A 144,179-nucleotide genomic window follows, 5' to 3' on the forward strand; every position below is an offset into this window, starting at 1 on the left:
TAACCTAAAACTGTCTTCCAGATAATGGGAGATATTAGCCAAGAGCCCTTCCCCTCACCCTTCCTCTTACTCCTCCAGCATTGCAGCGACTAAGTACCAGACTACATCTAGTTCTAAGAGGTGGATTAACATAGATACTCCCAGAAGACACAGCCCTTCCTAAAAACCAACAAAAGGCATTCATTAAGGGGTTATTTTACTACCTCTACTTTTAATATACTTTGGGCATTAGGACTTGCTTGTTCTTTAATACACAGCAATATTAACTAAAATGCATAAACAGAACAATGGGTAGACAATCTGAACTTGTCTATAAAGACGGATGGGCACAGAGCCCTTCTCTCTGCACTTCCTTCCCTGTCCCCTACCCCCACCCCACCACCCAGTAAACATCAGCTTACTCTGCAAAACAACCCCACTCCCCAAATAAAACCATTCCTATTAACAGAAAAAAAAAAAACTTAAAAGGTATTTAACTCTCTACTTTCAAAATAGGTTGTGTACTTTTACACATCTAAAAGGCTAGATGTTTCAAATAAGGATTTAAGTTTGTCCACTATACATACACATAGTAGCACTGAATACACTGCATACAATGGCTATAGTCTCAAAGTATCTACTAAACAGAACACTCTAGCCAAGGACCCTTCCCCTTCTCTGTCAACCCAGTGGACAAGTCTAGTAAGCATCTATAATGCTTAGAAGGGATTTTAACAATTTCACTTCTGCCAGTTGTTTTCAGAAGTCTTGCCTATGAATTTTAACATCAAGTGTACACAACGTATTTATTGGTTATTTTTGTCATACACTGGCAACCTCTTTAACATCTAGGAAGACTAGATGTTGTAAATTTGGACGTTTGTCCCTTATGTACACTATATACACAACTAAGTAACCAAAAGACAGACACATACAGGACAATGGTTAACCTTGCCTAACATAAACACACTGGTATAACCCCCCCTTGTACTTTCTCCCTGAACCAGCACAAACAAAATAATACATACTGCTCTGAGAGGTGGTTTGATCATTCTGATAATTCCACTTCTAAATGAGTATTTCGTATGAATCTTAACAAAAGGATATATCTACAAAATGTTATTTCACTACCTCTACTTTTAACATACTTTGTGCACTTCTAAACATCTAGAAAGACTAGATGTTTCAAATAAGGACTTAAGTTTGTCCACTATATACATAGTAGTGTTGAATAAACTACACACATGTAACAACGGTTATACCTGAAGGTATCTTCTACGAAGGAACATTCTGGTCTATTACGAAGGAACATTCTGGTCTATAATCTTTCATTTCTTCCAATTCTTCCTTTTCGCCATCCATCCAACAGTGGGTGGCGAGTACAGGCACGTGTATCACTTAGATGTGATTTATTACAATTTCACTTTCAAAGGTCCTTTTCAGAAGACAGCCTTTCCAATGAATTTTAACACAAAGTGTACAAAATGTGTTAGTTTACTAACCCTACTTTTGTCATACATTGGCAACCTCTTTAATATCTAGAGACTAGATATTATAAAATTGGGACCCATTTGTCCAGTATATACATAATATATACAGTAAAGTTAAATGAAATGCACTTAACATATAAAGCAATGGTAAGCTGAAATGTTCTAGTACACACTAGTAAAACATTTTTTGCAAACTTCCCTCCCACCTCCCTCAACCCAATGAAAAAGCAGAGTATACTGTTCGGAGAGGAGGTTTAACAATTCCATTTCCAATTACAGTATTTCCCATCAGTTTTAAAAAGCTATTTACAGGAAGCATTACTACACTACTACTTTAAAATGCATCAAGCACTTCTAAATATCTAGAAAGACTAGATATTTCATATAAGAACTTACTTGTCCACTATGTACACAGTACTGTTAAGTAAAATCGCACACAGGTAACAATGGTTATAATTTGAGGTATCTCCTAAAAATGACCTTTTTGGCCTGAACCATTCCCTCCCTCACTTCCTTTTCTCCACCACCAATCCAGTGGACAAGTACAGGCATGTGTAACACTTAGAGGTGTCTGAATACATTCATATAAAAAAATCATTTACAGAAAACAAGCATTCCTATGAATTTCAACACAAAGTGTACAAAATGTGCTAATTTTACTACTTTGTCATACACTGGCAACCTCTTTAACATCTAGAAACTAGATGTCACAAAATTAGGACTCATTTGTCCATTATATACACTATATACACAGCAAAACAAAATGCACATAACACAAAAAATAGTTTCATCTGAAAATGTCCAGGTGCAAACAACTAGCATATTAACCTTTTGTAATTCTTTCCCTCCTCCAAACCACTGAACAAGTGTAGACAACAGTATACTGCTCACAGAGGTGGTTAACATTCTCAAAGACAGTACTTCCTATGAATTTGAGCAAAAAGTTATTTACAAAGTGGTATTTCACTACCTCTACATTTAACATACGTCGGGCACTTCTAAACATCTAGGTGGACTAGATGTTTCAAGTAAGGACTTAATTTGTCCACTATATACAAAGCAGTCTTGAATAAACTGCCACATGTAACAGTTATAATATTGAAATTGTCTTCAAAATATGAGTATTCTAGCCTAAGACCCTTCCCTTCTCTTCTCTCCTCTCTCCACCATACCCAAGGGGCTATAATGCTCAAATTTTCAGAAGACAATCTTTCCTAGAAACTTTTAACACAAAATGTACAAAATGTATTATTTACTAACTCTATTTTTGTCATACACTGGCAACCTCTTTAACATCTAGAAAGACTAGATGTTGTAAATTAGGACTCATTTGTCCATTATATACACTATATATACTGCAAAGTGAAACAAAATGCACTAACTGACAAGACAATGGTTAATCTTGCCTCACTATCAACACACTGGCAGAGATCTGCACTTCCCTCCCCTCTCCCGACACCCCGACCTTGAACCAGTGCACAAAACACAGTGTACTGCTCCAGGAAGTGGTCTGGCCAATCCCCCCACTTCGCAACATTTCGTGTGAATTTTAACAAAAAGGTATTTACAAATATGTCTTCTTACTACCTCGGCTTTTAACATGTATCAGGCACTTCAGAACATCTAGAAAGACTAGGTATTTCAAAAAAGTACTTATTGTCAACTATATATACAGTAGTGAGGAATAAAATGCACACACAAAACAATGGTTATATAGAAATGTCTTCTAAGTATGACGACTCTAGCAAAGAACTTTCTATTCTTCCTCCTCAAGGTCTTCCATTCCACGTCCTCCAACCCACTGAACAAACGGGGACTTCGGTGGCTCCGGAAGTTGCTTCTACAGGTAATCAAACAACTCCATTTCGAAAAGTCATTTCCAGAAGACATTTCTTTTCTATAGCTTTTTTTTTTTTAAACAAATGGGCATTTACAAGACGTGATTTTTCTATCAATTTTATCATACGTCGGCAACCTCTTCACATCTAGGAGGCCTAGATGTAGCGCAAGTTTTCTTTTGAAAGGTTGGGGGTAAAGTTGAGAGCAGCTTTTTCATATTATATACACAGGCCTTGTATCAGCGGCCAGTAAATCTTCACAGAGGGCGGCGGGCACTTTCTCTTGGCCACAAGGGGTACGTTATTCTACCATTTCTATCTTCCGACATCAAGGTCTCGGTAGAACGACGATCACCGCCCGATGGCCCGCTAACGTTCCACCCGTCGTCAACCGCGGCTCCGCTCACCTTGCGGGCCCGTTAAGGCCTTTGTCCGTCGTTGTCCGGACGAGGTGAGGTCTCGTCCAACTGGGACAGAGCGGTCACCTCAGGTGGCAGATTCGCGTGGCCCCAAAGCCTAAGGGTGGACGAGCTGGCGTCCACAATCCTTCCCGGGCCCCCGAGGCTCTAACGGCCCTCCGCTGAGTTCGAGCGGCCGCCATTCTTCTAGTCCTGCCACGCCCGACGCCCAAAGGCGCCACGTTCTCGGTGGCCAGGCGGAGGCTTCGCCTAAGCCCAAGCCCTGCAGCGCTGGGTGAAGAGACCCAGCGATCGGCAGGATCCTGGCTCGGAGGGGCCGCCGCCATTATGTCGCGGCGGTGGGGGTGGGGGTGGGGAGAGAGGTTCATGGCTGCTTTCAGTCTTGGGCCCTGCCAACTGGCGGCCTCGGCGACCGCTCTGCAAAACACAACCGAAACTGTCCCGGGGCCCCCCAGTTCACCTACCGACCAGAGGCCGGAGGGCCTGGAGGGCCCCAGGGTACAACGCCACGATCCGCTTCTAGCCGCGCTCTCTGCCGGAACTATTGCAGTATATTTATGATGTCACTGTGGTTTCCATGTTTGCCTTCCTTTTGAGTAATGATGTATATGTTTAAACTTGACATTTTAACAGTATTTTCAAACAATTTCATTCATTATCAAATAACCATTTATTACACTATGGCAATTTCATACCATTTACTGAACCCTTTAGACATTCCTAAACAATGATTTATCAACCAATATACAAATTTTAATGCTTATCACAGCAAATATAGAAAGTAACATTAAATAGTGACTTGACAAGAGATAACTAAATTATCTTTTAAAAGAAATCTTGATGAGTCATGTTTAGCAATTGCCACTCTGCATTTATAGCTGTATAAGTAATTAAAAGAAGAGTATTAGATTGTTATGTTCTTCATCTATTAAGATGGTTAATTATAAAACCTATATTGACAACAACCATATAATCCCAAATGCTAATTTTAAAGGAAAGAAAGAAGTTCAGTTCAGTCACTCAGTCGTGTCCAACTCTTTGCGACCCCATGAACTGCAGCACGCCAGGCCTCTCTGTCCATCACCAACTCCCGGAGTCCACGCAAACCCATGTCCATCGAGTCAATGATGTCATCCAGCCATCTTGTCCTCTATCATCCCCTTCTCCTCCTGCCCTCAGTCCTTCCCAGCATCAGGGTCTTTTCCAATGAGTTAGCTCTTCGCATGAGATGGCCAAAGTATTGGAGTTTCAGCTTCAACATCAGTCCTTCCAATGAACACCCAGGACTGATCTCCTTTAGGATGGACTGGTTGGATCTCCTTGCAGTCCAAGGGACTCTCAAGAGTCTTCTCCAACACCGCAGTTCAAAAGCATCAATTCTTCGGTGCTCAGCTTTCTTTATAGTCCAACTCTCACATCCATACATGACCACTGAAAAAACCACAGCCAAGAAAGAAGAAAGAGTTTTAAATATTTTGGATGCTGACCTACTTGGTAGTTTTTTGTGTCTGGGCTTCTCGATAAATAGGAGAGACAACATTCCTGTTCAGGAAATCATCCTTGGATGACAAGGCTGGGGTGAGCTGGATGGATCATGTTGTGTGAAGCAATGGCTCCTTACCATAATCCTATCTGCTTGTTGCACACAAAACACAGCCAGATTGTCCTCATGATGTCTGACCATACCATCCTTGCTGAAGCATCCCACAGAAGTTATGTAGCTGTGAATTTTATTAGGGGGGAAAATTTCATTTCTCTACCCAAAGGAGCCAAATCAGTGGCAGAATGTTATTCTTGTAGGATCACACAGTTGATCCAGGGAAGACTACAGTCCTCCAAGAAACTTTAGTTTAAAACAAACAATTGATGAGGACAGAAAGGGAGGAGGGAGAGACAAGACAAGCTTCCTTTCTAGTAGGATCATTTACATAAAACATTAAACCTGATAAAGGTTTCTGTCAGTGTGTGGGAGGGTCTGTATTTCTTTAGTTATCCACATCCAGAATGAATTAATTTGACACTAATTGCAGAAGGATTAAATTTATTCAATCTCTGTAGACTACTCCTTGACTATTAAAATTAAATGAAGATAAAAATGAATTATTCTTTCCTAGATCAAAAATTAAACACCAAACCAATTTATGAGGATGTGGGGGAAGACAGGCAATAAAGACTTCAACCTGTGGGTTGTTTTTTTTTTTCTTCCTAAAATAGATTGAAGTGAAAAGCTTATTTTTTGATAGATTTATTAATTTAACAAAAAGATCCCTTATTTAGGAGGCCCTGGGACACCTTTAGAAAATGCATTCTAGCTATGAGAACCTGAAAATACATACATTTTCATTAATACTTTTAAAATAGATAGCTATGCCAAAAAATTGGTTATATAGAGAATGACTTTTTGTAATAGTCAAAACACAAAGAATTATTAAGATCCAAAAGAGGAACAAGTTTCAAGTGATTTCATTCCAGCATGTGTTTTCTGTACCTCTAGGTCAAATAAAGAACTGAAGCCAAAACTATTATCAGAAGAGGCATGCTTATAAACTAAACTTTGAAGCAACTCCTCATTTTCAGAATGGTCCTTAAACAAAAATGATCAAGACAATTCCTAAGACTCCCTGAGACTGCCATCTGTTTCTTCATTTACTGGTACCTATTTACTAGTCTTAGAGAATGCATGTTGCATCGAGGAGAAGGGAGACTTACAAATTCAGTAGTCAAGTTGGAATTTTTTTGTTTTTGGTTGGGGGCGGTGCGGGCAGGGCTATGCTTATTCTTCATTGCTGTGTGTGGGCTTTCTTTAATTGTAGCAAGTAGAGCAGAGAAGGACATGGCAACCCACTCCAGTATTCTTGCCTAGAGAATCCCGTGGACAGAGGAGCCTGGTGGGCTGCTGTCCATGGGGTCGTACAGAGTTGGGCACAACTGAAGCGACTTAGCAGCAGCAGCAGCAAGTAGAGGCTACTCTTCATTGTGGTGCTCAGGCTTCTCATTGTGATGGCTTCCCTTGGTGCAGAGCACAGGCTGTACGTGCACAGGCTTCAGTAGTTGCAGCACACAGACTCAGTACTTGGCAGCTCCCAGGCTCCAGAGCACAAGCCTCAGTAGTTGTGTTGCAGGGGCTTAGTTGCTCCTCAGCCTGTGGAATCTTCCCAGACCAGGGATTGAACCCATATTCCCTGCATTGGCAGGCGGATTCTTATTCACTGCATACCAGGAAGTCCCGAGTTGGAATTTTAAAGGAAATTTGCTGATTCTGAGTTCAAGACTTTGTCTACTGTATTGTACAAGCTTGCAAACTGTGAACACCAATATCCCTGGTAAATATTCAGATTCTTTAAAGTATCTTTCCTATGACCTAACATGGATTTTATTTATGTATTTGGATTGTCTTCTTTTTTTATGCCATTTTTTTAAAAAAAAGGTAACATGTAAGGCATGTAATTTTCAGATGTTTATACTTAAACATTCACTTAACATTTTCATGAATTCCTAAAATTTAATGAAATAATAAGCCCAACTTCAGGCAAAATGCTAACTTAGATAAAAATGAGTCTCTGGTACCTCATAAATTACTGACAAGCAAACTGAAGTTCTAGGGGATATAGGTTACTTGCCCAGGGTCACAGAGACTGTAGCGGAATAAGAACTAAAATGCCTCTCCTAATCCCAGTCCAGTCCTAGCCTTCTATTTTCACATAAGGTTTATGTGTTAAGCCATTCTATGAAAAATTAATTGCATTCTAAAAGGAACCAGTGCCATAAGCTAATTAAGGAACGACTAATAATGCAGTTTCAGGCATTAGTCATCTTATTGATTTAAATTCACCCCCACACTCTCTCATATCCCAAACTACACACAAGAACATTAGATACAATATTTGTAAATAGTGCTGGGTAAGGTTATTGTCAGATGGAATACCATCTCATATATAGGTGTGTGTGTGTGTGTGTGTGTATAATATTATATATATACATAAAGTTCCTCATATTAATGGAGACCTTGCTGAACAGTTAATACTCTAAAATTTCAGAGATTAAAGAAAGATGATAATTCATGCTAAACTTCTATCATTTCATCTCTCCTAATTTTATAAACACCTAAAACTACAAAGTATTCATTGTTTTTAGTAACTATAATCCTGTTCTTTAGTAATTACATTAGAAGAATGATGTTCGTCATTAAGTATTATAAGGGAACTGTGTAAGTGAAAAAGAATATTACAATATTAATATTTTCTCATTAGTTTTACTGAGATTCATTAACAAGAATTTGAGTTAGTACATTTTATTTATTTACAGAGTTCCAGTGTTTCAAAATATAAATAATATCACCTAGATTCTCTCAGCTGAGGTAGTTACTTTTAGGAGGTTAAAGTATGTTAGGAAATAAATTTGTAGAACATTTAGCCCATCACAGTAGTGGATTAGATAATACAAACTTTTGATTTTTATATTCATATAAAATAAAAAATAAAAATGCATTTGCCTTACATAGAGCCGTGTTAACATTTTTCGTTAAGCAGAATGAAATTCCCATTGACCCCAAATTGTTTGTGTCTTTTTAAAATGCACTTACTTGTTTTCTTGAAACAAGTAAAATTGTACTTCAACTCTAAAGATGCAGCATAAGTTGTTAATGTTTTGGTGAACAACGGTGCTGTATCTAATTTTGTGTTAATCTTAATGCAGGAAATGTAACTGGCTGTGGGACAGTTCACTTTAGTTATCAATTCCCACTTTTGGTTACCCAGCCCAGAAAGAATTAAAAAATCATTAACACTGGTTAAAAATCATCATCATTAATCAATCAAACTCTGCTTTTTTAATTGAAGGTGATTAGTTATTTGTATGTTTCTAATTTTAGATGGTCATACTGCTAAAAAGATCTGGTATCTTAAAAGAGGGAAGGAAGAGTAAAATCTACTTCCCTCTTCAAAATGAGTCTGTATTTTAGTTACAATCCAAGCATAGTAATACTATGTTTCATATGTTTGCAAAGGCATTAATTAATAAGTGGAGTGATACTTTGGTAATGACTCCTATTCAGAGTATTTGGATCTCTGCCCATCATCTTCCCAGATGACAATCACGATCGCCAATCTATTTATTGCCATGATTTTGCCAAAGTTTGTGCTTTTATGTTATAAAATGTATACTATCTGATAGTTTCAAACTCATTTGCCATTTCCGTTATGAGACTGCATCAACATCTTTTTAAAAGCATTTATTGATGTAACTGGGCCCAGTGTTAGTTGCAGCATGCAGGATCTTTTAGTTACAGCATAGGAACTGCTAATTGTGGCCTGTGGGATCTAGTTCCCTTACCAGGGATCAAACCAGGGCCCCTTGCATTAGGAGTGTGGAGTCTTAGCCACTGGATCACCAGGCATTAATATCTTCATATAGGACTTGAGTATGGACTTTAAGCTTTGTTCACAGTATTAATTTTGATAATGGTCTAAGGTGTGCTGTGCTTAAGTCGCTCAGTCACGTCTGACTCTTTGAGACCCCATGGATGGTAGCCTGCCAGGCTCCTCTGTCCATAGAATTCTCCAGGCAAGAATACTAGAGTGGGTTGTCATGCCCTCCTGCAGGGGATCTTCCCAACCCAGGGATCGAACCCAGGTCTCCCACATTGCAGGCAGATTCTTTACTATCTGAGCCACCAGGGAAGCCTAAGAATATTGGAGTGGATTGTCTATACCCTCTCCAGGGGATCTTCCTGACCCAGGAATTGATCCAGGGTCTCCTGCATTGCATGAGGATTCTTTACCAGCTGAGCTACCAGGGAAGGCTAGTACTAGTCTTTCCTAACTTCTATTGAATGAAATGCACATCCCTACTGTCCCCAGTAGTCATGTATGTATGTGAGAGTTGGACTATAAAGAAAGCTGAGCACCGAAAAATTGGTGCTTTTGAACTGTGGTGTTGGAGAAGACTCTTGAGAGTCCCTTGGACTGCAAGGAGATCCAACCAGTCCCTCCTAAAGTATATCAGTCCTGAATGTTCATTGGAAGGACTGATGTTGAAGCTGAAACTCCAATACTTTGGCCACCTGATGTGAAGAGCTGACTCATTTGAAAAGACCCTGATGCTAGGAAAGATTGAAGACAGGAGGAGAAGGGGATGATAGAGGATGAGATGTTGGATGGCATCACCGACTGAATGGACATGAGTTTGGGTAAACTCCGGGAGTTAGTGATGGACAGGGAGGCCTGGCATGCTGCAGTCTATGGTGTTGCAAAGTGTCAGACATGACTGAGCAACTGGACTGAACTGTCCCCAACAAACATGACCACATCCAGATCTGAACTCATATTCTCATATGACTTTAACCCATAACCTAGCTATTTCCCTGAATGAGTTGAATCCTTAAAATCCTGCAGACTGAAATACTCCAGTAAATCAGCCTAGTTTTCCTCTTAAATGGCCATATTCCAGCTCTATGCATAGAAATATTTCATTGGAATGTATGCTGATGCTTCCCTGTATCTATCCTGTAGAATGTGGCAGCATCACCCTACAGTGAGGTGTAATGTATGTAGGCAGTCCAATTTGAATTTTCTGAAATTGGGAAGCAGAAATTCTCTCTGGAACAACATCTTTTACTGGTTCACTGTAGAAAAGAAACTTGCCACCATACCAAAGACAAAGCTGCTGCTGGGTTTAGTTTTGAATTTTATAAAGTGAATAAGTGAAAAATATATACACATTCATTTCAGACTCAAGTTATGAATAATTAAATGAATATATAATTGTATCCAGTTTTACCCTCAAGCTCAACTAGCAAAGACATCTTCAGCCCATATAAAAAGGATACTTTATTTTTTTCAAAAATTATTAGTGAGCTGCCAAACATCACTGAATTTATATGCTCATAAGCAATAATAACAATCTGTACATAAAATTATACAGTGGAGAGTGCAGCAGCCTTGAAGAGTTTTGTTTAATGTACATATGTCTTCTGAAATTTACACACACATTTTCTTTTTTTTTTTTTTTTCTCTGTCTGACTTACTTTCTTCTTTTTTTTTTTTTTTTATAAATTTATTTATTTTAGTTGGGGGCCAATCACTTCACAACATTGCAATAGTTTTTGCCATACATTGACATGAATCAGCCATGGGTTTACATGTGTTCCCCCTCCTGGACCCCCCACCCACCTCCCTCCCCATCCCATCCTTCTGGATCATCCCATTGCCCCGGCCCTGAGCCCTTGTCTCATGCATCGAACATGGAATGGTGTTCTGTTTCACATATGATAATATACATGTTTCAATGCTATTCTCCCAGAACGTCCCACCCTCACCTTCTCCCTCAGAGTCCATAAAATTGTTCCATGCATCTGTGTCTCTTATTCTGTCTCGCATATAGGGTTATCGTTACCATCTTTCAAATTCCATATATATGCATTAGTATACTGTATTGTTGTTTTTCTTTCTGGCTTACTTCACTCTGTATAATGGGCTCCAGTTTCATCCATCTCAGTAGAACCGATTCAAATGTATTTTTTTTAATGGCTGAGTAATATTCCATTGATACACACACATTTTCTTAGCATTGTCTCAAATGTCTTCTTCATCACCCCTCATCTCACCTCTGATGCAAGATTTAGGTGGGGGTGGGGAGTAGGTTCATCACTTAAGTCCATTTTGACTGAGTGCTTTTGTTTTGATGTATGAAGTATGACAAAGAACATGAATAATCTTAACATACACACTAAAGCATATATTCCAATGAGTACTATCCCTCCCAAAGTTGTTCTCTTAGGGCTTATCCTAATGAAGCTGCCATTGTGCAGGTCATTTTCAAGCTCTTCTTTTGGAGGGTAGTTATAAAGTGGTGATTGATTGCATTTCCAGTTTGCTCATCATATTTATTGGCTTGAATAAATCCTTAGTATTAAAGAAACATTCCTTTTTACTCTAAAAAAATTTCTTTGAAATATAGTTGATTTATAATGTTGTGTGTGAATATAGCTGATTTATAATGTGTTTCAGGTGTATAGCAAAGTGACTAAGTTATATATATATAACTGCTGCTGATGCTGCTAAGTCGCTTCATTCGTGTCTGACTCTGTGCGACCCCATAGACGGCAGCCCACCAGGCTCTGCCGTCCCTGGGATTCTCCAGGCAAGAATACTGGAGTGGGTTGCCGTTTCCTTCTCCAGTGCATGAAAGGGAAAAGTGAAAGTGAAGTCGCTCAGTCGTCCGACTCTTAGCGACCCCATGGACTATAGCCTACCAGGCTCCTCCGTCCATGGGATTTTCCAGGCAAGAGCACTGGAGTGGGGTGCCATTGCCTTCTCCGATATATATAACTGAATATATATAATATATATATACTTTTTATGTTCTCTTCCATTATAGGTTATTACAAGATATTGAGTATAATTTCCAGTGCCATACAGTAGGTCCTTGTTGGTTATCTGTTTCATGTATAGTAGTGTATATATTTTAATACCAAACTCCTAATTTATCCTTCCCCCCGCCCTTTGGGAGCCATAAATTTGTTTCCTATATCTGTGAATCTGTTTCTGTTTTGTAAATAAGCTCATTTGTATCATTTTTTTAGATTCCATATATAAGTGGTAATCATGATGTTTATTTGTTTTTGTCTCACTGACTTTACTTAGTATGACAATCTCTAGGTCCATCCATGTTGCTGCAAATGGCATTATTTCATTCTTTTTAATGACTGAGTAATATTCCATTGTGTATAGGTACTGCATATTCTTTACCCAGTTCTCTGTCAGTGGACATTTTGGTTGCTTCTGTGTCTTTACCGTTGTAAATAGTGCTGCTATGAACACTGGGGTGCATGTATCTTTTCTAATTATGTTTTTCTCCAGAGATATGCCCAGGAGTGAGATTGCAAGATCATATGGCAGCTCAATTTTCAGGGGAAAAAAAAAAATCCCTTTTTTATCTGGCCTTTAACTACTTATTGTTGTTACTACAGCCATTCATACCTGCTCATACTCCCGTTGCTTGTGCTTTAGTCACAGTGAACAGCAGGCACTTTATATGTCATTCCCTCTGCTTAGAAGATCCTCCTCTTAATCTTTTTTTTCTTTAATGTTTATTTATTTCACTGTACTGGATCTTAGTTGCAACACATGGATTTTCAATCTTCACTATGACATGCAGGGTCTTTAGGTGTGGCACATGGGATCTTTAGTTGTGGCATGAGAACTCTTGAGTTGCAGCACATGAAATCTAGTTCCCTGACCAGGGATGGAACCAGTGCCCCCTGCCTTTGGAGCACGGAGTCCTAGCCACTGGGCCACCAGAGAAGGAAGTCCCCACTCCTCTTATTCTTAAGCTTGATATACTTCTTGCAGAAAGTCTTCCTTTCTTGACCCCATCTGCCACCCCCCAATCTGGTTAGCTTCCTTCTGTTTAGCTGCACCTTAGAAGTACTAAGATCACTCAATCTACCAAACTGTTTACTGTCTTCACTTGCCCCTTTCTCTGACTAGTCTACGAGCTCCTTGAGGGCAGACATTATCTCTTTTTCATCTTATCCTCAGAGTCCAACCCTCAGGACTCACAATATTGTCCAATAAAGATTTGTCTAATGATCTGTGAATGAAGACAAAGGTTTGTCAAATGTTTGTGAATGGGCACTTGAACAAAGAGGGGGACCTTAGATGATAACTTTGAAGGTAAACATTCACTTGATTGAGTCCTAGTCAAGTTCAAAAATTTACTGGATTATTCAATAAATGATGTTGGGTGGAATATTGTGTCAGTTTAGTAAAAATCAGATTCCTTACCTCATATCATAAGCACATATACAAAATTCCAATTGGATTTAGTGTTTGTATTTTTTTAAAAAGATGAACTCTAAACAACTGTGACTACTTGTTTAATTTTAGAGTGAGGAGACTCTATTTAAACATAACACCAAGACCAAAATCCACAGAGGAAAAGACCAATGGTGGCTCTGAGCTAATGTATTGCTTTGTGCTTAAGGTCTGGAAGCCACATGTTTTTCCTTTGTGGACTTAAGAAAAACTCACAAGGTAATAATTGCAAGCAGACTTTATTCAGTGTCTTTCTAAGAACTATAGTGGGAAGACAGCATTTCAGATAGCTCTGATATACTGTTCCAAAGAGGTAAAGAGGGAGGGGAGGTCAGTATATCTGTGACTTGAGCAAAGGGGGGATGTGCAACCAAGCATACGTCTCAGAAGTTTGCTGCTAGTCACAAGGAACACATCATAGTTAATGGTTTTAGTGCTTTTCTAAATATGGAAAGATGCAAGAATCCAGGTTCATAAAAAATTTCTCCTGAAAGTATCTAACTATCTAAAGGCTAATTCTGCCAGTTTTCCCAGATCATAAAGGGTCTCAATCCTGATCTCCACCCTGAACTCCTTTCAGAGTCCATTAAAAGTCAGCAGCTGCAATTCTAATGATTCAATCCCTGTAGCACCACATGGCTAGCAGCATTCTTTAGTTGGCACCTCTGAATTATTTTCCAATTTTTAGGACTCTAAATATCTACCTATTCATGGAACCACATAGAAAAAGCAAGTGATTGTCACAGTACACTAAAGATTATCTGAAAAGTTTGCAAACACAGGGAAAATAGTATATTCTTTTTTCAGATTAATAATTGAACCCATTGCTTCAAGTTATTTCACCGAAAAGTTGAGGGAAAACATATTGAATATATAATTTGAAAATGTAGCCAATATATTGTTTGGAAAATAAGTCAGTCCTATGTTTCTGACCTTATGGATATTCTGGGCAGTGTTGTCTTTAACACTAGCTGGAGTATCCAAAATTGAGCAGCCTAAATGTTCAATAAGGAATTATCAGTACATAAATTATCCATAATAAAAATGATGGTGTTAAATATACTTGTTGACCAGAAAAGGAATTCAGGATATATTTTTAAATGAGAAGAAAAAATTAGATTATAAACTATTAGATAAATTATTTTATTTTTCTAAAATATGAGCTATTTTTGTAGTTCTCTCTCTCTCTCTCTCTCTCTAGATATATATACAAAAATCTGAAAGGCTATACATAATTATGTTAATAGTGCAACTATCCTTCTTGTCTTATCCATAGTTTGTAACATTTCAACAATAAGAATGGATGATTCATGAGATGGGGATAAAAAGTCAAACAGTAGAATGGCTTATTCAAAATACAAAGCAAATACTGACCAAGCATATTTAAACAATAAAGTTAGTGAAATGAAAAAGAAACTAAAGATTGTAAAACCACATAACTGTTTATGATTTCAAATGATTTTCTGCCACCCTGTGGAGAATATTACACATTGCAGGACATGGAACTGAAAAATCTGTTAATTGAAGATGAAATTGTTTTCTAAGGAGCATGGTCCAAGAAGTTGTTTAAAGCTCTATTAGTTGATCAGTTTTATTTTTGTTGTTCACTCTGCCAGCTACTTAACAAAATTGATAGGAAAATAATACCTAACACATATACAATTACAACATACCATACACTGTTCTAATATACATATGGCTTTATCTCACAAAAGTCCTATGAAGTATTACTTATTCCCCATTTTATAGGTGAGACACACAGAGTTTAACCCCCTGCCAGCTGTGAGTAAATGTTTCCAAAGCAATGTAAACCCAGGAACTGCATTTTGGGTCAATGACTTAAAATTTTGAGCTTTTCAGTTCCCCTCAAGCCCCACTATTCCATAGTGTACTACCCAAATTGTTGACTACTGAGCCTTTGCAGGGAGTTAGGGTTTGGGATTTGAGAAGACTCATTACATTCTCCAAACTAATCTTAGTTCATTGAAGCTGTAGAGCAGCATTGCTACTCAAAACATGGCTCATAGACCTGGGCCCTTCAGAGAACTGTTTGTTACTGGGCCACAGTGAGACAAACAGCACAGAGACTGAGAATAAATGTTTAGAAAACTTTATAGCAAATTGGCAGGTAATTTTATGGCTGTTGACTCTAATGATGAAATTTTCCTGATACTTTTATCTTACTAAAGTATGGTCCACAACTAAATAAGCTGATCGTTCTCTGCATATAGTTTTGTAAGCAGATAGGGTAGTGGGTCCTCGGAGGAAAGGAACTAGATACAGCGTTTTAACATAAGAGAAGCCATTTTAAGCCAATGCCATTTTGTGATCCAACCCTGACCACAGTGCTTGCCTTTGAATGGCTGTCAGTAATAAGGATCTTTTTTCTTTTTATTGTTTTTAAATTATTTTTTGTTTGTTTTTTAAGTCATTTTTTAAAATTTATTTTTTAATTGGAGTATAATTGCTTTACAATGTTTTCATTTCTGCTATATAGGAACATGCATCATCTATAAGTGTACATACATCCCTTCCCTCTTGAGCCTCCCTACCACCCATCTCACCCCTAACCCACCCATCTAGGTCTTCACAAAGCACAGAGCTGAGCTCCCTGTCTACACAGCAGCTTCCCACTAGCTACCTGTTTCACACATGGTGGTGTATATATGTCAATGAGAAAGTAGCACTGACATATATACACTACTATGAGTAATAAGGATCTTAAAGAAACGGAAGAACAAATGGCTGTTATCCGGCAAAAGAAGAAACAATAACAAAGACAGCTGTAAAGACTCCCAGTTCTGTTTCAATGGTAAAAATTAACCTGAACATTCAACCACCAGATCAATGGGAACCTAAGAAATGATGATATTGACCTTTTCTCACCATCAAATGACTTCAGTCAACTAAAGCCTGGACTCGGTCAAACTTTGCCCCAATTCGATGTTGCAATATACTCTGCTCAAGCCCCTTCATGCATATGCATGAATCCTTGGCTTAAAACTTCCTAAATTTCTGTTTGGAAGACACTACTTTGGGGAAGATTCCCTAGCATACTCCTTGCTTGGTGCAAGAAATCCTTCCCATGATCTTTAGCTTGCTTATCTTTTGGCTCAATCCCCACTAAGAGGTGAACCCAGTTTTCTGGTAACAATTTGAGAAGCACTGTTATAAAGCTGTTCGCCCAGGACTATTTTACCAAACTCTAAGGATTTTGCTGAGGTTTACTGTTGTTTAGTTGCTAAGTCATGTCTGACTTTTTGCGACCCCATCGACTACAGCACGCCAGGCTTCCCTGTCCAACACCAACCCCCGGAGCTTGCTCAAATTCATGTCCATTGAGTCAATGATGCCATCCAACCATCTCATTCTCTGTTGCTCCCTTCTCCTCTTGCCCTCAGTCTTTCCCTGTATCAGGATCTTTTCCAATGTGTCAGCTCTTCGCATCAGGTAGCCACAGTATTGGAGCTTCAGTTTCACCATCAGTCCCTGTAATGAATATTCAGAGTTGATTTCCTTTAGGATTGACTGGTCTGATCTTCTTGCTGTTCAAGGGACTCTCAAAAGTCTTATTCAGCACCACAATTCTTTAGCACTCAGTCTTCTTTATGGTCCAACTCTCATCCATACATGACTACTGGAAAAACCATAGCTTTGAATATGGACCTTTGTCAGAAACGTGATGTCTCTGCTTTTTAATATGCTGTCTAGGTTTGTCATAGCTTTTCTTCCAAGGAGTAAGTGTCTTTTAATTTCATGGCTGCACTCACCATCCGCAGTGATTTTGGAGCCCAGGAAAATACTCTGTCACTGTTTTCATTTTTCCTCCATCTATTGACTGGATGCCATGATCTTAGCTTTTTGAATGCTGAGTTTTAAGCCAGCTTTTTCACCTCTTCTTTCACCCTCATCAAGAGGCTCTTTAGTTCCTCTTCGCTTTCTGCCGTTAGGGTGGTATCATCTGAGTATCTGAGGTTGTTGACATTTCTCCCCACAATCTTGATTCCAGCTTATGAGTCATCCAGCCCAATATTTTGCATGATGTACTCTGCGTATAAGTTAAATAAGCAGGGTGACACTATACAGCCTTGACATAATCCTTTCCCAATTTTGAACCAGTCTGTTGTTCCATGTCCAGTTCTAACTGTTGCTTCCTGACGTGCATACAGATTTCTCAAGAGGCAGGTCAGATGGTTTGGTATTCCCATGTCTTTAAGAATTTTCCAGTTGATTATGGTCTACACAGTCAAAGGCTTTAGCATAGCCGGTGAAGCAGAAGTAGATGTTTTTCTGGAATTCTCTTGCTTTTTCTATGATCCAATGGATGTTGGCAATTTGATCTCTGGTTCCTCTGCCTTTTCTAAATCCAGTTTGTACATCTGGAAGTTCTTTGTTCACATGCTTTTGAGGCCTAGTTTGAAGAATTTTGAGCGTGACTTTGCCGGCATGTGAAATGAGCGCAACTGTATGGTGGTTTGAACATTCTTTGGCATTGCCCTTCTTTAGAATTGGAATAAAAACTGACCGTTTCCAGTCTTGTGGCCACTGCTGAGTTTTCCAAATTTGCTGGCATATTGATTGCAGCAAGCACTTTAACAGCATCGTCATTTAGGATTTGAAATAGCTCAGCTGGAATTCCATCACCTCCACTCGTTTTGTTCGTAATAATGCTTCCTAAGGCCCACTTGACTTCACACTCCAGGAGGTCTGGCTCTAGGTGAGTAATCACACCATTGTGGTTATCTGGGTCATTAGGACTTTTTGATACAGTTCTTCGGTGTATTCTTGCCACCACTTCTTCATCTCTTCTGTTTCTCTTAGGTCCTTGCCATTTTTGTCCTGTCTTGTGCCCATCTTGGTATCTCTAATTTTCTGGAAGCGATCTCTAGTCTTCTATTTTATTGTTTTCCTGTATTTCTTTGCATTGTTCACTTAAGAATTTTACCAAACTCTATGGGTTTTTCTGAGTTTTACCTCCCCAATGAGACATCAACTATTTTTCCTCCCCTTTTTGCATCCATTTTATTATATAGTGTAAACCATAATGATCAGTAAAGCCAACATGAAGAATACAAAAATGGCTCTTTGAGGCTCAAGGGCAGTGGCCCAGCGCAGGAAGAGGAAGCCCTGCAGATGTGTAAACGATTGCCAACCTAACAGAAACGCTTGACAGCTCCGCTGGCCCAGTCGCGGGAGAAAACAGAAAGCCGGCGGGAGGACTAGTTCCTCCTTCCCGGCCCCGCCCGCCACCGCTGAGGGTGTGGGCGGGGGGAGGGACTCGGGGGGACGCCACGCCTCTGGCTGGGCTTCCTCCAGCTTCGGGGTCCGGAGAAGGTCGGGGTGTTGTCACTTCCTTCGAAGCGGCTCTCTGTATCCGGGTCGGCCGCTGTAGTTGCCGCTGTGGCTCAGGGGCTGGGCCCGGGTCTCGCTGCCGTCAGAGAGGAGCGGGCTGCGCTCGGCGCTACCTTCTGCGACCTGGCCGTCAGCCCCACGTCGCCGGCCTGGAGGGGCGAAGAAGACGAGGAGGCCAAGGCTTCCTCCGGGGTGAGTACCCCTTGTGAAGGCTGAGGCCGGCGGGTCTGAGCCGAGAACAGGCCTCGGGGGGCAGACATCCGAAGGGCGCACCCCCGGGGCGGTCCGAGAAAGGAAGCCCGGAGCTTTATCCGTTATAGGAGGCGCCCTAGAAACTGCCCGGAGGCGCTTTCCGGACCCCCGCCCCGCTTCGGCCCCCGCCCTTGGCCAGGCTTCTGTTTGCTTTTTGCCACCCTTGCTTCCCCCCTTCTCCCAACCCTTTTCCATTTGTGGTGGTTGTGCTTGGCTGAGAACCCTCTTCTCTGCCCCCTGCATACTTCCCGGTCTGGGTGCAGTCACTGGGCGCTGTTAGTCCCTATTTCTCACCAGCGTCGGTCCTGGTACAGAACAAAGAAACTTGGATGTCTAACGTGCTCCACACCCTTGGGGAATAGACAAGGAAGCAGCATTTGTAATGGACCTTGATACGTGAAAAGCTGAGTTCCTGCATGGACATTATCTTTTACTTAAATAGCTGGCACAAGTGGCTTGGGTTTCCTTGGTGCACCTGATGCCACGGATGATCGGCTAGACCAACTCATATTAAATCAGAAATTTATTTGCGTCTATTACGTCGATTTGAAACTTCCCCTTGGTCTGCTGTGCTCTGGCAAGCTCTTTGAGAGCACGGCTTTAGTCGTCCAGGTAGTCTTAGCGCCTTCCATATAGTTTAATGAAATGTGTGATTGATTTTTGATGTTGCTTTTTTTCCCATCTTCACCTTTTTAAAAAAAAGAATTAGGCTACTTCTCCTAATGCTTAACTACTTAACTTTTTAAATTAAACGTATTCTTTATCTAAAATTGTATAGGAATTTCTGCAATTTGTAAATGGATGTTTCCTCAGAATTTTAACTGAAGTTACTGTGTCTAGTTATCCTATAGACCATTTTCTTGATGATCTTGCATATCTTCTCCTTAGTTCCTATAATTTTACATTTTCTCCACACTATTTTTAATTTTCATAATCTCTGTTGCAGGAAGTATGACAGGTCACCTTCTGCAAACATAGGACTTGAACTTCATTATCATAAGTTAGTGTTACTGTAGTCTTAAGGCATTACAGAACCTTTGAAGCTAAGTTTAGCCAAATCTAGCTTGACAGGCTTATTCTGTAGAAAGTTGCCAGTGAACTGGAGACAGTGTGCTGTATTAGAAACAGTCTAGGTCTAATCTGGAAACCAGGGTGTGGTTATTTGACTCAAATATAAGCTAAAATGGGGATAATAACCGCAGTGTTTTATATATGATACAGAATTTTTGGTTGGAATGTATGAGATGGATATACAAACAGTAAGTGAGTGGGAAAAGCACTCTTTGGAAAGTGGTTCTGTTCATTCTTCTGGTGTAATGCTCACAGAAGGAGCAGCAATGGAAAAAGACACCTAAGAAAGAAAGTATATGTATAGCCAGATCAGGTAATTTAACCTTTGCTGACTGTGGATCAAAAGATGTCGTCTTAAGCTTACACTCTATAAAGCAGAGTGCTAGTATACTTAGATGATAATAATATTCCAAAGTTATACTTTTATATTACATCTAATATTTGTAACTCTAGAAAGTATTAGAAATCAGTTATTAGACTTTAATATTCTTAAAGGTCTCAGAGCTCTCCAGTATATTCTGCATACTGATACTATAATAAATATACCTTTTATGGTCGGCGTAATTGTCCTGTGCTTTGTCTTCACATCAGGGCTGTTGTAATTTTTCTTGAATTTTGTGTTAACATTTCTGATAGGGTATCACATTTAATTGAGGTATGTAATTGACAGATAACTTTTTTTTAGTTTTAGGTAGACAACATCATGATTTCGATATTTGTATGCATTGCCAAATACATGTAAGTCTAGTTAACACTCATCATCATATTTAGTTATAAAAACTTTTTTCTTATCATGAGAACTTTAAAGATTTACTGTCTTAGCAACTTTCATATATCTAATACACTGATACTAACTATAGTCACCATGCTGTACCTTTCCAGAACTAACTTATTTTCTAGCTAAAAGTTTATCCCTTTCGACACCTTTCATCCATTTCACACACTTTCCACCTTCCACCTCTGGCAACTGCCGATATGTTCTCTGTGTCTATAAGCTTTGATTTTTCTCTTTTGTATTTTTAAGATTCCACACACATAAGTGAGATCATAATGTGTTTTGTCTTTCTCTTTCTGACTTTACGTATGTTACATAATGCCCTCAAGGTCCACCCATGTTGTGGCAGATGGCAAATTTGTTTTAAATGATTGAATAATATTCCTGTGTGTGTGTTTGTTTATCCATTCATTCATCAGTGAATACTTAAGTTACTTGCATATCTTGGCTAATGTAAATAATGCTGCTGTGAACATGGGGGTACACACATCTTTTCTAATTAGTGTTTTAATTGTCTTCCGATAAATATTCAAAAGTGGAATTGCTGGATTGTACCGGAATTCTGGTTTTAATTTTTTGAGGAACTTCCTTCCTGTTTTCCATAGTGGCTGCACCAGTTTACATTTCCACCAAGGATTTCCTTTTCTCCGCACCCTCACTACTGCTTGTTATTTCTCGTCTTTTTGATAATAGCCATTCTAAGGTGTTAGTATCTTTGTGTCATTTCATTTTTAAAAACCTGCATGACTCTGCTCTCAAGGAAACAATGAGAAGCAGGCATATAGGGTCTTTACAGAAGTATATTGGTGACCTTCCTGAACATACAGGCTGGCCAAAAATATTTTCCTATATGCTACCAGTATTGCCAGCTTCATAGGAAAATGTGAACATGAACATTTGGAACAAAGTCCTTTCATTTAAATGGGGATGTGAAAGGCTTGCCTAAGCATTTCCTTCTGCCGAACAAAATTGGTTTGAGTGTACATGTTGAGTACTAGCACTTATTCCACCATCTGTATTAAACTACATAATGGTGAAGTTGTAATGTAAAATTTTAACTTATAATTTGGGCGTTTCTAAATGTGATCTTAATATTTAATTTTTACTTATATTGTTAGGCTGCATGAGGAAATCCCCATTTTCATCTTGGTTGAATTTACCACCACACCTCACTGAAGTCAGCTACCGTTTTGTATTTATCTCTATCACCACCACTGATAACTGGCATAAGTAATGACGTGCCACTGCTACCACAAGTTTGTTGAGAAATCAAGTTATTCCTGTTCCATTTGGTTGTTTTGACAATTAGCATCTTAAACTATTACTTCCCCATTCTGATTTATTTATATTGTGAGTCAGCGATATCCTGATTTCCTTCAGAGTTGTGCTTAAATTGCTCCTTTCTCGCTTCCTGTTCTTACAACTGCTGATAATGTGCTTCTAAGAACAGTCCTCTTTCAAAGACTTTTTGACTTTACCTAGTTTAAACTTTACCTAGTGTGTCAATATTTTTCCCTCTAAAATTTGTTATGAAATGGTTAAGAGTGAACCTATTTTTCTCTCCCTCTAGGTCCTGTTTAACAAGCTTAAGTAATTATTCCCAAACTAAATATCCATGTCCACATGCTGGGGTGTATTAACATCATGTGACTCAATGATATTAAAGTAAAAATTGAATGAATCAGCTTAGTGAGCTGACAGACTCTGGCTCTTTGTGTTTAAAGTAGTATTTTCATGTGATAGACTTATTGAAGTGGTAAAATGCTAAAAGACACGGTTTATCTTGTAGAATTGCACAAGGTGTGTATTTTCTCTTACAAACATGGAATATTTTTACCAACAGAAATGGACAGTATGTTAGTTGCCCTAAATATTTTCACTACTCTTTATTGAGGTGTAAAACTTAACAGGAAGCCTATTTATGTAGTTTAATAAGAAAAATAAGCTTGAGGTTGAACAGAACAAATGCTGTTATTCAGTGTTACACCTTACAATTAAATATTTATTTTTAAATTTAACTAATATCTACAGGCTTGTTATGTGCCAGACACTGTGCTAGATGTTGCAAACATAGTGGTAGCAACTTCTAGTCACTGCTTATATTTTTGAAATATTAAATATTTTTGAGTATGTGAAGTATTTGAAAAAATACTGAGAGTGTCCTATTATTTTTCTATCACCTAGTACAAATGTGAGACTAAATAATGAAACTTCTCTGGTTATTAAATCTAGGATAAAACATTAGTTCACTTTATAGTGAATATCAAAGTCTTAAATAAGTCAAGATTACTGTATTTTAAGTGTGTTTTCCATTCATTTCTCAAAATTGCCTAAGTTTTTCCCGGAGAATTAAAAATGCCTTACTCCTACATATAAATTAACTGACTTTTCCCAGCAAATATGTTGATGGAGAAAAGACAGCATTTGCTTTTTTTCTGTTGTCAAGTGGTTCCTCAAAATGTAAACCTTTTGAAGATGTTTGAAACTCTTAAGCCTAAGTAAGAATTCAACTGGGAAAAAAGCCTCACAGTCTTGGCAGAGATAAGAATTTAGTTTATTGTGTGAAATCTAACACTTTAGAAAACTTCTATGTAATTTTGTTATTGTTGTTCTGGAACATAATGGTTTTTTGGTACAGCTTTGTGTATCTTTTGACTGTTATAATGACACAGCAGATAGGCAACCATTAAACATGACCACTGGTTACACATATGTGGTTTTAAAAGTTAAATAATTTAGAAGGATTTACTGTGAAAAGCCTCATTCTCCCCATCCCACCTTCTTTCTTTTTCCACTGGTGTCAATCCTTTTACCTCTGGTTTAAAGTTTCTAGTGATAACTAGTAATGCTTTCTATCTCTTGAGATGTATGTGTTCAGTTCAGTCACTCAGTTATGTCCAACTCTTTGCAACCCCATGGACTGCAGCACACCAGGCTTCCCTGTCCCTCACCAACTCCCGGAGCTTGCTCAAACTCATGTCCATCAAGTCGGTGATGCCATCCAACCATCTTATCCTCTATCATCCCCTTCTCCTCCTGCCTTCAGTCTTTCCTATCATTAGGGTCTTTTCCGATGAGTCAGTTATTCACATCAGGTGGCCAAAATATTGGAGTTTCAGCTTCAGCATCAGTCCGTCAATGAATAATCAGGACTGATTTCTTTTACAATTGACTGGTTTGATCTCCTTGCAGTCCAAGGGACTTTGCAAGTCTTCTCCAACACCACAGTTCAAAAGCATCAATGTTTTGACACTCAACTTTATGGTCCATCTCTCAACATCCATACATGACTACTGGAAAAACCATAGCTTTGACTAGACGGACCTTTGTTGGCCAAGTAATGTCTCTGCTTTTTAATATGCTATCTATGTTGGTCATAGCTTTTCTTCTTGGGAGCAAGAGTCTTATAATTTCATGGCTGCAGTCACCATCTGCAGTGATTTTGAAGCCCAAGAAAGTAAAGCCTGTTACTGTTTCCATTGTTTCTCCATCTATTTGCCATGAAGTGATGGGACCGGATGCCATGATCTTAGTTTCTTGAATGTTGAGTTTTAAGCCATCTTTTTCACTCTCCTCTTTCACTTTCATCAAAAGGCTCTTAGTTCCTCTTTGCTTTCTGCCATAAGGGTGGTGTCATCTGCATATCTGAGGTTATTGATATTTCTCCCTGCAATCTTGATTCTGGCTTGCGCTTCATCCAGCTAGGCATTTCACATGATGTACCCTGCATATACATTCAATAAGCAAGGTGACAATATACAATCTTGACTTACTCCTTTCCCAATTTGGAACCAGTCTGTTGTTCCATGTCCGATTCTAACTGTTGCTTCTTGACCTGCATACAGATTTCTCAGGAGTTACTTCCTTTTTTAAAGTTAAGTTTAGTCATCTGTTGACTTACTCTAATGTGAGTGAACCAAATATTCTGTTTATACCTCCTGCCCCCTCAAGTTACCACAGTTTTTGTTGTACTGCTAACCAGTTGATCTTACTGATTTCTTAAATATATTCAAACCTCTCTTTCATATTCCATCAACCTTGCCAAACTCTAGATCCGTCATTTTGTAAACTGAAGATAGTAACACCCATATCCTTCCTTAGAAAAACTGAACTTAAGTTAAAACATGTAGTTGCATGAATAGAAATATTCACTAAGATCAGTGTCTGAAAACTCATCATAAACTACATGAGAAAAGCTTGGTATAGATATGAAACAAATAAAAATATGGCATAATTCATTTACTGAACAGGTACTGAATAGCCCTCTTTAAGTGGCTCAGAAATTGTGGCGTTGGAACTACGGAGAAGTAAATATAAGAGACAGCATACCACTTGGGCTCTGCTGAGTTAAGAGTATAAATGCTAGTTACTAGTGTTCAATTTCCAGAATTAACCTCTCTCCGAAGGACAGAAAATTTGATTATGGCTCTAGAGTAGAGAATATATTTATTTACTTGATTATTTGTGCCCCTCAGCCCCAAAATGGCTTTTCCATAATTCACAGTACCTAATAAATTGTAAATCATGTCCTGGACACACACATGCATGTATACATGTGGAATAAGTACTTCACTGCACAGCACCCTTATTACAAATGGTAATTACTAGAATATATATACTCTGGCTCCTTTCTGATTCTTGGGGCCGGGGGAGGGGAATGGAAAGTAGTAGTTGCAACCCACTAAATTTATTTCATGACCAGGGTGGAAGTGTGAACTTAAATATAAGATTATTGCATCTCTTCAACAGATAATGTGGAAAATAAGCCTGTGAAATTTTTTCTTTCTCTCTCTTTTCTTTTTTTTTAAAACAGGATTTTGGCACTCTTGATTATCAGGAGTTTGTAGTTGACATTGAGTCCAGACTGAGGATGGAAGGTGTAGAACTTAAGGAAGAATGGCAAGACGAAGATTTTCCAATGTGAGCAATGTTTTTAAAGGAAAACAAATTCAAAACAGAACTTCACTACTTCTTTACTGAGGTGTCACTTACTAAATGAATATTGATTGGACTTCTTAAAGAAACCCAGTGTTGCAAAATGTTCCTTTAGTACTAGTAATAGAGTCTTCAGGGTTTCTAGAGGAAGATGGTCTTTAGAAGCCTGCAGGAATTATTAAATTGTATGCTTTTATTTTAAGACAAAACTTGTTAAGTTAGATAAGGGAAGCTTTCTATATTATCTGGTGAGCTACCTTCACACATTTGTGTTTGTGTTTACAATTCTGTCAGCACCAGCTAGGGTAAGAGAAAAAGAGCAAAGGCAGATCATATATTTAAGGGATACTTCCATGCCATTTTGGTCAGAAGACCGTCTCAGTGCATAAGAAGATTACTTAACAGTTGGAATAGGAACAGCTGGTAAGAGTACTGAGTCATTGCATAGCACAGCATGATAATCGTAATACAGAAATGCTGAGCTCAAAAACATATAATCGTCATTTTCATATTCCCATTGTAAGTGACAGTTTAGCTTCATCATACATTGTATTGTACATCCCATTAAATTCATGCATTTGAAGTATATTCACTTTGTAAAGTAGTGATTTTTTAAATTTGTTTTGTAGTTGTATTTAAGAGCTGTTACATAGGGAATATATACCTACTTTTATATGTTACTTATATAGATATGTAAATCAATTGAGACAGTTTGAAAATTTTCTTTAACAGTAGTTTGTAAATTACTCAAGCTTAAGGAACACTGCTTTATTCAGTTTTCCACATAATTGTTTCTATAAGCTATTTTAATAGATCTTTGAATGTCAAAAGATTTTTTTTATTAATTTCTGGGTTAAAAATTATGTCTGTGTGTTTTAGACCTTTACCAGAAGATGATAGTATTGAAGCAGATATATTAGCTGTAACTGGACCAGAGAGTCAACCTGGTAAGAACTTGACACTTAGAAATAGACTTTTATCTGTGGTATTTCTTTTTAACACACTTTGTCACGATATAAAATATACTCAGTTTTTGTTCCATCATAGGGTGCCAAAGGGTAAGTTGACTGTTTAGGAAAGCATTTTTGGAATGCTTTGGAATACTTTGCAATACTTTATAAAAACATACCCTTGGGTTTTAGAAATTTTGATCATGAAGGAGAGAGGGAGGATGATTTTTAGTAGTAAATAGTGATTGTAAGTTCTGCTTCTGTTATTTAAAAAGGCATATCCTTGCTGGGATGTGTCAGCTTGCTGTGATACAGAAGCAGTAGTGATCAAAGTCCAAAGTTTGTAAGTAAGGGCTTTGGAATTGTTTAATGAATGTTATTTTCTCAAGAATAAAGTGATTGAAGTTCTCTTATTTGATTTATGCATTTAAGCATTTTTTCTAAATATATGTTTGATTTTTCTTTTTAACCCATTCCAGGCTTGCTAGAAGTTAATGGCAATAAAGTGAGAAAGAAACTAATGGCTCCTGACATTAGCCTAACTCTGGATCCTAGTGATGGCTCTGTGTTGTCAGATGATTTGGATGAAAGTGGGGAGATTGACTTAGATGACTTAGATACGCCGTCGGAGGACAGTAATGAATTTGAGTGGGAAGGTAGGTGTTTCATTGATTTTACCTGACCTTTGTTAATGAATGTTTGTGTTCATGTATATGCATAGTGGCATTTTCACTTGATTATGAAACCAACTAAAATCAATGATTATGGGATTTTATTGAAATAAGATCATGTATAGGTTGTAAAGATATAAAATTTGGCTAGCATCGAATATTATGGCTTTCCAAACTGTTTATAGTAGATTACATGTGGCTTTTTTTTCAATTGCCCAGTGCTGTAAAGTTACATTTTTCCATTTTGCTTCCAAATATTGCTTGATAATTACAGCGTGTTCTTTTATTCAGTCAGTCAACTAAGAGGGAAAGCACTGAAAAGAGGGAATTCTTAAAAGTAGTTAAGAATTTGCAGAGAAGGAGTTCTATAGGGAGGGTTTTGAGGGTTTTTTTTTTGAGGTTTGTTTTTTTTAGTGGGTTCATCTGATAGTGCTGCACTTTGTAAACGACCAACTTGAACTAATGTAGTCTCCTTGACTCCACTCTTACATTTGTTATCATTAGCTATTTGGAATTGAAAGGAATTGGCATATGTTTTGTTTTGCATGCTTCCTTTAGTTAGATAATTACTGTCTAGTATCTTTGTAGTTGGGAATAATTTATATATGCATATTTCATCTTTTAAGACTTTTGCTTCCAAGCAGTGTTTAGCACTAGGTATGTTATCTGCAGTAAAGAGTAAGATTCTTAATGTACTTTACCTTTTGTTCTTTTTTCTTCCCCATTTTACTGGTTCAATAAGCAATCCGGTAGTAAACAATATTTTATAAAGATACTGAAATAGTTTTCTGCCTATGTGTTTTGTCTCTTCTTTCTTTAATGCTGCTGTAGTCATTTCCTGGAAGGATATTTTGCGTTAACAGCTTTGTCTTGGAAACAAACAACTAACATACAGTAGGTTTCCCCTTCCCCCAACTTTTGGTAAGGACTGTGATACTAAAATTTTGCAAATCATTACATCATGAAAAATCAGCTAAAATGCAACCTTAAAATGTAAATTATACCTAATCACTGGTGCTTGTGCTTTGGCTAATGTCAATTTAAAATAGACTTTTGCATGTACACTTTGTAATATTATCAAATAATTTTCTGCTTTATGAAACTGATCAAATGAGAAGTAACAATTGACTTGTTAACCACTTTTTATCTGGTATTATAATGTTTGGGGAATAATTTATGTGTTCAACAGCAAAAAGCATTGGCCCCCAGAGAGTTGCTTTAGTTAATATAGTGGTAACTATCTGTCAAGGACAGTGTTGTCAACAGAATCTGAAAATTGTAGATGTGCATTGTACTGCGATTAGGTCCTCTGTGAATTAAGCAATGAACTATGATTTCCAAAAATAAAATGGCCTTATATCAAGAGTAAGCCTTTTCCTCTATTATGGAAGAGATATTTAAAATCCCACAAACAGGGAACTCTACTCAATATTATGTATCAACCTAAATGGGAAGAGAATTTGAAAAAAAATAGATACATGTGTATGTATAACTGAATCACTTTGCTGTACATAGGAAACTTTCACAACATTGTTACTCAATTATATCCCAATATAAAATAAAAAGTTAAAAAAAATTCCACAGAAGGTATAATAAAAAATATTCTCTGAACAGTCTAATTAGATAGTAAAGTGGTTAACATGTAATTTGATTTTTATTGTGTAAGTAACAATCTGTGATTTAAAAATCTTTTATTTTGACAGATGATCTTCCAAAACCCAAGACTACTGAAGTTATTAGGAAAGGCTCAATTACTGAATATACAGCAACAGAGGAAAAAGAAGATGGACGACGCTGGCGTATGTTCAGAATTGGAGAACAGGACCACAGGGTTGATATGAAAGCAATTGAACCCTATAAGAAAGTTATCAGCCATGGAGGTAAGAGTTACCAGAGATTTTTCAGATTTTTTAATACACTATCAGATATCTGAATGCTTAGAGAATCTCTCCTTTGAGATATTAACATAATTTTGAAAGTATAATAAACATTGTGTCCTTTTAGAAATGTAAGAGGTTTGAAGCAAAAGAATAGAGCATTTAAAAATTGTTAATACACACATACAATAAGTTCCAAAAGTATAAGAGTATACAATGAAAACTATCTCCCTCCACCCTTATCCCTAACACCCTTAAACTGGGACTTAACACTCTTCTCTTTTTATCCATTTATAATTTATATGGAGTAAAATACTCTAATCCTTTGTTTTCTTTTTGCAGTAGTTGCAAATTCCTTTTTTTCTTTTCCATATTCATTGAGATAAAACTGACATATGGCATTGTATGTAAGTTTAAGGTATAAAATATGTTGATTTGATGCATTCAGTATTGGAAATGATTGCCACCATAGTATTTGCTAACACTTGCATCACGTCACATAATTACCAATTCGTATTTGTGGTGGGAACATTTAAGGTCTAGACTACCCTTTAGCAACTTTTAAGTACATAATAGATATTGTTAACTGTGTTAACTATTGTCACCATGTGGTATGTTAGTCCCCAGAAATTACTCATCTTCTGACTGGAAGTTTGTACTTTGATTGTTATTTCCCCTTTTATCCTGTCTCTGGTAATCACCATTCTAATCTCTGTTCCTAAGAGTTACGGTATTTTAGATACCAGTGATATAGAGTATTTATCTTTGTTGTTTCACTAGAAATGCTCTAATCTTAAGTGTATGATTCACTGAGTTTTGACAAATGCCTGTATAACCATATATACTCATAATCTACACCCCCTAGACAGACAGAACATTTTCATGGCCCCAGAAAATTCTCTGGTACTCCCTCTCAATGAATACCCTCTTTGCAGTAACCACTATTCTAATGCCTACCCCATGGTTAGTTTTGCCTGTTACAAAATGTCGTGTAACTGGAATCACAGTTTACACTCGTCTACTTTCACTCAGCATAATGATTTTGACATTTATCCATGTTGTTGCATGTGTCTGCAGTTCATTCCTTGTTACTGCTGATTTGTTTATCCATCTCTATTTTGATGGACCATGTGAGATTTTTCCAGTCTGAGCTATTATGATTAAAACTGCTGTGAACATTGTTGTACAACCCTTTTGTGCTTATAAATACAACATGGCCCCTTAAAATATGATTCTTAATTTACCTTAAAACTGTGAACAAATCACTTAGCTTTACCACAAAGTGGAGAATTCATTCCATATTTTTATGGAACACCTACTTTGTGTATTTCTGGAATATACAAATATAAGGCTTGATCCCTTAAGAAATTTACAAATCAAATAGGAAAAGCTATGAAGTACAGCTATAATTTCTATCATTCTGACTGTCCTGTATGTAGAAGTTTACATAGTCACTGTTTAAATAGCACCAGAATGTTAGTGGTAGTCAAAATACACTCTGTAGATCATGTCATATAACCTGAATTCCTCCTAATGCAGGACAAGGTGCCACATAGGTCAAGCAGATTGATTTTTTCACATAGTCATTTCTGCTTAATTTGCTCTCTGCCAAATGCTTTCTCCTGCTTATTTCTATGGTCTTCATTCATTTGAAAATAAATCACTTGAATGTTTGCAGTTGCATTATTCTGCCTAATTTAGTCTTATTTCGTGAAGAAAACAGGATAATATGGATCAGGAAGTCCACAGATAATGTATTAATTCAGCTCCTTCATTGGAAGCAGGTTGTAAGACCTGCCTCATGGTTTAAACCTAATATTTTTGAGACATAGCACTTTATTTAAGAGAAAATAGTAACTAGGGCCATTTTGTCCTACTGAGTTACTGCAATGTGTTTTGTGACTAAGAGGTTAAGAAAGGTAGTGAAGATTCTAATGTACTTGAAGTGTTCAACCTTTTCAGTGCATGTTTGTAAACAATGGGAATAAAAGTTAAAGCAGAAATACTCATTGCTGGTTACAGCTTAATATCTATTATAATTAAAACATTTACATTTTAGAGATTATAATTAAAACATATTTTAGTGCTGTTTTTCTTCACTTAGTCTTATGTCAAAGATATGATCTTTTCTTACTTTGTAAGACCCTAAAAGCTACAAAATGCTAGACATCATTGAATGAAAAACTATTTTTTAAAAAGCAGCCACTGTAAAAAAAAAAAGTTGCATAAGAATGTTTTATTGCAGATGTTGTATATTCTTGGATTATATCATTCTATCTATTTGATAAAATAGGGCTAGCTTTCTGAGTATGCTAATTTAAGTGGGTTTCTGGTTTATATGGCCACCATTTCCTCTTCAAATTTTATTGTTTTTGAGAAGAGAGGATTTAAAGATCTTTGTAAGACTATACAAGGTCAGACCAAAGACAGCAAAAAGTATACTTTTTGATTCAGAAATGTGTGGAACATAAACCACTATAATTTATCAACTATAAATGATATCCCCTGAAAAGTCTTCAGAGTATAATCATATGCTGGTTTCTTTTTCAGGATATTATGGAGATGGATTAAATGCCATTGTTGTGTTTGCTGTCTGTTTTATGCCTGAAAGTGGTCAACCTAACTATAGATACCTGATGGACAATCTCTTTAAGTAAGTAGATCATCACAATATTTGGAAAGAATTGAGTAAATCAGATCTCTAGTTTAAGAAAGTGAACTCTATTTAACTAGGTAAAAATTGTAAATATCCTGGTTCTGGTTCCTTAAGTCTGTTATTTGGCTTTATGAAACTATTCCAACTCAACAGAAGAATTGTCATTTTAAAACTGGAAGTGATAGTACAGATTATTTGTTCCAACTTCTTTATTTTGCATTTGAGAACACATTAAGTGCTTTATTGTGGGAAATTTCAAACATATACAAAGGTAGAGAGAAGTATATATTAAATCTTTGTCTAACTATCACCCACTTCCACAATTATCAATTTATACATTATTCCCAGAAATACTTCCCTCATGAAAAATTTTGAAGCAAATCCCTGCAAGTATTTATCATCTATAAACATTTCAATGTGTATTTCTAAAAGAAAGAACTTTTTTTTCTTTAAATAACAAAAATACTAACTAATAGAGTTTTGAATTTTTGCTCTCAGGGAAGGAGAGGGAAGGGAATTGTATTATTTAGATAAACCTGGTTTGGTTCTGCACAGCAGTGTTTAAGACTTTATTTTTATAGGTATGTTATTGGCACTTTGGAGCTGTTAGTAGCGGAAAACTACATGATAGTTTATTTAAATGGTGCAACAACTCGAAGAAAAATGCCCAGTCTGGGATGGCTCAGGAAATGCTATCAACAAATTGATAGAAGGTATTGTAAATACAAGTTAAAAGCTAGTCTGAATAAATTTTATAATGTCCTTATTAGTTTAAAATTTATTTTCTGTTACCACTTACAGGCACTATGTATCTACTTCATAAATTACATTTACTAATTTCATAGGAAGTTTCTATTTTTAGACTTATAAAATTGCTCTTTATTTCTCTTTTGTACCACATCAGACATTTTCCTATAATTTATATTTTGGGAAAGGATGGGGAATTCAGTACATTTCCTGTTTTATTACATTCTGGGTTTTGCTTCATTTATAGTGCTTAGTTGAAGAAGGAAATGGCAACCCACTCCAGTTTCTTGCCTGGAAAATTCCATGGACAGAGGAGCCTGGCGGGCTGCAGTCCATGGGGTCACAAAGAATCGACCACAACTGAGCATGTAGTGCTTACTATATTTTGTTGTTTATAATGCTTATTTATCTGTAATCTTTCTTTGGAGTGAGCTCTAGAATTGTCTTCTTCTGAGAGTCGTCCATGCTAATAGAAGGAATTTTGATCCTCTCTTTGGTTTGATTTGACCACAGCTAATTCAGAGTAGTTTAATCAACTCAGGTCTATGAATAGGTTTCTCTTCATACATGAAGATGACATTGGCTGGTTCATGTAATTTTTTAATGTTTAGTGATTATGATAAGTGTGAGCTCTAACAATAAAACAGCAGTTTTTATTTCATCGTTTTAAGTTGTCTAGGATAATGCATTTAACTTTTAATCAGAATTTTAGACTTGGTGGTGGTGGTGGTGGTTTAGTCGCTAAGTTGTGTCAGACTCTTGCGACCCCATGGACTGTAGCCCACCAGGCTCCTCTGTCCGTGGGATTCTCCAGGCAAGAATACTGGGGTGGGTTGCCATTTCCTTCTCCATTTAGACTCCATAAGAATACGTTAGATCTGATTCATGTTGCCTCTTCCCTAGGGGATTTCCCCTCTCACCTTTCTGCCTGCCCAGTGCCTTTCATGTTGTTGAAGAAATCAGTAGCAGTTTCCCCTGCATTCCTGAGAAATGAAAAGAGCTTACTTTTATATTCATCATTGACCTCTACCCCTGACTGACAGAGTCCTGAAGACAAGTTGTATACTAGGAGACATTTAATAACAGGCCACACTGTGAAAATAAATATGAATGAAGTAGAATTCACTTCATGGCAGTGGGAAGGACCATTTCACTTTACAAGTGCTTTTTGTTTGTTTTATTTATCTTTTGTTGTCTTTAGTAATACATCTAAATGACAGCTCTTGAGTGAGGGTTTTTTTCAGTTTTTTTGTATAGACTTGCACACACTTATTGATGACTTAGCTTTTCTTCTAGCATTAGAATTTGTAGAGCTTTTTAAATTTTCTTTTTTTTTTTTTTAACTCCAGGTTACGGAAAAATCTAAAATCTCTAATCATTGTACATCCCTCTTGGTTTATAAGAACACTTCTGGCTGTTACAAGACCATTTATTAGGTAATTTTCTGAGAGCCATTAACTCAAAAAAAAAAAAACCTACAAACTCTTTGAATTGAATGTTTTGTCAATTCTGTTGGTCAGAAATATTAAGGTATTTATCTTTATTTTTTTCCATAGCTCAAAATTCAGCCAAAAAATTAGATACGTCTTTAATTTGGCAGAACTAGCAGAGCTTGTCCCCATGGAATATGTTGGAATACCAGAATGCATAAAACAGTATGTTATCTTTTATTTATTTCATTGTATTTGGATCTTTATATTTTGATAAACAAGAGGTAAATATTTCGATACCTATTCTTTCTCCCTTCATACATTATAAGTATTTTGTAACTGCTCTTTTTTTAATAACAAAGAAAAGGGGGAAAAAGACACTTCAGAACACCTTCCTTACAAGTCACCATTTTCTTTGGGCTATCAGTTGAAGTAGGAGAAATTGTTTCTGGTTTGGTTCATTTATACTTTTAAAGACTAGTGACAGTCTAAGAAATGATTCATGATTGGTCAATACTAAAGCACATTCTCCACACCTGAACATGCTGCTCTTCAAATTTAAGTAAGCTCATTATGGCATCGAATAATCATATTACTAGGGAAATAAAATATATTTATATCAGCCTAACCTTGACACTTTTCAGTGGCTGTAATTTGTTCTATTTACCAAATTTACTTATCTAACTTCTAGAAGGACTTAACAGAAGGCTGTTAACATAAATACTTGAGTATCACAGTGCTATAATATAGAAAAATGTTTCTTTGTTCTAATAATCTGAGGTTTTAGTTTGTTGAATATATCAACGCCACATTTCTTATGTCAGTTCTGACTTTCTATATAGTGTATTAAATATTTTTGAGTTTGCCTACAAACTTGAGTTTGTTGCTAGAGCCTTTTTCTTTTAGTTTTTGTTCATCTTCGTAACGTGTATATTTACTAAAATAACTCTTCCCTACCAAGGTATGAAGAAGAAAAGTTAAAAAAGAAAAAGAAAAGGTATATGCACACCTTGACTGGGTTGCATCTAGACTAGTCCATTTGCATTGCACAGACTAACTCTTCTTTATTGGTTGGTTAGCTTGTAGACAAAGATAATAGCATTTGTAAATATAAATATACCCCAGGATCCAAATATGGAGTGAATCCAAAGTTCCTGCTGCTGAGTGTGGCTTGGATTCTCACTACATAGAAAATAAAGACTAGTTAGAAAATAAAGTCCACTTAATAATGCCAGTTAGAAAATAAAGACCACATCTCCTTCCTCCTTTTGGTATATATAACAGATGGTAAATTCCTAAGAATGCTCTTTGAAAAACCAATTACTTATAACACCTTACCAGTTTGTGCTTTTGAAATATTTATGTTCTTTTTTAATATATCAGATTTTCCCCTGGGGTTGATAATTATATTTACAATGCAGATATTCTTTGGCTAACCAACATTGATTTCCTTGTATGCTTAAACAATGGCCTGCTAACTAGTAAAATTCTCCATGTGATAAAATACCTAAAAGTTCAATATACCATTTGATAGTACACTCTGCTTTCCATCTTTAATTTAATTTTGAATACTTCTGCTTTGAGCATAACAAACTGTCATCTGTTAATATGTTAGCATAGAAGATGAAAGGCAAGGGTATAAATTAGTACTATTTTATACAGTAATTTAGACAAGTACAGGATTTAGATCTGACTTGTTAATGGATTTTTAAAATATTGACAATTAAATCAGTAAAACAGATTCATACAGTCTTTCATAAGAGTTAAGGTGAGAGATTTATTTATTATTTGGACTACTGTGAGGAATTAAAGCTGGAATATTCTTAACTTCACATTTAACTTCAAACCCATTTTGGCTCTGTTGATGAGCAAGAATTCAGTTGACCACATGATAGACTCATAGCTTTACGTTTCTATATGACACTTTACAGCTAAACGTTTTAAGATAGAGATAAGAATAATGATTTTAGATCTTTCTCATTTCTCTCCTCTCAAGGCATTTGTGTGCACTTGCCAGACAACTGGCTGAAATGTAGTCTGTAATTATAGAGTATTTTGAAGCTGGCTGCTTCATGGATTTCAAAATGAATTGCCTTTGTGGATGAAATCTGCTGTGTTGTATCTTTTTACAAAATTCTTGTTAGTAACTTAGGCACCAGAAAAAAAAGTGGAATTGTACTTTTTATTTAAATGTATTGTTTGAAACTTACAAGTATTATTTTTATCTTGATTTTTTTTAACTTTTATTTAACCTTAAATAGAATCATTACATATATCTTTCAAGCACTTCTTAGTTTTTGTACAAAGTTTCTTTAGCCTTGAAAAATAATCCTTGTCAGCTTGAAAATGACAACATTCAAGTTCAGAAATAGAAGGGCATGTTTTTAATATCAAATTAACAGAAGCTACCTGTGGGGAGCTCACTCAAGGTAAACTCTCTGTAATGAGTACTGGTGACAGGAGGATGCAGAGCTGAGTGTGCCTAAATGCAGCAGCGCTAGATGTTGGTTTCAGACACCTCAGTGTCAGCGTAGCCAGAGAGATGTTGACTGTTAAAAGGTTTGAACCGAGTTTTAGAATAAAGCAATTATGAATTTAGTTCATACTGATATTTCAGATGTTGAAAAGATTGATGTATATATTGCATGCCTTATCAAGAATATGTACCTTTCAAATTTTTGATACCAGCATAACTAATATTTTTAAATGTTGTTAATCTGGCTTTACCACAGGCCAAGGCTTTGATCATAGTAATGGAAACAAGTGTGAAAAGTTTCTTCATATATCATACCAAGATGTTTTAAACTCCACTCCATCAGTGATTCAAGTACTACAAATAAAAATATACCAATATAATAGTTATAAATTGTTGTACATAGTCTGTGAAGGGTTGTCTGTCAGTTTCTTGTGGCAATTACATAATTCTCCTAGTTTTGAATCCACATCTAGATATTTCTGATTATTAAATTCTGTGACTTCTTACTGTCAAGATAAATGAAAAGCATTCAAATTCTTAGTGTACCAGTAAAATTCTGGAGAATAATTACAGCATCCATAAATATGTACTTTCATCACTGAACGTAAAAATACAAATTGATCACTTGGTGGCAGTTGTGGCATTTAAATATTTCAGTTAACAAAATAGTTTTTGACAAGTGATTTTTCCTGCCACTCAGATCACTTAGCTCCCTGCCCCAGCCATGTTACAGTTCAACATATTAATATGCCTGTTGTAATTTGAACTTCTAATAAGATTTATGTGCATTTGTATATGAAGTATCTTATACTCTTTAGAAAAAAAACAGCAGCAGCAGTCACATTCTTTCCAGTGTCCTCTTGCCTTTAAAAGTTATCTTTTCCTGGTTGGGAGAATGTTTGGTAACCTTTTTACTATGTCTGCTTCTTTGCAAAGCTTTGTTTTTAACAGAATAATAATCTATGGTAAAATTAGTCATTATTTTTAAAAAGAAAATTGATCATTTGCTGATAACTTATTATCTGTACTATTTTTCATTAAACAGAGTTGATCAAGAGCTTAATGGAAAACAAGATGAACCGAAAAATGAACAGTAAGTTTGGCATCTAGTCCAAACACAACTGAAGAATGTGCTGATGAAGCAGTGCTTCTTTGCATTTATAATGCATTTATTGGTCCTGATTTTTATGTAACCTGTTACAGAATTGACTTGACTTTTTCTTAATGGACTTTTGTATAAGGGACTGTTCACTGCTGTATTGGTTTGCAGATCTCTTGAATTTAGTTCTTTACTAGCTAATTATATTGTAATCATTTTATATTTTATATTGCTAAATAGCAGAGAAGCACACTTTATATAAAGCAGTTTTTGCGTTTGTTTGTTAAATGATGCATTTTCTTCAGTAAAATATTTATATGCCTAAATGGAAAAAGGAAAGAGATAATATATATTTTTATGTTTTTGAGCAATATTTTTTAATGTATACCTTTCTTGTGGACAAATATGCAGGTAAATAAGACCATGATTTTTTAAAGTGCATGTTAGAAGTTTTGTTTTTGTAAATGGTTAAATATACTTCCTGGGTCACTTAGAAAATATGCTCATAAGGTGAGGGACAGTTAAACTGGTTCTCATGAATATTCAAAGGTCATGTACATAATCTAAGTAGATTAGTACCATTCTGAACATTTTTCTCACTGAACATTTATTGTTTATTAATTCAGACACAAATACAAGTATATTGCACACTTTTTTTTTTTTTAAAGACAAATCAAAAAGCCATTTCTAGAATTAGAGAATTTAAAGAGGTTAAGAATTGGGGTTTGTGTATTTATATGTATATTTTGGGCATTTTATCTTCTGGCCAAAAGTCAAAACTTCATAAAAACGTTTGGTTTGTTCACTAATGTGAAATAAGCTGTGTGTCCAGGATATCACTCTTATGAATTTGTGTGAGTGCAGTGTAATATTTAGAGAATGTGATGAGTTACTCACTGTCACTTCTTCTCTTTAGAAAACAGGGCTGCTTTTTTAACTGCTTTCAGTGTGGGCACTTTACCAAAATACTTTCTTATCAGGTGTTTGACCTAGTTAGATGTGGTGTGTTTTCACATTTTCTGTTAAATTGCGTTGACAGTACTGTAAACTAAGTTATTTTGTAAGTCTTAGAGCATCATCATACTATGGTGTTGTGGATGACGCATTTGGTGTAAGCATATAAACTGTTTAATTTGGTAAGTACCCTGACTCTACATTGAAATTGTGCTTATGCCCTCAGGTAGAACTTAATTACCCACAAAATCATCCAAAAACAACAGATTGGTCTAATACCCTTGTGGGACTCATATATTTGGTGAACTCAGTACTTTCCTAATTTAAGGGTCATACCATGCTCCAGCCCTTCACATTAGGTAATTTATGTGAAAAGGGTAGTGAAATTGGGGTGAATGAGAGCTAAACCTTCAAGATTTATTCTGTCCTAGATTGGCTTTTAACATTACTGTTTTCAGTATAAACTTTTCTATTACAGAAGAGAATTTCCTTTACTCTTTGTCCTCCCCACTCATAAACTTGACATGCTAACCCAAGTCCTATTTTGGGAGAGGCTGGAGGATTCCCAGGATGAGACTCTTTCCTCAGCAGCCTTCTGACTTGACTTGGATCCAGCAGCTGTAGGCAGATCCTGAACTATTGTCATTACAGTGACTAAAACCAAAACCATATTGCTTGCTCAGATCTTAGAAATACTTTCTGTTGCAAATGCAAACTAACAACTTAGGCATTCCTTCTGAATTTATTATATGAGAATTATGAATAAAGGATCATACTGAATTTATTTGTGATTAGAGTGTATATTTGTAGAGTGCTTTAAGTGATTTTTTTTTTCATCAGAAAAGTAGTCTCAATCTGGGCTGAGCTTTTTAATATGTGGCTTTCCTCCCCACTTAGTACCCAGTTCTTCAGTTTCAGCATGTTACTGTTTATTGACTTTTGCTTTCACAAGCATTGTTCCTGACTATAGATACAACTTGTTGCAAAAGTGGTGCATAGTCCTACTTTTTTTTTTGAAGTAGAGGTAGCCTATATTCTATTAGAACATTAAAATTCAGAGGGAATGTGATACAAGCAAAGGGGTGTGCTATCAATCACTAGATTTAAAAGAATACCTGTTCTAACCTACACCTTAATGGAATATGGTCCAGAGACATGCTCCATAATGTTTCATAATTATGAGACTGAAGAGCATAACAAGCAGGCTAGAGGAAAAGTATTTATTCAATTTGTTATTTACAAATAGTAATGTGACTATGTGACATTAGTAGCTATGTGACATTTTCCCTATATCATTAAATTTTAATTTTCCATTACTGATTAAGGTAAATAGATATAATTATGTTGTTTTATCTTTCTGCTGGGATCATGGATTTAACTTGTTTAATTTGATACTTCTGTCACTATTTTTTGTTGTGTTTGAGTTCGGAGTGTCTCTTTTTTTAGTCAAAAGTTTCTCATTAAGTAATTTGATTGTGTTTCTTCTTGGGCATATTCCTTATTAGCACCAAGGGTAGTCAATATATTGATCCCACAATTTAAGCTGAAAAGTCTTTTTAACTGGGGGTGGGGGAATATGTAAAGAAATATGATTCTAAGTAGGGCCTAGGGATAAATTTAGTTGTTATCTAAGATGCCACTGAATGTGTCCTTGTTAAGGGAAGTACTATATATGGCAGCTGTTGGTACCATTTTTTGTATCAAGCAGGAATTTACAGAATATTGCAGGCTACATACAGAATACATGAATAAGGAGACTGGAGTGAAGGGTGCACAGGCTGGTAATACCTCCAATGAGAATGCATATTTCCTTCTGCTTTCTTTGTCTCTTCATACAGAAGCAAGTTTAAATAGGGAATGTTGGCAATTACAATGCTTAGATTAAAATGTAGGGTTATGGGATAGGTTACTTTTGACATTTCATGGCTAGGAAACATTTAATGTATTGTTCCAAAATGGACATCGTTATTTAGTAACTACACTGAATATTGAAGTTTGCTGATTGACAGGTTTATATAGGTAGCTAGACTGTCTTTCAGCTGCAGTTCCATAACTTAAAAAGGTAAGGAATCCGCTTTTTTGATAGAGCCTTCTTGTAAATGACTGTTACTCTGGCTGTTGTCAATGTGAGTGCTCAGGGAATTTGAAAGTGTTTGAATTAATACAGAAGTGGCTTTTTAGATCTCTTCAGTTGACAGATAAATTAGCATTAGGATTATCAAGTAGAACAGTCCAGTTTTCTAATGAGATTGGAAAGGTTGTATATAAGGTGACAGTAGTTTCATCCTTTGCCCCATGTTATATGTGGAGAATTGTTAACATTGCTCAATCCGGAGGAGGGGAGACAGACTGAAAATAGATAGATATGGCTACCCCATTCTGTTTTTTCATGTCTTGTGTATTTTCTTATCCCGTATAGATTATTTGAGAAATGGATCACAGATCTCAGAAGGGTGGGATATCTAGAAGAACTAATGCACTTAAAAGTTAGACCAGGTACTCTGTTGGGAATAGGGATTGTGGAACTTCAGTTGCTGGCAGACAGTTAAGGACTTAGACTTGCATGCTTGCATAAGAAGGTCAGCTGGGTAAGAGAAGTGGGAGATTATTAGTGTTCTAATAGTAAAGAAGAATTACCTGTGGAGCCTTTCACACTTCTCTTCCTATCCCAAGATTCTGAATAAATTAGATCAGTAATGAGTCCTAGTAATGTAACTTTCCTTTGAAGTTGTAAATGGTAATTGAAACCAATGTGGTGACCGGCAAGGAGTGACACTAAAATTTGAAGAGAACTGTTACTTTGCTGCAGCTGTATATGGTAGATCTACCTAATTTCTTATATTTTGAGAACTACTTTAAAAATGCTATGGAAGGTCTACATAAAGCACTAAATACATCATACAACAGAAGAAAATCAAAGGTTTAGTGCTTTCATGTTACTAAAGAATCTCTTTCAGATACCTAGTCCTGTTTTATAAGACATTCTGCAAGAGGTTAAAACATTTGCATTTTGAAATTTTGATACATTTTCACATTCAGTGTAGCTAAGGAGGAACTTGGAAAGTAATGTTAATTAGCTACCCCACTGCACTTTTTGTATTTGAATTTTCTAAAGTTATGCCCCTTAAACAGTTTTATTTACGTAAACTAGCTAGTAAATATTTGTGATGTTCAGAGCACTGACTTGCACAGACCTTGGGGCACATGGAACACAATTCAGAATTCGTTAGACACTAATGCACTTTGATATGTGTATTTAAAGAAATCAAACATTTTTCTTACTATAAGTTCACATGCTGTCATTTAGACACAATTAACGTACTGTGATCATTTTACCACTATTTACATAATGTTGGGTAGCCTAGTGCTCTCCTTTTACAGTGAGAGAGATTCACTTCTAAAAATGGTGTGTGCAAGATGTTGATGTGGTTGGTCCCTGTAAGAAATACTAGGGTTGGTCTGGATGTATTGATACTAAGATGTACTATTTTCTTTGACTTGTTAGGAATACAATAACTTGTGTCCTGATTTGTTGCACACCATACTTTTGCAACGTTAATGAGTTTAAATAAATTAATTATAAAGTTTGTTTTTGACTCATTTTATCACATTTTTCTCTCTCCCATTTCACTACAGAATTTTTACAAAGTTGATCTTGCAAGCTTTTCAAATAGTTTTAGACCTTTACTCTTGTTTCTGTAGTTTGGGTGCTGCTTCTTATTCAGAGGGGTGAAGAATTCATCCTGCTTTAATTTTAAACATTATCTTAACTATAATCACACTTCGTATTTCATAGTTTGGAATTAGTTCAGTCATGGGGAATCCACGAATGAAATCAGTTCACTAAGTGGCTGGAAACATAGCATAAATAATAACCTGTTTACTCTGTGGACCTGCTCAGAGGTTCCAGATAGTAACACTTGTTTTGCATTTACTCCTCTAATCACTGTTCAACTGCTTAACGGCAGACAGCTGTGCACGTTCCAGCTTCCTTTGTTCCACAGTTAGGATAGCACTTGAGATTACACAATGCGAATATATATTTAAGTATTTGTCTTGTATTAGGCACAGGTTTTAAATACAGATTCTCCCAAATCAAAATACCAGATGGTTCACAAGCCAAGCGCTTGCTGGGTTAAGTTAATTGTCGCACTGTTTTGAATTAAGAAATCCTTGCTATAAACTTATTTAAGAGTTTGTCTTCAGTTTACAGGGTCTTAACAGCATTACGCTAAACACACTGCAGGCATAAAATGTGACTGCCTTAGATTTTCTAAGAGTGTTCTAATTGTGAAGAACAGTCTGTAAAGTTATAATTCTGTTATTAATTATGTAGTGAACCTGGTGAGTTACTCGAGATCTAAGTGGGTTGAGCGGTGTAAGCTTGAAAACTGCGGCTACACGCTTCTCTCTACACACCCCCGCCTTCTCAGGCGTGAGTGGATGGCGGGAGCGGGAAGGGGCGGGGCTTCTCGGCCCACCCCTGTGTTGTCACTTCCAGGTTCTGCGAGCGCTTCCGGGTCGTCGGCACACCTCTGCGATCTCTGCTGCGGCGGGAGAGGTGGTCGGGGAAGTAGGTACCCCAGGCTGAGCTGTTGGCTGCGCCACTTCTGTCCGCTCCGAGGCGGGAAGCGCCTATTCCCCAGGTACTGGGTGAACCGGCCCGCACTCCCTGCCACTCTCCAGAGCGGCATTACGTCAGTTGGGTCTTCTGGGAGGGCCTTTTCGGCCTGGCCCGTTACCGATTTCGGTGCCTGAATGGTCCCGCGGCGCTCCCGGGATGGGAAGGAAAGGGAGGCGGCCAGGAGGCTTGTTGTCCACCGGTGCTAAGTAAACAGTACAGGGAACACGGGGAGCTGGGAGAAAGGTCCTCAGCCTAGCCCTGTATTTTTAGCCAGGTGAATGTCTTAAAGCTTACAGGGTGATTTCCCCCCCAAATATCGAGGGGTCGCTTTCTTTAAATGTCTCATTCTTGTGTATCTTCGGTCACTTGAAACCTGCTTTCAAACCCCTTGTGAATTCGTACTAGAATGAATTTAAACTGGATGGTTTGCTCAAGAAAGACTAGGACTATTGGGTTACTTCCGAACGTGGAGCCTTCTACTTTTCTAAACTGCAAAATGGAGTAGTAGTAAAATTATGTGGCTCAGACTACATCTAGAAGAATTGAACATCTCACAAGCAATTTTTGGGAATCTAAGACTATTAAAGCAAGTAATTTTAACAAATATTTAAATAACTATTTGTAAAAGTATTTTTTGAGGTATAATTGGCATGTAACTACATGAGTTTCAGGTGTGCAGCATGATTCGATGTTTGTACATACTGCAAAAGGATCACCCCAGTAAGTCTAGTTAGCATCCGTCACCATGGTTGCAGAAAGTTTTTTATGAAGGATTAAGATCTGTCTTAGCAACTTTCAAATATGCAATACAATATTACTAACTCTAGTCATCGTGTTGTACCTTATATTCCTGCGATGTATTTTGTAATTAAGTTGTATTAATTTATAATTTTATGATTTATATTTTATAATTGGAAGTTTGTAGTTTCATCCATCCTTTTCCCTTACCCCTAATCTTCTATGAGCTTAATTTTCTTTGTTTCTTGGTTTCCACATGTGAGTGAGACCATATGGCATTTGTCTTGCTCTAATTTATTTGACTTGGTGTAATTTATTTGACTTGGTGTAATGCCCTCAAAGCCCATTCACATTGTCTCAGATGGCAAGATTTCACTTTTCTAAGTGTCTGAATAATCATCCCATTATATATACCAAACCTTTTTTTATTGATTTATCCATGAATGGACATTTTTGTTGTTTCTGTGTCTTGACTGTTGTAAATAATGCTGCAGTGGAAGAGTGTATATGTCTTTTTGTGTTTTTTTTTTTTTATTGGAATATAGTTGATATAGTTGTGTTAGTTTCAGGTGTACAATAAATAGGTTATACATATATCTACTTTTTCTTTAAGGTTCTTTTCTCATGTAGGTCATTACTGAATACTCAGTGGAGTTACCTGTACTTTACAGCAGGTCGTTATTATCAGTTTTTTTCGCTTTTTTATTTTTTAATTTAAAAAGTTATATTTTCTATACAACAAATACTAAAACACTTGCAGTGCTTTCATTTTTATTAACATGCAAAACCATCACAATGCAAAGAAATACAAAATGTAAGATGAAGCTATTGACTGTTGTCTGAAGATGACAGACAGCAATGGCTAAATTAGTTATGCTGCTCATTTACCTCCAGAGGTTTATTTAGCTCATCAGAAATATCTTTTCTCTTAACATAAAAAAAGACAGTGAAATGTGCATTCTTATCAGTTTTACATACAATAGTGTATATATGTCAATCCTTATCTCCCAATATATCACTCTCCCTCATCCCCCTGGTAACCGTAGTTTGTTTTCTACATCTGTAACTGTTTCTGTTTTGAAAATAAGTTTATTTGTACCATTTTTGTAGATTCCACATAGAAATGATATCATGTTTTGTCTTTGTCTCATTTACTTCACATAGTATGACAGTCTCTAGGTCCATCCATGTTGCTGCAGATGGCATTATTTTGCTCTTTTATGGCTGTGTAATATTCCATTGTATATACGTACCACATCTGTATTTAGGGTTGCTTCTATATCTTGGCTTTGGTCCCTTGGTCCGGAAGATCCCCTGGAGAAAGGAATGGCTACCCATTCCGGTATTCTTGCCTGGAGAATTCCATGGACAGAGAAGCCTGGCAGGCTACAGTCCGTGGGGTCACAAGGAGTCAGACATGACTGAGTGACTAACAGTATAGTCTTGGCTATTGTAAATAAATAATGCTGCAATGAACATTGTGTGCGTGCCTGCTCAGCCATATGACCCCATGGACTGTAGCCAGCCGGGCTCCTTTGGCTATGAGATTTTCCAGGCAAGAATATTGGAGTGCATTGCCATTTCCTCCCCCAGGGGATCTTCCCAACCCAGGGATCAAATGCACTTCTCTTGCGTCTCCTGCATTTGGCAGGCAGATTCTTTACCATTGCACCACCTGGGAAGCTCCAGTAAACATTGGGGTGCATGTATAGGAGTGGGAGTGCTGGATCGTATGGTAGTTCTATATTTAGTTGTTGTTTTTTTTTTTTTAAAGAAGCTCCACACTATTGTCCATAATGGATACACTAATTTACATTCCCATCATCAGTGCAGGAGCATTTCCTTTTCTCCACACCTTCTCCAGCATTTATTGTTCTAGATTCTTTTGCTGATAGCCATTCTGACTGGTGTGAAGTGATAACCTCATTTCAGCTTTGATCTGCATTTTTCCAATTTTAAGCATCTTTTCGTGTGCTTCTTGGCCATCTGTCTGTCCGGTTTGGTGCTGATGGTTTAGTTGCTAAATCATGTCAGACTCTTGCAACCTCATGGATTGCAGCCTGCCAGGCTCCTTTGTCTATGGGATTTCCCAGGCAAGAATACTAGAGTGGGTTGCCATTTTCTTCTCTGGGGGATCTTCCCAACCCAGGTATTGAACCCATGTCTCTTATGTATTGCGGCAGTCTCCTGCATTACACATGGACTCTACCAACTGAGCCACCAGGGAAGCCCTATTTGGAGAAACATCCATTTAGATCTGCCCATTTTTTGATTGAGTTGGTTGGGTTTTTTGATGTTGAGCTGCATGAGCTGTTTGTTTATTTTGGAGATTAATCTCTTGTTGGTCGTCATTTGCAAATATTTTCTTCCATTCTGTGGGTTTTCTTTTATAAAAGCTTTTGAGTTTAATCAGGTCTCATTTATTTGTTTTTTTTTCATTGCTGTAGGGTGTGAATCCCAAAAGATATTGCTGTGATTTATGTCAAGGAGTGTTCTGCCTGTGTTTTCCTCTAAGAGTTTTATGGTATGCAGTCTTACATTTAGGTGTTTATGCTGAGTTTTTGTGTGTGTGTATGGTGTTTGAGACTATTCTGATTCCAATCTTTTACATGTAGCTGTCCAGTTTTCCCGGCACCACTTTCCACCCCCCCGCCCCCCCTTTTTTTTTTAAGATTACTGTCATTTATATACTTACTGATTTTTGGTTGCATTGTCCTGATTGCGCTGGGCCTTCGTTGCTGCACAGACTCTATCTAGTTGCAGAGAGTGGGGGCTACGCTCTAGCTGTGGTGCACGGCCTCCTCATTGCAGTGGCATCTCTGGTTGGGGAGCACAGGCTGTAGGTGCACAGGCTTCAGTAGTTGCAGCACTTGGGCTCAGTAATCTTTTTTTTTTTTTTTGGCTACATTGGGTCTTTGTTGTGGCACACAGGCTATAGAGCGTGCAGGCTCAGTAGTTTTGGTGCAGGGGCTCTCTAGCTGTGGGTGCATGGGCTTAGTTACTCCACAGCATGTGGGATCTTAGTTCCCCCATTAGGAATCGAACCTCAGTCCCCTGCGTTGGAAGGCAGATTCTTAACCACTGGACCACCAGGGAGGTACCCCCAGCACCACTTGCTGAAGAGACCATCTTTCCTCCATTGTCTGTTTTTGTCTCCTTTGTCATAGACTTCTTGACTATGGGTGCATGGTTTTATCTCTGGACTTTATCCTGTTCCATTGATATATATTTCTGTTTTTGTGCCAGTACGGTCCAAATTCCAGGAGCCTGATTGCCCCAGCTCTGTCTTTTCTCAAGATTGCTTTGGTTATTCAGGGTCTTTTGTGTTTCCATACAAATTGTAAACTTTGTTGTGATTCTGTGAAAGATGCCATTGGTGATTTGGTAGGGAGTGCATTGAATCTGTTGATTGCCCGGGGTAGTATTTTTGATAATATTGAATCTTCCATTCCAAGAACATCTCTCCCACCTGTATCATCTTTGCTTACTTTCATCAGCGTCTTATAAAGTTTTCAGAGTACAGGTTTTTTGCCTTCTTGGGTAGCTTTACTCCTGGGAATTGTACTCCTTTTGATGTAATGGCAAATGGGATTTTTTTTATTATTATTTATTTATTTTTGGCTGCTCTGGATCTTCATTGCTGCTCAGGGCTTTCTCTAGTTGTGGAGAGCAGGGACTACTCTTTGTTGTGGTGCGAGGGCTTCTCATTGCGATGGCTTTTCTTGTTATGCAGCACAGGCTCTAGGGCACACAGGCTCAGTTGCCCTGTGGCATGTGGGATCTTAGTTCCCATACCAGGGATTGAACTCATGTCCCCTGCATTGGCAGGAGGATTCTTAACCACTGGACCACCAGCGAAGTCCTGGGATTTTTTCCCCTTAATTTCTCTTTATTTTCTTTCGTTGTTAGTGTATAGGAATGTAAAAGATGTCTTTGTGTATCCTCTAACTTTACCAAATTCACTTGATGAGCCCTAGTAGTTTTCTGATAGCATTTTTGGATTTTCTATGTGTAGTGTTGTCGTCTGCAGTGGTAATTACACTTCTTTTCCAGTTTGAATTCCTCTTCTTTCTTTCTTCTCTGATTGCCATGGCTAGAGCTTCCAAAACTGTTGAATAAAAGTAGCAAGAGTGGACATTCTTGTTTTGTTCCTGATCTTAGAGGAAATACTTTCAGTGTTTCACTGTTGAGAATGATGTTAGCTGTGCTTTTGTCATGTATTGCCTTTATTATGTTGAGGTAGGTTTCCACTCTGCCCACTTTCTGGAGAGTTTTTATCATAAATGTGTGTTGAGTTTTGTCAAAAGAGTTTTCTGCATCCAGTGAGATGATCATACGGTTTTTATTCTTCCAATTTGTTAATGTGGTGTATCACATTGATTTGCAAATACTAAAAAATCCCTTGCATCCCTGGGAAAAATCCCATTTGATCATGGTGTATAATCCTTTTAACGTGTTGTTGGATTCAGTTTGCTAGTGTTGTGTTGAGGACTCTTGTGTCTACGTTCATCAGTGATACTGGCCTGTAATTTCCTTTTGTTGTGGTATCTTTGGTTTGGTATCAGGGTGATAGTGGCCTTGTAAAATGAGCTTGGGAGTGTTCCTTTGCGTTTTGTTTTTTTTTTAAGATTCATATATTTATTTGTTTTTGGCTGCTCTGGGTCTTTGTTGCTACATGCAGGCTTTCTCTAGTTGTGGCAAACGAGCTACTCTCTAGTTGCAGTGCATGGCCTTCTCATTACGTGGCTTCTCTTGTCATGGAGCATGGGCTGTAGGCACAGACTCAGTAGTTGTGGCACACTGGCTTAGTTGCCCTGTGGTGTGTAGGATCTTCCCGGACCAGGGATTGAACCTGGCCCTGCACTGGCAGGTGGATTCTTAACCACTGAACCACCAAGGAAGCCCCCTCTGCAGTTTTTTGGAAGAGTTTTTGAAGGGTGGTAGAAGGATTGGAGAGGAAACGGCAACCCACTCCAGCATTCTTGCCTGGAAAATCCCATGGACAGAGGAGCCTGGTAAGTACAGTCCATGGGATCACAAAGAGTCTGACATGACTGAGCGACTGACTTTCTTCTTTCTCTCAGTAGAAGGATAAGTGTTAATTAACTCTTCTCTAAATGTTTGTTAGAGACAAATTCACCTGTGAAGCCATCTGGTCCTGCACTTTTGTGTCTTGGGAGTCTTTTTTCAATCAGTTTCAATTTCAGTACTTGTGATTGGTCTGCTCATATTTTCTGTTTCTTTCTGGTTCAGTCTTGGAAGGTTGTACCTTTCTAAGAATTTATCTGTTTCTCCTAGGTTGTCCATTTTATTTGTGTGTAGTTGCTTATAGTAGTCTCTTATGATCCTTTGTATTTCCGTGGTGTTGGTTGTAACTTTTGCTTTCTCATTTCTAATTTATTTGAGCCTTCTCCTTTTCTTTCCTGATGAGTCTAGCTAATGATTTGTCAGTTTTGTTTTTTCTTTTCAGAGAACCAGTTTTTTGTTTCATTGTTATTCTCTGTTGTTCTCTCTGTCTCAATTTCATTTATTTCTGCTTTGATCTTTATGATTTCTTTCCTGTTAGTAACTTTGGGTTTTGTTTGTTCTTCTTTCTCTAGTAGCTTTAGGTGTAAGATTAGGTTGTTATTTGAGATTTTTCCTGTTTTCTGAGGTAAAATTATATTGGTATAAACTTCCTGAGAACTACTCTTACTGCTTCCCATGGAGGTTGGATCATCATGTTTTCTTTGTCATTTGTTCCTTGGTTTTTAAAAGTTTGCTCTTTGATTTCTTCAGTGATCCATTGGTTGTTGAGTAACATATCAGCTAGCCTCCACACATTTTCCCCCCTGTAATTATTTCTAATCGCATACCATTATGATCAGAAAAGATGCTTGATACGATTTCATTTTTCTTAAATTTACCAAGGCTCAATTTGTGGCTCAAAATGTGATCTATCCTGGAGAATGTTCCATGTACCCTTGAGAAGAAAGTATATTCTCCTTTCGAATGGAATATCCTGTATAGGTTAAGTCCACTTGGTTTAATGTATCATTTAAGGCCTGTAGTTCTTTACTGATTTTCTGTCTGGATGATCTGTCCATTGACGAAAGTGTGGTGTTAAAGTTCCACACTATTACTGTGTTGCTGTCAGTTTCCCCTTTTATGGCTGTTACCATTTGCCTTATGTATTGAGGTGCTCCTGTGTTGGGTGCATGTATATTTACAGTTCTCATATCTTGTTGGGTTGATCCTTTGATCATTATGTGGTGTCCTTCCTTGACTTTTGTAACAGTCTGTTTTGTCTGATAGGAGTGTTGCTGCTCCAGTTTTCTTTTGATTTCCATTTGCATGGAGTATCTTTTACCATCCCCTCACTTTCTGTATGTGTCCCTAGTATGAAGTAGATCGCTTGTAGACAGAATATATACAGGTCTTATTTTTGTATCCGTTCAACCAGTCTGTGTCTCTCGGTTGGAGCATTAATCCATTTACATTTAAGGTATTTTGATGTGTATGTTCTTCTTGCCATTTTTTTAATTGTTTTGGCTTTGTTTCTGACAGTCTTTTTTTCCTTCATCTTTGATTCTCCTGTGGTTTGATGACTGTCTTTAGTGTTGTGTTTGTGTTATTTTTGTGTGTGTGTGCATCTGTTGTGGTTTGCGTATATCATTTTGAATTAGTGTTTCATTTTCCTTCAGATAAATACCCAAAAGTGGAATTGTTGAGTTATATGATAATTCTATCTTTAATATTTTGAAGAACCTATATACTGTTTCCCATATTTGTTGTACCAGTTTACAGTCCCACCAACATTGTACAGTGATTCTTTTTTCTCTGCATCCTCACCAGATACTTGTTATTTCTTGTCTTTCTGATTATAGCCATGCTGATGAGTGTGAGGTGGTATGTCATTCTGGGTTTGATTTGCAGTTCCCTGGTAATTAATCATGAGTAGTTTTTGGCCAGCTGTATGTCATCTTTGGGAAAATGTGTGTTCTGATCCTCTGTCCATTTTTTAATCAGGTTACTTTGCTTTTTTGCTGTTGAGGTGTCTGAGCTCCTAATATATTGGAGATATTAACTCCTTATCAGATACGTGATGTGCAAACATTTTCTCCCACTCTGTATGTTGGGAGTTCCCTGGTGGTCCAGTGGTTAGGACTCCACACTTCACTGCCTGGGTTTGATACCTGGTCACGGAAACAAGATCCCTCATGCATCCCTCAGTGTGGCAAAAAAAAAAAAAGAAAACATATATATGTTGCCTTTCTATTTAGTTTTTTGGCATAACTCTATATGTTACATCACTTTGAAAACTCTTAACTGTATTTTGATAAATTCATTGTTTTACCAATTCACATGTCCCCTGATCAGTTTAATTTAATTTAACATTTAACTCATTATGTATTTTTCAGTTCAGTTCAGTCGCTCAGTCGTGTCCGACTCTTTGCAACCCTGTGGACTGCAGCACACCAGGCCTCCTCCCTGTCCATCACCAACTCCTGGAGCCTACTCACACTCATGTCCATTGAGTCGATGATGCCATTCAACATCTCATCCTCTGTCGTCCCCTTCTCCTCCTGCCTTTAAACTTTACCAGCATCAGGGTCTTTTCAAATGAGTCACTTCTTCCCATCAGGTGGCCGAAGTATTGGAGTTTCAGCTTCAGCATAAGTCCTTCCAATGAATATTCAGGACTGAAGTCCTTTAGGATGGACAGGTTGGATCTCCTTGCAGTCCAAGGGACTCTCAAGAGTCTTCTCCAACACCACAGTTCAAAAGAATCAATTCTTTGGCACTCAGCTTTCTTTATAGTCCAACTCTCATATCCGTACATGACTACTGGAAAAGCCATAGCTTTGACCAGACGGACCTTTGTTGGCAAAGTAATGTCTCTGCTTTTTAATACACTGTCTAGGTTGGTCATAACTTTTCTTCCAAGGAGTAAGTGTCTTTTAATTTCATGGCTGCAGTCACCACCTGCAGTGACTTTGGAGCCCCCCAAAATAAAATCCATCACTGTTTCCACTGTTCCCTATCTGTTTGCCATGAAGTGATGGGACCAGATGCCATGGTCTTAGTTTTATGAATGTTGAGTTTTGAGTCAACTTTTTCACTCTCTTTCACTTTCATCAAGAAGCTCTTTAGTTCTTCTTCGCTTTCTGCCATAAGTGTGGTGTCATTTGCCTATCTGAGGTTATTGATATTTCTCCTGGCAATCTTGATTCCAGCTTATGCTTCATCCAGCACAGCATTCCTCATGATGTACTCTGCATATAAGTTAAATAAGCACGGTGACAATATACAGCCTTGACGTACTCCTTTCCCTATTTGGAACCAGTCTGTTGTTCCATGTCAGGTTCTGACTGTTGCTTCCTGACCTGCATACAGATTTCTCAAGAGGCAGGTCAGGTGGTCTGGTATTCCCATCTCTTTCAGAATTTTCCACAGTTTGTTGTGATCCACACAGTCAAAGGCTTTGGCATAGTCAATAAAGCAGATATTTTTCTGAAACTCTCTTGCTTTTTTGATGATCCAGTGGATGTTGACAATTTGATCTCTGGTTCCTCTGCCTTTTCTAAATCCAGCCTCAACATCTGGAATTTCACAGTTCATGTACTTTTGACGCCTGGCTTGAAGAAATTTTGAGCATTACTTTACTAGCCTGTGAGATGAGTGCAGTTGTGCAGTAGTTTGAGCATTCTTTGGCATTGCCTTTCTTTGGGATTGGAATGAAAACTGACCTTTTCCAGTCCTGTGGCCACTGCTGAGTTTTCCAAATTTGCTGGCATACTGAGTGCAGCACTTTGACAGCATCATCTTTTAGGATTTGAAAGAGCTCAACTGGAATTCCATCACCTCCACTAGCTTTGTTCGTAGTGATGCTTCCTGAGGCCCACTTGACTTTGCATTCCAGGATGTCTGGCTCTAGGTGAGTGATCACACCATTGTGATTATCTGGGTCATGAAGATCTTTTTTGTATAGTTCTTTTGTGTATTCTTGCCACCTCTTCTTAATATCTTCTGCTTCCGTTAGGTCCATACCATTTCTGTCCTTTATTGAGCCCATCTTTGCATGAAATGTTCCCTTGCTGTCTCTGATTTTCTTGAAGAGATCTCTAGTCTTTCCCATTCTGTCTTTTTCCTCTATTTCTTTTTTTTTTTTAAGTATACATACTCTTTATGGCACCCCACTCCAGTACTCTTGCCTGGAAAATCCCATGGACGGAGGAGCCTGGTAGGCTACAGTCCATGGGGTCGCTAAGAGTTGGACACGACTGAGCGACTTCACTTTCACTTTTCACTTTCATGCACTGGAGAAGGAAATGGCAACCCACTCCAGTATTCTTGCCTGGAGAATCCCAGGGATGGCAGAGCCTGGTTTAATGCAAATGAAGGAATGCAATAAAGTCCATGCATGAAATGTTCCCTTGGTATCTCTAATTTTCTTGAAGAGATCTCTTGTCTGTCCCATTCTGTTGTTTTCCTCTATTTCTTTGCATTGATGACTGAAGAAGGCTTTCTCATCTCTCCTTGCTATTCTTTGGACTGCATTCAAATGGGTATATCCTTCCTTTTCTCCTTTGCTTTTCACTTCCCTTCTTTTATCAGCTATTTGTAAGGCCTCCTCTGACAGCCATTTTGCTTTTTTGTATTTCTTTTTCTTCAGGATGGTCTTGATCCTGTCTCCTGTACGATGTCACAAACCTCTGTCCATAGTTCTTCAGGCACTCTATCTATGACATCTAATCCCTTGAATCTGTTTTTCACTTCCACTGTATAATTGTAAGGGATTTGATTTAGGTCATACCTACATTAGGTCTAGTGGTTTTCCCTACTTTCTTCAATTTATATTCTGAATTTGGCAATAAGGAGTTCATGATCTGAGCCACAGTCAGCTCCCAGTCTTGTTTTTGCTGACTGTATAGAGCTTCTCTATCTTTGGCTGCAAAGAATATAATCAGTCTGATTTCAGTATTGACTGTCTGGTGATGTCCATGTGTAGAGTTGTCTCTGTGTTTTTGGAAGAGGGTGTTTGCTATGACCAGTGCATTCTCTTGGCAAAACTCTTATTAGCCTTTGCCCTGCTTCATTCTGTACTCTAGGGCCAAATTTGCCTGTTACTCCAGGTGTTTCTTTACTTCCAACTTTTACATTCCAGTCCCCTATAATGAAAAGAACATCTTTTTTGTGTGTTAGCTTTAGCAGGTCTTGTAGGTCTTCATATGTATTTTTAGCATATATATAAACATGTACGGGCTTCCCAGGTGGCCTGCCTGCCAATGCAGGAGACATAAAAGACGCTGGTTTGATCCCTGAGTCAGGAAGATCCCCTGGAGGAAGGCATGGCAACCCACTCCAGTATGCTTGCCTGGCAAATCCCATGGACAGAGGAGCCTGGTGGGTTACAGTCCATAGTCCAAAGAGTTGGACACAACTGAGATAACTTGGCACACACACATACATAAACATAAACGTGTGTATTATAAGGTCTGCCTTTGGAATATGATTCAGAGTTTCTGTATTTGTTTTGCAGTTGCATTTTTTTGACTCCCTTCACCTCTGGCAACTGTCAATCTGTCTGTATCTGTGCACTTGGGGTTTTTTTGTTTGTTTTATAGATTACACATACAAGACAGAGCATTTGGTATTTTTTTTCCTCTCTGACTTTTAATTCACTTAGTATCATGCCAGGTTCCATCCCTGCCATAATAAGTGACAAAATTTCATTCTCTTTTTCTGACAGAATGATCATTGTGTGTAGATACCATAATTTCTGTATTTCTTTAAATGTATACTTTATATTAGAGTATGGTTGAGCTACAGTGTGTTAGTTTCAGGTATATAGGAAAGTGATTCAGTTATAAACTCTGAATTTATCCCTTCCTTCCACTGTTCCCTTTTGATAATCATAAGTGTTTAAGTCTGTGAGCTTGTTTCTGTTTTGTAAACAAGTTCATTTGTATTATGTCACATGTAAGTGATATCATATGATATTTGTCTTTCTCTGTCTGACTTAACTTGGTATCGTAATCTCAGAGTTCATTTATGTTGCTGCAAATGGATTATTTCGCTTTTTTAATGGCTGAGTGATATTCCATTTTATATATATATATCTCACATCTTAATTCATCTGTCTGTGGACATTTAGGTTGCTACCATGTCTTGACTCTTATAAACAGCACTGTGATGAACATCGGGTTGCATGTGTCCTTTTGAACAATGGCTTTCTCTGAATATATGCCCCGGAGTGGGATTGGTGGATCGTATGATAGCTCTATTTTTAGTTTCTGTGTTTTAACACCCACTTTTATTTATTTTTTTAAACTTTTAGGCTATGCAGCATGTGAGATCTTAGTTCCCCACCAGAGATCGGACCCGTGCCCCCTGTTTTGAAAGTGTGGAGTCCCAACCATTGAACCGCCAGGGAAGTCCCTATTTTTAGTTTTTTAAGGAGCCTCCCTACTATTCTCCATAGTGCCTACCAGTTGACATTCCCACCAAGAGAGTAGGTGCATTCCCTTTTCTCCACGTACTCTCCAGCGTCTGTTGTTTGTAGACAACTTGATGATAGTCATTCTGACCAGCCTGAGGTGATATCTCATTGTAGTTTTGATTTGCATTTCTCTAACAGTTAGTGGTAAGCATCTTTGCATGTGTCTCTTGGCCATCTGTGTGTCTTCTTTGGAGAAATGTCTATTTAGGTCTTCTAGCCATTTTTTGATTGGGGGGGGTTGTTAGTTGTTTGATATTGCCTCCTTGAGCTGTTTAAAAATTTTGGAGACTAATCCCCTGTTGGTTGCATCCTTGGCAAATATTTTCTGCCATTCTGTGGGTTGTCTTTTTGCTTTGTTTATGGTTTCTTTTACTGTGCAAAAACTTTTCAGTTTAATTAGTTCCCATTTGAGGGCTTCCTGTGGCTCAAACAGTAAAGAATTTGCCTGCAATGCTGGAGACCCAGGTTCAGTCCCTCAGTCGGGAAGATCCCCTGGAGAAGGAAATGGCGACCCACTCAGGTACTCTTGCCTGGAGAATTCCATGGACAGAGGAGCCTGGTGGGCTACAGTCAGTCTATGGGATCACAAAGAGTCGGACACGATTGAGCTACTAACTTTCACTATTTTTGTTTTTATTTTCATTACTCTAAGAGGTTTATCCCAAAAGATATTGCTGTGATTTATGTCAGAGTATGCTGCCTATGTTTCACTTTTAGTCTATATGTGGCCCTACATATGAAGTGGGTCTCTTGTAGATGGCATAAATACAGATCTTGTTTTTGTATCCATTTAGCCAGCCTGTGTCTTTTGGTTGGAGCATTTATCCATTTAATTTAAAGTATATCGATATGCATGTTCTTACTGCCATCTTAATTGTTTTGGATTTGCTTTTGACAGTCTTATTTTTTCTTCTTCTATTCTCTTGTGATATGATAATTAGAGTTGTGTTTGGATTCCTTTTTCTTTTGTGTGTATATATCTATTGTAGATTTTCAGTTTGCAGTTACCATGAGTTGCTGGTCTTTTAATTTCAAATGTGTTTCCATTATCCTGCATTTGTACTCTACTCGTGATTGTTGGATTTAGTATCATATTTGTGTGTGAATGATTTCCTACTTTTACTGTGTGTTTACCTTTACCTGTGAACTTCCCAGTCATAATTTTCTTGTTTCTAGTTGCAGTCTTTCCTTTTCCACCTAGAGAAGTTCCTTTATCAGCTGGTCTGGTGGCGCTGAATTCTCTTAGCTGTTGCTTATCTGTAAAGCTTTTGATTTTGCTGTCAAATCTGAACGAGAGCTTTGCTGGGGAAAATATTCTTGGTTGTTGGTTCTTCCCTTTTGTCACTTTAAATGTATTGTGCCACTCCCTACTGCAGAGTTTCTGCTGAAAAATGAGCTGATAGCCTTACAGGATTTCTCTTGTGTTTCATTTGTTGTTTTTCCCGTGTTGTTTTTAATATTTATTCTTTATCTTAAATTTTGTCAGTTTGATTACTGTGTACCTTGGTGTATTCCTCCTTGGGTTTATACTGTATGGGACTCTGCTTCCTGGACTTGCGGATGTCTTTTTTTTCTTTCCCATGTTAGGGATATTTTCGGCTACTACCTCTTCAAATACTTACTCAGGTCCTTTCTCTCTCTTTTCTCCTTCTGGAACCCCTATAATGCAAATGCTGGTGCATCTGTTGTTGTCCAAGAGGTCTCTTAAACTGTCCTCATTTTTTGTTTTCATTCTTTTTTGTTTATTCTGCTCCATGGCAGAGATTTCCACCATTCTGTCTTCCAGCTCACTTCTCTGTTCTTCTGCATCATTTATTCTGCTATCGATTCCTTCTGGAGTATTTTTCATTTCATTTTATTGTATTGTTCATTTTAGTTTGTTTCTTCTTTAGATCTTCTAGGTCTTTGTTAAACATTTCTTGCATCTTCTTGGCCTGTGCCTCCATTCTTGTTTCAAGATCTTGAATCATCTTTACTATCATTAGTCTGAATTATTTTTTGGGTAGATTGCCTATCTCCCCTCTGGGGCTTTACCTTGTTCCTTCATCTGGGACATACTTCTCTCCTGTCTCATTTTATCTGACTTTTTGTGATTGCAGTTTTTCTTCCACAGGCTGCAGAGTTGTAGTTCTTATTTCTACTGTCTGCTCCCTTTTGGATGAAGCTGATCTAAGACTTTTACAAGCCTTCTGGTGGGAAGGACTGGTTCCTGACCATTGGTGGGTAGAGCTGCATCTTGTCCCTCTGGTGGACAGGGCTGTGTCAAGGGGTGTGTTTAGTAGGAAACTGTAGGCTCAGGAAGACTTGAGACAACCTGTCTGCCAGTGGGTGGGGCTTGTTCCTGCCCTATTGATTGTTTGACCTGAGGCGTCCCCATACTGGGGCCTACAGGCTGTTTAGTAAGAAAATGTCAGCCTCCAGAAGGGCTCACACCAGTGAGTACTCTCCAGAACTCCTGCCACCCTTGGCTTTGTCCTCGGAATGAGCTACCGTCACTACTCACCTCTGTGGGAGGCCCTCCAGTACCAGCATGCGGGTGTGACCTAGTATCCTATGAGTATCCCAGTATCCTGGCTTCTCTGTGTGTGGATATAGAAAATTTGTTTTGGTATGTTCCAGTTATTTAGCTGTGATTTTGGTGTTTTTGTGAGAGGAAGTGAGCTCATGTCCTTCTACTCTGCCATCTTGTCTCTCATCCCACAGTTTCTTCATCCATTCCATTTTTGATGGACACTTAGGTTGTTTTCATATCTTGACTGTTGTGAATACATGTGAATATGGGGGTGCATATATCTTTCCCATTTAGGGTTTTCTTTTTCTTTTGATAAGTACCCTAAAGTGCAATTGTTGGGTCATATGGGAGTTCTATTTTACTTTTTTGAGAACCATCCATACTGTTTTCCATAGTGGCTGTACCAGTTTACATTCCTGTCAGCAAGTCACAAGGGTTCCCTTTAACTCACATCCTCGCCAATACTTGCTATTAATTGTCTTTTGATAATAGCTAATAGTATACATTGGAATATATGAAATAGACTATATTACATATGTGATTTATAATTTTTTTTTTACTGGGATTGTTTGGGTTTTTGCTGTTGACTTTTGTGTTTTTATATAGTTTGGATATCAGCCTCATATAAGATATATGATTTAAAAATGTTCTCCCTCATTCATTAGGTAACCTATTCATTTTTTTTTATGGTTTCCTTTGTTGTGCATAAACTTTTTAGTATGATCCTATCCCACTTATTTATTTTTGCTTTTCTTTCTTTTGCTTCTGATGTCAGATTCAAAAAAGCATCACCAAGATCTGTATCTAGGAGCTTACCACCTCTGTTTTTTTCTGGGAGTTTTAGAGTTTTGTAGTATTAGGTCTTATATTTCAAGCCTTTAATCCATTTTGAGTTTAGTTTTGTGTATGGTGTAATATAGTGGTCCAGTGTCATTCTTTTGTCATGCGGATGCCCAGTTTTCCCAGCACCCTTCATTGAACAGACTGTCATTTCCCCATGTACAACATTCTTGTCTCCTTTATCATAAGTTAATCAACCATACATACATAGGTTTATTTCTGGGCTCTTTATTCTCTTCCATTCATCTGTACATCTGTTTCTGTTGACAGTGGCATACTGTTTTCATTACAGTAGCTTCATTATAGAGTTCAGTTCAGCTCAGTCGTGTCCGACTCTTTGCGACCCCATGAACCGCAGCACGCCAGGCCTCCCTGTCCATCACCAAGTCCCAGAGTCTACCCAAACCCATGTCCATCGAGTCGGTGATGCCATCCAGCTATCTCATCCTCTGTCGTCCCCTTCTCCTGCCCCTAATCCTTCCCAGCATTAGGGTCTTTTCCAATGAGTCAACTCTTCGCATGAGGTGGCCAAAGGATTGGAGTTTCAGCTTCAACATCAGTCCTTCCAATGAACACCCAGGACTGATCTCCTTTAAGATGGACTGGTTGGATCTTCTTGCAGTCCAAGGGACTCTCAAGAGTCTTCTCCATCACCACAGTTGAAAAGCATCAATTCATCGGCGCTCAGCTTTCTTCACCATCCAACTCTCACATCCATACGTGACTACTGGAAAAACCATAGCCTTGACTAGACGGACCTTTGTTGGCAAAGTAATGTCTCTGCTTTTAAATATGCTATCTAGGTTGGTCATAACTTTCCTTCCAAGGAGTAAGTGTCTTTTAATTTCATGGCTGCAGTGATTTCACTATCTGCAGTGATTTTGGAGCCCCAAAAAACAAAGTCTGCCACTGTTTCCACTGTTTCCTCATCTATTTCCCATGAAGTGATGGGACCAGATACCATGATCTTAATTTTCTGAATGTTAAGCTTTAAGCCAACTTTTTCACTCTCTTTCACTTTCATCAAGAGGCTCTTTAGTTCTTCTTCGCTTTCTGCCATAAGGGTGGTGTCTTCTGCATATCTGAGGTTATTGATATTTCTCCCGGCAATCTTGATTCCAGCTTGTGTTTCTTCCAGCCCAGCGTTTCTCATGATGTACTCTGCATGTAAGTTAAATAAGCAGGGTGACGATATACAGCCTTGATGTACTCCTTTTCCTATTTGGAACCAGTCTGTTGTTCCATGTCCAGTTTTAACTGTTTCTTCCTGACCTGCATACAGGTTTCTCAAGGGACAAGTCAGATGGTCTTGTATTCCCATCTCTTTCAGACTTTTCCAGTTTATTGTGATCCACACAGTCAAAGGCTTTGGCATAGTCAATAAAGCAGAAATAGATGTTTTTCTGGTACTCTCTTGCTTTTTCGATGATCCAGCAGATGTTGGCAATTTGATCTCTGGTTCCTTTGCCTTTTCTAAAACCAGCTTGAACATCTGGAAGTTCATGGTTCACATACTGCTGAAGCCTGGCTTGGAGAATTTTGAGCGTTACTTTACTAGCGTGTGAGATGAGTGCAATTGTGCAGTAGCTCGAGCATTCTTGGCATTGCCTTTCTTAGGGATTGGAATGAAAACTGACCTTTTTCAGTCCTGTGGCCACTGCTGAGTTTTCCAGATTTGCTGGCATATTGCGTGATGCCTCCAACTTTGTCCTTCTTTCTCAAGATGGCTTTGGCATTTTGGGATCTTTGTGGTTTCATATAAATTTTAGGATTGTTTGTTCTATGTTTTTGATAAGAATTGTGTTGAATCTGTAAATTGCTTTAAGTAGTATGGGCGTTTTAATAATATTGATTCTTCTAATACACATGCATGGAATTTCTGTTTATTTGTATCATATTCAGTTTCTTTCATGATTGTCTTGCTGTTTTCAATATCCAGATCTTCTACCTCTTTGGCTAAATTTATTTCTACATAGTTTGTTCTTTTTGAGGCAGTTGGAAACAGGATTGTTAGTTTCTCCTTCTGATAATTCATTAGTAATGTCTATTTTGTAGGTAACTCTTGGACTTATCTTAAATGGGAAATGGGGAGGACACAAGATTCTCTACTTTTGTCAAGTTTATGTCCTCCTACTGGTACTCCTTCTTGCCCTCTTTATCCCCCTAACCTACCCCACACATTACGCTTACTGGTGTTTTGCCAACCTTCACTTATTTTTTGAACAGATGTTTAATTTTCTTCCATTATATGCCAGGTAGTGTTTGGTCTCAATGCCTGGTTTACTTCAGTGAACAAAAGCAGATGAAAGCCCTTGCTCTGGTAGGTTTTACATTCTGCTGGAGGATGCAGAAAAGTAAACATAAAATAAGAAAACTATATAATGTATTAGAAGGTCATGGTGCCATCAATGAAATAGAGCAGAGTGAGGGAGATGGAGAGCTGCAGAGTGGAGGTGGGGGTGGGATTTTAAATATGTGGTCTGTTTAGACCCCATTAAGTTCTTAAAGGGGTTAAGAAAACCAAGTGGATATCCAGGGGAATATCATTCCAGGTAGAAAAGACAGCTGTCACAAAGGCTTACATAAGCAGGAACATGTATGTCATGTTCTAAGAAAAATAAGGAAGCCATTGTGTCTGGAGAAGGGCAACAACAAGGGGGAGATGGTGGATGAGGTCATCGAGATAATAGGTGTTGTTCAGTCACCAAGTCGTGTCTTACTTTTTCGTGACCCCATGGACTGCAGCACACCAGGCTTCCCTATCCCTCACCATCTCCTGGAGTTTGCCCAAGTTCATGTCCATTGAATCAGTGATGCCATCCAGCATCTCATCCTCCATCACCCTGTTCTTCTACTTTCAATCTTCCCAGTGACCAAGTCTTTTCCAGTGAGTCATCTGTTCATATCAGGTGGCCAAAGTATTGAAGTTTCAGCATCAGTCCTTCCAGTGAGTATTCAGGGTTGATTTCCTTTAGGATTGATTGGTTTGGTCTCTTTGCAGTCCAGGGGACTCAAGAGTCTTCTCCAGCACCACAGTTCAAAAGCATCAATTCTTCGGCACTCCACGTCTTGTTTTTGCTGACTGTATACAACTTTTCCATCTTCAGCTACAAGGAATGTTATCAATCTGATTTCGGTATTGACCATTTGGTGATATCCATGTGGAGAGTCATCTCTTGTGTTGCTGAAAAAGGGTGTTTGCTATGACCAGTGAATTCTCTTGGCAGAATTCTGTTAGCCTTTGCCTTGCTTCATTTTGTATTCTAAGGCCAAACTTGCCTGTTACTCCAGGTATCTCTTGACTTCCTACTTTTGCATTCCAGTCCCCTATGATGAACAGGACATCTTTTTTTGGTGTTAATTCTAGAAGATCTAGGTCTTCATAGAACTGATCGGCTTCAGCTTCTTCAGTGTCAGTGGTTGGGGCAGAGATTTGGATTACTGTGATATTGAATGGTTTGCCTTGAAACAAACCAAGATCATTCTGTCATTTTTAAGCTTGCACCAAAGTACTGCATTTCAGACTCTCTTGTTGACTATGAGGGCTACTCCATTTCTTCTAAGTGATTCTTGCCCACAGTAGTAGATATGATGGTCATCTGAGTTAAATTCACCCATTCCGGTCCATTTTAGTTCACTGATTCCTAAAATGTCGATGTTTCCTGTTGTCATCTCCTGCTTGACCATGTCCAGTTTACCTTGATTCATGGACCTAACATCCAGGTTCCTATGCAATACTTGTTCTTTACAGCATTGAATATTACTTTCATCACCAGACACATCCACAACTGAGTGTCATTTCCACTTCGGCCTAGCCGCTTCATTCTCTCTGGAGCTGTAAGTGTCCTCCGCTCTTCCCAGTAGTATATTGGACATCTTCTGACCTTGGGGGCTCATCTTTCTGTGTCATATCTTTTTGCCTTTTTATACAGTTTGTGAGGTTTTCACACCATTCCCTCCAGTGGGTTACATTTTGTTAGAACTCTCCACTGTCACCTGTCCAAATTGGGTGGTGCTACATGAGAGTTTTGCACAAAGAAGAGAAATATTGTGTTCTAAAAGAGCACCTGACTGCTGAATTGGGATTAGAATGTAGAGGGCAAGAATGGAAACCAGGAAACCAGTTAGGACACTATTTCAGTAATCCCAATGATAGTTGATAGTGGCAGACATCAGGGTGATAACAGTATAAATGGTGAGAAACGGCTGGATTCTGAATCCATATTGAAAGTAGAGTTAACAGGTTATGCTAGAGATTGGATGTAGAGGTAAGATGGCCAGACCAGGGGTAGGAAAATGTGGTCAGGAAATGCCTAAGCCCATAGAGGTATGGAGTTTTATCAACTGAGATAGGAAAGACAACAGAGATGTTGAGTAGGCAGTTAGATCCAGGAATGAGTTCAGGGCAAGGTCTGTGCTAGTATACAAATTTGGGGATCATCAGCAATGGTGTGTAAAGCCATGAGACAAAGTGATAGCAGCAAGGAATGAGTGTAGACAGAAAGTCAGAGAACCAAGGAGGTGTCTTGTGAAATGATGAGTTAAGGGAGAAGAGCATCAACTAACAAATGATATTGAGAAGGAGGGACCAGTAAATTTAAGAGAACGACCCTAAAAGTGTACTGTCCCAGGAACTAAGACAAGATCCTTTATCAAAGAGGAGAGAACAGGCAGCTTTGCCAAATGCTTAAGTCTGGTGAGAACTAAGAGTTGAGGATTATTAGTTGTAGCATTCATTGCCAGTGATAACCTTCACAATCTGTTTCATTTAATGCTTGAGGCAAAAAAGGAGTAAGTTTAAGAGAAAATGTGAGAAAAGGAATGAGAGACCATGAATACAAACAACTATTTGATGTTTTTGCTACATAGAGGAATAGAGAAATAAAGTGAGGCTGGCGGGAAAAGCAAGTTGAGACTTTTTAAGATGAGAGAAATAGCTCCTGTTTGTTCATGGGAAAGACCCATAGACAGGGGAAATTTGAGAGAGAAGGAATAATTGAATTCTTGGAACAATATCCTGTCCTAGAGAGGTTAGGACCTGGTACACAGGTAGAAGGATTGTATTTAGGTAACAACATGGATAGTTTGACTTTAGTGACAGGCAGAGTATGTAGATACTGGTAGGTGCTTAGATGTAGTTTTGAGAGTTAAAGTTCTTACTGCTTCACTTCCTTCAGTAAATTAGAAAACCTATTATAAATGCACCTAATGACAATACAATTTGATATTGGCATTCTGACATATCACCAAGTTATTTATTCACGAACAGATACTTACTGAATTCATACTGTGTTTATGAATTCATACTTGCTCCAGATGATAAATATATAAGTGAATGAAAGTCCTATCTTTAGGGAACATCTGTTTTAGTGGGGATGGAAATAGGATAAGCATATTTATGTCAGCTTCAGTTAGTGGTATGAATGAAAATGAAGCAGTACAAAGGGAAAGGGGGGAAGTTCTTTTTTCTAGGTTGGTCACAAAAGTCATTTCTGATGAAGTGATACCTGAGCGGAGATCTGAATCAAATGAGAGAGTAAACCATGCAGGTATCTGTGCAGAGCATTTGAACCAAAAAGAACAGCCAATGCCGCAGCCCTAAAGAAGAACATCTTGCCATACTGAAGCAGAGGACTGGTACAGCTGAAGCAGAGTCAGTGAGAGAGTGGGTGGAAGAAGTCAAGTTCCAGAGACATAATGGAGGGCCCAGATCATTCAGGCCTTGAAAACCATTAGTTTTTTTACTTTGAAACCATTGGTAAAAAACCATTGGTTTTTACTTTGAAATAGGATGCTGTTATGGAGGTTTTGATAGATGAGTGATGTGATTTTATTTCTGTTTTTAAAAAGTCACTGTAACAACTCAAGAGGCAGGCAGGGGTGGAATAGACAAGGGTAGAAAGAAGGTGACCCCTTACCTGTCTATCACTGTAAATCTTAGTGACAGATGATGGCGGTCTAGTACTAGCAGTGGAGATGGTTAAAGTTGTCCAATTCTGGTTATATTCAAAAGGTATAGCTGAAAGTATTTGCTGATAGCTTGCATGCAGGATGAGAGAGAAGTTGACTGTAAGGTTTTTGGGCCATCTTTCTGGAAGACTAGATTTACCGTTAATTGAGGTAGGCAAACCAGGGGCAGAAAAGTTTTGAAGAAAGAATATCAAGAATTTGGTTTTTGACAAATTTAATTTGATCTACTGTTGGATATTTCCATCCAGTGTCAAGGACACCATTTTGTGTGCAGCAACATGGGCATCTGAAAGGTCAGGACTGGCAAAAAGAAGTTTGCATGTCATCAGCAGATAAATACAATGTATTTAAAGTTGGAGCCTAGATAGGGTAATTAAGGGAGTAAACATATAGAGAAGACACAAGAAGCTTTGGGGTACTCAAGTAGTTAGAAGTCAAACTGCTGAGGAGCAGCCCACCAAAGGAAACGAGAAACTCGAGTACCCAGTGTGGTGGGAGGAGAAGACTGAATGTGGGGTCACAAAAGCCAGAGAAAAGACTTCGAGAAGGCAGGAATGATCAGGTGTATCAGATGTTCACAAAGTATGTAATGTGAGGGCAGCTATTATTTTTTGCTAAGTTTTACTTGATGGTTACTCTTGTGTACAACTGTCTCCTTCTGTCCATCTCTAAACTGAAAGTGTCACGAGGTCAGGGATCTTACACGCAACGTGTGGTAGAAGTTCAGTATTTGTTGAATCTGTACTCCTCTTTGAGCCCTCATCCCTCATCTTTCTAAACTTGTATTCAAGTACATCCTTTACAGTGCTGCCCATTTGTCTGACCTTTCCTGCCTAGAAAGCTTCAGGGGCTCCCCTTACCTTCCCTGTAAAACTCTGGCACCTTTCCTGACAAAGCCATCCATGTCATCTTTTTCAGCCTCATGTCCTACCACTTCCTGTTCATATACCTATACTCTAATATGGATCAATTTGTAGTTCTCTCTACAGACTGTATGATTTCATCCTTCCGTGGCTTTACTCCTGTTTTTTCAGCCTAAGGTGACTTTCTTCCTTTGCTTGGCTAAAGTCTAGCTTGAAGAATCAGGAAGTTTTTGTGAGCCAACTCAATCAGCCTCTGTATAATCTCTGTCACAGTTCTTATTCTCTATTAAATTTCTTTTGTATGTCTTTTTTTATGTTTACCTTCCCAAAAGTATAAATTATTTAGAATCAGAGTGTATATTTATCTTCCTCTCCCATGATACCTATCAGTGCTATCTTCTTGGTAGGTGCTCTATAAATACTGCATTTTAAGAGAACAGGAAAATGAAGGGGAAGGCACACAAATGTGAGCTCGAGATTGAATCACTGCCTTGGCAGTGAGTGGAAAAAAATGGTACATGGTAAAGTCCAGAGTAGATCAAAAGGTAGATGTTTGAAAGAAATGATAAAGATGTACATTTATATACACACACACACACACACTTTGTATAAAGGAGTGTAAATGCCTGTGTTGAAATAATAGAAAAACAGAAAAACCATTTTTAACCATTCCTTGTAATTCCTGAGTTGTAATATAGTACATATAGTTATGTGCTGAGTCACTCAGTCATGTCCAATTCTTTGTGATCCTTTGGACTGTAATCCACCAGGTTCCTCTGTCCATGGGATTTTCCAGGCAAGAATACTGGAATAGGTTGCGATTTTCCTCTCCAGGGGATCTTCCCCACCCAGGGATCGGACCCCTGTCACCTGTGTCTCCTCCATTGTAGGCGGATTCTTTACCCCACTGAGCCATCAGGGAAGCCCACTAATAGTGTATATTTGAATATATGAGGTAGACTGTATTACATATGTGATTTATAATGTTTTAATACTTTCATATTAAATTTTTAGGACATCAATGCAAGCCTGAATAAGAAAAAGAATTTCTCCCTCCTAAGCCATGGCATATCAGTTGTACAGAAATACCACATTGGGAAACAGTCTTCAGGAGAGCCTCGATGAGCTTATACAGGTGAGAGACTAAAAATCAACATTTTTATTTAGATGGATATATAGTAATTCTTGTTCTCATAATTATGAAGATAGCATATTGTGTGTAGCTTTAACTTTAGACAAGTTAATGCAAGTCTTGAGATGTAAATTAGAATTTTGAATTCATATTCTTAATTTTAGGAAAATTAACATTTTTACATAAACTTCTCATCCAAGAACATAGTGTGTATTTCCATTTATTTTCATATATCTTGAACTTTGATGAAGTTTATTAGATTTTTTTTTAACATATTACTGATCCCAAGTTTTTTCTCAAGACTTGTTTCCTTCAATTTATCAGTGAAAACATCTTTCCAGATACTGTGAAGGAGTGATGGACAAAGTTTTGTCCTGATGTTGCAACATCACTGTATGTTTTCTGTTCAAAATTATGTTTGTTTCAAGATAGTGTAAGAAAACACTGTCAGGTTTTGCCTATTAATTGCCTGTTATCACAAAAAACAAGGGATTCAAGTTTAGAGGCTCTGATTAACCTTAGTAAAATGTTAGATGATAAATCATGTATTTTTGTCTTTAATGTTCTTCCCAAAGAGGATTCATGACCTTTATTTTTTCTCAGTCTCAACAGATTACCCCCCAACTTGCCCTTCAAGTTCTACTTCAGTTTGATAAGACTATAAATTCAGCGTTGGCACAGAGAGTCAGGAACCGAGTCAATTTCAGGGTAAGGATATATATTCTTAAATCTAGAAGCTGCACCATGGTTGTTACAATAGTGATTTTTACAATACCTCCGTATTTATTAATCATAAAAAGAGATGACTTAATCAAACTTTAAAACTTGTTTTAGAACAACTGAATCCTGTTTTATGTTTAAATGATATATATACCAGTTCATCCACTTAATGTGAGACACAGTTGTTATTGGATTTTTATGCCATTATTTCACAAATCAGCCTATGTATGTTTGGCTACCTTACTTGAAGAGTTACTGAGATTTCAGACGTCTGAAACAATATCTTCAGGATTGAAGGTAAGTGAGAGTAATCTCTAAGGGTCAATTATGATTTTTAAACTCTGGCCAGGGAAGTATAATGTAATTTCTAGAAACTTCATTTTGCGTCCCACCTGCTCTTAAATAACATGGCCTATTGGCAGACCTGTTGGCAGATAATGGTCTCTTCTGGTAGCTAGGTCTCATAGGAATCATTTATACTTTGAACAGTAAGCCCAAACTGAACAAAATCTTAATTTGACAGTAAATTCAAAGATATGAAAAGCATCATATAAAAAGAACATAGATGTTAATTTGCGTTTAAGAGAACATCAGTGTTTGGAGTTTTTTGGTTGTAGTTGGTGATGAAAAACACAAAAGACAAAATGCCAAACATTTCAATGCCTATTAGTACAAGGCATTGTTCTGGATATTGGGTATAGGGGGCAAAAGAAGACAAACAGGGCCACATTTGACTTATTTATGTGAAGGGATAAAATCTGCATGTATTTTATGTTTGTAAACAAGTCACACCAATTTCACATGCCTAACAATTATCTAGAGTAAAATATGTCTTTATAAAATGTAATCAGTAGATTCTTGAACAGCAGTAATTCTGGCAAAGTTAGCTTTTTTTTTTTTTTTTTACAGTCATACATACACATCTGCCTAGTTTGTCATTCAAAACTTGATCCTTTAAATTGAGCCATGCTGGTACATAAACTTGAGCCCATGTAGAGAATTTGTTTATAGAGTCATAGGGTTCACAAGGTCTGAGTGATCTAGTTATTGTAGATTTCTAGTTTGGATCTGTTTAAAGGATTTAAAAAGTGTTACTCAGTTATAACAGAGAAGGCAATGGCACCCCACTCCAGTACTCTTGCCTGGAAAATCCCATGGACGGAGGAGCCTGGTGGGCTGCCGTCTATGGGGTTGCACAGAGTCGGCCACGGCTGAAGCGACTTAGCAGCAGCAGCACTGTTATAGATGTATGTAAAAAAAAAAATGTGGGAAAAATGTATATTAAAGATACAGTGTAACCGCATATTATATACAAGGAGTATTTTGAATATAAAGTATTGAATTTCAGCATATTTGAATGTTCACATGCTAATCATAAATCACAGTGACCTACCTAGTTCACATTATTGACACAGCTACCACCAACTGGATATGACAGTAACCTACACGTTCATAGGATCATGGATTATACACACACTTGGGGATGCCAGAAATGAACACTAAAGTTGGCATTTGTTTTTTCAGCCTTCCAAAAGGCTCAAACTATAGTCAAAAGAACAGATCTAATTTTAGAAAAAAAATTTTTATACTTAGAACTCTTTTTACTTAACAATATGTTCTGAGTGATTTTCAACGCATTAATCCCACTCCTCTACTGAAACTTCTCTTGCCAAATTATTTATTCATAAATCCAGTGCACAATCAGTAATACTGTTGATTAATCTTTTGAAACCCATACTTCCCTTGAAACCATACTAGCTTTCCTTCTATTCTCTGAGCCCTCTCTCAGGCTCCTGTGTAGGTTTCCTACTGTCTGTGTCACTTAATTGTTGGTTTTCCTAAGGGGTTATCTAGGGCTTCACATATGCTCCTTTCATGATCTCATCCAGTGTTTGACTTTAAAGCTGGTATTCTCCCATGCTTGCTTTTACAGTCCAGCTGTTCACTGCATACAGTAAGTTGTAGCTCAAACTCAAATTTAACTTTCCTCTCAAACCAGCTTTTTCTATGAAGGCATTGTTACACGAGCCAGAAACTTGGGAACAACAAGGATTTCTCTCTTCACTGTCCGATCATATTCAGTTGGTTGTCAAATTTTGACAGATCTACCTTTTAAAACCTCTCCACTTCTTAAGACCTGTTGCTCCTACTATTGCCCAGCCTCTTTCACCTCTTTGACACAGCCAGCTAAAGTATCAGCTTCTTAGGGGCTCTCCTTCCTCCAGTCAGACTCCCCTCTAGTCTCGTCCTCATGCCATCACCAAAAATGCAGTTATTTTGGTACATTACTCCTCTGCTTGAAATCCTTCATTGATCTCCTGATACCCTCAGGATATGAAAGCTTTCCCAAGGTTCATGATCTCTTACCTTAGGATCTCCTGTCATATTCTGGTTTCTGGAACTTCTTATCCCATTCCAAGTATTTGTCTTCATTTCTGCTGTCCCACCTTTCTTTCCCTTGACTCTTAGTCTTTGGAGCTCAAGCTTTCTCTGTCCTGTCTTCTACACCCTTGGGTGCCCCTGCTATACTCCAAGTAACTCAAGCTTACATAGCACTTCACGCTATGTATTTACTTGTTTTAATGATCTTCCCTGCTCAGCTAAACCTCTTGAGTGGCAGGGATCATATGTGTATTGCTTACCATTGTATCCTTAGCACCTAGGATGGTAATTATTCCTATTATTTAATGGATTTAGTAAATTAAGTCATAACCATTATAGTTTCCCTAGTCATCCTAACTTTGTAAGACATTAATGAGAACTCACATTTTGGTATTACAGGTAACACTGAAGGGAAGAGTTTTGTGCTGAATTTTTTTTCTGGTTTGAAGGTTTTAGGCATATAAATGTCTTAGCAAATACTAAATTTCAGTGTTTTGTGAAGCCATGTGCATGTGTCTGTCTCTCGGGTTTTGATTATATTCTGCTGGCATTCATCCTTGCACCTTCATCACACTCGTCAAAAAGATCCTTTTAATGTTTAGACATATATTTTTCCTAAAAGAAATTAATTAGAAGAATGTCAGTTGCACAGGACAATAATGTTATCATCTTAGTGGCTAATATAGTAATGTTTCTAGGAATTCCATGCTTTTGTACAAATTTGGAGAATTAACATACACAATAAAATAGGTTGCTTTTTTAAAGTATGTTCGTAAAAATTCAAATGCATTTTCATAATTTAACCACATGAGGGCAGTAGAAATACAAATTCAAATTTCCCTTCAGCTTTTCTTCAGATTTCAGGTGAGTAACTTGCAGGCTCTTCCAGTGCTGGAAATAGTCTGCTAACTGAAATAAACTCTTACCTTGGCATATTTATCTAGGATTTTTTTTTAAGTAATAATATGATATTTTAACACTTTTTGCTTTATTTTCCTTAATTTTCATCCTATTTTGAGAATTATGTACTTGTAGCTAGGATTTCCTAAGCTGTCTGCAGAAAAATGTGAGGGGGGAAAAATGACTTTTCATGGTTTGCCTCAATGTTTTGTTTTGTTTTAAAGGGCTCTCTAAATACGTACAGATTCTGCGATAACGTGTGGACTTTTGTGTTGAATGATGTTGAATTCAGAGAGGTGACAGAACTTATTAAAGTGGATAAAGTGAAAATTGTAGCCTGTGATGGTAAAAGTAAGTGTCTACCCTAATTACTGTGAAAGCAAAACTACTTGAAATCTTGTTTTCATCCATCTTTAGACAATCATCTGAAAGTAAGGGGGGAAGTTGGCTAATGGTCTACTCTCATCTAGAGACCTGGCTTCTTTCTCAGATTCTAAATTCTGGATCTCAAATAGTCCTCTAACTTTAGGTATGAACGTTTCATATGACACACAGACTACTTGCACAGGTTGAATTTGTGTTGGGGAAAAGGGAACAAATTAGTAAGCTTTTCTTCCCTATTTCTGTTGCAGGTTTGAAGTATTTCTCAAGCTTTTTCTTTTTCCTTAAGGAAGTGTTTAATTTCAACAATTTATCCTATGGTTTCTGTGTTGTTGGATAGCTATACATTTTAAAGTGATTATTTAAAATCTTTTAAATAATTATAACAGCCCCATCAGTCATAAGGGTAAACATCTAATCTTCTCATGGGTTACTCACAGATATTTTCACAGCAGACCTAGGAACTTGGTCACGCCTTTAATATGTTTCAGAAACTGTATGTGTCTGCTTTCTGTTCCATGATTTTTGATAGCTGCCTGAAATTATACCTTTCTCCCTTTTTAAAGCAATTGTCTTTTCCAGATATCAGAGTCTCTAAAACAAGCATTGTTATAGTGGCTTGTACATTTCAGAAGGTTAACTAGGAATAATCATTCTAAGAACTTTAGGATGACTTTATATAGTTATCATGTACTTTGGTCCTTGTTATAACAACAACAAACAAAAGTCTGTTTAAAAATAGCTCCTGGAACACAAGCAATAACATTTCTGTATGTCAGATAACGTATTTTTTTTTCCCCAAGTCTTTCTTATAATTTAGGCTAATAGCATCCTTATAACCCTTAGGTTTTCAAACTTCTACTATAGAATTTGAGCATTACTGTGTAATTTCTAGACCTCTACCAAATGAGTTAATTATATGGATCAGCATCCTGATGGAAATTTTCTGTCTGTACTCTCCTGTAGCCACATCTGATATTAAGCACTTGAAATGGGTTAGGGTAGCTGAGATATTTAATGGTCTCATTTTTATTAGTTAACTTTAACCACATGTGCCTAGCCAGTGGCTACCATATTGGAGAGCACAGATATAGACTAGCTGAGTGTCAGTTTCAACTATTTGAAACATATTTAATAACCAAAAAGTCAGTGAAGGCCCCTGAGCAAACTTAATATCAAAGAGTCCATGTAAACATACATATTTTACTTATAAGTGGTCCTTAAAGTATATATTTCTCTTGCTTCTTAAAAGATGTAGCTTACTTTCTCAAACTTTAGTGGATGTAAAGTACAAATCAGCCTTACCTCCTTCAGTGGCTTCTGAGGAGCTTGCTTCACTTACAGCACAGTATAAGTGATTGCTCTTCAAAGAAAAAATTGTTGCATATTCAAGAAAAGTTTAGATTGTGTTCCATGTTCCTCTATGTCAGCAGAAAAAAACAGTCATTAAAATATAAATGCCTGTGGCACTTAGAGGTAGAAAATTAAGTAATAATACCATTCCTAACCAGATAAATGCAATGCTACTGTGAAATAAAACCATTTTTTCTACAGGTCAGCTTTCTGAAATACAGTTCAGTTGGTAATAGAGAAGCAGAGAAAAAGTGATAGTGGCTAGAATTTGGGGTTTTTTTCTTACCAGGAATTAAATACAAATTTCTTCTGATTATACATTATTGTCCTTTGTGGTTTTAAATTTTGGGAAAGTAGAGGACCTGAAAAAAAGTATATAAACCAAGTGTAGTATAACTTGATTTTTCTTAACATAAATATGGAGGCTAAAGGTTGACTTTCCCATTAAGGTAAAATGACATTTAAGTACAGAAGATACTACTGTGGTCAGCTTTTTGTCTCCCCTTCTTCACCACCGTTAGTTCCTGTTTTACTTTTGAAAGATTTTCTTGAAATATTTAAGTTGCTTCTTGAACTTACTCTTTCTCCTCTGTTTCCTAGATACTGGCTCCAATACTACAGAATGAATAGAAAAAAGAAACAGCTTTTTAATGCCATCCTGTTACTGTTCATCGCTTTTTGAAGAGAGGCATAGAAGAGACTTTTTTTTAATTTATTCTAGCATTGCAGAAATGACTACTCTGTGCTATACTATCAGAGAATTCCAATAGAAAGAAGCTCATAACTCTGTACCCTCTTTATTATACAGCATGAAGAAACAGAACTTTTTTTTTTATGACAAATCAAACGTTGCCTTCCTAGAACCATTCTTTAATAAATTCATTTTAAAACTCAGTGTGAGTAATAACTGCTAGAGCTACTAAGCTCAATATGAAGATACTAGAAAGCATTTTGAAAGAGTACCGTGTTCCTTGCAAAGGAAATTAGAACATGCCTTCATTTCAGTAGAGTCAAGTTAGTTATCAATTGCAAGTTTAGCAGACATTATTAGGGGCAAAACCAAAATTCCAGACTGGAACTTTCCTTATAAAAATCTTTTTTTCAAAGTGCAAAAACAAGGGTAATCATTGGTGTGAAAAACTCAACTAGGAAAAAAATTAGACCATCTTTAGACAGCTTACATAGCTAAAATAAGGGCTTCCCTTGTAGCTTAGCTGGTGAAGAATCCACCTGCAATGCAGGTGACCTGGGTTCGACCTCTGGGTTGGGAAGATCCCCTGGCGAAGGGAAAGGCTACCCACTCCAGTATTCTGGCCTGGAGAATTCCTGGGTTGCAAAGAGTCGGACACGACTGAGTGACTTTCACAGCTAAAATAAAACCAAAAAACCTATTTGCAACAACATAAAATAGTCTTCACATGACATATAATTAAATTGGCTGTAACAGTCAAGTTTCATTTCTAGAGTGCTCTACATCATACCAGTTATTAGACTTTCAGTAAAAAAAAAAAGTCCTATTAACTGTCTGTCATATCTTTGTGTATTTGAAGAAGTTTTGTCAGTCTAGGAATACATCGTGAAGAATGTGGCATTTCTAAAATGTCTCACAGAATGTTTATCATTTAGTAGGAGCAGGCTTGTACAGCCCCGTCCTGTGGTCCCCCTCAATTCAACCCTTTTCAGTGTGATGCTGTCTTTTCATTCTCACTCCATCATAAACCTATTACAATATTTAAAAGATCTTTATATTGCGCACAATCCCTCAGCTTATTTTGTTGTTGAGAAAGCATGTTATTATAGGTGTCATCATTTTTAAGTTTTCAGTGCTCAAGTCTGATCTGTGTAAGAGAAGGGCGGACATCACTCACTTCATTATGGTAAACCAAGTGCTCTCTGTGTTTTTCTTCTAGATAATCCTCGCAACCACCCTGGAGGAACTTTGTTCCCCTTTTACCGATTTAGAAACTTAATTACCAAAGTTTTTACCTAATTAGGATTTGTCTTAACTGCAGTTACTCAAGATGAATACCTTTTTATTTTGAAGGTTCAACATAATGGTTACAAGATAAGTAATGTTGATAGTAAACTTAACAATGGTTGTAGAAATTTCTGTTTCCTAAGGAATAATGGTTTAAACTTGCATGTTATGAACAGTCATGGAGATTTTACAGAAAGAAGTCTATGACTGGAGGTGCATACTTTTTTGGGAATTTTAAATCCTATAAATGATGTCACTAGATTGTGTTTGCAAAAGATACAGAAGCACGTTGGCTTAGGTCTTGAGTTTCTTGTAGGAAATGGTTGACTACTGTAACCTACAAATGGAAGGAAGGACTGAGTGCACCCAGGGTACCTCAGCGTGTCAGTGCAATCCTTGATTCTTAACATTAAAACTGAACTTTATTCTTGCAGCCCGTGCTGCATAGTCCAGTCCAGTGTTCTCTTCCTAGTCTTTCGTACCAGTGATCACATAGTCTGCTCAGTTAATTTGAGAAAGACACAAAAAAAGACTTCTGTCTTTGGTTATGCAGTTTCCTTCATTTGTCATAACTTACCTTTCAGAATCAAAATTGTACCTATCCTTCAGAACTTAAACCCACTTGTATTGAATGTAGCCCATATTGATCTCTTTCTTATGCTGCTGCTACTAAGTCGCTTCAGTCGTGTCCGACTCTGTGCAACCCCATAGACGGCAGCCCACCAGGCTCCGCCGTCCCTGCGATTCTCCAGGCAAGAATACTGGAGTGGGTTGCCATTTCCTTCTCCAGTGCATGAAAGGGAAAAGTGAAAGTGAAGTCGCTCAGTTGTCCGACTCTTAGCGACCCCATGGACTGTAGCCTACCAGGCTCCTCCGTCTGTGAGATTTTCCAGGCAAGAGTACTGGAGTGGGGTGCCATTGCCTTCTCTGTCTTTCCTTATTAGTTGTTAACAAAGAACATGAGTCATAAGTCATGAGAAAACACAGCAAAGGACAGGAAGAACTTGCATGAGTTTCAGTACTCATATTCACCCAGGTAACTGGTACGGAATGCCAAGTGTTTATGGTATACCTGTAATGCCCCAGGTGTAGTCCCTAGGGATTATACCTCATTCCACAGGTTGAAACCAGTTCTTGTACCTAGCTCAGCCACCATACACACCTGTTTTTCCCTGGGCATGAATGCAGAAGTCACAGCCTGACATTCCCTCTCAGTTCTAATTACATGCATACACATCACATGGCTAACATTTGCATAGTGATATAAGTGTTCCAATCTTCCCACCACAGTAGTACTCAGACTTTACTAGAGATTACAGGAGACACACAGCCAGAGTGTATACCCCTTGTGCTCTCCCACAGGCTCTAGAGATAATAAGCTTACTTGCCTCTTAATGTGCAAGAAAAAAAAGTCTATTCATCTATTAGCAGAACTAAAAGAAGAATTTGCAACCTTAGTTTTGTCAATCCGTTCTAAAAATCCACTCTAAATTGGTGAAAATTCAACCACTTTGTATATGCTGTAGTAACGACAGAATCTTATTTTTCTAGTACATAGGTAGATAAAATGTGTGCAAGGTTTGAGGCAAGGCATTTACCTTGCCTTAAGGTAAATGCCTTGAGGTGTTACGAAGCATGCTGCAAAGGATTTAGCAGGATTAGTTCAAGAGAGCATTGTGCAAGAAAACTGTCAACAGTATTCTCTCTTGAATATTCCAACTGTCTTATTCTCTAATCCTTTCTTCCTCTGCTTTTACTCATTCTGTTCCCCAAAGTGAACCACAAAACACCTTCAACAGCTAAAGCAAGAACGACCCTGAAATCATCACACTTCCTGCTTTCTGACTATATTATGAATCTATAGTAATCAAAACAGTGTAGTACATTGGCATAAAAACAAACACATAGATCAATGGAACAGAATAGAGAGCCCAGAAATAAACCCACACATAAACGGTCAATTTATGACAAAGGAGGCAAGAATATGCAATGGGACAAGGACAGTCTTGTCCATAAATGGCATTGGGAAAACTGCATCCACATACAAAAGAACAAAACTGGACCACTATATTACACTACACCAAAAAATTAATTCAGAATGCACTAAAGAACCTAAGACCAAAAGTCATTAGACTAAAAGAAAATGTGTAAAGCTTCCTGACATCAGTCTCAGCAGTGATTTTTTTGTTTTTTGGGTTTTTTTTGTATTTGATACCAAAAGCAAAGGCAGCAAAACTAAGTGGAACTACATCAAACTAAATAGCTTCTCTGCACAGCAAGGGAAACCATCAATAAAATGAACAGGCAGCCTAAAGATTGGAAGACAACATTTGCGAGTTACATATCCGATGTAGTTATATCCAAAAAATAACAGAATTCAGGCAACTCAATAGCTAAAAGTAAAAGATCTGAATAGACATTTTCCCAAAGAAGACATAAGTAACACCAACAGGTACACAAAAAGATGTCCATCATTAACCAGGGAATTGCAGCACAGAACCACAGTAAGATACCACCTCACACCTGTTAGAATACTACTATCAAAAAGACAAACATTAGCAAAGATGAGAGAAAAGGGAACCATCGTGCCTTGTTGGCAGCAATGTAAATTGGTGCAACCACTATGGAAGACTTTGGAGACTCCTCAGAAATTTAAAACCTTAGAATATGATGCAGCAATTCCACTTCTGAGTACTTATGTGAAGTAAATGAAATTTTTATCTTAAAAACATAAGCTCCACCCATGTTTAAAGCAGCACTATTTACAATAGTTGAGATGTGCAAATAAGTGACCATGGATGGATGAATGCATACAGTGTTATGTGTGGCCCGCAAGGACCAGAATATTATTCAGCCATTTTAAAAAGAAATCTTGTCATTTGCCACAACATGGATCCTGAGGGCATTATCCTAAATGAAAGAAGTTAGAGAAAGATAAAGACTATATAAACACTTATATGTAGAATCTAAAATAAACTGAACTCATAGGTACAGAGCAGATATTGCCAGAGGCAGGTGGTGACCTGGGTGAGCAAAATGAGTGAAGGTGTCATACAAACCTGCAGGTATACAAATAAGTCCAGAGAATATAATGTACAGCACAGTGACTATAGGTAACAAGTGAAGGAGAGTGTGGAACAAATTGAGAGTAGCACTGAAATGTATACACATCATGTGTTAAAATAGCTAATGGGAAGTTGCTATATAACACTGGGAGCCTCAGCCTAGTGCTTTGCGATGACCTAGAGATGGGGAGAGTGAGAGGGAGCTCAAGAGGAAAACTGCTAAGCTGCTGCTAAGTTGCTTCAGTCGTGTCCGACTCTGTGCAACCCCATAGACGGCAGCCCACCAGGCTCCGCCGTCCCTGGGATTCTCCAGGCAAGAACACTGGAGTGGGTTGCCATTTCCTTCTCCAGTGCATGAAAGGGAAAAGTGAAAGTGAAGTTGCTCAGTCTTGTCCAACTCTTAGCGACCCCATGGACTGGAGCCTACCAGGCTCCTCCTTCCATGGGATTTTCCAGGCAAGAGTACTGAAGTGGGGTGCCATTGCCTTCTCAAGAGGGAAGAGAGATGTGTAAACTTACAGCTGACTCACATTGTTGTACAGCAGAAACCAATGCAACATTGTAAAGAAATTCTCCAATTAAAATTTTTTTTTAAAGTACTATCATTCACACCAGTTTGAACTGTGCAAGACCACTTATACAGGGATTTTTTTTTTTTTAATAGTAAGTACCACAATGCTGGAGAAGGAAATGCTAACCCACTCCGTTATTCTTGCCTGGCAAATCCCATGAACAGAAGAGCCTAGTGGGCTATAGTCCATGAGGTTGCAAAGAGACACGACTGAGCACACACACACACGACAGTGCTACATGACCCACAGTAGGTTGAATCCACAGATGGGGAACCACGAATCCAGAAAAACCACAAATAGAAGGCCAACTGTAAGTTACACAGGCCAACTGCAAAGGGTCAGCAACCCTAAGCCTCATTGTTCAAGGGTCAACTGGGTGTTTAAAAGTTGCTGAAAGTAGATCTCCAAGCCAGGCTTCAACAGGACATGAACCATGAACTTCCAGATGTTCAAACTGGATTTAAAAAGCCAGAGGAACCAGAGATCAAATTGCCAACATCCGCTGGATCATCGAAAAAGCAAAAGAGTTCCAGAAAAACATCTGCTTTATTGACTATGCCAAAGCCTTTAAGTGTGTGGATCACAACAAACTGTGGAAAATTCTGAAAGAGATGGGAATACTAGACCACCTGACCTGCCTCCTGAGAAATCTGTATGCAGGTCAGGAAGCAACAGTTAGAACTGGACATGGAACAACAGACTGGTTGCAAATAGGAAAAGGAGTACGTCAAGGCTGTATATTGTCACCCTGCTTATTTAACTTATATGCAGAGTACATCATGAGAAATGCTGGACTAGATGAAGTACAAGCTGGAATCAAGATTGCCAGGAGAAATATCAATAACCTCAGATATGCAGAAGATACCACCCTTATGACAGAAAGCGAAGAAGAACTAAAGAGCATCTTGATGAAACTGAAAGAGGAGAGTGAAAAAGAGTGAAAAAGTTGACTTAAAACTCAACATTCAGAAAACGAAGATCATGGCATCCGGTCCCATCACTTCATGGCAAATAGATGGAGAAATAATGGAAACAGTGACAGACTTGATTTTGCGGGGCTCCAAAATCACTGCAGATGGTGACTGCAGCCATGAAATAAAAGACGCTTGCTCCTTGGAAGAAAAGCTCTGACCAACCTAGACAGCATATTAAAAAGCAGAGACATTACTTGGCCAACAAAGGTCCGTCTAGTCAGTTATGATTTTTCCAGTAGTCATGTATGGATGTGAGAATTGGACTATAAAGAAAGCTGAGCACAGAAGAATTGATGCTTTTGAACTGTGATGTTGGAGAAGACTCTTGAGAGTCCCTTGGATTGCAAGGAGATCCAACCAGTCCATCCTAAAGGAGATCAGTACTGAATATTCACTGGAAGGACTGATGCTGAAGCTGAAACTCCAACACTTTGGCCACCTGATGCGAAGAACTGATTATTGGAAAAGACCCTGATGCTGGGAAAGATTGAAGGCAGGAGGAGAAGGGGACAACAGAAGATAAGATGGTTGGATGGCATCACCAACTCAATGGACATGAGTTTGAGTAAACTCCGGGAGCTGGTGATGGACAGGGAATCCTGGTGTGCTGCAGTCCATGGGGTCGCAAAGAGTCAGACACAACGGAGCAACTGAACTGAACTGAACTGAAAGTAGATCTAATTTTTAAAAGTATCATTACAAGAAAAAAATTTTCTGTGTCTTGATGGATAGTAACATCATGGTAATCATTTTGCAGTATACACATATACATATATACACAAAATCACTTTGTGCATCTAAGATTAATAAAATGTTACCTGTCAATTTTAATCTCAATTTTTTTTTTTCAAGTTGCCATCTTCAGAGACTTCAAGTCATGCCAGAATAACAAGGGCAGGACTTAACTTCCTTCCGTAAACAACTAGAACAGTACACAAAATGTATGAGACCGTGTTCTTCAGACAGTAGACAGCAGACAGGACACCAGGCTGTAATCCCCGAGAATCAGGCGGAGGTAAGGATGAGCTCTACAGTCGTCCAGCTGTCTGCATGGAGCAATACCCAGACTAAAGACACAGGGAGAGGGGGACCCAAACAGCCTGGCAACCCTGCTGAGCTGAGAAGACACTGAGTTTAGGAAAGCTAAGGTGACTGAAAATTGCAGCGTTTTAAAAAGGAATCAAACGTAGTTTATACACACACACACATAGAACAAACAAACATGAATGGCACAGTCCTCATTTTTGTAAATTAGCCATCAGGCTGATCTTTTTGACACGCAGCCCATACCATTTTCCAGTTGCCTTCAGTCAGCACCTTAGCTGACTGTGGTTCTTGAGGAGACTCTAAACTTCATTCCTAAAGTATTTAAGTTCTTAGTGAATTTACCTTTAGTGAATTGCTACAGTCTTCCTTTAACTTTTACAACTGAATATAGGGGCACTAAGGCACTCCAGTGGGTTACAGTGTTCAGTTCAGTTGCGCAGTCAGGTCTGACTCTTTGCGACCTCATGGACTGCAGCACACCAGGCTTCCCTGTCCATCACCAACTCCCACAGCCTACTCAAAGTCATGTCCATCGTGTCAGTGATGCCATCCAACCATCTCATCCTCTGTCGTCCCCTTCTCCTCCCGCCTTCAATCTTTCCCAGCATCAGGGTCTTTTCAAATGAGTCAGTTCTTTGCATCAGGTGGCCAAAGTATTGGAGTTTCAGCTTCAGCATCAGTGCTTCCAATGACTATTCAGGACTGATTTCCTTTAGGATGGACTGGTTGAGTCTCCTTGCAGTCCAAGGGACTCTCAAGAGTATCCTCCAACACCACAGTGTTTACCAGCAGCTATATGTCCCTTGATAATTGGGATCAATGACCCCAGTCAATGGGCTTCCCTGATGGCTCAGACAGTAAAGAGTCCACCTGCAGTGCAGGAGATCCAGATTCGATCCCTGGAGTTGGGAAGATCCCCTGGAGAAGGAATGGCTACCCACTCCAATATTCCTGCCTGGAGAATTCCATGGACAGAGGAGCCTGGCAGGCTACAATCCATGGAGTTGCAAAGAGTCAGACACAGCCAAGCGACTCACTTTTCACCGCAGTCAATATAATAACCCCCTTGTTTTCCTGTTGGTCCAGGGTCACAAGAACCCTAAATACTCAAGGGGGAATCTCAATTTCCAGTTCAGTGGGAACATTGTTGGTTTCCTGGTGGAAGAATTCCTCCCTTGGGGCCCAAAAAGCAGAGCCCAAAGTTGCAGATACCAGAAGCAAAAATTCTCTTCAATGGGTTATTGAATGTAACTTTGCCAAGAGCCATACTTACCCTCTTGATTCCTGGATCCTTTGTTTCAGTGACAACCCATTTACAAAGAGCATCTCTAATGCCAAAATTATGGTTTAAAAATACCATTCATATTTAGAAACCAGAAAATTTTTATGAGAATAGCTAACTAAAGGTAAAGGATAGAAACACAATCTTAGAAAGGCTTCTTATAACAGAAAATGAGGAAGTTATCCAAAATTACTGGAATCATATCCCAAGGAAACAGCCAACTTTAAAAGGTTCTCACTCTGCTGAATAATGACTCCCAGAGATACCAAGTCCTGATCCCTGGAATGTGTAAATGTTTCCTTATGTGGCAAAAGTTTTGCAAATGTTATTAAGGATCTTGGAATGGGGGAAAGTGTAAGATAATCAGGATGGGTCCTAAGTGCAATCACATGTATCTATAAGAGGGGTGCAGAAGGAGGCTTGGCATACAGGAGAAAAGAAAGCAATATGACCATGGAGGGAAAGACTGGAGCAATACAGCTACAAGCCAAGGAATGCTGGCAGCCACAGAAGCTGGAAGACACAAGGAGAGGGTTCACCCCTAAAGCCTCCAGAGGGAGCATGGCCATGCCAATACCCTGTCCTGACCCAGTGAAACTGGTTTTAGACTTCTGTCATCCAGACCTGTGAAACGGTAAGTTTCTGTTGTTTTAAGCCACTATGTTTGTGATACTTTGGTCCTTTAGCCATAGGAAAATACACTAGCCAAAGATGGAGCATCATTAAAATAAGTGCAGTGAATCACAGCATATAAATTATGTTTTTTAACATTTCTGGAGTTCTAAATAAATACACGTAGATTCATTTTCATTAGGTAACCAATTCATTATTCTGCAAATTGATAAAGGGAAATAATTCTTCTTCAGAGTAGCAATACAGTTGATAAGGAAGTTTTGCTTCACATTAAATTTTAAATGAAGGATTTATAGAATTAGGATACTGCTGCTGCTGCTAAGTCGCATCAGTCGTGTCCGACTCTGTGCGACCCCGTAGACGGCAGCCCACCAGGCTCCTCCGTCCCTGGGATTCTCCAGGCAAGAATACTGGAGTGGGTTGCCATTTCCTTCTCCAGTGCATGAAAGTGAAAAGTAAAAGTGAGTCGCTCAGTCGTGTCCGACTCTTCGTGACCCCATGGGCTGCAGCCTACCAGGCTCCTCCGTCCATGGGGTTTCCCAGGCAAGAGTACTGGAGTGGGGTGCCATTGCCTTCTCCTATTAGGATACTACCATTTTGTAATTTGTTATAAAATAATAGGACTAAACAATGATTTTCAATGGCTGCTTAAATGATTAGGTGAAAAGGTTATAGGAAATGTATAATCCACCTGACAACTTCCAAACCCCATAGTTCAATCCCAACATTAAAAAAAAGAAAAAGGCCAAACAGACATATGTACCTCCTGCTGTGATGGAATAGGAAATACAAGATACCAAAATGAAATTTTCTTGGCAAAACTTCAAACCTGAATCCTTTTAAGCTTCTAAATCTAAGTACCAGTTTATAAGAAATATTGGGGACAGGAACATATTAAATATGTTAAATAATATTGCTGGTGTCCTATCAGCAGAATCCAAAACATGGTGACCATTCAGGTGGAAAAAAAAAAAAAAACTTGTTTAACAAACTGCCAAAACAAAAAAGATGGAGAAAGGAAACTAAAATTAAAAGAGATTTACAAGATTTATCAACCCAATGTATCTTAATTCAAATAACCCACCATACAACATAATTAAGACACTGGGCAAAATTTAAAAACATTTGGTATCAAAGAATTACCGTTACTATGTTAGGTATGATATAATATGTTGAGTTTTTTTAATGTTTATTACTTATCTCAGTTGAGATTTACATACTGAAGAATAAGTTAATTTAAAAATATATTTAGGGGCTTCCCTGGTGGCTCATTGGTAAAGAATCTGCCTGCCAGTGCAGGAGACATGGGTTCAATCCCTGGTCCAGGAAGATCCCATGTGCCTCGGAGCTACTAAGCCCATGTGCCACAATCATTAATGCCTGCAAGCCCTAGAGCATGTGCTCTGCAATGAGAAGCCACTGTGATGAGAAGCCCACACACCACAAGGAGAGACTAGCCCCTGCTTGTCACAGCTAGAGAAAAGCCCTCACAGCAATGAAGACACAGCACGGTCATAAGTAAATACATAAAATTATTTTTAAAAATAAAAATATATTTGGGCTTTACTTCAAAATAGCCCAGTTGGGGTTAGAAACTTAGTCTGCATGTAGGTCAGGAGTTGATAATTTTTCTCATACTTGCTAGGATAAATCACAAACCTTAATAAAGCCTACTCTCTTCCTACTATACGCCTGTACTCTTGCAGCTGACTGTGAATGAGTGGCTGATTTCTTTTTATATTCACTTTCCCTAACGTCAATGGGTTCTTAATGCTGCCAGGCATCATTTTTTTTCCTGGTTTCTTTTCCAGTTCCCAATCTGAAACATTTAATACATTTGACTCTTTCTTAACCTCCACTATCTCTTCCCCATTTCCTCATAAAATCATCTTGCTGTTTCAGCCCACCAGACTCTTTGTCCATGGGATTCTCCAGGCAAGAATACTGGAATGTGTTGTCATTTCCTTCTCCAGGAGATCTTCCCAACCCAGGAATTGAACCCGGGTCTCCCACATTCCCTGGTGGCTCAGATGGTAAAGCATCTGCCTACAGTGCGGGAGACCTGGGTTCAATCCCTGGGTCGGGAAGATCTCCTGGAGAAGGAAATGGCAACCCACTCCAGTATTCTTGCCTGAAGAATCCCATGGACGGAGGAACCTGGTAGGCTACAGTCCATGGGGTCACAAAGAGTCGGACAGGACTGAACAACTTTACTCACTCACTCCTGCATAGAAAGCAGACTCTTTACCAACTGAGCTACAAGGGAAGCCTGAACAAAATACGGGTAATCGAATGAGAACTTCAGAATATCCAAATGGCAATAAGCATTTGAAAAGCTACTGAAGAGTGATGCAAATTAAAATTACCATCTGATATCACCAGCACCCACAAGAAGGATTAAAATGACAAAGGTTAGTAATATTAGCAAAGAAATGAAGCAAATGCAACTTTTACACCTTGCTGGTGGGAGTTATATTGGTAGATCATGTTGTAAAAACTATGACAGAACTTATTAAAGGTAAACATGTGTATACCTTATGGCCCAGCAATTTCACTCCTACATACCTACTAAACTGAAATGTATACATATATTCCCTATAAAACATTTCAAGAAGTTCATCGAGCACAATTCATAAAAATTAACCTAAATATTCATCAGCAATTGAATGGATAAAACTATGGTATATTCACATAGGGGATATCACACAGCAGTGAAAATCATTGAGCTACAACTACATGCAACATAGATGAAACTCAGAATGTTGAGTTTAAGGAGTCATAAACAGAAGAGAATACTTACAAAAAATTAAAAAACAGGTCACTGAGTAGTGGTGTTAGTGAACTTGGATCCACTCACCTGAAGGCCGCAGAGCCAACCCACTAACACAGGATGGTGATAAAGGAAAGTACCATTATTTGTGGGCTTCCCTGGTGGCTCAGATGGTAAAGAATCTGCCTGCAATGCAGGAGACCCAGGTTCAATCCCTGGACCAGAAAGATCCCTGGAGAAGGAAATGGCAACCCAATCCAGTATTTTTGCCTGGGAAATCCCATGGACAGAGGAACCATGAACACGTAGGCCATAGCGTCACAAGAGTCAGTCATGACTGAGCAACTAAACAACAAAAGCAAGGAGACTGGCCAGCTAAATACTCAAAAGACCCGAAGTTCCCAATGGGTTTTGGTTTTTAAAGGCAACTTTAGACATGAGGGTTGCAGGATGTGTGATCAGGTTGGGTGAGGTTTCAGGAATGTTAATCGTCAATCTTCTCGTTCTACCAGTCTGGGGTTTAAGATCTTGTGATCCTCCACCAGATGTAAGTCTTAGTTTCTGCAGGACAATTCAAAGATATGCATCAGACTGTTATCTACCTCCCTTCAGGAGAAACTAGAAGTCCTCTGACTCCAATGTTCAAGCTCTTTCCACATTTACTTTCTCTAGTCATTAATTCGAGTCTGCTCTTTGAAATTTTAGGAATACCTAGGAAAGGAAAGCTTTTCCTACAAAGAAGTCTGACAGTCTATGGAGTCTTTTCTATTTCTGTTCACTTCTTGAGGGCTCTCATCCCATTTCATGGCTTTATATGATATATACACTGAAGAACACCAGGTTAAGTGTCTCCAGTCCAGACCTCTCTCCTGAACCCAGACTCCTGTCACAGTCATCCCCTCAACATCTTCTCAGATGTCTAATAGGCATCTTCAATTTTATATCTTCAAAGTCAAACCCATGGTCTTCCGCTAAACAACCACTCTTTTACAATGTGCCCGTCATGGTTAATAGTAACCCTATGCTCCTAAACTTAACACCCGAACAAAACCACTGGAGTCATCCCTGACTCCTCCACTGCTCTCGTAAACAAACTCCATCTGTCAGTAAACTCTCATATTGAACCTTCAAAACATTTCCAGCATCTGACCACTTTGACCATTTCTCTTGCTGCTACCCAGGTCTTCGCCACTGCTGCTAGGGCTGGCATCCGCACGCTGGCCTCTGCACTAGCCTCCCTGCCCCATTCAAATGTTAGTCAGATCATGCCAGCCCTCTACTCGAACCCTTCCAGCGGCCTACCATCTCGCTCAGAAAAGACAAAGTCCACCTTATGCGTCACAAAGGCCCTCAGGATACATCCTCTTCCCGTGTTCTCAGCTCTTTCACCCCTCCCTTTCCTCTGCTCCATTTACACCAGTTTCCTTGTTCCTTAAACATGACAGGTGTGTTCCTGCTTCAGGGCTATGCAGTCTTTCCTCTTGGCCTAGAATGTTCTTCCCCCATTTATCCTCACCGGTCATTCTTTCCTCTCCTTCGGATGTTTACTCAAATGTTACATTTTTCATTAAAATGTAACCTCCCTGACCTGACCACACTATTTAACAAACCCCCCCACCCCACCCCGCCACTGGAAGGTCTCATTCACTTCAATTTCTCTCTAGCACTTGTCTCCTTCTAATATACATATATGTTAACTGTTTATAGTTGTTTTCCCACTAGTATGTGAACAACATTAGCATGGGAATCTCTGTTTTATTGACTACACTACCCCTGGTGCCAAGAACAATGCCTAGTAAATACTAAGAGCTTAATTAACATTTGTGGAATGAGTGAATGAGCTGTTCCATTGCTTGTCATACACTCAAGCATCATAGAGATGGGATCTATATCTCTGTAACGACTGACTAACTAAGGGAAAGAAGTCACAGTAGATAAACTCAGTTCAGCTGAAGTACTTAAGGCAGGCTGTGGATTTAATTATTCTGTCCATTTTTCATTCAAATACTTGTTCTCCCCAAATAAATTATATCATCTCTTTCCAAACAAGATTAACTGCCTTTTCTTCCTTTCTTAAATTTTTACAAAATCAAGAAAAGAGGGCATATTACAATGGGCAGAGTGTGCAGCAAAAATATAGTTATTAAAACAACACTTATCAACAGTCCACAAATCAAAAGAGGAAATTCAAGCTTTGTAAAGGAATACAAACACAGATGCTCAATTCATTAATAGGATGTTTCCTTTCCAGAGATAAGGTATAGAAACAGATATGAGAGAAGGAAAAATCAACAGATGTGTTGGTTTAATTGTACAATTTCTAAAATACACTAACCCAAGGAGGGTGAAATTTGACCCTTCTGATATGAAAACCTTGTGTTTGTTACTAAATAAAGAGAACTTCCTGTTCACCTGAATGTATACTATTTCTAGAGGAAATGTCAATGCTTGGAGAATTCCAGCAACTTGTTCCCCCAAAACGATAAGTTCACATTTTAATCTTTTTAATGTATTTATATAAAGACATATTTTTTTTTTCCACATGAAAACTTAAAGGAGAAGTTGACTATGAAGCCAAAGACGCAAATTCTTTTTTCAGGACACGTGTACTTGGAAACTTTTCTGCCCCCTTGCAGCTCCCTCAGAGGGGAACCAAGGACAGTCAGAAGGCTAATAAGTGGAGAGGTCTACAGGCATTGCTGCTAAGGACAGACCTTACAGGGCTCACTGCAGAGCAACTGACTACTCATTAGTCATCTCCATGATGAGAGCCAGGTGACGAGGGCCCTGCGACAGTGCAGGTAAGCTGGTGGTGGCATTGCCAATTATCAAAGGAATACCACCTTACAGAAGCAATCACTAACTCAGAAAAGTCACTGTGCCAGACACAGTCATAGCTATGTCAGAGTACATGGAATGCTGGGCAAGTTGATTGTGAGAGAACACTCGATGAACTGAATCAAAATCAGAAATGAAGAAATACAGGCTCGTGCAGCATGACATATTAATGGGAACGTCATTCAAATCATACAAGTGAGTGAGTGAGTGAAAGTCGCTCAGTCATGTTCCAACTCTTTGCGACCCCATGGACTATCCAGTCCATGAAATTAGGCCAGAATACTGGAGTGGGTAGCCTTTCCCTTCTCCAGGAGATCTTCCCAACCCAGGGATCGAACCCAGGTCTCCCACATTGTGGGCGGATTCTTTACCAGCTGAGCCACAAGGGAAGCCCAAGAATACTGGAGTTGGTAGCCTATCCCTTCTCTAGCAGATCTTCCCGACCCAGGGATCTAACCGGGGTCTCATTGCAGGCGGATTCTTTACCAACTGAGCCATCAGCGAAGCCCCAAATTATACAAACTGGTGTGTAAATCACTTTTCCAGAATGTACTATATGCAGAAAACCAGTTCTACCATATACAAGATATGCTTATCTGTTTACAAAGTATCACTTCCTCATCACAGAAGAATATAACTTGCAGCTAATTGCCTTCTGATAACCTGAGATCTCCCTGTAGCTCAAACGGTAATGAATCTGCCTGTGATGCAGGAGACCAGGGTTCAATCCCTGGGTTGGGAAGATCCTCTGGAGAAGGGAATGGCAATCCACTCCAGTATTCTTGCCTGGAGAATCCCGCAGACAGAGGAGCCTGGTGGGTTCCAGTCTGCGAGGTCGCAAACGGTTGCAAAGAGTCCGACACCTAAGCAACTAACACAACCTGATAATTATCTCTGGAGCTTTAGAAAAGAAACTGTTTCACTGGGTAACATTTGTTGGGCAGGTGGCCAGAAGGCTGAGGCAGAGAATGCACATACACATACACACACACAACTGTCTCTCCCCAGGGAAATGTATAAACCGCAGAATCAGTGACCATTCCATTCACATTCCTAAACAAGAGTTTTGACTCAAGAGGCATAAAGACGGAGTAACCAGACCTAGTTTATTCTTGTTATCTAAATAATTGTTAATACTACAGGCCACCCACCCCCCCCACCAACTAAAATGAGTTCCAGTTTTGACAGCAAATTATACGGTGACCTTACCTAATGGCTGCTACAATCTTTGTTATGGAACATTAAGCTTTGGCCATGAAGCTTGCAAAATTAGTGCTGTAATTTTCCTGTAAGGATATGGATGGTCACATTGGTTAAATCACCCTGCCTTTTTTTCTGGCAATGTTAACAGAACAAGGGGGGCTTTACATTCTTGTGCATCGGCCATTTAGACAGCCTGCCATGATCACTAGGGAATAATGGTGATTCTCTTGCTGGCCACCGGGGATTTCAAATGTCACGAAGAGTTATGAGAAAAAGTCTCACAGTTTTATCTTATTTCTGGCTTACTAGACAAATAAATAAAGAGGTAGAGATTTTAATCAGAAGCTATTTATTGAGTTAATAGTACAAAACAGAAGGCCTTCTGTCCATCAAAGTCCCCTCCCCACTAACAAGCCTAGAATTATTAGGAATGGGCACCTCCAGAGAGGGGAAAAGTCGATACCAATTCAACCAGTCCAGACCCTGGATTTCACCAGGGTCTCCTCCCACACTTACCCAGACAGCTGGTTCTTATTATGAACTCGGTGAGAAAGTGAGTGAAGGAGCTATTGGAAGTGGGCTGAGCGACCAGTCAGTGTTCACCCAGGGCAGCAGTCTGCAAGGCAGCATGTCTACTCTGCACACTCCAAGAGCAGGCCTCTGACCCTGGGGGATGCCATGGAGTCCACAGCCCTCGCCCCCCACCCCACACAGAACCAGCATGCCCTGGGTGTGTTGGCACATGTCCCTGGCCCTCAGGTAGCGATCCGCCCACAGTACAGCTCAAAGTTCAGTCCCATAGATGGCCTTATGACGTAAATACTCTTCTAAACACTGCAGGACGTTATCATCCACCCTTGGGTCAAACTTGTTTGCCAAGAGGTGATGGTTCTGGAGAATCCAGTGCAAGTCCCCGGCCCCGTAAATGCAGATGGCCCGCTGATGGATTCCAGAGCAAGGTGCGTAAGGTGCCCCCATGCTGACATCTCCCTCGTGGCCCTGCCACTTGACCAGCCTGGCTATGGCAGTCATGTCTGAGACGTGATACTTGGAGTGGTAGGGAACAGAGCCAGGCATCCATGGTGCACGCTGAAGGGTGGCCCAGAGGTGTTCATCGGGGCTATAGGTGTCTTTGGCCCATTCAATCAGCCTTCGGGATTTGGGGTTCTCTAAAACATGTTGGACAAAGGCTCGAGAAGCCACAAAATAGGCATTCCCCGTGAACATAGGTAAATTATCAGGAGGAGGGTCCTTCATCTTGCTGGTTAGGTACAGTCTGTCTGTCACCTCGTAGCGGTATTTCCAGCGGGTTTTTTTGTACTCAGAAGGTATCTCAGACTCCATACTGTTCTTCCCATTCAACATCTTGAGGGCCAGGACCATCTCGGCATTGGTCTTTATGGGGAAGTCTGTCCCGCATGTATTCAGTAAGTATTTCCATGGCACCGAGCTCTGGAGCAAGTCTTCCATACAGTTCAGGTCAGCCTGCACTCTGGACCAGGAGGCATAAACCACCGGAACCAACTTACTGGCCATGAAGACATTGGGGAAGCAGGAAATAATGGCCTTGACTGCCTCTTTAAAAGTTTCTGGGGACTTCTCATCCACATGGACACAGTATATGTTCTGAGGGGCATACACAGCTCGCAGCAGCCGTTCAAAGTTTTCAATCTTCTCATGGACCACCATCGAATATGCAATGGGGAAGTCTAACTCTTCTTTGCTCAATGGGAACTGTATGAACTTCCTTTGGGCCTTAAACCGCTCACAGTCTCTGGTCATGTTGAGGTAATCGGTGTCAGTGAAAGGCAACCGCTTCTTCTTGACTTCCAGGTTGTCCAGGAGAGCCTGGACCACCGCTTCCCGGTCCCCTCGTGTGATCCCAGAACAGTTGATGGATCTCTTTGCTGGCAGCTTCAGGTTCTTGTACAAGATGTCCCTACAGTGCTGACTTTGGAAGTCCCTGGACTCCAGATCCAAGGAATCTACATCACATTTCAATCTGAGAGAAAGCCTCAGAGCAACAACGGCCAGCAGCATATAGCAGCCCAGGGCCCACAGATGATGCCCGCGGCAGAGCTTCTTTTTCCACCCAGTCATCTTCATGGGATGGGAGATCGGTAGAGTTTGGGCACAGAGAAGGCGGAGGAGGAGGTCCTTGGACAGAACAAAATGCCTTCAGTTACAAATTAATCCGGAACATCCTCAAGGAACATCAAGTTCAACTCCAGAGTGATGGCAAAGATAGATTTCTTCTCTAGACAAATATCCTCAGTCAAGTCCTGCCTAGGACCCTTGTGGATGGAGATCTGTAACCTGATGCTGCAACCCAGCTGAACATGCTGGGACCGGAGTTAGGACCCAGCTCCACCTCTACCCAGGAGAGAAAAAAAGGAAGCAGCCCTGGGTACCTGCTGCTGTGGAGGAGTACTGAGTAAGAGGAAGTCCCCACCCTTTATTCCAAGGAAGAGAGGACTTCTGCCCATACCTTACCACCCTGTGTCTAAAATAGCTTTTATCTGGAGGACAGAATTTGTGATTGGTCTAGACAGAAAAGACAGGAAGTTCACACTCTCACCTTCAGTTCTAGAAATCCAAAGTGCTTTTAAAAGATAAAGTTCACTTCTTGGTCTTATTTGACAGTTCATATTTTAGATGCTTTCACCACACATAATTCACTGGTTAGATATGGCATCTAGCCATGCTTTAAAGAAAATGTTCTTAAACAAGTACAAAAAATTGAACATAATTCCAAAAATACATTGTAGTCATTCATATAGATAACTTTCAGTCTACTCAGATTTAAAATCTATCCAGGGACTTTCCTGGTGGTCCAGTGGTTGACTCCACGCTTCAAAGGCAGTGGGTGCGGGTTTAATCTCTGGCTGTAGAACTAATATCCCACATGCTGCACAGTGAGGCCAAAAATAAATAAATAAAATATATCTACACATAGAGAAGGAAATGGCAATCCACTCCAGTATTCTTGCCTTGAGAATTCCATGGACAGAGGAGCCTGGCAGGCTATAGTCCATGGGGTCGCAATAGTCAGACACAACTTTGCAACTAAACCACCACCATCCACACACAGAGACACACAGAGCTATGCATATACAGGATGTAATGAGTACTTTCTATGAGTCAGAAATGTTTCTTTACGTTGTCCCATTGCATCTTCACAGCATGCTTAAAACACAGTATTATTAGGCCTCTTTTATAGAGAGGAAAACAGAAGCTAAATAACTTGCCAAATATCACATACTTACAAGAAGCAAATCTGGAACTCATCCATATTCCCTCATCCCCCCTCACCATTTGCGTGTGTGTGTGTGTGTGTGTGTGTGTGTGTAAGCTTGAACTCATCCATATTCCCTCATCCCCCCTCACCATTTGTGTGTGTGTGTGTGTGTAAGCTTGAACTCATCCATATTCCCTCATCCCCCCTCACCATTTGTGTGTGTGTGTGTGTGTGTGTGTGTGTGTGTGTGTGTGTGTGTGTGTGTGTGTGTAAGCTTGATACCTATTCCTCCACCACAGTTACATTGTAAATACAATATAGGGTACTTAGAAACTACTATGTAAAAAAATAGACAAGGTCCTACAATACAGTACAGGGAACTATACTCAATATCTTGTGATAAAACATAATGAAAAAGAATATGAAAAAGTATGTCTATTTAAATGTCTATTTGAATCACTAGGATACTTAGTACCAAAGAAAACCAGATACTATAGGGGCAAAAAAAATTCCTAAAAGGTGAGAAAGAGAAACAAAATGTGACATATCCTTCCAGCAATAACTCTTTTCCCTTATCACAATCTCCTTTGATGCATAAGATTGTATCCACTTGAGGAATAACTTATGAAAATCTAAGACGAAAGAAAAATGAACAATAAAGAAAACTCTCACCTTTAATAGCTTCTGTCCTATTTAGGGAAGATCTCTTGCCACAGTCTGTTTCTTTTTCCAAGGGTCAGGTTCTGTGGAAGCGAACACGAGCACCATATTTCCTGGTCTCCTTTCAGCCTCTCCAGAATATGTTTTCTAACTTCCACAGGACATCCAAGAGGCTGTGGCAGTCTCCTCCTTAATCTCTGTAAAGTAAAGAGCAGCAGGTGCCTCCGTCACTCACCCAGCTTCCTGCTCTCAGATAAGAGAGCAAGCTCAGATATATCATTCAGGATCATATTTGCAAGAGTAAGTCACCGAGGGAGGTGAGCAAGCAGAAAAAAATGCTGGCAATGTCTGGGAAGGCAAGCAGCTATTTGATCCAGAACAGCCCAGTTTGTACCCATGCTCTCCTGCTGCACAATCATTCGTAACAACCTGTCAATACTCATGCAAGAACCTGAAAGCATTCTTCCCTCTTAACAAGGAACCATAAAAACATACAGGTATTCCCTTGCCTTCTTTTGGCCTGGAGATCAGAGGTCACTCCTGTTATGTTCCCTGAAGACTCCCTGAATTTCACTGAATTCTGAAGCAATAAAAATGACCTTCAAAGTTGTTTCTTTTGTTGTTTTATTTGAAGGGAAAAAGTAAGTAAAAACCAGAGTTTGTTCTTTCATGGCAACTTCTCAACAAAACAAAACAAACAAAAAATCCATTTGCCTTTCCATGACTGTTAATAATCTTTAGGTTGTAGAAATATCCTTGAGGTTCCAGACTGTAGATCTCCCTCACTAATGTCTGAGACTCTAGGGTTCTTGGCAATCTGAACAAAGGATAACAGCAAGAGAGTCCCATAGGTGGTTTTGGCCATACAGTGTGAAAAATGCCTCCTTCAAAACTGCTGGCAGGGACTTTGCTGACAGGTTCTTCCCTGATGGTCCAGTAGTTAACACTATGACCTCCCAAAGCAAGGGGCACAGGTTCAATTCCTAGGTAGGGAACTAAGATCCTCATATGCCACACCCAAGAAAAAACAAAAGAACTGCTCACATTGCTTGCCACTCTTTGTCTGTCTCACCCTCAAATCACTCCTCCAAAAATGCAGCATTCCTCGCCAAATGTTTGAAATAGCAAATTTAATATTAATAATTTCATGAAAAGAATTTAACTAGGTATCAAGTAAGTAAGTGAAAGTGGGGGGAGGGATAGACGATGCTAAATTATTAGGAAAGTAGCAATTGCTGGAAGTAGGCTGGAAGGAGGGAGATACTTAGGAATTGTTTACTTGAGAATTTGGGAAGAGGGGTGCCAACAAGGAGCAACTCAGACCTCTGAGATGGGAACCCTAAGCAGATGGTGCCTGGGTCACTGAGCTCAGAGGAGATCCTTTTAGCCTGAGATCCAGACCTCTCCTGAAGAGCCTGGTGTCTCTGTCCTCCGTTACTGTTAACTGGATTCAGTGTAGGCACCTAAAGGAATGGCGACAGCGAGGTAAAAGGGCGTTGCCATGGTGATGCTCACATAAGCACTGTACAGAGAAAGGCAACAGGAAGTTCCGCCTCCAGCCTCACTGCCTCCCTCCAGCGCCCCCTATTGGCAGAGTGTAACAGGGGGCGCTGATAAAGCACTAACATGGTTTGCAGACTCCCCCATTCCACACAACAAAGGTGAGTCCAGAAGGGCAGGCTTCGTGGAAAGACAACAGTGTAATATCGGGGGTGAGTCAGTGCTGCCTTCCTTCTACGAGAATTGTTTACGCAGCGCCCAGTAAAGCATCGGGAAGTTAGGTCTTTTCCTTTTGGGGACCTCCTCTATGCAGAGTACATCATGAGAAACGCTGGGCTGGAAGAAGTACAAGCTGGAATCAAGATTGCCGGGAGAAATATCAATAACCTCAGATTTGCAGATGACACCACCCTTATGGCAGAAAGTGAAGAAGAACTAAAGAGCCTCTTGATGAAAGTGAAAGAGGAGAGTGAAAAAGTTGGCTTAAAGCTCAACGTTCAGAAAACTAAGATCATGGCATCTACTCCCATCACTTCATGGGAAATAGTTGGGGAAACAGTGGAAACAGTGTCAGACTTTATTTTGGGGGGGCTCCAAAATCACTGCTGATGGTGATGCAGCCATGAAATTAAAAGACGCTTATTCCTTGAAAGTAAGGTTATGGCCAACCTAGATAGCATATTTAAAAGCAGAGAGATTACTTTGCCAACAAAAGTCCGTCTAGTCAAGCCTATGGTTTTTCCAGTGGTCATGTATGGATGTGAGAGTTGGACGGTGAGGAAAGCTGAGCGCCGAAAAATTGATGCTTTTGAACTGTGGTGTCGGAGAAGACTCTTGAGAGTCCCTTGGACTGCAAGGAGATCCAATCAATCCATCCTAAAGGAGATCAGTCCTGGGTGTTCATTGGAAGGACTGATGTTGAAGCTGAAACTCCAATACTTTGGCCACCTCATGCAAAGAGTTGACTCAATGGAAAAGACCCTAATGCTGGGAAGGATTGGGGGCAGGAGGAGAAGGGGACGACAGAGGATGAGATGGTTGGATGGCATCACTGACTCGATGGACATGGGTTTGGGTAGACTCCGGGAGTTGGTGATGGACAGGGAGGCCTGGTGTGCTGCAATTCATGGAGTCGCAAAGAGTCGGACTGAGTGACTGAACTGAATTCTGCCTGTTTATGGAGGCTTCCCTGGTGGGCTAGTGGTAAAGATGTAAGAGACGTGGGTTCAATCCTTGGGTCAGGAAGATCTCCTGAAGAAGGGAATGGCAACCCACTCCAGTATTCTTGCCTGGAGAATCCCATGGACAGAGGAGCCTGGCAGGCTATAGTCCATAGAGTTGCAAAGAGTCAGAGGTGACAAGCGACTTAGCATGCACTGCTGGTTTCTGACTATAGATGAAGACAAACCAATGGCAGGCAACCATATGTAGTCACATGTGTCCCCTCTTATGCCCCCTCCTCCCCCATCAGATCTTGTCTTCTGCCAGCGTTGGTCACTCTGGGGCAAAAACAATTAAAGGATAACACTTAAGTATCTGGATGTAGCAAAATCTTTCTAATTTGTTTTATATCTTTCTTTGCTTTGATGACCTCCTCAAAGTCCCACCACCTTTCCCATAAAAAAAAAAAATTCACAGAATCTCTCAATAGAGATATATCTTGAATATTTGATTTTTTAAGGTAACCTAAACAGATATCCACTTTTACTTGTTAAATATATGCCAATAGAACATTAACAAATTGTGGATATATTTTGTTAAGATAGTCTACATATTAGCAACACCAAGTGGCTAGTAGTTATGAGCACACCTGGGTTTTGGCAGGAGAGATAGAGCTCTGAATCCTGGCTCTGTTACTTTCTAGCTGTGTGACCACTGGCAGATTTTTTAATCCCTCTGTGCTTCAACGACTTCCTTTATATAGATGGGGCTGTATATATAATACTCATTTTATTGAATTGTTGCAAAGATTAAGCAAGATAACATATGAGAGACGGAGGAGCCTGGCATTCTGCAGTCCATAGGGTTGCAAAGAGTTGGACACCACTTATCAACTGAACAAAAACAGTGAGCAGCTTGACTTTAAAGCTGGCATATGCAGCTCCTTGGTGAAGGTTACTGTCAGATAGTCTCCAATGGGGCCTCGTTTTCTCACAGAATAGCTCAAGAAGGGTACAAATAGTGTTCTTTAACTCTGGATCAAGGGAAAATGTTGATGCTGGTGATGTGGCTAGACAGGTAGATCAGGGAAGAGACCTGGAATTGGCCCCTTCTCTGTGCTCTTCATATAAGTGGTCAGCATTAGCACCACAGAGAGGCAGGGTAAGTGTCAGCTGACCCCTGGGAAATGCAGGAGAGAAAGCAGAATGGCTGGAGAGAGACACAGGAAGATCAGGAGCCAGGCAGCCCACAGAGATCACAATACAGCAGATTCCACGCCTTAATTCCATGCTGGCCTTGAAGAGAAAGTTCAGCACCGGCAAGAGGGAGGAACAGGGGACTTCCCAGTGGTTAAGAATCTGCGTTGCAATGCAGGGGATACAGGTTCCATCCGTGAATGGGTAACTAAGATCCCTCATGCCGTCAGGCAACTAAGCCTGGGTACCACAATTACTGAGCCCCTGTGCCACAGCTAGAAAGTCTGAGCAACACAAGGAAGATCCCCAGTGCCACAACTGAGACCCAATGCAGACAGCAAAATGAATAAATAAATACTTAAAAAAAAAAAAAAGGAGGGAGGAAGAGCCCAGTCCCAGAGTGCCTGGTGACCAAGCAAGTTTCGAGGCAGGAACCCAGACCTAGGAAATGAATCCCTTCATGTGGGTTTCTTTTAGCCTTGTTGAGATGCAATAAAGCCAGGTGAGCCTGGGGACAAAGATATTTACAAGTCCCGAGCAATGAAATTGATGAGGGCCCTGGTGGCTCAGTGGTAAAGAATTTACCTGTCAATGCAGGAGACACAGGTTCGATCCCTCTGTCAGGAAGACCCCTTGGAGGAAGGAATGGCAACCCATCCCAGTATTATTGCTGGGAAAATCCCAGTGAGGTCACAAAGAGTCGCACATGACTGAGCATACATGTACACACACACACTCACCTCCCTCAAGTATTGAAAATAAAAGCAACATTAAGCCCAATAACAAATATAAGTCTGACACAGTCCTGAGTTCTCACAGTGACTATTGCTTTGGTTTCATTTCTGAAATAGCAGACTTTTCGCCCTCAGACCGCTCAATCCTTTTCTCCTAATCATGAGTTTCATCTGATTATTGGCAAACAGTTTTACCTGCCTCCATGGTCTTTAATCACAAACCTCTATTTGTCTGTGAAATGGTCTAGGAGTTCCAACAATGGGGAAACTAAGGCAGGCTCAACATGATAGATCTGGAAGAATGCAGTAGACTTTGGTGTTAACCTTGATGGAGGTACAGGGAACCCTGGGCTTCCCAGAGGGCGCAGCAGTAAATAATCTGCCTGCCAATGCAGGAGACGCAAGAGACACAGGTTCCATCCCTGGGTCAGGAAGGTCCCCTGGAGTAGGAAATGAACACCCACTCCAGTATTCTTGCCTGGAGAATCCCATGGACAGAGGAGGCTGGCAGGCTACTCTGAGAAAGACTGCAAGGAGTCGGACACAGCCCAGCACGCACACACGCACACACACCCTACAGTTCCAACAAGAGGGTCAGAGGAAGGTCCAGGCAGCAGAGATCCAACCATTTGAGGCTGAGTTTACAAACTAGCAAATGCATCCTTTTACTTATTTCATTAGGGTGGTATTCATCTCTAGTATCTGTCAGTTTTGTCCTCTCATTATCTTCAAGCTCCTGAAAATATATTCTTTCTCTCTCACTTCCTAGTGCAGTAGGTATTATCAGAATTCTAAGGCTACCCAGAAGAGAAAGCTTGCATGAGGTCAGAGAGCAAGGGGAGCCCCACTGACTGGCTAAGGAGAAGGGGCCATGACTCAGAGACACAGGAAATAAAAAGAGATAACCAAGCCAAGTTAATATGTTATCAAATAGGTAGAACTGGAGTCTGAAAGAGATAGAAGGTACTGAGGAAGGTGGGGTATAGGTACTTTAAGCCCTAACCTCATTCAATGTTCTGTATCAGTAGGCTTTTGGAGAAGATGGATTGTGGTCTCTAGCCACAGAGAAGTGGTTCAGAGACCCAGCATGATCATCTTTCTCTCCAATCAGGCATGTAAAACACAGCTCAGGCTCAGCTAAGGTTGGCTGGCTGGGGGTACTCTCCAGTCCCACGCAAAACTCTCCCTCCCCCTGGACACACTCCACACTCTTAAAGAAAAAAGATTCAAGAAAGAAAAGAAAAAAAGGAAGAAGGAAAACAAAACACCCCACAGAACTCAGTAAGAACTTACTCTCTAAATGCAGAGGAAACTTCTGAGAGAAAAGAAGAAAACAATCTCCTCAGGTAAAATAATCCAACTCTCCCTGCTCCTCCCATTCCCAAGGTGGATCACTCACTGAGTTACAAAGGAAGCCCCCTTTCCTCACTCCTTATGCCCTTACTTTTGGGTGATGCTCCACTTTCTACCAAGGCCAGGGTTCCTGCTTCTCAGCACCACAGATGGCAGGGCAGCCATAGCCAGGCTTTTTCTATGCCACCCCAACTCCCACTCCATGGACACATCAAGACACACTTGTCCATCCTGATCGTGGTGTCATGATCCCAAGGGCAAGGACCATTTCTTACTCAGCTCTGCTTCCTTATAGCAGCTAGTGCGAGAACTTGGAAAAGACAGATGCTCCAGAAATGTTTCCTGAATTGAACAGCTTCCTTGGTGTCCCTGGAAGGTCCTCCAAGTACTGGAGTCTTGAAACCAAGGCTTACTAATAATTACTGGACTTGATGAATAGAGGCACCCTCCAATTGTACACAAAAATACAATACCACAGAGTTGAAGCCAATTGAAATCCAAACAGCATCAATGAAACCAATTTGCTTAAGAAACTTCCTCAGAAGAAACCTTCCAAAATTGAAATTTAAAGGCATATTAATTTGAGATTATGTTACCTCCTACTGAGTCATTATAAAGTAACGTTTTAAAGGGAACCTGTAACAAATGACATATACAATGACACTGTTTTATTCACTCACTGCATTTAACATTTCAGTATTAGAGATACCAAGTGGATTAACACAATCCCTACTCTCAAGCTGAATATTCATTGGAAGGACTGATGCTGAAGCTCCAATACATTGGCCACCTGATGCCAAGAGCTGCCTCACTGAAAAAGAACCTGATGCTGGGAAAGAGTGAGGGCAGGAGGAGAAGGGGACGACAGAGGATGAAATGGTTGGATGGCATCACCGACTCAATGGACATAAGTTTGAGCAAGCTCCAGGAGATGGTGAAGGACAGGGAAGCCTGGAGTGCTACAGTGGGGTCACAAAGAGTCAGACGTGACTTAGTGACTGAACAACAACTCAAGCTGTTTATAGTCCTGTGTGGGAGAAATGTTTGAAAATAGATTATAATGCCATGTATAAGTGCAAAAAAAGATATGTGTTGGATATAATGGAGGACTAGAGTTTAAAACTAAAAAAGAAATGGTTAGCAATACAAGTGCAAAAAAATTAGTGTAGGTTTTAATGAAATCTAGAAAAAGAAGATTAAGGATTTGTCTGAATGCCTCCTGCATTGTTTCAGGAAGGATCTTGGCTAATCGCTACGAGAGGAACAGATATTATGGGTTAAAGAAAACATCCCCTTATGGAAGTCATTTGGAAAAAGAATGTTAGATCCCTACCCCACACTATAAACATAAATAAACTACAGATTAAAACCAAAAGGAAAAGATAGTTCTAAAATTTCAGGAAATATACAGAATAATGATACTTAGGTTGGCAAAGTATTTTAACTATTATACCAAAACCTGAAAATTATAAACAAAAAAGAAACAGATTTGACTGTGAAAAATCATAAACAAAAATACAATTTAAAGTGTAAAATGGGCTTCCAGGAAAGCTCCTTAAAAGGGAGAGGCTAAGCCCTTCTTTCCTTTCTTTTTATTATAACGAAAGCAGATGTAATGGTTGGGCTCTGGCAGCTACTTAGGACCTGGAGGCAACATTGAGGAAGGGAGCCATCGAGCCACTTTACCAGTTCTAGACTGCCTACTTCTAGGCTTCATTTATATGAGAAAGAAATTTTCTGCCTTATGTGGCCACTATTTTTTCAGGTCTCTGACATGAATCACAAATTCTTAACCCATACAGAAGCTGTTTCCTAACTCAGGGACATTTAGAACCATATGTATGAAACAGGCATAGGTTTCAGGAAGTAAAAAGAAGTTCTGAAACCTGCAAAGTACAGAACAGGAGCTCTAATTTCTGTACTCTCTATCACCACCTCTCCCATCCCTATAACACCACCACCATTATTTGTTTCTTATTTGAAAACACATTCAAATGGAATGTCTGGAAAGGAATGTACTAAAATATTAACCATGGTGTTCTGAGTTGTGTGATTGTTGCCGGTTTTCAGTTTCCCGTTTCTGTCTCATCAGTTTTCTAATTTATCTAGAATGCACAGGCATTATATTTTTTTAATTTTTAAAAAAAAGCTATTTTAGAATCATCTTAGGAAGCAAAACAAAATAGTGCTCTCCACTCTTTGTTAATACAATAGCCACGATGTGGAAGCAATCTAATATCCATTGATAGAAGAATGGATAAAGAAGATGTGGTATCTTTATACAATGGAATATTACTTAACCACAAAAAATGAAATAATGCCATTTGCAGCAACATGGATAGACCTAGACATTATCTCACTAAATGAAAAAAGTCAGAGAAAAACAAATGCCATATGATATCACATATATGTAGAATCTAAAATATGATACAAATGAACTTGTTTACAAAACAGAAACAGTCTAACAAACAGAAAACGAATTTATGGTTACAAAGGAGGAAAGGGGCTAGGGGAGAGATAAATTGGGGATTTGGGATCAGCAGACACAAATGACTATATATAGAATAAACAACAAGGTGCTGCTGTATAGCACAGGGAACTATATTTCATATCCTGTAATAAACAATAAAAAAAGAATATGAAAAGAAATATATATATATATATGAATCACTTTGCTGTATACCAGAAAATAACACAGTATTTTAAATCAACTATAGTTCAGTTTTTTAAAAAAAAAAAATCATGTTGTCTTTGATTGCAGAAGCCAAACAGGATGGTTTTTCTTTATTTTACCTCTTCGCAGGTCGGTGTGAACAGGTCTAGGCTTTATTTTTGGGGGCGGGGTGATGTAGGATTGTGTGTATGTGCATGTGTTTAAGTCCAGCTGGATACTAATAGAAAATATCTTTTTAATAAATGTAAAATTGGGAGTTCTAACGAGAACCTAAATAAAATAACTGAAACACTTGTACCACCAAACACAAAGTACCACTTCACTTACCCATATGATCTTTTAAAGGAAAATGACCACCATGCCAACTAATATGGAAATATAACAATGCATTAAATGACAAGACAACACATATCTTGGTTCTAGTTTCTTGAGCTTGAAAAACAAAATAGAAATAAGAAAACTACTGGCTCTTCATGCCATCCTTTTGGAGAACACAAAAAGAAAGTATTTCTAGGATGGGACCCTCTCTAGGCTATCTGAGCCCATGAGGTCGTATCTACAGTATACACTGTGGACCCCTAGAAGGTTTCATGTTTGTGGTTATGGTCATCGCCATCTTTCAGTCATAGGCTGTTACAACATCATGCTGGGCCCTGGGCGGAGAGAGGCCACCTTCTTGGGTGGGGAGCAGAGGGAAAGGGGAGGAGGAGGAGTGCAGGCTTCTAAGAACCAGTGGTGTTGACTTCTCCCCCACCTACACCTGCTGCTCTGAAAGGCAGAGTGGATTCCTGAGCAATTGGGAGGCCAGACAGACTGAACTCGGTACCTCTCAAGGCTTCAAATACTGTGGTTCCAGCTCATGGGAGACTAGCTTTGTCTTTTTTTTTTCCTGTTACTTTTTTCGAACTGAAGTATGATTGATTTATAGGGTCATGTTAGTTTCATGGGTACAGTGACTCAGTTATATATGTATGTGTATATACAGTGACTCAGATGGTAAAGAATTTGCCTGCAATTCAGGAAACCTGGGTTTGATCCCTGGGTCGGGAAGATCCCCTGGAGAAGGGAATGGCTACCCACTTCAGTATTCTTGCCTGGAGAATCCCGTAGAAAGAGGAAATGGGTGGGCTACAGTCCATGGGGTTGCAAAGAGTCGGGCACAGCTGAGCAACTTTCACTTACTCATATATATATATTCCTTGTCAGATTCTTTTCCCTTATAGGTTATTACAGAATATTAAGTACAAGTATTGTCTTTGCCCTGGACAGTAAAGCTGGGCAGCTGCAGCCCACGTCTGGCCTGGGTATGCTTCCCATGGTTGAGAGTGGACAGGAGCCCATTGTGGAATGGGTGTGGAATTCAAGGACTCAAAACAGAAATTGGACCTCTTTCTCCTTGGGAAGCTCCCAGACCCTCTCTCTGCCTCTGTTATCTCATCCATACCAACAGGCATGCACTGGTAAACAAGTGCCATGCAAATATAATACAATCATGGAGGAGCTCAGAGTTTAGTAGGGAAGATCAGTCAACAATCAGAGACAGTTAACTGTGGAAAGTACCAAGGGTACTCGTACCAAGTAGACTGAAAGCTCTGTGGGAAGGTGGGATCCCTGGAAGTCATCCTGAAGGAGGTGACCTTTAGGCTCATACTGGAGGGGTGTACAGATCTGTCACGCAAAGAGTAGGGTTAGAGGAAACAGTCAGGCTGAAGGTTCACCTTAGTTGCCTTATCCTCAAGAGAACAATAGCATTCCTCACCCTAGCACGTGCTGAAGCATTTCTCCCACTTTGCATTCAGTTCTGGAAATAACCACTTCTCCGCTCAGCTCCGGACTCTGACCCAGTTTATTCTCCCCACCCAGAGGGAAAGGCCACCCCTGCCACCTCTAGGCCTCAGCTTGGTCGAGACTCCCCCACTTCCTTGTTCTCTTAAGATACTGAAACATTACTTCATCACAGTATTTCCCAACACCTTTTCCACTATGTCATAAATGACCATGCTTTCTGGTCCACCTTTTAATCCCTGAAGGCTTGCAAATAATAAACAACATAGACTGAAACATATTGTGTTCTAGGCACGGTCTCAAGCCCTTTACATTTAATTCTCACAACAAATCCTGTAAGGCAGAGAGATACTGAGTAACTTACTCAAGGCTACACAACTAGCAGGTGGCAGGGGCAGAATTTGTACCCTGGGGTCTGACCTGACAACCACTCCCTTATCCGCACTTCACTGACTACACTAGGAACACAATTTCTAGCCAGGCTGCCTCTCCTGGAACAATTCCAGCCTCGGCCTCTGCCTCTCCCTGAGAAGCCATCTAGAACGCAGGTTTTACCTTCATTGGGCCTCAGTTTCTCCACTCACAGTGGAAGGTAGAGTGGATCATGTCTAAGGGAAGAAATTAACCTACCCAAGTAGAGCACCATGTGATGGGTTCACACTCAGGCAATTAGTTTCAGCATCAGTTTACTTAACCTCACTCTCACTGCCTCAGGGGCACAACAAATGTTTATGGAATTAGTGAGTGACCAGGTGGTTGAATGGCTGAAACCTGTCCTTCTCTGAAGGGAGGGAGGATCACTGAATCCATCCAGAAACCTAATGATTGACTCGTGGCAGGAAACTTCTAGAAGAATGCATATCAACAGCAGTGAACATATATTATTATTATTATGTGTGTGTGCATGCTCAGTTGTATCCAACTCTTTGTGACCCTATGGACTGCAAACTTCCAGGCTCCTGTATCCATGGGATTTCTCAGTCAAGAGTACTGAAATGGGTTGCCATTTCCCCCTCCAGGATATCTTCACGACCCTGGGATCGAACCCGCGTCTCTTGCATCTCCTATATAGGTAGGTGAATTCTTTACCACTGAGCCACCTGGGAAGCCAATATTATGATGATGATGCAAAAAGAGGATTCTGTTTTATCTGTCCTTTTGAATCTTGCTTTTTTCTCTTTACAATACACACTGAAAGTCATTCACAGTCCATACATTTTTATCAATGTAAATGAAGTTATTCCCAATGCATTTCCAATTATAAAAATTGTTACATGAAAAATTACAGTTTTGGGTATTTGTTATTTTTATTGACTAAATTACTAAAAGAATAATTTCTAGGTCAAAGATTATACAGCTTTAAAATTGTCTAAATTGGCACTACCCAAAAGGTTTTACCCACTTTAACCACAAAAGTAATTGTTTCCCCTCAGCATCCCCAGATATTTTCTTTCTTTTTCGTCTTTTCCACAATCAGAAGATGACAAATGCTATCCCGCTATGATTTTTGTCTACTTTTCTTTGATTATTAACGAGCTTTGGCTTCTTTTCCTGTTTTTGGCCATTTGCTTTTTTTCTTGGCCACACTATGAGGCTTGCAGGATCTTAGTTCCCCAACCAGGGATTGAACCCAGGCCCTAGCAGTGACAGTGCTAGGTACTAACCACTAGACCACCAGTTAAGTCCCTGTATTTCTTCTTATATTTCTTTCCTGTTGATTTTTTTCTGTCCGTTTTTCTATAGGGCTGTTAGCTTTTCTAACTGATTTGTAAGAGCTCTTTGAATTTATCAGTTATTTATCCTTTGTTCTGGTTTTAGAGGTATTTCCTCCCAATGTGTTGTTTGAGTTTGACTGTGTTTTATGGGGTTCTTTCCAACGGTCAACACTGATGTGTTGAAGTTTGCAGTTATCTTAAATGTAGTTAAATTTATCTATACTTTCGCTTTGGCTTCTGCAATTCATATAATGCTTAGAATGCCCATTTCCACTCCAGGGCCATACAACTATTCACTCACATTTTCTTTAAAAAAAATTTGTGACTTTTAACATTTAAATTTTGGATTCATCTGGAATATATTTTGATGTATGTAATGAAATAGGCAAGGTAATGATTATAATAGGCTCAAACAACTATGCTTTGAAATAAAGCTGTGAGCCTTTTGATTTGGCACTTCAGGAAAATGCCAAGCACTAATGAGTGGGGGGAGGAGGGGGCATGGGGACCTAAGAACACAGTGCTGCCTGAAGGGAGAGTGTCACTAAGCTCTAAAAATACATTCAATTTTGATTACATAAACACCAGTCTGTGATTTTGAAAAACCACACAGTGCTGGTGATTTTGTGGGGAATATCAGAAGCTGAATAAAGAAAGAGAAAGCAAACAAACTAAATCTTAATTGGTATTATAGAATGGGATTTTTGGTGCCTCAGATGGTAAAGAATCTGCCTACAATGAGGGAGAGGGTTTGATCCCTGGGTCAGGAAGATCCCTTAGAGAAGGGAATGGCTACCCACTCCAGTATTCTTGCCTGGAGAATTCCATGGACAGAGGAGCCTGGCAGGCTACAGTCCATGGGCTCACAAAGAATCAGACACAACTGAGGCACATACAAACCACATGAAATTTTATTACCTCTATTAAGAAGCATTTAATCTTGGCTACATTCTGAGTGACAGAGCTCAGGTATTAAATGCGATACTCTAATGGGGCTCTAATCACAATCCCGATTGAGGAAAGAAAAGTGGATATGGTACACATTGTGATCTAGACAATTGTGCAAAGACAAACAGCATCTGACACGAAGCTGACTCAATTATACTTGTAGGGGAAAAGTTTTTTAAGGGGCTAACACACTTATCAGTTCTCTGTGGGAGAAGCACAAAAAGGAGAGTTTAGAAGGTGGTGTTCATGCAGGAAGATGAAGTAGCACTTGGAGGCCAGTGGGCTGGAAGAAAGCAGAAATAGCCAGTTGAAAGTAAATAGATTAACTACAGGAGTATCAGGAAAAACCAGCCACACAATCCAATGAGTGGCAGAAGGAGGAAGCCAGACAGCCCTTTCTGAGGTAAAAGCAGGCAAGATACTAAAGCTCAAGGAAAGTTAGTCAGGATTGCCCTGAGAAGTTCTGATTGAAGCCCGAAACACTTGGGTTAGCTGGCACTCCCCTCCTCATGCCCATGAATGCAACCATTTTCTGCCCTGGAATGGAAATGACGGGGAAAGAGGTAACACCTGGGATTTATGGAGTGCAACGGAATGACATAATGGAAAGGAAATGACAGAGGAAGAGGTAATATCTGGGATTTATGCAAAAGCCAGTGTCCAGAGACCACCTCAGGACATTCAACCTGATTACTAACCTCTTCAAAATGATTTCCCTCCCTCTCTGTGTGATTTTATAATCAGCTACTGCCTGCCAATGCAGGAAACACAGGAGGCGTGGGTTCGATCCCTGGGTCGGGAAGATCCCCCAGAGGAAGAAATAGCAATCCACTCCAGTATTCTTGCCTGGGAAACCCCATGGCCAGAAGAGCCTGGTGGGTTACAGTCCATAGGATTGAAAATCGTCAGACATGACTGAAGCAACTTAGCACAACGTTTGATTCTTTGGGTCTCCGTCTCCTCACTGTGTGGGAACCCTAACTATAAACCTTCATCCGAACCTCTGACCCTGAATCTGAAAGACCAGTTGTTTCACCGCAGCACTACTCACAATAGCCAAGACATGGAAATGTCCATTGACAGTGAATGGATAAAGAAAATGTGGTGTGTGGTGTGTATACACACACACACACACACACACACACACACATACATGCATACACACAATGTATTGATCAGCCATAAAAAAAGAATGAAATAATGCCATTTGCAGCAACATGGATGGACCAATAGATCATCATACTAAGTGAAATAAGTCAGAAAGAGAAAGACAGATACCATATGTCACTTATGTGTGGAATCTAAAATACAAATCAGCATATCTATGAAACAAAACCATACTCACAGATATAGAGAACAGACTTGTGGTTGCCAAGGAGGAGGAGATGTAGGGGAGAGAAGGAATGGGAGTTTGAGATTAGCAGAGGCAAACTATCAATATTATATATAAGATAAACAACAAGGTCTGATTGTATAGCCCAGGGAACTATATTCAATAACCTATGACAAAACATAATGGGAAAGAATATGAAAAAGAATATGTATACATACATACATATATATAATTGAGTCACTTTGCTGTCCAATAGAAATTAACACAATATTGTAAATCAACTATACTTCAACAAAATTTTTAAAAAGAAAAAAAAAAAAATTCTGTGTCTCTGCTGCCTGGAGTTTTTGTCCTGCAAGCATCATGTCGGAGCCACAGTTCAGAAATCCTTATTTAGTGGTGGACTTTACCAGGGATGGGAGGAAGGAGCAAAATACTGGCAGTGAGGAGGACTGCAGGGCAGATATGACAAGTGGTCAAGTGGATATGATGCGGACCCAACCAGGTAGGTGGCTGGTCGATGGGAACAGCCAGAGGAAAGGGTTGCGAGGGACAGGAAGAATGTAGAAGCACCACAGGGAGAGATCTGAGAAGACTTGGAAGCCAAATCCGAAAGCTAGGAGCCTTCTGACCCAAAGTTCACACTGGCAGCCCCAAGTCATGAGATTGCCAGGAAAAGTTAACCATGCTAATGCATAATTTTCCCAAAAGTTAAAAAACAACTCTTTCCAAACATAAACTGAAATGCATCAAATGCTTGGCTGACTACTTAATGGAAGCAGTCAGATGGTAAAGTTGGTTCCTGAGAAACTTGCTATTTGTACACACAAAGAAGGACTGACGTTGAAGCTGAAACTCCAAAACTTTGGCCAACTGATGCAAAGAACGCACTCATTTGAAAAGTCCCTGATGCTGGGAAAGGAGAAGGGAGGAGGAGAAGGGGACGACAGAGGATGAGATGGTTGGATGGCATCACCGACTTAATGGGTATGAATCTGAGTAAACTCCGGGAGTTGGTAATGGACAGGGAGGCCTAGCATGCTCCAGTTCATGGGATCGCAAAGAGTCGGACACGACGGAGTAACTGAACTGAACTGATAAAAGAAGGCTAGAGTCAAGTTCCCTTGCAGATACACCACTGGCTAATGCTCTACAAGATAACAGAAAACCATAACATTTGGAATCTCCCTTCTACTGGGGAGAAATTGTTTACATCTCAACCGAGTAAGATCTGCAAATGGACCAGTAACTTCACTGAGTCTGCACCCTTAATTAACAGCAAATAGCGAAGTCAAATATTCATTCTCTAAATCAGCGGTTCTCAAACAGGACTGATGTTGCCTCTCAAGGGATATTTGGCATCATCTGGAGATGACGGCTTCTGGCCACAACTCAGCCAGGGGTAGGGGGCGGGGAGAGGGATGACACCTAGTGAGTAGAGGCTAGTGATGCTGCTAAACATCCTACCATGCAGAGGACAAATCTCATTCCAAGATGCATCCTGCCCAAAGGGTGAATAGCGTGAAGGCGAGAAGTCCTGCCTCAGGTAAGTAACTAACCCTTGGGTGAGCTCATTGAAGAATGCCGCTGTGTTCATGTCATCACTGCAAGGGTATGCTGCCTACCTCTTCCTCTTATTCCCAAGTTCTAAATAATTTTTCTTAATGATAATTGTCAACCATCTGCCTTCGAAGTAAAGTAGACTTCTCCTTTTTACAAATATGTCACCCAAGTATTTTAAAAAGGTTCCTACTTGACCTGAAGGACATCAGAAAAAAATCAGTTAAACAGAACATCCCTTGCCAGTTATTGAGCCTTTTGTCTTATTAAGATCTTACTACAGTTGCAGCAAAAATGATGAGATTTTCCCAGAGAGCATGCAAATGCTCAGAAGTTTCTTAAAAAACAAGAATATCCAACCTCCTTGCTCCCCCCCAAAAGTGACAACTAAAAAGATGTGCTGATAGCACTGGGAGAAGCTGGCAGCCGGGCAGAAGCGCAGTCATAGGAAGTACAACTGGGAAAAGAAAATAGAGGCTGATGACCCCTCTGCTGACCCAGCCTGAGCACATCTCTCCCGTTCCTGCTCCAGACCCATCATTCCAAATCTTGGCCAACTCGACCGTCTACCCAGGCAACGGGGCTAGACTTGGCAGTAACCTTAGCTTCCTCTTTGTTCCTACCCATCTACAGGAATTTGCTCATTCAGTAAGACATTTATGGAGCAGTAATTCCCAGGCAACAAGGGCAGTGAGTGCAATAGTCTTCTGGCAGCTTCCCAAGCCCTCAGATTCCTCTTTGATTAGCTCTCCATCCTCACCACCCTCCTTTCTTGCCTTTAAACTCTATAGCTGCAGCCTCTTAAATTCTCCTGTCCCAATCTGGCCTCCCTTGTTTTCAGATTATCACCCTGAAACATAGCTCTGCCCAGGCAGCTCCCCAGCCGAAAACAAATCCCTAACAATTTCCCTTTGTTCAGGGAATGGGCTCAAAGAATAAAATCCAGACACCTTTGCTCAGCATGGTTCCTTTATACTTAACCCACCTTGCTCAAAGACACTGCCACTGAAAGCACTATCCGGGGCCCGCGGAACAGATGCAGGCTTCCCCACACCATGCCTTTCTTTGACATCCTCCTTTTTGTCAACTTCCTCATCGGCAGATATCAAGATATATCAATTAACATACCTGTCATGCTAGAAAAATATATTCTGGCCCCAAAATAAATATGCCTAGTGTGAGGTGACAATTTATGATCATCTACATCATGCCTGTAGATTAATAACACATTTTTATTAGATTTTTCATTAAATAAATTAATTTTGCTACTTTTAAATATTCACAGGTAGAGTGTTTAAAAACCTAAATATGAAGAGCAAGTTCTCTAGAAAAAAAAATATTCATCAAGAGAAGCAAATGATACATTCTTTTTAGAATATTTTCACAAAGAACATTTATCATTTCAATACTGCATACAAGGGAATTCTTGGTGGGCCAAATGTAGGCCCTTATCTTGAGGAAGTTAACAGACTACTAGAGAATACAGGCTGGTGTTAGACCATGTTTTAAGTGATATGATTAGGCGCTTTGGAAACAAATATGTGGGTTAGGGAGGACTTATGAGAAAGGTCACTCCTAGGCTGAGACCTAATGTTTGTTCCCATTAATTTTTTTTTTTTCCATTTTGTTCTATAAGCAGAAGGCTTAGATACCAGGATTGTCCAGTCAAAACCTGAACCCCTTTTGGCACTTGTCACAATGTGGTAACGATAGTCAATTACTCTCTGGCCTGGCACTCCACTATTTCACTCCTTTGGCCAGCCACCTTCTTATAGATAAAGCCTATATCTTATTTATTATGTATCCCCAGGACCTAGGATTGTGGCTAGTATTTATGTCCAACCAACAGACTGGAATGAAATGGATGAAACAGAAAATAAAATTAGTCAGTGATCAATTCACCTATAATGGAAAAGAATCTGAAAAAGAATGTGTATGAGTGTATAACTGAATCATTTTGCTGTACACCTGAAACATTGTAAATCAGCTATGTTAATCACTCATTTGTGTCCAACTGTTTGCGACCCCATGGACTGTAGCCCTCCAGGCTTCTCTGTTCCATGGAATTCTCCAGGCAAGAATACTGGAGTGGATAGCCATACCCTTCTCCAGGGGATCTTCCCAACCCAAGGATCGAACTGTGGTCTCCCACATTGCAGGCAGATTCTTTACTGTCTGAGCCACCAGGGAAGCCCCCAAATCAGCTATACTTCAATTTAAAAAAAAATTGTGATCAATTCAGTCCAATCATTGCCTTGACTTCTCTTTTCTCCACTGAAGTAAACTTACCAAGCCAACCCTTCCACAGGCAATTGCCACTTATAATACTCTATAGCACAATCAGCCCAAACTGGAGAGTGGTTAAATAAACCTACATATCTACCTGTGTATATGTTAGTCACTCAGTCATGTCTGACTCTTTACCACCTCGTGGACTGTAGCCCACCAGGCTCCTCTGGTCATGGAATTCTCCAGGCAAGAATACTGGAGTGGGCTGCCATACCCTTCTCCAGCGGAGTTTCCTGACCCAGGGATCAAACCCAGGTCTCCTGCACTGCAGGCGGATTCTTTACTGTCTGAGCCTTCAGGGAAGAAATGAGCAAGGAGACATAAATATTATTTAAATACATAAATAAATATTTATTGCTGGGTGAGACAGACTGAACTCTCTTACACAACAGTTGAAAGGTATAAAAGTCTAGACACTTAACCTTGCTTCATCATTTCTGGGAAAACTCACCGTGTTTGAAGTAATACAGCTGGCCTTTGAACAACAGAGGTTTGAATTGCACAAGTCTAGCTATACACAGACTTTTTTCTTCAATAAATACATACTGTAGCATTCCACGGTCTGTAGTTTGTTGAATTCATGAATGTGGAACTGCAGATGTGGAGGGGTGACTATAAAGTTATTCTTGGATATTTGACTGCACAGAGGGTCAACTCCCTTAACTTCTGTGTTATCCTAGGGTCAATTGTAGTTTGAATACGTGTGAAATGTATCAGCTTGGGCTAGTGATAATACTTAAATAGGACGGCTGAGGTCTGCTTGACCAGGTAGGACCCCATTCTGTGCAGCCCGAGCCCAAACTTCTCACAAATTCTAGGGTACAGGACACAAAGGCATCTAAAGAACGGGTGACAGTCAGAAACACCGTGCTTGGAAGCTTGAAACTGCCCTCCATATCTTTTCCTAATCACCACCTTTCTTCAGATGTAAGATACCGTTGATTAAAAGATGCATCGCTTTTCATGAGCCACTGAGGAAGAACAAATGCTACAACAAATAAGTTAGACACAAAGCTTTCTGGTCATTTAGAATGTTTACTTTATGCTTATAGAAAGAGTCCCTTTCAACATATTTCAACACAGATGACCTGTAACCTGTGCTCTAACTTATAGCATTGACAGTGTAATCTTGAGGATGAAGAAGCCTGGGGTGGGGTCAGCATTTTATATTTGGCCACATTTGGAGCTTGGGTCTTGGCCCCACGGAATCACCTGTCTCAGGATGTTGACCAGCTTCCGTTCAAATTCAGCAGAAAGTTCCCAACAAGTTAAACAGTAAACTCCTTCATCATAGTTCAGAGTGATGCATGTCACACTGACATGTCATGGCTTTGAAATTTGTTTCAAGGAATGTTTTCATTCTTCCTACATTCGGGTACACTGCCTGACCCAGTATCAACAACAAAACACAAGTTTTTATGGCTTTATAGTTAACCTTCTTTGTTATCACTTATAAAATACTCTACTGGTATTTGTGAGAAAATTTAGGATTGTGATTATTCCACCAACAATGAACATTTGCTTCTCTTATGTAAACTATGCCCCTTTTGTATGTTTTGTTTTAATGCTGCATCGTAAAGGGATCTTTTTTCATTGAGATGATGATTTTATGGAAATATATATGTATATTTTATAGGATTACATATATGTATATATACTTTATGGATGATGATTTTTATGGAAATATATATATTATAGAAATATATATATGTTTTGAGATGATTTTATGGGAATATATATACATACATATCCAAAGAGGCATACCTTGGAGATACTGTGGGTTCAGTTCCAGACTTCATAATAAAGCAAATATTGTGATAAACAAGTCATGAAAAATTTTTGGTTTCCCAGTGCATGTAAAAGTTATGTTTACACTATACCACAGTATAGTAAGTGTGCAACAGCATTGTGTCTAAAAATGTACATACCATAATTATTACTTTATCACTAAAAAATTCTATCATCTGAGCCTTCAGTGAGTTATCTTTTTGCTGGTGGAGGCTTTGAAATACCGCAATAATTAACAAAACATGCCACAGAGACTCAAAGCGAGCAAATGCTGTTGGGAAAAATGACATTGACAGACCCTTGACACAGGGTTGCCACAAACCTTCAATTTGTTTTTAAAAAATGCAGTATCTCCTGAGCACCAAAAAGCAAAGCACGATACAGTGAGGTCTGCCAAATGAGAGAAAGTAAACTTGAATATGTGCAGTTTACTGTATGTCAATTATATCTCAGACTTTTTAAAAAGCACTGTAAATCATCAATGGATGAATGTATAAAACAAAATGTGTGTAAATATATATATATATATATATATATATATATATAATTCAGCCTAAAAAAGGAAGGAAATCTTGATACATCTATAGCACACACCAGCTCTTAAATACATCTGGCGCCTGGGCTTTCTGTCTGCTACCCAGGGGACGATTCTGGATCGCCTGGCTCTGGTGGCCAGAAAGGTTTGCATTCCTGGGTCCCTAGAAACTAACAATTCTAGAGATAGTCCTTGACAAGTAAACACCCCAAGTGAACACTGGGAGTGATTAAAAATAAAATAAGTTGCTTGGACAATCCCAAAGGTTTGGAGACTACTGAGAGCTAAGACAGGGTTTAATCTGCCACATGAGGCCGCTTCAAGACTGGGACAGATGGCTGTTTTATCTACTGCATAGAAACCAACTGAGTCAAGCAACATGAAGAAACAGAGGACTATGTCCCAAATGAAAGAAAAAGATGGAACCTCAGAGGGAAACCCTTGATGGAACAAAGAAAAGTAATTTACCTGATAAAGGATTCAAACGAACGGTCATAAATATACTCTCCAAAGTTGGGAGAAAAATGGATGATCACAGTGAGAACTTCAACAAAGAGATAGGAAACATAAGGCAAGAAGAAGGAAATAGGCATTCAGACCCAGAATGTCTAGAAAATTTCAAAGACAAGGAACCCAAAGAAACCCACCAAGGCACATTATAATCAAAATGTCTAAAGCTAAAGACAAGGGAAGAATCTTAAATGTGGCAAGAAAAAAAACAACGCTTACATACAAAGGATTCTCCATGAGACTATCATCAGGAATTTTGCAACTAGAAAGGAATGGCACTGTATATTCAAAGCGCTGGAAGGACAAAAAGCAAGAATACCCTACCTGGCAAAGTTATCTTTCAGAATTGAAGGAGACATAAAGAGCTTTCCAGACAAGCAAATGCTAAAGACATTCATCACCACTAAATTGGCTTTACAAGAAATATTAAAGGGCGTTCTTTAGGCATAAAAGCAAAGGTGCTAATTAAGAACAAGAAAACATCTGAGAGTATAAAGATAAATGTAATTGGGCTTCCCTGGTGGCTCAGATGGTAAAGAATCTGCCTGCAGTTCAGGAAACCCCGGTTCAATTCCTGGGTCAGGAAGATCCCCTGGAGAATGGAATGGCAACCTGCTCCAGTATTCTTGCCTAGAGAATTCCATGGACAGAGGAGCCTGGCTGGCTACAGTCCATGGGGTTGCAAAGAGTCAGACAGGACTGAGGTAATGTTTTAATCACTTTTAAGGCTAGCATGAAGATTAAAAACAAAAATAGTAAAATTAACCAGCTACAATAATTAGTTAAGGAATATATAAGATGCTGCTGCTGCTGCTGCTGCTGCTGCTAAGTCACCTCAGTCGTGCCCGACCCTGTGCGACCCCATAGATGGCAGCCCACCAGGCTCCACCATCCCTGGGATTCTCCAGGCAAGAATACTGGAGTGGGTTGCCATTTCCTTCTCCAGTGCATGAATGAGAAAAGTGAAAGTGAAGTCGCTCAGTCGTGTCCGACTCTTAGCGACCCCATGGACTGTAGCCTACCAGGCTCCTCCGTCCATGGGATTTTCCAGGCAAGAGTACCAGAGTGGGGTGCCATCGCCTTCTCCATATTTAAGATAAAAATACGTAAAACTGTGACACCAAAAATATAAAACACTGTGGGGGGAGTAAAGATGTGGAGTTTTAGAATGCATTCAAACTTAAGTTGTTATCAACCTAAAACAGATTGTGATAAATATAAGTTGTTATATGTAAGTCTCATGGTAACCATAAAGCAAAAAACTTATACTACTGGGTGGGCCAACATGGTTAATATGTCTTGTGTGAAAGAACTGTTGACCTGCAACTATTTCACATAGTCCTTCAAGACCTGGCTCAGCCTCTTTCATCCTGTGTGCGTTTAATTCACATTAATCAAATGAAAAAAATGAGAATTTGTTAACATTGCAAGGATAAAATGTTATACTACCAGCTTCATTTTACCTAAAATTTTGATCAATTTTCTAATTAAGTACCACAAAGAGTTATTAACAGCTTCAGGGTATGTGTTTCTGCCTTTAATTTCTGATGCTTAATGCTAGATAAATACAGTGTACATTCTGTTATTTTTTTCATAAATATCCCCAAATCAGTACAGACTACTCTTCACAGTGTCCCTGCTACTCATGCTTATGTTTTTCTGGAAACTAGAGAAGAAAGTCACACTTGAAAGGAATAAATCATTCCTTCAACCACAACACAGAGTGGTAAATAGCTACAGAAAGCAAGGTAAACTTCTAGAAACACAATCAATTCTTAACGACTTTTTTGGCTAGTACTGGAATCTTTTTTAAATATGTGTTAACTGCTTTTTCAAAGAGCCATTTAAAGTTTGCCAAGGTAGACTTATAAGATCCATTTTTCCCTTCCTTAAGGTATATCACAAAGTCCCTTTGTCTTGCCTTGATGTCACGTGATCCTCTTTGTGGACACAGGGCAACACTCAAAAGGGATATTATGTCATAATCATCAATAAAATACATTCTGTCATTTTGATGTGGTAAGATACCAGTCTGTGGTGATTGCCCAACAGTCCAATCATGCGCCTCTATCCTTCCCGCAATGCGGTTCTTAGAAGTAATCTCAGAATACTGTAACATTCTGTGTCTGGGGTCTTTCTGTCCCACAGTAAACCATGGAGGAAGCTGACCTACTTTTTGTCACACAAAATGGGCAGAGTACTACAGTCAGCAGTGCCATATGACTTACATGGCGTTTCTGACTCTGTGGAGACCATTAGTGATGGCCTCCAGATTGGGTCCTTTTGTCTCCTGGTAAATATCAGGGAGTCAGAATTTCCATCCGGTATCACACATGAGTGGAATCCCCACGGTGAATGCTTCTTCAGCCCTGCTCCTGACTCTGTTCAGGACAGTTTCCCATTGCCATTACCTAGAGCTTCACTTCTGGTGAAAAGATGACACGCCTTGTCCTCAGGCACCAGGAGAGAGGTTCATTTCATTGTCCTCTAGGAAACCACCACGCAATATTTTCCAGGCATGTCAGTCTTTATTGAAGGATTTGGAAGAAACTCACTGGATTGGTTCAAAATTGGGAAAGGAGTACATCAAGGCTGTATATTGTCACCCTGCTTATTTAACTTATATGCAGAGTCAAGATTGCCAGAGAAATATCAACAACTTCAGATATACAGATGATACCACTCTAATGGTAGAAAGTGAAGAGGAACTAAAGAGCCTCTTGATGAGGGTAAAGGAGGATAGTGAAAAAGCTGGCTTAAAACTCAACATTCAAAAAAATAATATCATGGCATCTGGGCCCATCACTTCATGGCAAATAAGGAAAAAGTGGAAACACTGACACATTTAACTTTCTTGGGCTCTCAAATCACTGCAGTGACTGCAGCCACAAAATTAAAAGACACTGGTTCCTTGGAAGAAAAGCTATAACACACTTAGACAGCATATTAAAAAGCAGAGCTATCACTTGACTGACAAAGGTCCAAATAGTCAAAGCTATGGTTTTTCCAGTAATTATGTACAGATGTGAGAGTTGGACCATAAAGAAGGCTGAGTGCTGAAGAACTGATGCTTTCGAACTGTGGTGCTGAAGACTCTTGAGAGTCCCTCGAACAGCAAGGAGACCAAACCAGTCAATCCTAAAGGAAATGAACCTGAATATTCATTGAAAGGACTGATGCTGAAGCTCCAACACTTTGGCCACCTGATGAGAAGAACTGACTCATTGGAAAAGACTCTGATGCTGGGAGAGATTGAGGGCAAGAAGAGAAGGAGGCAACAGAGGATGAGATGGTTGGATGGTATCACTGACTCAATGGACATGAGTTTGAGCAAACTCCGGGAGATAGTGAAGAACAGAGAAGCCTGGCGTGCTACAGTTCATGGAATCGCAAAGAGTCAGACATGACTGAGTGACTGAACAACAACAAGAGAATTCAATCAATACAGAACAGCTATAATTTGATACGAAATTCCTCTCAAAGCACTCCCAAGCTCCTAATTTGGATCTCTTGCCTACCTCATATTGCCTCTGCCTTCTATGCAAAATAACCAGACCAGAGACTTCTCTGGCAGTCCAGTGGGTAAGACTCTGAGTTCCCAATCCAGGGACCCCAGGTTCAATCCTTGGTCAGGAAACTAAGATCCCACATCCCACAAGGTGCAAACAAAACAAACAAAGAAAAAACCAGGACCTCTATCTGTAGGGATGAATTTTACCCCAGTATCCACCACCCCCAACTTGCTGTACATTTTCCACAGTCTGCATCTGGAATCACAAGTCAGAGTGTGTGTGTGATTCATGGGGTTCATGGCTCAGCAGGACATTCAGTAATGGCAATTATCACTCCCAACCATTCATAAAAGACCCCACAGTTTTAATTTTCAGAACTTCCACTCTCAACAGTCCAGCACAGAACATGGAGAAATAAACATAGTTTAAATCCCAAGAAGGAAGAGAACTCATCTCCCAACTGACTCATTCTTTGCAAAGTAACTCCCTCTCAAGGTGAACCTATTTGCCAGACAGGGAAAGAGACACTGATATAGAGAATGGATGTGTGGACACGGTGTGGGGACGACACAGCCAGGATGTGGGGGATGAATAGGGAGATTGGAACTGACATATATACACTACCATGTGTAAAACAGATAGCTGGTGGGAAGCTGCTGTATAGCACAGGGAGCTCAGCTTGGTGCTCTGTGATAACAGAGAGGGGCAGGCAGCGGAGTGGAGCGTGTGAGGGAGGTCTGAGAGAGCCATAGGTGTACATATAGCTGATTCACTTCAGTATACAGCAGCGACTGACACAATATTGTAAAGCAACTACACCCCAACTAAAAAACAAAAATGATAGAGCCACCAGCTCACAATGTTACACAAATTTTAGCTTTAGTTCTTTTCCTTTGATCCCCACTTTCCAAAATGGGAATAATTCAATTATGATAATGTCCTCTGCTTGAAAATCTCAAAGTCCAAGTTTTCAGATTTTGGCCATAAAAATGTGATTGCATTTTTAGTCCAATATCATCTTAATGTTTTCTGAGGATGTGTTTGAGGTGAAAGACAAAGGAAGATTATCTTATCATTCTAGTTATACATGATTTGAATGACCATATTACTGCACTTTGAAGTTTTTGATACTGTCCTATTAGAATAAGAAGAGGGATGTTCATGAAACTTCTATAAAGATGCAATTCTATACTGTATACTGGAGTGGGTAGCCTTTCCCTTCTCCAGGGTATCTTCGCAACCCAGGGATCAAACCCAGGTCTCCCGCATTGCAGGTGGATTCTTTACCAGCTGAGCCACAACGGAAGCCCATATATTGTATACAGGATGTGCATTTTCTATGCAATTACATAAATTACACATGAGTTACATATATAACCATTATACATATTTGTGTGTATATTAGTGTATATATGTATAATATTGAAGAATTCTTCAATAATGTAAGCCCTTTGTAAATCAAAGTATACCAACCTGGGGTAGACCCCAAAGTCTGTATAATTCACTGGTTCCTGAAAGAAAAATGTAGGAACCCTAATTTCTAGGAAACATCAGCTTTCTTGAAATTATATTTCAAATGTGGTATGAGTATGAGCCTTCTGCTTGGTAGCTGAACCCTCAGAGTTGGTTTCTGTGACTGGTGCAATGTGACTGCTTCATCTGGGGTCTTCATGTGAGCTCCCACTGTGTTCACTCAGGGTTGCTGACCTGTCTGGGCTTGTCTAGAAGTCAGGTGAAAAGGATGGGTCAGGATTCTGTCGGACTCATAAAAGAGATCACTAAAGGAGGATAATTACCCTCATGGAAATTGGAGACAGAATTATGCTTAGAAGAGAAAGTACATGAAAAATGGTATGGCCTCCAGGCCCTAGGAAGGGGCAATTTTAAATACAGAAGAGAATCAACCACTCCATTTCAGCAACCTCAAAGTGTTGGTTCAGGTCCTTTGAACTGCTGACACTAAAATGGAATTGAACATACAAGACGATTACTGGGGGACTGCCTATGAAGAATAAAGGGGGTGGGGTGCTTTCAAACAGCAATCTAGGTCCAACAACCTAGGTCATGTGTCAAAGGGAGAGAGAAGGAAGGATTATATAGGAAGAGCGTCCACGTGCAGTTCTGAGAAAGTTCTGGCAAAGATAACAGGGAGTCAAAGTTGCCTGATATAGAAATCCCATACTTGGCAGGAATTTGTGGGCACACATGCTCCCATCGTGTGCAGCCCATAGGCTGGGATCATCCTAGGGAAAGTGCAGCTTCAATACTCACAGGGCAGCATCTGGAGCTGCCAGTCCACCATGCACCCCAGCAGCTTTTCTTAACAAGTGATGAGTGGAGTGCTCCTTGGCCAAAACATAGCCACTTCTTAAACTTGTTCAGGAAGCAGGCTTCCAAGGTTCCCGTGGGCCTCTCTCCCTGAGAGGAAACTCAGAAGATTGGTGAGATGAAGTAGAGCCCCGTTTGGTCTCAGCAATGGATCTGGTGCTGCTCAGTCCCCTATCTACAGTCTACTCTAAATTCCCTTCACCTTCACCTATCAACTCATTGGCCTTGGTGTCTTATTAGTGATGTGACGTAAACCTTCACTTCCTAGAGTCTGCACCTTTGGTCATCAGACCCTTCTTTTGTTGCTTCACAGTACATGAGACAGAGAATTACCGCAAGTTTCTAGACACATTCCTACCTGCCCCCCATTGTGTGAAAGCAGCCATGACCCTTTCTGATGATTATGGTCAATATTCCTGCTGACATGACAACTCCTCACCCACTGCCGTTGGACGCGAGTAGTTCAAAGGACCTTAGTGACAGGTATAGATTATAGGCTCTTTCTCCAGATAAGAGTACATCCCATGGGAACTGGAAACTCCTGCCCTGCAGGACTCAAGAGTTGTGAGGATGGAGCACAAAGTCCCTGCTTTGGGTCACAGGTCATTTCTGTTACTGCCTAACAAGTAGTACCATTCCTCCAAGAGACAGAAACAAGACAAGATTAAATATCTAAGAGCTTTACAGGGTGGGGGGCAGATATCTGTGATGGATCAAGGGGCAGGAGGCAGACTAGGAAAAGGAGAACCTTCAGAACACAAAGCAGCTCTGACAGCTTTGAAAAGAGAGAGGGCAACAGAAGTGTTCTGTGCTTGGATATCCATTCATCAAAGCTGACAGAGTAATGCATGTAAGAATAAATATCTTACTATACATAAATTAGACTTCAATAAAAATATTTGAAAATATGAGATGTTAATTGTAAAGAAACTTTTCAAATGGTAGAAGATAAATAGATGAATTCCTATGTAATCTGACTATAGGGAAAGACTTTCTATTAATGACTCAAAATCCATATGCCATAAAAGAAAAGACTGATACATTTAACTACATAAATATAAAATTTGTACATAGACCAAAAGCAAGATAAAAAGATAAATAAATTTGGAAGAAAGTATTTGTAACATATATCACAATTAAAGGACTAATATCCTTAATATATGTTTTTAAATAGAGGAAAAGAGACCAAACATTTTACAGAAAAATAAAAGTCACAAACAGAAAATCAACTGATAAAAAAATGACCCTTAAATATGTGAAAAGACATTTGACTTCACTAATAAGAAAAATACTAGTTAACATTTCCAGACCTTGACAACACATATGTTGATGAGTCTGAGGAAATAACCCTCTCAAACGTTTCTGGTGAGAACACAAAATAGTGTAATCTTTTGAGAAAGGAATTTGACAGTATCTAACAAAATTACAGAGAGTCAGACACAACTTGCAAATGACAAGAACTGAACAACAAAATTACATACACATTTATCTTTTGATGTAACAATTTTCACTACTTGGAATTTGCCCTGAAGTTACATACTCAATAATTCGGAAAAAAAAAAATGTATAAAGTTACTTAGTGCAGTATTTTTTACAATTGCAAAATACTTGAAACTACTATGTAAGTGACCAAACATAAGAGATGTTGATGTACTATAGTACATCAACACAATGGAATATTCTGCAGTGGTACAAAGGAATGAGGAAGAACTCCCTAAACTAACATGGAATAATTTCCAAGGTATACAGTCAAGTAAAAAAAGCAAAATAAAAGAAAAAGGAGGGAAAAAGAAAACATACATGTATCTACCTTTTTTTATGTATAGAAAAACAAGTAATGAAACCTAAAAAGGGAAAGGGAAAGAGAGGAAAGATGGAAAGGATATAGGTGAAAGGAATACTTCTCTCGAGTATATTTTTGAACAGTTTTACCTATTGGAAGCATGATAATGTTCTATGTGTTCAAAAAATAAAATTAAGCAGCTGAGGGTAGAGGGAATAAAACTAAAGACAAATAGAAATAAATAAACCCCACTGTATTTCAAATGAGTGACATAACCCCACTGAAGATGGCAAGTGGGAGAACTGATCCAAATAACTGAATGCAGCAGTTTGACTATGTACCTTTAGGCTAAAGACGAAAGAGAACTGCAAACAAACCTTGAATTGTTTCTAGTAAGTTTGTTTTTCACAGTGGTTGAGCCTGAAAATCTAAAACTATTGTAGGTCTGAGCAAATAAGCAACATGATAGATATGTTGACATTGTTGAGAACCAGTGTCCCCACTATGGAAGAAGGAAAATATAATGTGGGAAAGGGAAAAAAGGAAAAAAAGAATTATCGCAGGGAAAAATTTAAGTACCAAGATGAACTCGCGGTTTCTAGAATGTGTACGTGTATAATTTTAGAAATCATGAACCAGTTTTTGTTTATATACATACCTCCCTTAGGTCAATCCACTGACAGACCCTAGGAGCAATGATACCCCCAAAACCTTGAGCACACTTAGTGCCCAGATTTTTGGCTTCTCACCTAAGTGGAACTGGGGCTCCTCAGAGAATTGGATAATTCTAGAGCTAGGTTAAGGAAGGAACAACATGAGACTAGAATATCTTACTGTGCCTCAAAGTAAGGGAGTACATGAAACATAAGGGAAGCATGTCAAAAGAGTACAGGAGTCAACTTGAAGTTATCTCAAACAACTGAGCATTAAAATATATTCAGTAGTATTAGAGCATAACAAATTGAATAGAAATCCATGAGTTTATACTGATAAAATAGATCAGTATATGATGGATAAATGAATGCGTAGATGGATGGACAGAATGGCAAGCAGGCAAATGAGAGGAGCAAGTGCCCTTCCCTACAGAAGAATACCAACTGATATTGGCATTCTACTGTAGGGAGTGGTAGAATGGTAAAACCATTATTTTGCAACTATCACAGTAAAGGTTGGTCTATGCAGAGACCATCATGGATTCTAAATATAGGACAGATTCTAAATACAGGGTAGAGAGTTTGAAGAGGATCAGGATACCTGCATGATCTTCACGTGCCCCCACAGATTATTTATTGACTCCAAAGGGTAAAACAACACAGTGGAGAAACTGGACGACACCTTGACACCCAGACCCGGAGACTAATTATCATCTCCAGTGAGGGGCAAATAGATATAACTTGCCTCCAGATGCAACATCCTGAGAAGGACACACACTCTCTTACATAATGTTCCAGCCAAATTTGACTATAATGAGGAGGAAACATCGGGCATTCCTAAATTGAGAAACATTGTGTAACATAAATAGCCCACATTAAAAAAAAAAAAGTCAATGTCTGAAAAGCTAAAGAAAGACTGAGCAAGAGTTCCAGACTAAAGCAGACTAAAGAGATCGGAAAGCAAATGTAACACACAATCCTGCACTGAGATAGGAAAAATACTAGATAGAAAAATGTACTATAAATGAAAGTGTGCTGTAAAGAACACTAAGGGAAAAACTGACAAAATTAGAATGCAGACGAGGTCAGATTTCCTGTACGTGCTAACTGTGTTGTGGTCATGCAAGAGGATATTCTAATTACAAAATACACAATGAAGTAAGTCTTAATGGTTATGGATCAGTTCAGTTCAGTTGCTCAGTTGTGTCCAACTCTTTGCAACCCCATCGACTACAGCACGCCAGGCCTCCCTGTCCATCACCAACTCCCGGAGTTTACCCAAACTCATGTCCATTGGGTCGATGATGCCATCCAGCCATCTCATCCTCTGTTGACCCCTTCTCCTCCTGCCTTCAATTTTTCCCAGCATCAGGGTCTTTTCAAATGAGTCAGCTCTTTACATCAGGTGGCCAAAGTATTGGAGTTTCAGCTTCAGCATCAATCCTTCCAATGAACGTTCAGGACTGATTTTCTTTAGGATGGACTGGTTGGATCTTCTTATAGTCCATGGGACTCTCAAGAGTCTTCTCCAACACCACAGTTCAAAAGCATCAACTCTTCAGTGCTCAGCTTCCTTCACAGTCCGACTCTCACATCCATTCATGACTACTGGAAAAACCATAGCCTTGACGAGATGGACCTTTGTTGGCAAAATAATGTCTCTGCTTTTTAATATGCTGTCTAGGCTGGTCATAACTTTCCTTCCAAGGAGTAAGCGTCTTTTAATTTCATGGCTGCAGTCACCATCTGCAGTGATTTTGGAGCCCCCAAAAATAAAGTCTGTCACTGTTTCCATTGTTTCCTCATCTATTTGCCATGAAGTGGTGGGACCGGATGCCATGATCTTAGTTTTCTGAATGTTGAGCTTTAAGCCAACTTTTGCACTCTCCTCTTTCACTTTCATCAAGAGGCTCTTTAGTTCTTCTTCGCTTTCTGCCATAAGAGTGGTATCATTTGCATATCTGAGGTTATTGATATTTCTTCTGGCAATCTTGATTCCAGCTTCATACAGCCCAGTGTTCAGGGTGACAATGTACAGCCTTGACGATCAGGGGTATAAATTATTGTTGTTGTATGGTCATATCCAACTCTTTGTGACCCCACGATCTGTAGCCCACCAGGCTCTTCTATCCATGGAATTCTCCAGGTCTGAATACTGGAGTGGGTTGCCATTACCTTATCCAGTGGATCTTCCCAACCCAGGGATCAAACTCGTGTCTCCTGCATTTGCAGGCAGATTCTTTACTGATGAGCCACCAGGGAAGCCTCATGAGTAAGTAACCTATTCTCAAATGATGCCCAGAAAAAAAGAACAAGTGCTTTTGTGTGTCCAGGGAGTTGGGATAAGGGAGGGAGAAAAAACAACAAAGCAAAAGTAGTGAAATGTCAACATTTAAGGAAATGAAACATACATGGGATTTTGGTGCTATTTTGGCAACTTTTCTGTTAACCTGAATGTATTTATTTAATTAAAAAATAAAAGCAGTTTGAATATATTTTTATTACAATCTGAAAAGTTTTTAAAGCCCAGTAAGTATTCTAGCAAGAGGAGAGAAAGGAGGAGAAGGAAGAGAAGCAGAAGTGGGGAAATTACCCAGGAACTTCCAACTCCCTCCTCCCTACCCCCAGGCTCCTTTCTGCGTGGGGTAGCAGGCCAGGGAAAAGGTCAAGTCTCACAGGAGTCTGATTTGATGACATGACGCTTATTTTCTACAGAAAGAGAAAAGTGAATCACTTACAGAGTTATGTGAATTCTGCATGAATTTTCACAAAAACCTTCACTACTTAAAAAAAAATATATGGTACTCATGATAGCTTCTTTTGTCTGTGCTGTAAATCCCCAGGGTTCACTAACCTCACTTTCCTGTTAGCAGATCATGGAAAGGGCGTGGCAAGGCCAGTGCCTAGAGGACTGGAACCAAAGGTTTCAGAGCAGTTGCTGTTTAGTCACTAAGTCGTTGACTCTTTGGTGACCCCATAGGCTATAGCCTAATAAGCTCATCTGTCCATGGAATTCTTCAGGCAAGAATACTGGATTGGGGTGCCATTCCCTCCTCCAGGGGATCTTCCTCAGGTATTAAACCTGGGCCTCCTGCATTGCAGGCAGATTCTTTACCAGTGAGCCACCAGGGATGCTCAGAGATTTCAGAGCAAAGTTTTGCAACTTCTAGAATTTATGCCAAAGGTAGTTTCTTAGACACCATAGGACAGAGGTCCTGGCCAGCCTCAGGTAAAGCCACTGGAGCTCAGCCTCCCTGCATCAGCTGTCAGAGGAGAGGGCCATGTGCCTCTCTGTTTCAGTTCTGGATAGTTCCATGGGTTGCACAATCCCTCTCTCTCTCCTGTCACCCCACTGCTCCAAGAAACAGTGAAATTGTTCCTGAAGTAATTTACCAACTTCTCCTGGATGGCAGGTTTGGCGGCCAGAGCAATCCTTTTGATGTTCAGTGTTTTGGCTGCTCTCCAGGTTCCTATCATCCTGTGTGGCAGGTGGGGATCCCTGGACCTTGGTGAGACCACCAGGATGCACAGGAGCTGAGCAGCATGCCGATGGTGGGCTGGGGTCCCCACACTCAGACAGATCTTCTGGTTCCGGGTTCAGTGGCTTTGACCTTTAAGGCCCCAGTTAGCCCTCTCAACCTCTGTTACTGTTTTTGCAGCACCTAAGTTTTTCTGCTTTTACAGAGGTGAGGGTGGGGGTACTTAGGAACACTTTTTCTACCTTCCTCATCAATAGCCCTTTCCCCCTTTTTGGTGTCCCCTACACATTCTTGGCACCTCTTTTTCTCTGTCACTCCTTGAAAAAATCTAACTTTTGTATAATAGCAGGACTCTAGAAATCACTCTCTGTAGTTTGGCCTGAGGCCAGAGCTGTGTTCCCTGTCTGGGAACACAGCTTCATCCATCAGCACAAAATTGGGTTAAAGATTTACTGAACATGGTCTTGCCCACCAGAACAAGACCCAGTTTTTCCCTCAGCCAGTCCCTGCCATCAGAAAGCTTCCACAAGCGTCTATCCTCATCCATCAGAGGGCAAACAGAAGGAAAATTAAAACCACAGAAAACTAACCAAACTGGTCACATGGATCACAGCCTTGTCTAACTCAATGAAACTATGAGGCAAGCCATGTGGGGCCACCAAGATAGACAGATCATGGTGGAAAGTTCTGACAAACGTGGTCCACTGGAGAAGGTAATAGCAAACCACTTCATCATTCTTGCCTTGAGAACCCCAGGAACATTATGGAAAAGAAAAAAGATATGACACTGAAAGATGAACTCCCCAGGTCAGTAGGTGCCTAATATGCTACTAGAGAAGAGCGGAGAAACAGCTCCAAAGGAATGAAGAGGCTGAGCCAAAGCGGAAACAATGCCCAGTTGTGGATGTGCCTGGTAATGAAAGTAAAGTCTGATGCTGTAAAGAACAACATTACATAGGAACCTAGAATGTTAGGTCCATGAGTCAAGGTAAACTGGAAGTAGTCAAAGAGGAGATGGCAAGAGTGAACATCAACATTTTAGGAATCAGTGAACTAAAATGGACAAGAATGGGCAAATTTAATTCGGATGGCCATTATATCTACTACTGTTGGCAAGAATCCCTTAGAAGAAATGAAATAGCTGTCAAAGTCAACGAAACAGTCCAAAATGCAGTACTTGGATGCAATCTCAAAAACGACAGAATGATCTCAGTTCTTTTCCAGGGCAAACCATTCAATACTATAGTAATTCAAGTCTATGCCACAACCACTGATGCCAAAGAAGCTGAAGTTGAACGGTTCTATGAAGACTTACAAGACCTTCTAGAACTAACACAAAAAAAGATGTCCTTTTCATCATAGGGAACTGGAATACAAAAGTAGGAACTCAAGAGATACATGGAGTAACAGACAAGTTTGGCTTTGGAATACAAAATCAAGCAGGGCAAAGGCTAACAGTTTTGCTAAGAGAATGCAATGGTCATAGCAAACACCCTCTTCCAACAACACAAGAGACAACTCTACACATGGACATCACCAGATGGTGAATACCGAAATCAGATTGATTATATTCTTTGCAGACAAAGATGGAGTAGTTCTGTACAGTCAGCAAAAACAAGACAGGGAGCTGACTGTGGCTCAAATCATGAACTCCTTATTGCCAAATTCAGACTTAAACTGAAGAAAGTAGGGAAAACCACTAGACCATTCAGGTATGACCTAAATCAATCCCTTACAGTAGCAGTGACAAATAGTTCAAGGAATTAGATCTGATAATAAACTCAGAGGTGGCCACAGAACTGGAAAAGGTCAGTTTTCATTCCAATCCCAAAGAAAGGCAATGCCAAAGAATGCTCACACTACCACACAATTGCACTCATCTCACATGCTAGCAAAGTGATGCTCAAAATTCTTCAAGCCAGGCTTCAACAGTACATGAACGGTGAACTTCCAGTTGTTTAAGCTGGATTTAGAAAAGGCAGAGGAACCAGAAATCAAATTGCCAACATCTGTTGGATCATCAACAAAGCAAGAGAATTCCACAAAAACATCTACTTCTGCTTCATTGACTATCCCAAAGCCTTTGACTGTGTGGATCACAACAAACTGTGGAACAACAGACTGGTTCCAAATTTGGAACATAGCATGTCAAGGAGTACGTATTGTCACCCTGCTTATTTAACTTATATGCAGAGTACATCATAAGAAATGCCAGGCTGGATGAAGCACAACCTGGAATCAAGATTGCCGGGAGAAATATCAATAACCTCAGATATGCAGATGACACCTCCCTTATGGCAGAAAGCGAAGGGGAACCTTAATGAATCTCTTGATGAAGTTGAAAGAGGAGAGTGAAAAAGTTGGCTTAAAGCTCAACATCAGAAAACGAAGATCATGGCCTCTGATCCCATCACTTCATGACAAATAGATGGGGAAACAATGGAAACACTGACAGACTTTATTTTCCTGGGCTCCAAAATCACTGCAGACAGAGACTGTAGCCATGAAATTAAGATGCCTGCTCTTTGGAAGAAAAGCAATGACAAATCTAGACAGCATATTAAAAAGCAGAAGCATTACTTTGCTGACAAAGGTTCATACAGACAAAGCTATGTTTTTCTTTTTTTTTTTTTTATATTTTTTTTTTTTGGGGGGGGGCTAATTACTTTACAATATTGTAATAGTTTTTGCCATACATTGACATGAATCAGCCATGGGTTTACATGTGTTCCCCTTCCTGGACCCCCCACCCACCTCCCTCCCCATCCCATCCTTCTGGATCATCCCATTGCCCCGGCCCTGAGCCCTTGTCACATGCATCGAACATGGAATGGTGTTCTGTTTCACATATGATAATATACATGTTTCAATGCTATTCTCCCAGAACGTCCCACCCTCACCTTCTATGTTTTTCTTGTAGTCATGTATGGGCGAAGAGTTGGACCATAAAGAAGGCTGACCACTCAAGAATTGATGCTTTTGAACTGTGCTGTTGGAGAATACTCTTGAGAGTCCCTTGGACTGCAAGGAGATCAAACCAGTCAATCTTAAAGGAAATCAGTCCTGAATAATCACTGGAAAAACTGATGCTAAAGCTGAAGCTCCAATATTTTGACCACCTGATGTGAAGAGCTGACTCATTTGAAAAGACCCTGATGCTGGGAAAGATTGAAGGCAGGCGGGGAAGGGGACGACAGGGGATGAAATGGTTAGATGGCATCACTGACTCAATGGACATAAGTTTAAGTAAACTCCGGGAGATAGTGAAGGACAGGAAAATCTGGCGTGCTGCAGTCTATGCGGTCGCAAAGAGTCGGACATGAATGAGTGACTGAACAACAACAGAAATAACCTAAATAATTTACCTGCCAATGCAGGAGATGCAGGTTCAATCCTTGGGTTAGGAAGATCCTCAAGAAATTAGCAACCCACTCCAATATTCTTGCCTGGGAAATATCATAGACAGAGGAGCCAGGCAGGCTACAGTCCATGGGGCCACAAAGAGTCAAACACAACTTAGCAACTGAGTGGACACGTGTACTACAGTAAAAGGTTAACAAAGCAGGCCACATCACTATGAAATATTAAACAACATTATTATTGTGAAAGCTAATTTGACACATAGGATAGTTTATATAACAGTAATTTGAAAAAAGACAAATTACAGACAGGAAAAAAAAACAGATTACAAAACTGTAGGCCCACTATAATCATGAGAATGTAAATTACAAGTCTGGGTGTGATCTGGAAGACAATCTGAAAAAATGAGCATCATTCCCTCTTGTTATTAATATCTTCTTGGTCCTTGCCATGTGTCAGGTTCTGGACTATGGGGGTTAGAAATATTACTTAATCCTCATAACAACCTAACAGCCTCCTAAAAAAGTTGGTACTATGATTTCCCCTGTTTTGTGGACGAGGATACAGACAGGTTAAGTTGCTCAGTGCTACACAGCTGCTTCGTGGGAGCACCAGGACTTGATCCCATGTAATCATGTTCCGTATCTCCCTTAAGCTCCTCTACTACTCTTACACTGCCGACCCTCAAACAGTGTAGGGTTTAGGCATGCTGACTGCCCTCATGGTTGAAAATTTGACTCCCCCCAAAGTTAACTAGTGATAGCCTGCTGTTGACCAGAAGCTTTACTGATAACACAGTCAATTAATACACATTTTGTATGTTATATGCATGATATACTATGTTCTTACAGTAAAGTAAGCTAGTGGAAAGAAAGTGTTAATAAAATCATAAGGAAAATAATTTATGGCATTGTATTTATTGATACTATAAGTTTACATTGTCTGTTTATGAGATGAATTGGCTGTTAGTACCTATATCAATATTGCCTCATAGGAGACAAAAATACTGTAGATATTATATGTATTACCAAAATGAGACATCAAAAGTGGAAAGATAATGTGGAAAAGAAATTCATATTTATTTACAGGTATAATGACTCATGCATTGAAAAGCAGCAATACCATTGCTGTGTGGTAGCTTAGTATAATCAATACAACTGTTTCACAGTAGACTAGCCTATACCCTAATGAATGAATTGTTTTAAGATGTTTATGGTATGCTGAATTACAGTTATATTCATAAAATAGTATTGAAAACTGTGTTACTTTTTTTTTAAGCCACTCACCTGTGATGATAGACTGATATGCTATTTTTTTCCTGAGAAGAAGAATGTTACACTATTCATCTGCTCACTTTTTCAAATTGTTGTTCATCTCCAAAAAAATTTCCAATATATTTATTGAAAAAATATAAGTGGACCCAAACAGCTCAAACCCGTGTTGTTCAAAGATCAACTATACTACTAGAATAGTTCCCTTGTGCTACCTAGTCTATCTTATAAGTTAAGAAACTACAGATTAATTCCTCTTTTTGTTTCACCTTTTTTTCCCCTACTATTACCCTTAGTCTTTATTACCTAAAAATTTAAAACAAACAAAAATATTTAAATCAACATGACCATGTTTGATCATGTTATATACATATGTAATATGTATAGTTTTAAAATCAGATGGATTTATTAGTGAATCTTTTCTAGGCAATGTTTTCTAATGACAGTGAAAGAAATACGTTCATGCTACATCAACTGAAAAAAAGACAGGTTTTTTTTTTTTTTTATTTAATTGGCTGAGTCATGTGGCTTAGAGGATGTTAGTCTTCCAACCAGGGATCAAACACAGAATCTCCACAGTGACAGTACTAAGTCCCAACCACAGTATTGCCAGGGAATTCCCAAGACAGACATTTAGCTTCATCTGACAAAACTGAGTACATGAGCATTTGAGATTCGATATATTGACAGGCCGTGTCAATAAGAGGTGGACAAAATGACCCAAATAAACTCCGTCTTGCTTTTATGTCGTAATTTAAGAATATATTTACCGATAAGATGATATATCTTGGAATGCTTCAAATTAACAGTGAATGGAGGGATAAAAAGGTCAAGATTGGCTAATAGGTTAATAAATACTGAAGCTATATGATGGTTTCATTTAGGCTTGTTTTACTATTCTGTCCATTTTTATGCATGCTCAAAATTCTTCATAATGAAGCTTTTTAGGAATATATGTACTATGAAAGATAACATCCAATGTATTGATGCAATGCAGCTGTGATTACAGCTGTCAAAAACTATTTCTTGGAGATTTATAATTACATGTACCAAAGAACAGAATAGTAATGGACAAATCTGATTTTTAACGTAGTCGCATTTTTTAAAAATCTAAAATATAACTCAGTCCAAGCAAAATTTTAGTAATACAGGTTTGAACTATCAAAGTATAAATTTTAAGAGGTTTATCACATGGCATAAATTAATAGGGAGCCTATGTCAAAGACATACTTAACTCATTAATAAGAGAATCAGTAGAATATTAGAGCTGATTCCAAGGAGGATAGGATGGGTAAACACATAATTAAAGGGAAAAAAAGAATGCCAAAATAGACCTTCTGGTCAATGTTGTATGAGAGAAATCAACTGTAAGCTTTCAGGTTATCTTTTCTAAAAGACATAATCATTTTCATCTATTCAAGACAAAAATCCACAAGTTAATATTAATTTTATGAACTCTGGGCCCTAATCAGTAGAAAATAGCAGCCTAAAAGCTTATCTCTCAGTATCAGATGATTTAGCAGATGTGTTAGACGATGCTTAAAGTGACCAATACGATTTTGAAAGGGTGTACAGCACTCTTTGCCTCATTTCTCAGTTTTACATGGTTTTTCTATTTTTTGTTGTTTTTGAGTTTTGTTTTAAATTCACTTTTTCGTTTATTTTTTATTGGAGTCTGATTGCTTTACAACATTGTGTTAGTTTCTGCTGCCACCGTTTTTCTTAAGACCTCACTCCCCAACAAACATGAAGCACTACAGTTCTTTGGGTCATCAAGTCTCAACCAGAAGATTAGGGACTGGATTCCACACATTATCATTTCACTTCAAGTTCAGTGAAACTGGCAAGGATTTATTCAATGTATTCTTTGTGCCCCAGTTTCTATTCCGGGTTCCAAGTTGCCAAAATAAAGAAAGCACTCCCCTAGCCAGTCTGGAGAGGCAAGAACACAGTCACCCCCATTCCACCGGCAGGGTCCCAGTGTGCACGTCAGTGGATGTTTCTAGCCTCACCGGGCATAGTCCCTACCTGACCTGCCTCACAGGTTGGTTCTCTTGCTCATTTACATCAAAGTTTAGGAAAACGCCTTGAAACAATAACAGACATAAGCATAAATTGGTATTATTGTCATTACTCATTCATACTGGCCTCGAGTCTAGAACTATGTTTGAAGGTGTTGAAAGTGTTAGTAGCTCAGTTGTGTCCAACTCTTTGTGACCCCATAGATTGCAACCCGTCTGGCGCCTCTGTCCTTGGAATTCTCCAGGCAAGAATACTGGAGTGGGTAGCCATTCCCTTCTCCAGGGGATTTTCCCAAGCCAGGGATCAAACCCACATCTCCCGCATTGCAGGCATATTCTATACTGTCTGAGCCACCAGGGAGCTATGTTTATCCCCACTACAAATACAGCAATGTGCTAGAGGGTCCCCCTTTTCTAGGGTCTGGTAAGGATCAGCATCACCAACTCAATGGACATGTGTTTGAGCAAACACTGGGAGACAATGAAGGACAGGGAAGCCTGGTGTCCATGAGGTCACAGTTGGACACAACTTAGCAACAACAACAAAGGATCAGCTGCAGAATTTAGTGAACAGATCTATATTGGAATCTACACTTTTCATGTGTCACACCTGTTTCCCCAGGCTGCACCAGTCTTGAGGTGAAAATGAAATTTTTAGAAGTCTGTCTCTGGTTCCAGTCCCCACAGGCTTTGGGGACCAGGACCACCACTCTTTGCCCTTTAAAGTCATCCCCGGGGGTGTGTCCTGTGCTCCCTGGGATGCCAATTTCTCCTTTCTTGAACTACTCTTTTGAACCATCTCCAGACTGAAGAGCTACCTGCAAGAGCCTTACAGCTTCCACTGTAGCTAGTGTCACCTGTTAACGGCACTGTTGCCCAAGCCAAGTCCCTGTCACCCACTGCCTCTAAAGTTACTTGTGCCTTTAAAGACACAGATGCCTTGCTGCTGCTGAGCTGAGAACAAGCTGAGCCAACATTGCTAGGAGACTCTGCCTCCAGTGTTTCACCATAACAGCACATTTTAGCTACTGCTAGCAAAGGGAGGGCAACTGTGCCGGCACCATCCCTCTTCTCTTATTGACACCCAGGACTGGCTACATAATTGCACGGCCTGGAGCAAAATGATTATACAGAGTCCCATGCCAAAAAAAATTAAGAATATCAAGACAGTGGCAGCATTAAATCAAGCACAGCGCCCTTGTGAGTGCAGGGTCCTGGGCGATGGCATAGATCACAGGCCCACATAGCTGATCCTGCTGATACTTTAAGACTATCTTAAAGATATTTCCCAAAGAATTAACTGCTTCCTTCACCAGCGTGCCCCAAGTGTTAAACTGAGCTTAATGCTAGCTAGGCCTCTTCAACACTGTGTCTCTAACCAAAAAAATCAGCTCTTTTGGTTTGGTTATTACCACTGCTATAAATGGTTGTTGTTTCCTGCCATCACCCTCTCTATTGGACCCAGGCACAAGGTTGCAGTGCTGTACTCTCAACTCCCACGCCTCTTCACCCAATCCCACGCCCAGCCACAACCCCAAAATTGAACTTCTCTTTCCTTGAGGTGAGTTCCTGTCAGCAAATCTCCTCAGCCTCCTGCACGTGAACTTACGGTGACCAATTGCACCACCTCCAGAGGAATCAAGCTCCCAAGGCTCCCAACACAGGGACTGATGCACCCAACAATTCTGGTACCTTAACAGCTAGAAGCCACAGAGACCACTATGTCAACACTGCCAGGAGTTTCACATTTAAAGGAAAGGCAGCATTCAGCTTTGGTGCTAAAGTTAATCTTTTATTTTGGAATACTTCGGGGCTATTCTGGAGTTGCAAAGTAAATAGACAGATCCTGCCCAAGAATAAGAGGCTTGAATCTGAAGAGGTGTCATCCCTGAGGGTAGAGCTACATATCCAAAGGGATGCTGAGGATGGAAGGGGAGGATTTCTTCCTTCCTGGGTGTGTTACTGTGATTCATAGTAAGAAATATGTATTTGGTCTTCAGCCCCTTTTCTGCCACTGGGCTCCTAAAACTCTTAGAATTTTCTAAGTTTTTAGAGCGGCAAAAGAGTCTTTCGTTGTGTTAATGAAGTGACTTTTGAAAGGTTGGGGGCTGCGGGCCAGGAACACCAACCATAAGATTAGAGAGAGTAAAATTACCATATGATCCAGGAATCCCACTACTGGGCATATACCCTGAGAAAACTACAATTCAAAAAGATGCACGCATATGGTTTTAGGAAGTGTTCTAATTTCATTCTTTTGCACATAGTTTTCCAGTTCTCCCAGCACCACTTATTGAAGAGACTATCTTTTCCCCACTGTATACTCAGAATGGACTAAAGGCCTGAATATAAAACCAGAAACTATAGAACTCTTAGAAGAAAACATAGGCAGAACACTGTATGACGTAAACCATAGCAAGATCCTCTATGATCCACCTCCTAGAGTAATGGAGATAAAAACAAAAATAAGTGGGACCTGATTAAATTTAAAAGATTTTGTACAATGAAGGAAACTATAAACAAGGTGAAAAGACAGCCCTCAGAATGGGAGAAAATAATAGCAAATAAAACAACTGACAAAGGATTAATTTCCAAAATATACAAGCAACTCAATACCAGAAAAAAAAACAACCTAATCAAAAAGTGGGCAAAAGACCTAAACAGACATTTCTCCAAAGAAGACACATGGCTAACAAGCACATGAAAAGATTTTCAACATCACTTACTACTAGAGAAATGCAAATCAAAGCTACAATGAGATGATATCACCTCACACTGGTCAGAATGGCCATCATCAGAAAATCTACAAACAAGTGCTGGAGAGGGTGTGGAGAAAAGGGAACCTTCTTGCACTGCTGGTGGGAATGTATATTGATACAGCCACTATGGAAGACGGTATGGAGATTCCTTAAAAAACTAGAATAAAACTACCATACAACCCAGCAGTACCACTTCTAGGCATATACCCTGAGAAAACTAATTTTAAAAGACACATATACCCCAGTGTTCACTGAAGCACTATTTCCAATAGCTAGAATTTGGAAGCAACCTAGATGTGTATCGACAGATGAATGGATAAAGAAGCTGTGGTACATATATACAATGGAATACTACTTAGCCATAAAAAGGAATGCATTTGAGTCAGTTCTAATGAGGTGGATGAACCTAGAGCCTAACATACAGAGTGAAAAGAGTCAGAAAGATAAAAACATATACCATATTTAACGTATATATATGAAATCTAGAAAAATGGTACTGATGAACCTATTTGCAGGACAGCAATAGAAATACACAGACGTAGAAAACAGACTTATGGACACGGGTTGGGGAAGGAAGGAGAGGATGAGGTGAAAGGAGAGAGTAGCATGGAAGCATATACACTACCATATGTAAAATAGATCAGTTCAGTTTATTCACTCAGTCGTATCTGACTCTTTGCGACCCAATGGACTGCAGCACGCCAGGCTTCCCTGTCCATCACTAACTCCTAGAGCTTATTCAAACTCATGTCCCTTGAGGTGGTGATGACATCCACCATCTTATGCTCTGTCATCCCCTTCTCCTCCCGCCTTCAATCATTCCTCCCAGCATCAGGGTCTTTTCCAATGAGTTAGTTTTTCACATCAGATGACCAAAGTATTGGAGTTTCAGCTTCAACATCAATCCTTGCAATGAATATTCAGGACTGAATTCCTTCAGGATGGACTGGTTTGCACTCCTTGCAGTCCAAGGGACACTCAAGAGTCTTCTCCAACACCACAGTTCAAAAGCATCAATTCTTTGGTGCTCAGCTTTCCTAATAGTCCACTTCTCACATCCATTCATAACTACTGGAAAAACCATAGTATTGACTACATGGACATTTGGTGGTAAAGTAATGTCTCTGCTTTTTAATATGCTATCTAGGTTGGTCATAGCTTTTCTTTCAAGGAACAAGCGTTTTTTAATTTCATGGCTGCAGTCACCTTTTGCAGTGAGTTTGGAGCACAAAAAAATAAAGTTTGTCACTGTTTCCATTGTTTCCCCACCTATTTGCCATGAAGTGATGGGCCCAGATGCCATGATCTTCATTTTCTGAATGCTGAGTTTTAAGCCAGCTTTTTCACTTTCCTCTTTCAACTTCATTAAGAGGCTCTTTAGTTAGTTCTTAGCTTTCTGCCATAAAGGTGGTGTTATCTGCATATCTGAGGTTATTGATATTTCTCCCGGCAATCTTGATTCCAGCTTGTGCTTCATCCAGCCCAGTGTTTCTCATGATGTACTCTGCATATAAGTTAAATAAGCAGGGTGACAATATACAGCCTTGATGTACTCTTTGTCCTATTTGGAACCAGTCTGTTGTTTCATGTCCAGTTCTAACAGTTGCTTCTTGACCTGCATACAGATTTATCAGGAGGCAGGTAAGGTGGTCTGGTATTCCCATCTCTTTCAGAATTTTCCAGTTTGTTGTGATCCACACACTCAAAGGCTTTGGCATAGTCAGTGAAGCAGAAAGAGATGTTTTTCTGGAATTCTCTTGCTTTTTCTATGATCCACTGGATGTTGGTAATTATATCTCTGGTTCCTCTGCCTTTTCTAAATCCATCTTGAACATCTGGAAGTTCATGGTTCATGTACTGTTGAAGCCTGGCTTGGAGAATTTTGAGCATTACTTTACTAGCATGTGAAATGAATGCAATTGTGTGGTAGTTTGAACATTCTTTGCCATTGCCTTTCTTTGGGATTGGAATGAAAACTGACCTTTTCCAGTCCTGTGGCTACCTCTGAGTTTTCCCAATTTGCTGGCATATTGAGTGCAGCACTTTCACAGCATCATCTTTTAGGATTTGAAATAGCTCAATTGGAATTCCATCACCTCCATTAGCTTTGTTCATAGTGATGCTTCCTAAGCCCCGCTTGACTTCACATTCCTGGATGTCTGGATCTAGTGAAAGATCACACCATCGTAATTATCTGGGTCGTGAAGATCTTTTTTGTATAGTTCTTCTGTGTATTCTTGCCATCTCTTCTTAATATCTTCTGCTTCTGTTAGGTCCATTCCATTTCTGTCCTTTATTGTGCCCATCTTTGCATGAAATGTTCCCTTGGTATCTCTAATTTTCTTGAAGAGATCTCTAGTCTTTCCCATTCTATTGTTTCCGTCTATTTCTTTGCATTGATCGCTGAGGAAGGCTTTCTTATCTCTCCTTGCTACTCTTTAGAACTCTGCATTCAAATGCATATATCTTTCCTTTTCTCCTTTGCCTTTCACTTCTCTTCTTTTCTCAGCTATTTGTAAGGCCTCCTCAGACAACCATTTTGCCTTTTGCATTTCTTTTCCATGGGGATGGTCTTGATCACTGCCTCCTGAACAATGTCACGAACCTTTGTCCATAGTTCTTCAGGCACTCTGTCTATCAGATCTAATCCCTTCAATCTGTTTGTCACTTCCACTATATAATCATAAGGGATTTGATTTAGGTCATACCTGAATGGTCTAGTGATTTTCCCCACTTTCTTCAATTTAAGTCTGAATTTGGCAATAAGGAGTTCACGATCTGAGCCACAGTCAATTCCCTATCTTGTTTTTGCTGACTGTGTAGAACTACTCCATCTTTGTCTGCAAACAATATAATCAACCTGATTTCGGTATTGAACATCTGGTGATGTCCATCCATGTGTAGAGTTGTCTATTGTGTTGTTGGATGAGGGTGTTTGCCGTGACCAGTGTGTTCTCTTAGCAAAACTCTGTTAGCCTTTGCCTTGATTCATTTTGTGCTCCAAGGCCAAACTTGCCTGTTACTCCAGGTATCTCTTGACTTCCTACTTTTGCATTCCAGTCCCCTATAATGAACAGGGCATCTTTTTTGGATCTTAGTTCTAGAAGGTCTTGTAGGTCTTCACAGAATCGTTGAACTTCAGTTTCTTTGGCATTACTGGTTGGGGCATAGACTTGGATTACTGTGGTATTGAATCGTTTGCCTTGGAAACGAACAGAGATCATCCTGTTGTTTTGAGATTGCATCCAAGTACTGCATTTCAGACTCTTCTGTTGACTATGAGGGCTACTCCATTTCTTCTAAGGGATTCTTGCCCACAGTAGTAGATATGATGGTCATCTGAGTTAAATTCACCCATTCCAGTCCATTTTAGTTCACTGATTCCTAAAATGTCGATGTTCATTCTTGCCATCTCCTCTTTGACCACTTCCAATTTACCTTGATTCACGGACCTAACATTCCAGGTTCCTATGCAATATTTTTCTTTACAGCATCGGACTTTACTACCATCACCAGTCACATCCACAACTGGGTGTTGTTTTTGCTTTGGCTCTGTCCCTTCATTCTTTCTGGAGTTATTTCTCCACTGTTCTGCAGTAGCATATTGGGCACCTACTGACCTGGGGAGTTCATCTTTCAGTGTCCTATCTATTTGCCTTTTCATACTGTTCATGGGGTTCTCAAAGCAAGAATACTGAAGTGGTTTGCCATTCCCTTTCTCCAGTGGATCACATTTTGTCTGAACTCCCCACCATGACCTCTCCATCTTGGGTGGCCCTGCATGGCTTGGCTAATAGTTTCATTGAGTTAGACAAGGCTGTGGTCCAGGTGATCAGTTTGATTAGTTTTCTGTGATTGTTAGTTTTCATTCTGCCTGCCCTCTGACAGATAAGGATAAGAGGATTATGGCAGAGACTGTGGAGGAAACTCTGTCTTGTTCTGATGGGCCATGCTCAGTAAATCTGCAATCCAATTTTATGTTGATGGACAGTGCTGTGTTCCCTCTCTGTTTGTTGACCTGAGGCCAAACTATGGTGGCGTTAATGCATATACTGGCAACCTCCTTCAAAAGGTCCTGTGGACGCACTGCCACACTCAGTGCCCCCAGACCGTACAGCAGGCCACTGCCGACCCATGCCTCTGCCAGAGACTCCTTGACACTCACGGGCAAGTCTGGGGGGGTCACTGCTCCTTTCTCCTGGGTCCTGGTGCACAAAAGGTTTTGTTTGTGTCTTCCAAGAGTCTGTTTCCCCAATCCTGTGTAAGTTCTGGTGGCTCTCTGGTGGGGTTAATGGCGACCTCTTCCAAGAGGGCTTATGCCATACCCAGGTCTGCTGCACCCAGAGCCCCTGCCCCTGTGCAGGCCACTGTTGACCCATACCTCTGCAGGAGACACTCAAACACTCAAAGGTAGGGCTGGCTCAGTCTCTGTGAGGTCTCCTAGTGCACACAAGGTTTTGTTTGAGACCTCTCAGTATCTTTGCTGGGGATGGGGTTGATTCTAAATGCAATTTAGCCCCTCCTACCGCCTTGCTGGGGCTTCTCCTTTGATGGCCAAAGGAAATTTGCTGTATGACTCAGGGAACTCAAACCAGGGGTTTCTAACAACCTAGAGAGGTGAGAAAGGGTGGGAGGTGGCAGGGAGGTTCAATAGAGAGGGGACATATGTACACCTATGGTTAATACATGTTGATGTATGGCAGAAATGAAACCAATATTGTAAAGCAATTATCCTTCAATTGAAAATAAATAAAGACTCATGTACCCTAATGTTCACTGCAGTACTATTTACAATAGCCAGGACATGGAAGCAACTTAGATGTTCACTGACAGATGAATGGACACAGAAGATGTGGTACATATATACAATGGAATATTACTCAGCCATAATTGTAGTGAAGTAGGTGAAACTAGAATCTGTTGTATATAGTGAAATCAGAAAAGAGAAAAACAAATATAAGTCAGAAAGAAAAAACATATAAAGCATATATATGGAATCTAGAAAAACAGTACTGATGAACTTATTTATGAAGACGAAATGGAGACATAGATGTAGAGATGTAGAGTAAGGTCTGGTGGACACAAAATTCAGCATTCATTTATGATAAAAGAAAAACTCTCAATAAATTGGGTATAGAAGGAATGTACTTCAACACAATAAAAGTCATACATGGCAAGCCAATGGCTAACATCATACTCAACAGGGAAAAGCTGAAAACTTTTCCTCTTAAATAAGGAATAAGACAACTTATTTGTCATAGTATTGGTAGTCCTAACAAGAACAATTAGGCAAGAAAAAGAAAGAAAAAATAAAACTGTCTCTATTTGCAGATGACATGTAATATATGCAGAAAACTCTAAAGGCTACACACACACCCACACACACACACACACACACACACACGTACACACAACTGTTAGGACTTCTCTAGTGTTCCAGAGGTTCAGAATCTGCCTGCCAATGCAGGGGCACAGGTTTAATCCCTGGTCCAGGAAGATTCCATGTGCTTTAGGGCAACTAAGTCCATGCACCACAACTGCTGAGCCTATCCTCTAGAGCCTATGAGCCACAGCTACTGAAGCCCACAGGCCCTACAGCCTGTGTCCACAAGAGAAGCCATCGCAAGGAGAAACCTGAACACCACAACTAAAGAGTAGCTCCCACTCACTGCAACTCCTACAGAAAGCTCATGTGCAGCAATGAAGACCCAGAGCAGCCCAAAATTTTTTTAAAAATTAAAAATTAAAAGACTGTCAGAATAAAAAATTTCAGTAAAGTTGCAGGATACAAAATCAACATACAAAAATCAATTGCACTTCTAGCACTTCTATACACTAGTCAAGAACTATCAGGAAGAGAATTTTTTTTAAACTCCTATTTACAATTGCATCAAAAGGAATAAAATACCTAGGAATAAATTTAACCAAGGAGGTGAAAGACTTGCAGGCTGAACACTATAAGACTGATGAAAGAAACTGAAGGAGATGTAACAAATGGCAGTCGAGCGAGCAAGATGCATCAGGATCAGGACTGATGGGGACTCACTGCTGGACCCCCAGGCGCACAGCTTGGTCCTGATCCTCCTGGCGTGACTCTCTCTGCTCAGGGCCTCAACTGAGACTGGGGACTCTGGACTGGGATCAGGCAACTTTTTCTTCCCAAATGTCCCTGGGCGAGGTAAAACGGCCAGGAAAGGGATGGGTTCCTCCCTCCCTAACAGCCTCCAGGCCTATGGTGGGCTCATTCCCGACACCAGAATTCAGGAATTCACTTCCAAGTTTCATCATACTCCACCCTCAACCAGTACAAGCACATAAAGAAATTTTGCCATCATCTTTGGTCAATATCACACCCTTTGTACGTGCATGCAGAAAGTTTCCTTTTTTCCTCCCTGCTGCTGGTGGACCACTATTTCACACCATACATGAAAATCAACTCATAATGGATTAAAGACACAACCATAAGACCCGAAATCATAAAACTTCTAGAAGAAAACATAGGGGGTAAGGTCCTTGACACTGATCTTGGCAATGGTTTTCTGGATTTACACCAAAAGCAAAGGCAACCAGAGCAAATATTTAAAAGCAGGACTACATCAAACTAAAAGCTTCTGCACATCAAGGGAAACCATCATGAAAATGAAAAAGCAGCACAGAATGGGAGAAAATAATTGCAAATCATGTATTTGATAAAGGTTAATATCCGTTATATATATACATATATATATGTAACTCATGCAACTCAATAGTAAAAAAAAAAAAGTCTGATTAAAAGCAGGCAGATCTGAACAAACATTTTCATGAAGAAGAAATAAAGATGGCTAACAAGTATACAAAATGATGCTCAACATTGCTAATTATTAGAGAAATACAAATCAAAACAACAGTGAGGTATCAGCTCCTGCGAGAAGGACTCACAGGAGCTAAGTCAGAGAATGACTATTATCCTGTAAGAATGACTATTATCAAAAAGTCTACAAATAACAAATATTGGCCAAGATGTGGAGAAAAGAGAACCCTTGTGCATTTGTTGGTGGAAAGACAAATTGGTGTAGTCACTATGGAAAACAGTATGGAAGTTTCTTTAAAAAATTGTTTTAAATAGAACTACCATATGATCCAGCAATTCCACTTTTTGGTATCCATCCAAAGGAAACTAAAAGAATAATTGCAATCCCATGTTATTGCAGTATTATTTACAATAGCCAAGACATGCAAACAATCGAAATGTCAACTGTTGGATAAATGGATAAAGACGATGTGCAATATAGCCATTCCCTTCTCCAGGGGATCTTCCCGACCCAGGGATTGAACCTCTGGTCTCCTGCACTGTAGGCAGATTTTTCATGTGTATTATTCCACACATAATGGAATATTAAGCCATAGAAATAAAATCTTGCATTTATGACAACAAGGATGAGGGCATTTATACTAAGTGAAACAAAGCAAACTGAAAAAGACAAATATCGTATGATCTCACTTACATGTGGAATCTAAAAACAAGTGAAAACTCCAAACCCACAGATGCAGAGAAGAGATTAATGGTTATCAGAAGCAGGGAGTCAGGGATAGGTAAAAATGGATGAAAGGGGTCGAAAGGCATACACTTCCAGTTATAAAATAAATAAGGCCTGGGGATGCAATGTACAGCATAGTGACTACAGTTAATAATACTGAACTGTATATTTAAAAGTTGCTAAGAGAATAAATTTTGTAAGTTTTCATCACAAGAAGAAAAATTGTATAACTATGCATGGTAATAGATGTCAACTAGATTATTGTGATGATCGTTTTCAATATTACATATAATGAATCGATGTTGCACACCTGAAACTAACATAATGTTCTAGGTCAATCATCTCTTAATTAAAAAAGAAAGATTTATACATGTTACCGGATCTGGCAAGAGCTTATATATGTCCAGCTCCATAAAGCAGGATTAAGTAACACTAATAGCTGCTCTAAGATTGGAGGCGGGAAAAAGGAACAATAAAACTGTTTATCACCTCTCTATTAATAATTTATTGACCAGAGATGTATTAATATGTCCTTTGTTACCCAAACGTTATTGGACCAGAGTGTTTCAGTATTCACTCACATAACAAATCACACTGGCCACAGGCATTAGCATCTACAAAAATCCCCCAGTCAACAAGGCATCAAGGGGCTTCCCTGGTGGTCCAGTGGTTAAGAATCCACCTTGCAATGCAAGAGACTCAGATTTGATGGGAAGACCCCACATGCCTCAGGGCAACTAAACCTGCGTGCCACAACTACTGAACCCGTGCATCACGACTACTGAAACCCATATGTCTAGAGCCCATGCTCCACAAGAGAAGCCATGGCAGTGAGAAGTTCACACACTACAATGAAGAGTGCACCCCACTTACCACAACTAGAGAAAGCCCACGTGCAGCAACAAAGACTCACCACAGCCAAAAAATAAACAAACCTTTAAAAAAATAATAATGTATTAAAAGAAGGGCACACTCAGCAACATTCTCAATGACCAAATAGCTATTTTTTGATAAACCAAATAACTTACAGCCATACCTTGAAAATTAAACTCTTACACACTACATGGCAATAAAATAAGTACAGACACTATTCTGCAAAGTAATGAAAGCAATTAAACTTTTTAAGTTTTACCTAATTTAGCTACTTGATTGAGGATAGGTGATGGCAGTGAGATAGGCAGAGAGCAAGGCTGGGCTCTAACTCTGGCCATTGCTTCTTTGGAAACAACTCTGAGAACTGACCACAGTGCTTGCAGGTGCCAGCCCAAACCCCAGTGGGTGCAGGTCAACGCTTGGGAGGAGTGGACCAGAAGAGGAGATGCCTACTTGCCCACTCTCATTTTGCATCAGCAGATCCATGCTCTCGTCCTGTTTTCTGCGGTGACTATGATAAACATGCCCACTCTGAGCTGGGAGTGCTGCCCTCAGAACAATCAGAGGCTCAGGGACATTGATGGTGCTGCCCAGTCTTG

At 39.5% G+C, this 144,179-nt stretch overlaps 3 protein-coding genes and 1 non-coding gene across 21 annotated transcripts; 2 read left to right on the plus strand and 2 right to left on the minus strand.

Moving 5' to 3' along the window:
* Positions 1-18,898: 18,898 nt before the first annotated feature.
* Positions 18,899-66,858, plus strand: BNIP2 (BCL2 interacting protein 2). 11 transcript variants are annotated; one of them, XM_081507597.1, is made up of 13 exons: positions 18,899-19,085; positions 25,805-25,911; positions 26,806-26,873; positions 27,356-27,538; positions 29,251-29,427; positions 31,975-32,077; positions 32,662-32,793; positions 34,177-34,263; positions 34,384-34,482; positions 35,219-35,254; positions 37,779-37,826; positions 43,288-43,432; positions 66,830-66,858. In XM_081507597.1, the coding sequence occupies exons 2-12, from the start codon at positions 25,862-25,864 to the stop codon at positions 43,361-43,363; spliced, it is 1,059 nt and encodes a 352-aa protein (XP_081363723.1). In that variant the 5' UTR covers positions 18,899-19,085; positions 25,805-25,861; the 3' UTR covers positions 43,364-43,432; positions 66,830-66,858. The 11 variants fall into 11 exon arrangements, with proteins under 11 accessions (XP_081363723.1, XP_081363724.1, XP_081363726.1 ...); XM_081507598.1 differs by having other exon boundaries at positions 27,356-27,532; XM_081507600.1 differs by lacking the exon at positions 35,219-35,254 and having other exon boundaries at positions 27,356-27,532.
* On the plus strand, positions 43,295-73,577 carry GTF2A2 (general transcription factor IIA subunit 2). The gene is made up of 5 exons (XM_081507610.1): positions 43,295-43,432; positions 66,830-66,950; positions 67,551-67,655; positions 71,174-71,300; positions 73,284-73,577. The coding sequence occupies exons 2-5, from the start codon at positions 66,879-66,881 to the stop codon at positions 73,307-73,309; spliced, it is 330 nt and encodes a 109-aa protein (XP_081363736.1). The 5' UTR covers positions 43,295-43,432; positions 66,830-66,878; the 3' UTR covers positions 73,310-73,577.
* On the minus strand, positions 44,982-45,107 carry LOC145515990 (small nucleolar RNA SNORA19). Its single transcript, XR_014061178.1, has one exon. It is a non-coding gene; the product is annotated as a small nucleolar RNA SNORA19 (small nucleolar RNA).
* On the minus strand, positions 69,334-94,400 carry GCNT3 (glucosaminyl (N-acetyl) transferase 3, mucin type). Of its 8 annotated transcripts, XR_014058895.1 has the most exons (5): positions 94,267-94,400; positions 92,956-93,140; positions 72,970-73,045; positions 72,636-72,751; positions 69,334-70,664 (listed from the first exon to the last, which is right to left on the minus strand). XR_014058895.1 is itself a non-coding variant. In XM_081507593.1 (3 exons), the coding sequence occupies exon 3, from the start codon at positions 91,149-91,151 to the stop codon at positions 89,829-89,831; it is 1,323 nt and encodes a 440-aa protein (XP_081363719.1). In that variant the 5' UTR covers positions 91,152-91,202; positions 92,956-93,140; positions 94,345-94,400; the 3' UTR covers positions 89,378-89,828. The 8 variants fall into 8 exon arrangements, 6 of the variants coding, with proteins under 6 accessions (XP_081363719.1, XP_081363717.1, XP_081363721.1 ...); XR_014058894.1 differs by lacking the exons at positions 92,956-93,140; positions 94,267-94,400 and adding an exon at positions 73,263-73,298; XM_081507593.1 differs by lacking the exons at positions 69,334-70,664; positions 72,636-72,751; positions 72,970-73,045 and adding an exon at positions 89,378-91,202 and having other exon boundaries at positions 94,345-94,400.
* Positions 94,401-144,179: the final 49,779 nt, after the last annotated feature.

Source organism: Giraffa tippelskirchi, chromosome 7 (assembly GCF_054371585.1).
Source record: "Giraffa tippelskirchi isolate mGirTip1 chromosome 7, T2T-mGirTip1v1.2.pri, whole genome shotgun sequence".
Lineage (NCBI taxonomy): Eukaryota > Metazoa > Chordata > Mammalia > Artiodactyla > Giraffidae > Giraffa > Giraffa tippelskirchi.

Excerpts from the sequence above, each read along its gene's own strand:
- GTF2A2 (XM_081507610.1), top strand. The coding sequence starts at position 66,879 with ATGGCATATCAGTTGTACAGAAATACCACATTGGGAAACAGTCTTCAG. Across the intron at positions 66,951-67,550 it reads GCCTCGATGAGCTTATACAG|TCTCAACAGATTACCCCCCA; the intron begins GTGAGAGACTAA and ends ATTTTTTCTCAG. Across the intron at positions 67,656-71,173 it reads GGAACCGAGTCAATTTCAGG|GGCTCTCTAAATACGTACAG; the intron begins GTAAGGATATAT and ends TTTGTTTTAAAG.
- GCNT3 (XM_081507593.1), bottom strand. The coding sequence starts at position 91,151 with ATGAAGATGACTGGGTGGAAAAAGAAGCTCTGCCGCGGGCATCATCTG.
- BNIP2 (XM_081507597.1), top strand. The coding sequence starts at position 25,862 with ATGGAAGGTGTAGAACTTAAGGAAGAATGGCAAGACGAAGATTTTCCA. Across the intron at positions 25,912-26,805 it reads CAAGACGAAGATTTTCCAAT|ACCTTTACCAGAAGATGATA; the intron begins GTGAGCAATGTT and ends TGTGTGTTTTAG. Across the intron at positions 32,794-34,176 it reads TATCAACAAATTGATAGAAG|GTTACGGAAAAATCTAAAAT; the intron begins GTATTGTAAATA and ends TTTTAACTCCAG.